At 52.7% G+C, this 121,896-nt stretch overlaps 9 protein-coding genes, 1 long non-coding RNA gene and 1 pseudogene across 18 annotated transcripts in view; all 11 read left to right on the forward strand.

Annotated features, from left to right (window-relative positions):
• Positions 1-4,281, forward strand: part of LOC139000125 (leukocyte-associated immunoglobulin-like receptor 1) — a 13,629-nt gene extending 9,348 nt beyond the window's left edge. For all 3 annotated transcript variants that reach the window (XM_070402408.1, XM_070402410.1, XM_070402409.1), the window contains 5 exons: positions 1,007-1,117; positions 1,213-1,255; positions 1,359-1,396; positions 1,898-1,950; positions 3,091-4,281. In XM_070402408.1, the coding sequence (XP_070258509.1) occupies positions 1,007-1,117; positions 1,213-1,255; positions 1,359-1,396; positions 1,898-1,950; positions 3,091-3,237 (392 nt within the window). In that variant the 3' untranslated portion in view covers positions 3,238-4,281. The remainder of the gene's footprint in view (positions 1-1,006; positions 1,118-1,212; positions 1,256-1,358; positions 1,397-1,897; positions 1,951-3,090) is intronic.
• A 5,989-nt stretch (positions 4,282-10,270) lies between these two features.
• Positions 10,271-24,150, forward strand: LOC139000121 (leukocyte-associated immunoglobulin-like receptor 2). 2 transcript variants are annotated; one of them, XM_070402405.1, is made up of 9 exons: positions 10,271-10,354; positions 10,762-10,797; positions 12,173-12,496; positions 14,084-14,155; positions 19,392-19,481; positions 19,890-19,925; positions 21,300-21,620; positions 23,244-23,315; positions 23,456-24,150. In XM_070402405.1, the coding sequence occupies exons 1-9, from the start codon at positions 10,321-10,323 to the stop codon at positions 23,584-23,586; spliced, it is 1,116 nt and encodes a 371-aa protein (XP_070258506.1). In that variant the 5' UTR covers positions 10,271-10,320; the 3' UTR covers positions 23,587-24,150. The 2 variants fall into 2 exon arrangements, with proteins under 2 accessions (XP_070258506.1, XP_070258507.1); XM_070402406.1 differs by having other exon boundaries at positions 21,300-21,499; positions 23,456-23,469.
• Positions 24,151-26,220: 2,070 nt separating this feature from the next.
• Positions 26,221-56,743, forward strand: LOC139000270 (leukocyte-associated immunoglobulin-like receptor 2). Its single transcript, XM_070402522.1, has 4 exons — positions 26,221-26,263; positions 26,672-26,707; positions 55,064-55,384; positions 56,607-56,743. The coding sequence occupies exons 1-4, from the start codon at positions 26,230-26,232 to the stop codon at positions 56,741-56,743; spliced, it is 528 nt and encodes a 175-aa protein (XP_070258623.1). The 5' UTR covers positions 26,221-26,229.
• Positions 28,280-30,890, forward strand: LOC139000138 (uncharacterized). Its single transcript, XR_011469538.1, has 3 exons — positions 28,280-28,351; positions 29,954-30,025; positions 30,158-30,890. It is a non-coding gene; the product is annotated as an uncharacterized lncRNA (long non-coding RNA).
• Positions 32,721-37,250, forward strand: LOC139000128 (leukocyte-associated immunoglobulin-like receptor 1). Its single transcript, XM_070402413.1, has 4 exons — positions 32,721-32,839; positions 33,270-33,305; positions 34,945-35,268; positions 36,518-37,250. The coding sequence occupies exons 1-4, from the start codon at positions 32,806-32,808 to the stop codon at positions 36,607-36,609; spliced, it is 486 nt and encodes a 161-aa protein (XP_070258514.1). The 5' UTR covers positions 32,721-32,805; the 3' UTR covers positions 36,610-37,250.
• Positions 56,744-64,552: 7,809 nt separating the features above from the next.
• On the forward strand, positions 64,553-70,818 carry LOC139000120 (leukocyte immunoglobulin-like receptor subfamily A member 5). 3 transcript variants are annotated; one of them, XM_070402401.1, is made up of 12 exons: positions 64,553-64,600; positions 64,750-64,960; positions 65,080-65,115; positions 65,300-65,584; positions 65,731-66,033; positions 66,358-66,408; positions 66,539-66,589; positions 67,592-67,708; positions 69,343-69,385; positions 69,465-69,523; positions 69,736-69,788; positions 70,046-70,818. In XM_070402401.1, exons 2-12 carry the CDS (start codon positions 64,927-64,929, stop codon positions 70,190-70,192), a joined length of 1,179 nt encoding a protein of 392 aa, XP_070258502.1. In that variant the 5' UTR covers positions 64,553-64,600; positions 64,750-64,926; the 3' UTR covers positions 70,193-70,818. The 3 variants fall into 3 exon arrangements, with proteins under 3 accessions (XP_070258502.1, XP_070258504.1, XP_070258505.1); XM_070402403.1 differs by lacking the exon at positions 66,539-66,589; XM_070402404.1 differs by lacking the exons at positions 66,358-66,408; positions 66,539-66,589.
• An 8,365-nt stretch (positions 70,819-79,183) lies between these two features.
• On the forward strand, positions 79,184-82,197 carry LOC139000126 (leukocyte immunoglobulin-like receptor subfamily A member 5). The gene is made up of 7 exons (XM_070402411.1): positions 79,184-79,305; positions 79,501-79,667; positions 79,787-79,822; positions 79,988-80,272; positions 80,420-80,722; positions 81,595-81,645; positions 81,790-82,197. The coding sequence occupies exons 2-7, from the start codon at positions 79,634-79,636 to the stop codon at positions 81,924-81,926; spliced, it is 846 nt and encodes a 281-aa protein (XP_070258512.1). The 5' UTR covers positions 79,184-79,305; positions 79,501-79,633; the 3' UTR covers positions 81,927-82,197.
• A 4,808-nt stretch (positions 82,198-87,005) lies between these two features.
• On the forward strand, positions 87,006-93,265 carry LOC139000114 (leukocyte immunoglobulin-like receptor subfamily A member 6). Of its 3 annotated transcripts, XM_070402390.1 has the most exons (8): positions 87,006-87,039; positions 87,204-87,239; positions 87,410-87,694; positions 87,845-88,147; positions 88,365-88,661; positions 88,918-89,220; positions 92,260-92,310; positions 92,457-93,265. In XM_070402390.1, exons 1-8 carry the CDS (start codon positions 87,006-87,008, stop codon positions 92,561-92,563), a joined length of 1,416 nt encoding a protein of 471 aa, XP_070258491.1. In that variant the 3' UTR covers positions 92,564-93,265. The 3 variants fall into 3 exon arrangements, with proteins under 3 accessions (XP_070258491.1, XP_070258492.1, XP_070258493.1); XM_070402391.1 differs by lacking the exon at positions 92,260-92,310; XM_070402392.1 differs by lacking the exons at positions 87,204-87,239; positions 92,260-92,310.
• Positions 93,266-97,732: 4,467 nt separating this feature from the next.
• Positions 97,733-103,480, forward strand: LOC139000149 (leukocyte immunoglobulin-like receptor subfamily A member 6). Of its 2 annotated transcripts, XM_070402445.1 has the most exons (9): positions 97,733-97,824; positions 98,093-98,178; positions 98,298-98,333; positions 98,518-98,805; positions 98,952-99,254; positions 99,469-99,750; positions 100,005-100,307; positions 102,481-102,531; positions 102,674-103,480. In XM_070402445.1, the coding sequence occupies exons 2-9, from the start codon at positions 98,145-98,147 to the stop codon at positions 102,808-102,810; spliced, it is 1,434 nt and encodes a 477-aa protein (XP_070258546.1). In that variant the 5' UTR covers positions 97,733-97,824; positions 98,093-98,144; the 3' UTR covers positions 102,811-103,480. The 2 variants fall into 2 exon arrangements, with proteins under 2 accessions (XP_070258546.1, XP_070258547.1); XM_070402446.1 differs by lacking the exon at positions 100,005-100,307.
• Positions 103,481-107,528: 4,048 nt separating this feature from the next.
• LOC139000271 (leukocyte immunoglobulin-like receptor subfamily A member 6) lies at positions 107,529-111,481 on the forward strand. Its single transcript, XM_070402523.1, has 7 exons — positions 107,529-107,562; positions 107,682-107,717; positions 107,898-108,182; positions 108,328-108,630; positions 108,847-109,143; positions 109,403-109,705; positions 111,345-111,481. Exons 1-7 carry the CDS (start codon positions 107,529-107,531, stop codon positions 111,479-111,481), a joined length of 1,395 nt encoding a protein of 464 aa, XP_070258624.1.
• A 4,390-nt stretch (positions 111,482-115,871) lies between these two features.
• LOC139000366 (leukocyte immunoglobulin-like receptor subfamily A member 6) lies at positions 115,872-120,502 on the forward strand (annotated as a pseudogene).
• Positions 120,503-121,896: the final 1,394 nt, after the last annotated feature.

Below are 121,896 nucleotides of genomic sequence, written 5' to 3' on the forward strand. Positions count from 1 at the left end.
TCCCAGAAGCCGTCCACGCCCAGCAGAGGCTGGAGTGAGAAAGAAAGAAGAATCAGGGATGGGGGCTCCTGCCCTGGGGGTGGGGCCAGAAGGAGGTCGGCACTTCCTGTTCTTAGTGGGTCTGATGTACCTGCATCCCGTGCGCGCACCGTTCGCCAGGTGTGGCCACTGAGGCCTCGGAATGTGGCTAAGGCAGCTGAGGGTCTGGGTTTTTTTTCTAAAAAATGTATTTTTATTGAGTTCAGAGAGGAAGAGGGAGAGAGAGAAGCATCCATGATGAGAGAGCATCATTGATCAGCTGCCTCCTGCACGCCCCCTGCTGGGGACCGAGCCTGCAACCCATGCATGGCCGGCCCTACCAGGGAATAGAACCTGTGACCTCCGGGTTCATAGGTCAACAACCACTGAGCCACGCGGGTCTGGCTGAGAATTTGGCTTTTATTCCAATTAAATGTCAGTGGATACAGTGACGCGTGGTTACCAATTTGGACAGGACAGGCCTGGGCATTTCCATCCTCACAGAAAGGCCCACGGGCAGAGCAGTCCTGGGGGGAGCAGGTGAGGGCTCAGAGCGGGGAGACCGTCCTGGGGGCACCTGGACACTCCAGCCTCCTCTGTCCAGCTTGGGCCTTGGACGCATGTCCGCCTGGTTCCTCGCTCCCAGGAGACACACAGGCCCATGCACAGGACAGTAGCAATCGCAGTGAGCGATGGGGACTGAGGACCTGGTCCCGGAGCCTGCCTCGGGGGAAGGGAAGAGAATGGGCTTGGGCGCTGGTCACCTCAGCTCTGGGAACGTCCTGTGGACAGAGGGTGTCCACGCTCGGGGGGACCCTGGTTCAGTGAAATGGGGATGATGGGTCCCTGCCACAGGGCTACTAGGCATGTGGGAGATTCGATGCATAAGCGTGAACACGACAGACACCCAGCCTATGCGTGGTATGCAGTTGGTGCTCAATACGTGCATCCTGCGGACACTTTGGTTCCATCTTCCCTGCTTGCCCAGGCCTGTCGAGCAAACACGTTTATATCCTTGTTGGGACCTCCGTGGCCGTTCTCCTCTGTCTCCTCCTGCTGGTCCTCCTCTTAGTCCGTCGCCGGCGTCAGAGAAAACACGGTAGGTCTCAGGGCCAGGGTGGGGCGACCTGGGAAGGCTGTTTGGGGTGCTGGGGAGATGGCCTCCCTCCTAATCCACACCCCGATTGTCCTCAGAGTCCCTCCACAGCAAAGGCGGGGAGCAGAGGCCCCAGGAGAGGTGAGGACCCCCAGAATGACCCACGGACCCCCTCCCAGTTCTCTGCCTCCAGCCCCCACGCCCCTCCCCCCCTGCCCCATGCTCACTTGTTCTTTCTCCTCAGGCTTAACCCGGCTGCTGACATCACAGAGGGCACCCCAGGTAAAGGACAGGAGAGGGAACCACTTGGGGAAAGGGGACCGGGCATTGAGTGCCACTGAGGATGTATGGGGAGGGGGCAATAGTGTCGGATGTGCTAGAGCAGTGGTTCTCAACCTTCTGGTCCTTTAAATACAGTTCCTCATGTTGTGGTGAACCTCAACCATAACATTGTTTTCGTTGCTACTTCATCACTGTAATGTTGCTACTGTTACGAGTCATAATGTAAATATCTGATATGCACGATGTATTTTCATTGTTACACAGTGAACATAATGAAAGCATAGTGATTCACCACAAAAACAAGATGTGATTCTATATGTGTTTCCCGGTGGTCTTAGGCGACCCCTGTGAAAGGGTCGTTCGGCCGCCAAAGGGGTCGCGACCCACAGGTTGAGAACCCCCGTTCTAGCTGGAGGTGGAAGCCTAAACCTGCGAGGTTCCAGGCAAATTTGCCTGCAAAGGTTCACCCCAAAGAACTGACCACTGCTCTCTCCCCCCCAGATGAGGCCGCGGTCTGTGCACCTCCTGAGAAAAACGGGGAGACGCCGAGCCCAGTAAGTCCCTGGATTAGTCACCTATTTCTGTGTAGCCACGAACCCCAACTTGTTTTTTTTAATCCTCACCTGCAGATATCTTTATATGATTTTTTTCAGAGAGGGGAAGGGAGGGAGGGAGAGGGAGAAAGAGAGAGAGAGAAACATCGATGTGACAGAGACACATCGACTGGTTATCCACATGTGCTTCGACCAGGGCCAGGGATTGAACCTGTGACCCTTTGGTCTGCAGCCAAAGCTCTAACCACTGAGAAACACCAGCCGGGGCCAAAGTGCCCCCGCTTTAACAGCGTCACACAAGTATCTCAGTGTCTTGGGTCAGAATTTGGAAGCAGATTGAATCTGCTGGGTGGTTCTGGCTCGAGGACCATCACGAGGCTGCTGTCATGATGATGGGCTGCATTCATCTGATGGCTTGACTGGGGCTGCAGGTCCACGTGAAAGATGGCACTGTCCTAGGCGGAGGGCAGGAGGCCTCAGTTCCTCCACACGCGGGCTTCTCCCTGGAGGCCGCCTCCCCCAGAGGGCGGGGCCCCAGGGAGGGAAGGCAGGAGCCCAAGGTGTCTTGAGGCCTCTCCATGGAGGTGGCTTGCCCTCCCTTCTGTCATAGTCTAAAGGGTGTCCCAAAATTCACGCAGGAAGTAATTTTGATAGAAAACACAGGTTTATCATTAAAAATTGTACATTTTTTATTGATTCATAAAGTATACAGTATAGGGTTATGTATGGAATAGCACATCGGGTAAATGGCCTCCACGGCTTTGCTGGCACAAACGCAAAGCCGTGGTCTTCATTGGTCTTCATTGTCCCTGCTCCTGGGCCATCATTGGTACTTGGTAATGCTTATCAAATTGAAGGGATTGAAATCAAAGGGCAACAGATATTAGAATCTGATTCAATAAACCAAGTGAAATTAGGCTTTTATTTTGTTGTTGTTGTTGTTAATGCTCACGCAAAATTCAAATCTTGCGTGAATTTTGGGACGCCCTTTACCTGTTGCACACATGGGAACTCCACAATGGAGATTCGGGAGGTGGGATCACCGGGGCCACGTGGAAGCCGGCCGCCCTAGTCTGTCCTTCCCACAGCCCCCTCTCCTCTGCCCCGGCCACACTAACCTGCCCTGGCTCTCTCCCTCAGAGCCCTGATGCGGGGGACGCCCAGGAGGTGACATACGCCCAGCTGGACCCGCGAGCCCTCACCCTCAGGGCAGCCCAAGCTGTGTCCCCACAGCCCACGGAGCCCCCCGCTGACGGCAGCACATACGCAGAGCTTCCCAGACGCTGACCCGGGACCCCCTGGCCTCTGTACCCACAGACACAGTCACCTTTTTTTAAATTTAAATTCTTTATTGTTTAAAGTATTACATAAGTCTCCTCCCCCTTCCCTGTTGACCTCTCCCCGGCCGTCCCACCCCCAACACAAGTCACTCTTGCAAAGGCCTGAAGCCCCATGAAGAGGACTTCCCTGTGCAATCACCCCGTCTTCACAGCCATCTATTCATTTCTCCTGGAGGCAAGAGCTGGAGTCGGGGTCCCCTACTCAACACCTAGGAGGTTCATTCACCAGGGGGGCCCCCCTACAATCCACCAGCTGCTTGGAGCACCCATATAACACTTGTTTCCAGAGACCCAGCGACTGTTGTCCAGCAGTTTTCAGACACCCAGCTACAATTGTCCAGCAGTTTTCAGACACCCAGCTACAATTGTCCAGCAGTTTTCAGACACCCAGCTACAATTGTCCAGCAGTTTTCAGACACCCAGCTATAATTGTCCAGCAGTTTTCAGACACCCAGCTATAGTTGTCCAGCAGTTTCCAGAAACCCAGCTACAGTTGTTCAGCAGTTTTCAGACACCCAGATACAATTGTCCAGCAGTTTCTAGCAACCCAGCTACAGTTGTCCAGCAGTTTCCAGAGATCCAGCTACTATTGCCCAACAGTTTTCAGAGACTCAGCTACAGTTGGTGTGCTGTTTCCAGAGACCCAGCTACAATCCTACAGTAACCCAGCTTATTCCAGACATGTCCTATGAATCCCCACCTCCCCCTGCCCCCAGAGACTGTTGCATCCATCTTCTTAGCCAACTCTAAAGACTTTCCACGTGTTGGCCTGGAACCTGGGCCATATTTATGCAGCGAATCTCTGCTGCCTCATTGTCTCTGAATCCTGCTTCACCTTGTGCATCAATAAATGTTTTCACACAACCAACTACGGCAGCCCTGCACGAGGAGCTGGGGTACACGGTCCCCGGTCCCCAGTCTCTGCCTCCACAGATGCTCAATACTTAGTGAGGGGAAAAAGATAGAAAAAATAAAGGCATCGATGATTTCTGATCTGAGTGAGGTTCTTAGTCATCTAAGGGGTTGTTTGGCTGGGTGAGGGTGCAGAGCATACACCCCCACCCATCCCCACACCCACAGCACATGCACACACATGCCCGTGAAGGCACAAATGCACATGCACACACTCGTACAAACGCATATACACGCCTACACCCACATCCTGGACACATGTGTGGACTGGGCACAGGTTTGGTGAGGCCATGGTGGCACGGGAGGGTCTCTCAGGCTGTCAGTCCCCTCTGAGGGACATGGGGCATTCCCACTTCCCGAGCCCACCCCAGGCTCATCCCCACTGGACACCATGCATTCTTCAAACTAATTGGCCCTACCCAGCTCTCCAGCGTGTCCTTGATCTGACCTTCCTCCCCTCCCCTAGCTCATGCCCTTCAAGACTGGGATTGGGTGCTGTTTTGCCCAGTAAGTTTGCATTGACTCCTCCCCTAAAGTGAGAGCATTCGTTTCCTGTTGCTGCTGTAACAAATGAACACACACTTCATGGCTTCAAACAAGAGAGTGTATTATCTTATAGGTCAGGACGCCAGAAGCCTGAAGTCAGTTTCATTGGCTAAGATCAAGGTGCTGGCTGGGCTGCACTCCCTCGGGGGGTGGGGGCGGGGAGCAGTAAAGGAGAATCCCTCTCGTTATCTTGGGCAGCTTCGAGGGGTCGCCAGCACTCCTTGGCTTGCGGCCCCTTCCTCCATCGTCAAGGAGTGCGGCAGCTTCTTCAAATCCCGCTTTCTGTCGGGGGTCGTCTCCTTCCCTCAGTCTCTGACCCTCCTGCCTCCCTCTGAGCAGGACCCCTGGGATGACATGGGTCCGCCTGGACCCCTGGATCATCTTCCGATCCCCAGATACCAGATAGTTCCAGGGAATAGGACGCGGGCATCGCTGGGGGCTCTTATTCTGTCCTCAGCACCGAGTCTGTCCGTGGGCTTCCTCTGGGCCCCAGGTGGGCTCTCCCCTTTGCTGTTGGATGCTGATGTCCTGGGTGACCTTGGACACCACACCTTGAAGGTGGCCCTGGCTCCCAGCCTGACTGCGCGGAGCAGAGCCAGCTGTGTCTCCGTGTCCTGGCCACGTGTCAGGGTCTGTAGACCTGACGCTTTCACATCTGCCCCACAGGAGTCCGTCGGGCACACCTTGTCCTCGATGACCCTGTAGATGCCTGCGTCCCCTGGCACTGGCCTCCTGCCTCCCTCACGGCTGCCCCAACCCCTGAGCAAGAGTCCTATTCCTGCCCTGGTTGGTGTGGCTCAGTGGATAGAGCGTCAGCCTGCAAACCAAAGGGTCTCGGGTTCGAGTCCGGTCAAGGGCAGGTACCTCAGTGGCAGGCTCCTCCCCGGCCTGGGCCCTGGTCAGGGCTCTAGTGGGAGGCAACCAACCAATGTGTTTCTCCCACATCGATGTTTCTATCTTTCTTTCTCTCTCACACTCACTCTAAAAATCAATGGGAAAATATCCTCAGGTGAGGATTAAAAATATATATAGGAATCCTCTTCCTGGGGTCACCCTTCAGATACAAACCAGCCATCCTGAGCCCACACCCAGTCACCCCTTTTGTGGGGCTTTCTTACTCTGGGCCTCAACCCACCTGCCCTAATCACCCCCGGACCAGGGGCCAGGCAGCTAGCACCATCCCCTCCACCCCGGGGCCCACTGCAAGAATTAAAGCAGCTATTGCTAAGCTGCTCACCCTGTCTCCCCAATTTCTCCCAGTGGAAACCATATCAAAGGCCCTTGCCTGGGGCCCCTCCCACCCCCACCCCCTCTTCTCTGACCAGCCTGGGGCTTCCTGGGTGCCCCTCCCCCGGGCACTGTGAGTGACAGTCTGTCCCCATTGGCCTGCATCTCCTTGCCTGTGGGCCTTGCTACCCCTCACACTTCCTGTTGGTCACAGGATTTAGGCCACGCCTCCTGGGGAGCTGAGTGACGCTCACCTGTTGACATGGGCGGGGAAATTGCCTTCCATCCAGGTGAGTCCTCACCCCTCGGGGCCTGTTGGCTGTGAAGGTCACACCCCCCTGATCACACACAGTCTGACAGCTGGTCTTTGCCCAGGGCAGGGGCGTGGCCCCGGTGGTGGCTGTTGCCCCAGAGGCACCCCCCCCCACACTTGTGCTGTGCACCCTGTTTTCCTGAACCTGTTCTTCCTCTTCTGTCCCTCCCCACGTGGGGCAGAGCCCCCCAGTTTTCTCAAATGCCACCGGTTGCAGGCACCCCCAAGCCTCCCTGATCCCGGGTCACTGACCACGGGGGCAGATCTCAGGAATCATTTATGTGAACAGATCCATCCTCGTTCCTGGGTTCCCTCATTCTTTCTTTCTTTTTTAAAAATTATTGTTTAAAGTTTTACATACGTCTCCTTTTCTCCCCATAGACCTCTCCCCCCTCATTATTTCTATCCTCACCCCAGGATAATTTTTCCATTGATTTTTAGAAAGAATGGAAGGGAGGGAGGGAGAGAGAGAGAGAAAGAGAGAGAGAGAGAGAGAGAGAGAGAGAGAGAGAGAGAGAGACATGGGCATGAGACACATGGATTGGTTGCCTCACACACACACCCCGACCGGGTTGGGGATCGAACCTGCAACCCAGGTACGTGCCCTTGAATCGAACCCGAGAGCCTTTGGTGCGCGGGGTCCACTCTAACCACTGAGAAACACCGGCCAGGCCCCTCTGTTATTCCAATGTCTGTTCAGGACTGCCCACCCGGCTGCTTAGCAAGGTTGCTGATGGCCGCGGGGCTTGCAAAGGTCGCTGCCCAGCGCTGTCTCCACAAAGAAACATTTGGGGTCTGTCTGAGGCACCCCGAGCCCAGAGCGGGACCCCCTCTCCAGGAGAGCTGGGAGACAGAGCCCCCGTGGGGGGGACGTGTCCAAATTCCTGCCACTTGTGGGGTAAGACCTGCTGCCCCATCAGGTTAAAATGAGATGTTACCCTGAGAACCGCTAGGGGGCGCCCGCGTCCCGTTAGGATTAATTTTGCGGGTTTTTGTTGTTGCTGTTTTAATAGAAAAGGTAAGAAGCTTGCGTGCCTGTTGCAGGCATTAAAAATGTTATTCTCCATTAAAATAATATACATTTTTAAAGTTCAACCAAGACTCAGCCAGCGTTTACAATGGGGAAATTGCTATTTTCGTTCTGTCAAATGTTACACATTGAATCCTGGGCCAAACCCTCTGAGGCAGCGGTTCTCAACCTGTGGGTCGCGCCCCCTTTGGGGGTCAAAAGACCCTTTCACAGAGGTCGCCTAAGACCATCGGAAAACACATATATAATTCCATATTGTTCTTGTGATTCATCACTGTGCTTTAATTATGTTCAATTTGTAACAATGAAAATACATCCTGCATAGCAGATATTTACATGACGATTCATAACAGTAGCAAAATTACAGTGATGAAGTAGCAACGAAGATAATTTAATGGTTGGGGGTCCCCACAACATGAGGAACTGTATTAATGGGTCGCGGATTAGGAAGGTTGAGAACCACTGCTCCAAGGTATGTTCTAGTCCTTTCTCCGTTTTTGTTGGAAAAACTAGGGAGCGAAACATTCCTTAAGCTGCCAAAGGTCGGGGAGCTCTACGTGGCCGGGGACGCAGACCCGCGTGGGGGGCCTGAGTCACTGTTCCGAGTCACAGGCCATGCACCTCAGAGAGGCTGGGTCCCCAGCCTTCCTACTCAATTATATTTTATTTTTTAAAAATATATTTATATTGATATCAGAGAGGAAGGGAGCAGGAGGGAGAGATAGAAACATCAAAGATGAGAGAGAATCATTGACCAGCTGCCTCCTGCACGCCCAAAACCAGGGGTCGAGCCCCCAACCCTGGCATATGCCTTGTCCGGGATTCGAACCCGGGTCCTTGCAGCCAGCAGGCCGATGTCCACTGAGCCAAACCAGCTGGGGCCTAACCCTATACTTTTCAACTTCGTTTTCTTGGGGTTACATCCTGTACTGAATTTCTGAATCTCTCTCCCTCCCTCCCTCCCTCTCCCTCTCTCTCTCTCTCTCTCTCCCCCTCCCTCCCTCCCTCCTTCCCTCTCCCTCTCTCTCAATCTCTTTGTTACGTTCCCCCTATTAGTGCATTAGTCCGGGTCCTCCAGGTAAACAGAACCCATAGGTTCTGAGCTCTCAGCACAGAGGGATAAGGAGGGGGTTTGGCACAGGAATAGCTCACCCGCTATGGAAGCTGGACGTCCCCATCCGCCTTCTGCACGGAGACCCAGGGGAGCCGGTGGCACAGTTCAGCCCAAGTCCAAAGGCCCGGAACCGGAGGGCCGCGGGGGTGAGAGAACCAGGAGCTCCCATGTCGGATGTCCAAGGGCAGGAGAAGCGGGCAGGCGCCCAGCTCCGGGGAGAATGAGCCCTTCCTTCCCCTTCTGGTTCTGAGGTTGGGTGGTGCCGCCCACACCGAGGAGGGCGGGTCACACAGTCCGCTGATTGACAGCTCCTCCCCTTCAGTGACCCCGCCCTCCCCCTGAGCAGGGACAGCAGACCAGGCCCAGGGCTGCCCCTGTGAGTCCAGGCAGGGCAGCCCCATAGGGAGAGACACCCTCTGGGGGAAATGACAAATAAAACAAGCCTCCTGGCGTGGCTCAGTGGTGCAGCATCGACCTAGGAACAGAAGGTCAGGGTTCAATTCTGGTCAAGGACACATACCCGGGCTGCAGGCTGGATCCCCAGTGTGGGGCGTGCAGGAGGCAGAGGATCCATGATTCTCTCTCATCAATGATGTTTCTATCTTTCCCTCCCTGTCCTTCAATAAATGTATATACAAAAAATATAAATATATAAAAATAAATATAAATAAATAAAACAAAAACCTTTCCATCTCAGGGGTTATTGGAAGAGGAGGGGGCTCAGGGCAAGGTCAGAAGAGCAGAAATCAAGGCTAGTCCCTTCTCCTCCTCCTCCTCCTCCTCTTCCTTCATCTTCTACTTCTTCATTTTTTATTTTTTTAATTAATCCTCACCTGAGGATATTTTTCCCATTGATTTTTAGAGGACTGGAAGGGAGGGATGGAGAGAGACAAAAACACAGTATATGATGATGAAAAACACATTTTTAATGTATACATGTACACTGATAGTCCGACAGAAAATTTGACTCCGTTTGATCTTATCAGTGGGACTTTTGCTGCTGCATCACTGATGACAGAGATTTTACATCAGGTTTATATTTCGTGACCTTCAGAGATATGCACGAGCTACTACTTTCATCCGTCAGGCTACTCCTATTACGAGACTTAACAAAATTCATCACTGAGAACAAAGATTCACAAGCGTATGTGGATGAAACCAAGACACTGGTCGGATCTAGGAAGGCAGGAAGAGTTAAGACAGAGGCATAGAAATTGCTCTTCCCCTCTCTCTCTTCCATCCATGTCTATGGTCTTGATTAACGTGTTATGTAAAATTATTTATTTATCTAAGATGCACCTACACTGAATTTATCTGAAAAATAAAAAAGTCGATATTAAGAAAAAAATTGTAAGTGGAAGATTATAAGAGAGGGTCTTGCGTGCCAGAGAAAGTTACTGGTGTGCCATGTTTGGCACCCGTGCTAGGTGTTGCCCACCCCTGATCTAGGACCTATCTATCTATATCTATATCTATATCTATATCTATATCTATATCTATATCTATATCTATATCATCTATATCTATACCTATATCTATATCTATCTATCTATCTATCTATCTATCTGTCGCTGATGAATTAATACCATGTGGATTTCATCTGGTCAGAGGTTGAGGCTGGTTAGGACATATATCTCTAGAAATTGGTACGTGAACAAATTAGAAATTTAATTTTTCATAGAGTTTCACCAAGGCCTCTCTGGACCCAAAAAAGGGGAAACTAGATGTGGCATTAGGAGCACCCGCCTCCCTTCATGAGAAACCACGGAAATGAGGCACATGACTCGGCCCCTGTGAGCCCGTCCTGCATCTTCACTGTCCGCCCTCACCCAGGCAGACTCACCTCCTCCAGGTGGACAAGGACAGAGAAGACGGGGAGAGGCTGGCCATGAGTCCCCGGCCCTCCACCCTCCTGGGCCTCGGTGAGTCCTGGATGGAGGGACCGCATCCCAGGGACGGAGGGGGTAGTTGCTGGGGGAGGTGTCGCCATCCCTGCTCTGTCTGACTCCAGCCCAGGAGACTCATGGTCCCTCCTGGGGGCCTGGCCCCTCAGCTCTGGCCCTGACCTAAGTGTAACCATGGGAGGGACAGTCCTAGAAGCAGGGGCCTGGGCGTGGGGACTGGTTCTGACTGAGGACCTGATTGGAAGAGGGGTGGGGGTTTCTCCGGAAACTGGGAGCAAGAAGAAGGGTTGTGCTCAGAGGGGATGCCAAGGAGGGAGCCTGGGAAATTCTTGGTGCCCAGCCCACTGCCTCCAGGAAGGCCCCCTGATTGCAGCCAAAGAAGGACCGGGTGCTGGGCATTGTTCTCACCAGACCTTCCCTTGCAGTGCTCTGCCTGGTCCAGACAATCCACATGCAGCAGGGTGAGTCTGCCTTTTTAAATGGAGTTTTTCATATCAGTTCCATTTTGAGGTATAATATTGATTTTCCTTAGAGTCCTCTCCAGGTGTGTTTTCAGCTGGAATGAGCCCCCAGCCTCTCTCTTTCCCTGGATCTGTCTGTTCTCACGCCCTCTGGCCAAGTTACCATCGGAAACCCAGTTATTCTTTCACTTTCACACACACCATGTTCTGTCTCTACCATGACCGCCTCCAAGGCTGAGGGCTCCTGTGCTGGGCCCGGCTCATTCCTACCTGACCCTCTGGTCTCAGCTCGGGGCCTCCACCCTCTACCTCTGATGAGAGGTGAGTGCTGCCCGCCTCGGCCTTGGTCTACCACACTCAGCCCTGAGCCTCCCACACTCACCCTCAGCCTCCCACACTCATCCCTGGGCGAGTATCACAGCGCGTGGCTGTGGTCTGCACGCTCCCCCTCACCCTGTGCTCCCTTTACCCTTCCCCCAAGAAGGCAGGGACCCTCCTGTGCTTCTCCTATTTGTGGAGCCAATGGCACAAGGAGGCATCTGTAAAGGGAGAGATCGGAGCTGAGCTGTGGCTGAAGGAAGGAGAGAATGAGTCCTGGGGCCTGGCCAGCTCTGTCTCCATCAGGGATTGAGTAACTGGGATGCCTTCTTCCTATTTCAGGGCTAGAGCCCTCTGTTCCCCTGCCCAGCCCAGTTTAGACACTTGGGGTTTCAGGTGCCTCATTAAAAGGGAAGTGAGAATGAGCTGAGAGGAAGGTGGGAAATGCAGAGGGAACCTGAGTGAGTGCTGCTCAGAGGACGTGCTGGGAGTAGGGGAACCTCACGCACGGGGGTTCTGTGAGCAGGTCTCAGCTGGTTTCCCCTCCCCCCACAGCCACTATCCTTTCCATGGGGCCCTAGAGGCCTCTGTGGACCCCACAACCTCCCCCAGTTGCTTGCAGACCCAGCCAGGTCATTCCCACCCTCTCCCACTCCAGCGTCCCTGTCCCCCCAGGGACCGGCTCATCCTCACCCTCTGCCTCCCTCCCAGCCCTGCCTGCCCCCCTGGAGAGCAGCCGTGGGGAAGGGTATGTGCCTGGGTCCCCAGCTGCTCTGACTCCTCCTGTGTCCCCCTGACAAAAGCCAACGATGTCACCAGAACTTGTGTCACGTGGAGAAGTCATTGGAGTGTTGAGAACTGAGTCCCTGGAGGGGGTAGATGGGTGGTCTCTTGGGGAAGGGATGGTGCACATGGTCTAGAATTGGGCTGTGGTGAGGGTTGCACAGCTCTGTGAGTTTGCTAAGAACCACTGAGCTGTACGCTTAAAACCCGGGAGGTGTGAGGTGTGGAGATGTCCTCATGATGGAGCCTGAGATCCTGCTCTGCTTCCGCCCAGGGGTCCTGCCCATACCCTCCCTCAGGGCGGAGCCAGGCCCTGTGGTCCCCCTGGGAGAGCCTGTGACCTTCCTGTGCCGGGGCCCAGCTTGGGCTGACTTCTTCCACCTGGAGAAGGATGGAAGACTTCTCTACCTTTATCACAAAAGTGAGCCTCAGGATGGTTCGCAGAGGACGGAGGCCAGATTCCACATCCCCGCGGTGAGTAAGGTGACTGCGGGGAGTTACCGCTGCCTCTATGAACATATGTATGAGATCCGGTCTGAGCTCAGTGAGCCTCTGCAGCTGCAGGTGACAGGAGAGGACGTCTCCACTCCAACCTCAGGTGGGTCCCAGGGCCCTGCTCGCTGTCCCAGCCCCGTCTCTGTCCTCGGGCTCCCTGCCCTCCTGCTGACCCCCAGCCCTGGGGCTCCCCTCCCCCTGCACACATGACCCTTGGCCTTCACCCCTGGCTCAGGGCCCTGGAGTCTGGTCTCACCTGGACACCACGCTGGCCTGGACCCTGAGCCCCGCATCAGAGGGGACACAGAGCTGTCCTGCTGGGCTGGGTGGGGCCTGAGCTTCCAGCCACCAGGTGGGGACAGACCCATTCAAGGGGCCGGAGTCCTTCCCCTCAGGATGGTGGTGCCCTGCCCTTTCCCCTGGCCGGGCTCTGTGGGGCCCAGGCAATGTGTGCCCTGGGGTCCCCCCTCCATGGGCAAGTGCTGGGGTCCATGGGGTCCCTGAGCAGGGTGGGACACTGCTTTGGGGCAATTTAGGATGAGGCTGCCCCTGTCCTGGTGTGGTCAGACCCTGAGATGAACTGGAGTCAGGGTCCAGCAAGGACATGGAGAGAGTGGGAAGGAGGGAAGGAGGGAAAATTCTTCCCACAAATCTGAGTGACTTCTCTCTCCTCTCTCTTCATCCTGCTGTGACTCAGACATCCATGGGTGGGAGCGCACGCCCAGGGGTGGCCTCATCCACCAGGCCTGGGGGTGTCCACTAGTTCATCCTGACCCTGTGACCCTCCCTGCCCGGGGGGACTGTGGGTGGCACAGTGGCCGGGTGAGGTGAGCTCAGAGTCCAGGCCCTGTGACCCTGTAGCCGAGTCAGGGGGCTCCCACCCTGTGTGTCCATGAGCCAGGACCAGCTGCCCTGTGCTAATGTAGGGAGGGTGGGACGTTCTGAGGGGTGGCCAACCCCACAGAGAAGTGGAATCAGAGAGAGCGCCACCCCAGTGTCCTCCTCTCCCTGAGCCCTTTCTGGGGGGTGTCGGGGCGTCCTCTCTACTGGGAAGTACAGAGAAAGAGGCCAGGTGAGGGCGCTGTGGGCAGGGAAGGGCCAGGTGAGTGGGGCAGGCAAAGTGGACCTTGGGCTCAGTGCTTGTGCTGCCCCTTTCAGGGGAGCCACTGGGGACCTCAACTCTCACCCTGAACGTGGGCTGGGAGGGGGACCAAAGCCTGGGCGTCCCCTCCTCGGACTCTGCTGGGCAGTGGGCAGTGGGGTGGCCGTGGGCAGGGGCCCTGCCTCTCTCACGGTGGGGCACACGGGGAGGGCAGTGACATTTACATCCTCAACAGTAAGAGACCGGTTCACCCCTGGCCGGTGAGGGGACTGGAAGGGGGGGGGCGGGAGGGAGGCGCAAGGAGGGGCGGTGAGAGCCAGGAGGGGGACATCCTAGCTCCTGCTGGAGTTTGATGAAATGCAGGGTTGCATTTGGCAGCTGGGCCTGCCCTGGGGTCCTCTAGGTGACTGGCTGTGGCACCTGGGGACGTGCGCCTAGGGCTCCTGAGGTGTTGCAGGTGGAGGTATTCCTGGGGCGGGGCCTGGGTGCCCCCCATGGAGGGAGGTTCCCTGTCAGAATCAGGAGGCAGGGCGTCCAGAGAAGGGGAGCAGCTGCCTGAGACGTCCGTCACCCCTTCCTCTTTCCTAGCAACACGCCCCGCCCTCACCCTCCCACCCACAGAAGTGACACCTTCACCCACAGAAATGGCCTCCGGGACAGGTCAGCCATCGGGGAGTGTGCACAGGGATGTAGAGGGAGGGGCTGGTCCCCCCATTGAGAAGGCGCTCCAGCCTCCTAGGGCCTGGCTGGGTCGTGTCCACCTCTCAGTGACCCCTGCCCTCTGCTTCCAGGCCCCTCCTCCCGGGATTACACCGTGGAGAACTGCATCCGCTTGGGCCTGGCGGGCGTGGTGTTGCTGATCCTGGTGGGGATTCTGGTGGAAGCTGGGCTCAGCCAGCGCAGGTCCTTACAGGGACCACAGGAGTAAACACAAGGGAGCCCCTCAGCGAGAGGGGACCCCAGGGCCCCAGGAAGGACCTCCCCGAGGGCCCGAGGCTCACGCTGGAGTCCAGGAGACCCAGAGCCGCCCCCGCTGTTGTTCAAGGACAAGAGAACCCAGGCCCACGTGGGTTAGGATGCTTGACCTCAACCTTCATTTCCCAAGACGATTGAGAGGAGTCATCTTGATTGACAGGCAGACAGACAGGCCAGGGTTCAGGAGAAACAAAGGCAGGTGGCGTGGAGGCAGGGCAGACACGGCCACGTGAGCCAGCCTAACCACGGAAGCCAACCGCGCAGAAGTAACAGGATGATTTAAGACTCAGAGGGGAGACAAGTGCAACTAGGAGGTGCTACAACAATAAGGTGAGATGAGGCGTAGGAACCAGGAAGGTTCAGGTCTGCTTCTGGGCAAGAACAATTGAGAGAATCCATCAGGTGGCCACAGGGGGAGATAGAGAGCAGGTTTGTAGCAAATACATACCCCCAGACCACAGGCTCCAGTGGCAACCATGACTGAGCCTCTCCCCATGTGGGACTCTCAATCTGCTTGCAATAAATTTTCCATGCTTTTGTTTCAATCTTCTGGTCTGAGATTTCATTCTTCGGGTGTGTGAGATACAATCTTGGGAGGAACAAACCTCAGCTCACTGTTCCAGGTATCCCCATGATCCCCAGCCCAGCCACCCAGGGCCTCTAAGACATGGGAGGGAAGCAAACTGCCCTCCATCAGGTGGGTGGGCCTCCTCACATGGGCTGAAGAGAACAGGACTGACCCCAGATGCTGTGGACAGACTTGCTGGGGCTCGAGCTGAAACAGCAGCTCCCCTGGTCTCCAGCCGCCAGCCCTCCCTGCAGATTTTGCACTTGCCAGACTCCTGGATTGTGTGAGCCAATCCTGCCACATACATCTCTCTGTATATACATGCCTGTTGGTTCTGTGTCTCAGACAGACCTTCATGGTACCGGGTTCTTTCCCTGAATCCACAAGGGTTCAGGAATCTGGAGAAGGGCTGTGAGTAAATTAATAATGAGACTAGACATGACATATAAATTTGGAAGGCAGTTTGGGCAACCAGAGGAGACGTAGCTTCAGTAACCAAGTTCTCTGAATCTCTGGACCCCTAGCTTTTTATTAACACAAATTGCTCTAAAGCAAAGCAGATATACATATCAAAGGTAAGGTTTGGTGTGCAGTAGGCATTGTCCGGTTGGGGGAGTTGCCTTCAGCTGTTCAGCTGTTTGGCCAGCAGCAGGTAATAACATGTAGATTTTCGGGTTTGGGGAAATGCTTTCAGCTATTTTAGCAGCAGGTAATATGATTCAGGTCTTCCAATGTCCAGCTCAGATCTCTGTTCTCCTAGGAATATAGAAACCCATCAACATTTTGATGAACTTCTTGCATTTAGGACCTGCTGGAATTAGCCCCCAGCACATGAATACAGTGGGCACACCATTTCTTTTGGGGATGATGGCAACAATTTGGAACAAGGTAGAGGCAATGGTTGCACAAGATGGTGAATGTACGAAATCCCACTGAATAGTATACATGTGCCCCATCTGATGATCTTATGTGTATTGTTGACACTATTAGAGAAGTTCCCCATCCTCCCCTCCCCCACCATTGCCCTCCTGATGGCCCAGCTCTGCCAGGGGCCTGCCTGGGTCTGCAGCCCCTACAGCCATCCCTGGGCTGGGAGCTGAGAAGTCTCAGGCCTTTCCCTCCAGGTCTTGACTCTCCTCTGTCGCCTCCTCCCTGGGAGGTCACAATGATGTGCCTCAGAGTTGGGTGGGAGGGAGGGAGGCTATGCGACCACCTTCCCTAATCAGAGTGTCTGAGTTCTGTGCCCTAAATGGACCCATTGATTCATCTGGGTCTAGAAGGAAATCCAGGCACCAGCCCAGACCCTTCTGGTTCTTTGAAACTCAACCTTCCCAGATGCCCCACACTCCAATGTTTGGACAACGTGACTGTTTCTTTTGTGCATCTGCTCCTGTGGAAGTAGGGCTTTCTGTTTAGAAATAACCAGAGGCAGCTGGGAGGCAGGGGAGTGTGTGGGTGGCAGCCCAGGTTCACAGGACACAGGGAGGCACAGAGACACGGGCATCGAGCCTGAGCCGGGTGCCGCCGCCCGCCCTGCAGAGCATGAGGGGGCAGGGCTGAGTCCTTCCAGTGTCCAGCTCAGCTCTGTGCTCTCCCAGGAATAACATGGAGGTGTCAGAAGAGTTCTATGGTTCCCCCTTTGCCCTGAGAAACTGAAGCATTTGCATAAGGAAATGTGTGGTTTGGGGACAGTCAGCCTGTGAGGACTGTCCTTTAAAACCGAGTGTCACAATCAACTAGGTGGACACACCCAGGCCTGGACGATGGGGGCCACCCCTGGCCCTGCCCTTCCTCCCACCCATGGGATGTCTGAGTCACAGCAGGACAACGAGAGAGGGGAGAGAAGACACTCGGTTTTAAAGGACAGTCCTCACAATCCAAGAAGTTTTCCTGCCTTTATTGTCTGTGTACCTTTCTATGTATCTAAGTACCTATCCTTGTATCTATATCTATCTATCTATCTATCTATCTATCTATCTATCTATCTATGTAGATATTTATCTAATTATCTCTGTATCTATCTATATATGTAACTATGTATCCAAATAGCCATATATTTATATAACTACTAGAGGCCTGGTGCACAAATTTCATGCATGGGTAGGGAGTCCTTCAGTCCACCTGCACCATCTCCAGTCTGGGATCCCTTGTGGGATGTCCGACTGCCGGTTTAGGCCCCATCCCATATGGGGCCTAAACCAGCAGTCAGATATCCGTCTCGCAATCCAAGACTGCTGGCTCCTAAGTGCTCCCATGCCTGCCTGCTTGATCGCTCCTAATTATTCTGCCCTCCTGCCTGATTGCCCCTAACTATCTGTGCTTGCTGGCCTGATCGCCACCTAACTGGTCCCCTGATGGCTAGGTTACCCCTGAAGTGCCATCCTGTTTGCCTGGTCACCCCCTAATTGTCCAGAAGGATGTTGGACTTCCGGAAGATGTCTGGTCGACCTGGTCTAATTAACATATTACCCTTTTATTAATATAGATTTTTGTATCTTTCTATATATATCTACTCAACTCTCTGTATTTATAGAATTATTAGAGGCCCGGTGAACAAAAATTTGTGCACTCGGGAATGTCCCTCAGCCCGGCCTGTGCCCTCTTGCAGTCTGGGACCCCTCGGAGAATGACCACCTGCTGGCTTAGGCCCGCTCCTCAGGGGATTGGGCCTAAGCTGGCAGTCAGACATCCCTCTGGCAGCCCAGAAACCCTGAGGGGATGTCCACTTGCTAGCGGGGAACAGGCCTAGCTGCAGTTGGACATCCTTAGCGCAGCTGAGGAGGCTGGAGAGGCTCCCACCACCACTGCTGTACTGGCAGCTGACAGCCTGGCTTGTGGCTGACCAGAGCTCCCCCTGTGGGAGTGCACTGACCACCAGGGGGAAGCTCCTGCATTGAGTATCTGCCCCCTGGTGGTCAGTGTGTGTCATAGTGACCAGTGATTCCCAGTCCCTCTGCTGTTAGGGTCAATTTGCATATTACCCTTTTTTTTATATAGAATAGAGGCCTGGTGCATGGGTGGGGGGCAGCTGGTTTGCCCTGAAGGATGTCCCGAATCATGGTGGGGGTCCCACTGGGGTGCCTGGCCAGCCTGGGTGAGGGGCTGATGGCTGTTTGAAGGCTGGCCACAGCCCCTTTGGGGGGGGCAAGGGTCAACCCTGGGGTGCCTGACCAACCTGGGTGAGGGGCTAAGGGCCATTTTCTGGCTGGCCACACCTCCTTCTGGAAGGGTGTCCCACTGGGGTGCCTGGCCAGCCTAGGTGAGTGGCTGATGACTGTTTTCAGGCTGGTAACAGCCCCTTCAGGGCGTGGGTAGCCGCTAGGGTGCCTGGCCAGCCTGTGTGAGGGGCTGATGGCTGTTTGCCGACTGGCCAAGCTGTCCAGCGGGGAACCTTACCCCATGAGGGTGTGGCCAGCCTGGGTGAGGGGCTGATGGCTGTTTGCAGGGTGACCAAGCCTCCCAACAGGGACCCTCACCCCATGAGGATGTGGGCAGCCTGGGTGAGGGGCTGATGGCTGTTTGCAGGCTGGCCACAGCCCCCAGCCACCCAAGCTCCCAGTGGAGGCTGGTTAGAAGCAGGTATCTGGGATTTATTTAGCTTCTACAATTGAAATTTCGCTGCCTTTTGCAGAGGGCACAGCCGGCCAGGGGAGGCGGGAAGCTTGGCTTCCTCCATTGTCGGGGCAACCAAGCCTCGTGCTTACTCCAGCTCCTTGGCTGCTGGCCGCCATTTTGGTTGGGTTAATTTGCATATAGTCGACTGATTGGCTGGTGGGTGTGGCTTGGGCCTAGTGAATGTACGGTCAATTAGCATCTTTGTCTTTTATTAGTGTAGATGTATATGACAATGTGTATATCTATCTATGCACCCAGCATGGGTTTATGTAACTAAGTATCTTTGTAACTATCTCTATATCCATGTGTGCATCTATGTATTTATCTATGTAACTATAAATTTGTGTATCTGTATAACAATTTATACATCTAGGTATCTGACTATCCAGTTATCTATGATCTATCTATGATATCTATATCTATATCTATATCTATATCTATATCTATATCTATCTATCTATCACTGGTGAATTAATACAATGTAGATTTCATCTGGTCAGATGTTGAGTCTGGTGAGGACATAAATCGCTAGAAATTGGTGCGTGAAAAAATTAGCAATTTAATTTTTCATAGAGTTTCACCAAGGCCTCTCTGGACCCAAAAAGGGGAAACTAGGTTTGGGGCTAGGAGCACCCCGCCTCCCTTCATGAGAAACCACGGAAATGAGGCACATGACTCGGCCCCTGTGAGCCCCTCCTGCACTTACTGACCTTCGGGACCCTGTCCTCCGTCACCCAGACAGACTCAGCTTCCTCCAGGTGGACAAGGACAGAGAAGACGGGGAGAGGCTGGCCATGAGCCCCTGGCCCTCCACCCTTCTGGGCCTCGGTGAGTCCTGGATGCAGGGACCGCATCCCAGGGACTGAGCGGGTGGGAGCTGAGGGAGGTGTCGCCATCCTGCTCCGTCTGACTGCAGCCCAGGAGACTCATGGTCCCTCCTGGGGGTCTGGCCCTCAGCTCTGGTCCTGACCTAAGTGTAACCATGGGAGGATCAGTCCTAGAAGCAGGTGCCTGGACGTGGGGACAGGTTCTGACTGAGGACATGATTGGAAGAGCGGGGTGGGGGTTTGTCTGGAAACTCAGAGCAGGAAGCAGGATTGTACTCAGAGGGGATGCCGAGGAGGGAGCCTGGGAAATTCTCGGGGGCCAGCCCGCTGCCTCCAGGAAGGCCTCCTGATTGCAACCCAAGGAGGACCCGGGTGCTGGGCATTGTTCTCATCAGACCTTCCCTTGCAGTGCTCTGCCTGGTCCAGACGATCCATATGCAGGAGGGTGAGTCCGCCTTCTTAAATTGAGTTTTTCATGCAAAATATTAATTTTCCTTAGAGTCCTCTCCAGGTGTGTTTTCAGCTGGAATGAGCCCCCAGCCTCTCTCTTTGTCTGGATCTGTCTGTTCTCACGCCCTCTGGCTAAGTTACTTTCAGAAACTCGGTCATTCTTTCACTTTCACAAGCACCATGTTCTGTCTCTACCATGACCACATCCCAGGCTGAGGGCTGGGTTTGGCTCATTCCCGCTTGACCCTCTGGTCTTAGCTCAGGGCATCCTCCCTCTGCCTCTGATGAGAGGTGAGCTCAGCCCCCCTCACCCAGAGCCTCCCAACTCAACCCTAAGCCTCCCACACTCACCCCTGAGCCTCCCACACTCACCCCTAAGCTTCCCACACTCAGCCCTCAGCCTAGCACACTCAGTCCTGGGTAAGTATCACAGCCCATGGCTGTGGTTTGCACGCTCCCCCTCAGGTTGTGCTCCCTCTACCCTTCCCCCAAGAAGGCAGGGACCCTCCTGTGTTTCTCCTATTTGTGGAGCCAGTGGCACAAGGAGGCATCTGTAAAGGGAGAGATGGGAGCTGAGCTGTGGCTGGAGGAAGGAGGGAATGAGTGCTGGGGCTCGGCCAGCTCTGCCTCCATCAGGGATTGAGTAACTTGGATGCCTTCTTCCTGTTTCAGGGCTAGAGCCCTCTCTCCCCCTGCCCAGCCCAGTTTAGACACTTGGGGTGTCAGGAGCCTCAGTCACAAGGAAGTGGAAATGGGCTGAGAGGGTGGTGGGAAATGCAGAGGGAACCTGAGTGAGTGCTGCTCAGAGGACATGCCCAGGAGTCGGGGGTCCTCACCCACTGGGGTCCTGTGAGCAGGCCAAGCCTGGTGTCCACTCCCACCCCCACTAGACCTCCCATAAGGCCCTGAGGGCCAAAAGGTACCCACAATCTCCCCCAGCTGCTTTCAGACCTGTCCAAGGTCTTCCCACCATGTCAGACTCCAGCGTCCCTGTCTCCATGAGGGACCTGCTCATCCTCACCCTCTGCCTCCCTCCCAGCCCTGTTGGCCCTGAAGAGTGGCCATGGGGAGGGGGACGTGCCCTGGGCCCCAGGCTGCTCTGACACCTCCCGTGTCCCCCTGAGAAAAGCCCACAATGTCACCAGAACCTGTGTCACGTGGCGTGATGAGGACTCAGTTTCCTTAAGGGGGAATGGAAGGGGGGTTTGGGGACAGGATGGTGCAAATGCTGTAGATTTGGGCTCCGGTGAGGGTGGCACAGCTCTGCGAGTTTGCTAAAAACAATGAAGTGTTCGCTTAAAACCCGGGAGGAGTGAGGATGGAGATTTCCTCATGATGGAGCCTGAGATCCTGCTCTGCTTCCTCCCAGGGGCCCGGCCCAAACCCTCCCTCAGGGCTGAGCCAGGCCCAGTGGTCCCTCCGGGACGGCCTGTGACCTTCGTGTGCCGGAGCCCAGCTGTAGCTAACATATGCCGCCTGGAGAAGGATGGAAGACGTATACACGGTTATCAGGACAGGATGCTTCAAAATGGCCCACAGGAGACAGAGGCCAGATTCCTTCTCCCCGCGGTGAGTGAAGACACTGCCGGGAGTTACCGCTGCTTCTGTCTTACTTGGTCAGGCTGGTCTGAGAGCAGTGAGCCCCTGCACCTGCAGGTGACAGAGGAGGACGTCACAACTCTGCCCTCAGGTGGGTCCCAGGGCCCTGCACCCTGTCCCAGCCCCGTCTCTGTCCTCGGGCTCCCTGCCCTCCTGCTCACCCCCATCCCTGGGGCTCCCCTCCTGCTGCACACATGACCCTTGGCCTTCACCCCTGGCTCAGGGCCCTGGAGTCTGGTCTCATCTGGACACCACGCTGGCCTGGACCCTGAGCCCCACATCAGAGGGGACACAGAGCTGTCCTGCTGGGCTGGGTGGGGCCTGAGCTCCCAGCCACCAGGTGGGGACAGACCCCTTCAAGGGGCCGGAGTCCTTCCCTTCCCGATGTGGTGCCCTGCCCTTTCCCCTGGCCAGGCTCTGTGGGGCCCAGGCAATGTGTGCCCTGGGGTCCCCCCTCCATGGGCAAGTGCTGGGGTCCATGGGGTCCCTGAGCAGGGTGGGACACTGCTTTGGGGCAATTTAGGATGAGGCTGCCCCTGTCCTGGTGTGGTCAGACCCTGAGATGAACTGGAGTCAGGGTCCAGCAAGGACATGGAGAGAGTGGGAAGGAGGGAAGGAGGGAAAATTCTTCCCACAAATCTGAGTGACTTCTCTCTCCTCTCTCTTCATCCTGCTGTGACTCAGACATCCCATGGGTGGGAGCACATGCCCAGGGGTGGCCTCATCCACCAGGCCTGAGGTGTCCACCCAGTTGATCCTGACCCTGTGACCCTCCCTGCCCTGGGGGACTGTGGGTGGCACAGTGGCCGGGTGAGGTGAGCACAGAGTCCAGGCCCTGTGACCCTGTGGCCAGGTCAGGGGGCTCCCACCCTGTGTGTCCATGGGCCAGGACCAGCTGCCCTGGGCTAATGTAGGGAGGGTGGTGGGACCTTCTGAGGGGTGGCCAGCCCCGCACACAAGTGTATGCAGAGAGGGTGCCACCCCAGTGTCCACCTCTCCCTGAGCCCTTTCAGGGAGGTGTCGGTGGCCACGTCTATACTGGGAGGAGCAGAGAAAGAGGCCAGGTGAGGGCGCTGTGGGCGGGGAAGGGCCAGGTGAGTGGGGCAGGCAAAGTGGAACTTGGGCTCAGTGCTTGCCCTGCCCCTTTCAGGGGAGCCCCTGGAGACCTCAGCTCTCACCCTGAATGTGGGCTGGGAGGGGGACCAAAGCCTGGGCGTCCCCTCCTCGGACTCTGCTGGGCAGTGCGCAGTGGGGTGGCCGTGGGCAGGGGCTCGGCCTCTCTCACAGTGGGGCACACGGGGAGGGCAGTGACATTTACGTCCTCAACAGCAAGAGACAGGTTCAACCCTGGCCGCGGGGGTGGGGGTGGAGGGGTGGGGGAAGGGTGTTTAGGGGGGGCTGGGAGAGCGGGGAGGGTACAGTCGGGAGGGAGCGGTGGGAGTCAGGAGTGAGATGCCGTATCTCCCTGCTGGAGTTTGATGAAATGCAGGTGTGCATTTGGCAGCTGGGCCTGCCCTGGGGTCCTCTAGGTGACTGGCTGTGGCACCTGGGGACGTGCACCTAGGGGTCTTGAGGTGTTGCAGGTGGAGGTATTCCTGGGGCGGGGCCTGGGTGCTCCCCATGGAGGGAGGTTCCCTGCGGGAATCAGGAGGCAGGGCATTCAGAGAAGAGGAGCAACTGCCTGAGATGTCCGTCACCCCTTCCTGTCTCCTAGCAACAGGCCCTGCTGTCACCCTCCCACCCACAGAAGTGACACCTTCACCCACAGAAATGGTCTCCCAGACAGGTCAGCCAACGGGGAGGGAGTGTGCACAGGGGTGTAGAGGGAGGGGCAGGTCCCCCCATTGAGAAGGCGCTCCAGCCTCCTAGGGCCTGGCCTGGCCCAGTCGTGTCCACCTGTCAGTGACCCCTGCCCTCTGCTTCCAGGCCCCGCCTCCCGTGATTACAGGATGGAGAACAGCATCCGCTTGGGCCTGGCGGGCGTGGTCTTGCTGATCCTGGTGGCGATTCTGGTGGAAGCTGGGCACAGCCAGCGCAGGTCCCCACAGGGACCATAGGAGTAAAGACAAGCGAGCCTCCCGAGAGAGGGGACCCCAGAGCCCTAGCAGGGACCTCACCAAGGGCCCGAGGCTCACGCTGGAGCCCAAAGACCCAGATTCGCCCCTGCTGTTGTTCAAGGACAAGAGAATCCAGGCCCACCTGAGTGAGGATGGTTGGCCTCAACCCCTCATCTTCCCAGGACCATCGAGAGGACTCAGCTTGATTGACAGGCAGGCAGACAGGGCAGTGCCCCAGGGGAAACAAAGGCAGGTGGAAGGGAGGCAGGGCAGACACGGCCACGTGACCCAGCCTAACCATGGATGCCAACCGGACAGAAATTACAATGATTGAGGCTCAGAGAGCAGTCATGTGACCTCGGGAGTGATTGCTAACTCAGGTGAGCTGAGGCATAGGAACCAGGAAGGTTCAGGTCTGCTTCTGGGCAAGAACAATTGAGAGAATCCATCAGGTGGCCACAGGGGGAGATAGAGAGCAGGTTTGTAGCAAATATACATATACCCCTAGACCACAGGCTTCAGTGGAAACCAGGACTGAGCCCTCTCCCCATGCAGGGAGTCTGAATCTGCTTGCAATAAATTTTCTACACTTTTGCTTCAATCTTCTGGTCTGAGATTTTATTCTTAGGGTTCCTGCGACTCGACCCTCTGAAATAAACCTGGGCTTCATGTTCCGGGTATCATAACGATTCCTATCCCAGCCAACCCAGGGCCTCTAAGATATGGGAGGGAGGCAAACTGCCCTCCATCAGGTGGGTGGGCCTCCTCACATGGGCTGAAGAGAACAGGACTGACCCCGGATTCTGCTGGGAAAAGTTTCTGGGGCTCGAGCTGAAACAGCAGCTCCCCTGGTCTCCAGCCACCAGCCCTCCCTGCAGATTTTGCACTTGCCAGACTCCTGGATTGTGTGAGCCAATCCTGTCACATACATCTCTCTGTATATACACGACTGTTGGTCCTGTGTCTGTGACAGACCTGCATGGATACAGTGGACACCCCATTTTTTTTGTGGAGTTGGGGGTGATGAAAATAATTTAAAATGAAGTAGAAGGAATGGTTGCGCAGGATGGTGAATAGACACAATGCCACTGGATAGTACACATTTCCCCCTTCTGGTGATCTTGTCTGTATTGTTATCAATATTTGAGATGTTCCCCATCCTCCCCTCCTGATGGCCCAGCTCTGCCTGGGGCCGGCCTGGGGCTGCAGCCTCCACAGCCATCCCTGGGCTGGGACCTGAGGAGTCTCAGGCCTTTCCCTCCAGGTCCTGACTCTCCTCTGTCTCCTCCCCTGGGGGGCCCCTCCCCTGGGAGGTCACAAGGATGCACCTCAGAGTTGTGAGGGGGGAGGGTATGCGACCACCTTCCCTAGGACAGTGTCTGAGTTCTGTGCCCTAAATGCTAAATGGACCCATGAAGGCTCATCAGCTTCCAGACGGGAATCCAGCCACCAGCCTGGACTCATCTGGTTCTTTGCAAACTCAACCTTCCCCGAAGCCCCGACCACCAACATGACTCTTTCTTCAGTGCTTCTGCTTCAGTGGATTTGGGGGTTTCAGTTTAGAAATAGCCAGAGGCAGCTGGGAGGCAGGGGAGTGTGCGGATGGCAGCTCAGGGTCAAAGGCACAGAGGGGCACAAATACGAGGGCATCGAGCCTCATCCAGGTGCCACCTGCCCTGCAGAGCATGAGGGGGCGGGCTGAGTCCTTCCCGTGTCCCCCCAACTCCCTTTGCTGCCCCAGGAAGAGCATGGAGGTGTCAGGAGAGTCTATGGTTTCACGTTTGCAGGTGAGAAACCGATGCATTTGCATAAGAGAATGTGTGGTTTGGGGACAGTCAGCTTGTGAGGGCCAGATGACAAGCCATTAAGTTTCCCTGCCTGTATGGTCTACCTACGTTTCTATGTATCTCCATATATATCGTTGTATCTTTATATCTATCTATGTAACTATGTATCTATCTAATTATCTATGTATCAATCTGTGTAACTATGTATCTAAATATCAATGAATTTATATAATTATCGCTGTATCTATCTAAATATCTATTCAACTCTCTGTATTTATATAATTATGCATCTGACAACCTGTATATCTATCTATGTAGCCCAGTATGTATTTATATAACTGAGTATTTTTGTAACTATCTCTATATCCATGTGTGCATCTATGTATTTATCTATGTAACTATCAATTTGTGTATCTGTGTAACAACTTATACATCTATGTATCTGAGTACCCAGCTATCTAGGATCTATCTATCTATCTACCTCCCTATTTGTCTATCTATCTATCTATCTATCATGTATGTCTGTCTATAGCAGGTGAATTAATACCATGTGGGTTTGATCTGGTCATGGGTTTAGCCTGGTGAGGACGTATATCGCTAGAAAGTGCTGCGTGAAAAATTAGAAATTTACTTCTTCATAGCGTTTCACCAAGGCCTCTCTGGACCAAAAAAGGGGAAACTGGATTTGGGGTTAGGAGCACCTGCCTCCCTTCATGAGAAACCACGGAAATGACGCACATGGCTCAGTCCTTTTAAAGCTGCCCTGCACGTTCCCTGACCTGCAGGACCCTGCCCGCCCTCACGCAGGCACCTCCTCCATGTGGACAAGGACAGAGAAGACTGGGAGAGGCTGGCCATGAGCCCCCGGCCCTCCACCCTCCTGGGCCTCGGTGAGTCCTGGATGGAGGGACCGCATCCCAGGGACCGAGCAGGTGGGAGCTGGGGGAGGTGTCGCCATCCCTGCTCAGTCTGACTCCAGCCCAGGAGACTCATGGTCCCTCCTGGGGGCCTGGCCCTCAGCTCTGACTCTGACTTAAGAGTGACCATGGGAGGGTCAGTCCTAGAAGCAGGTGCCTGGGTGTGGGGACAGGTTCTGACTGAGGACCTGATTGGAAGAGGCGGGTGGGAGTTTGTCTGGAAACTCGGAGCAGGAAGCAGGGTTGTGCTCAGAGGGAATGCCGAGGAGGGAGCCTGGGATATTCTTGGGGCCGAGCCCGCTGCCTCCAGGAAGGCCCCCTGATTGCAGCCCAAGGAGGACCGGGTTCTGGGCGTTGTTCTCACCAGACCTTCTCTTGCAGTGCTCTGCCTGGGCCAGACGATCCACATGCAGGAGGGTGAGTCCGCCTTTTTAAGTGGAGTTTTTCATATCAATTCCATTTTCAGGCATAATATTGCTTTTCCTCAGAGTCCTCTCCAGGTGTATCTTCAGCTGGAATGAGCCCCCAGCCTCTCTCTTTGTCTGGATCTGTCTGTTCTCACGCCCTCTGGCTAAGTTACCTTCAGAAACCAGCCTTTTTTTCGCTTTCACAAACACCATGATCTCTCTCTACCATGACCCCCTTCCAGGCTGAGGGCTCCTGTGCTGGGCTTGGCTCATTCCCACCTGACCCTCTGGTCTCAGCTCAGGGCCTCCCCTCTGCCTCTGATGAGAGGTGAGCTCTGCCCCCCTCACCCTGAGCCTCCCACACTCAGCCCTGGGCGAGTATCACAGTGCGTGGCTGTGGTTTGCACACTCCCCCCTCACCCTGTGCTCCCTCTTCCCTTCCCCCAAGAAGGCAGGGACCCTCCTGTGTTTCTCCTATTTGTGGAGCCAATGGCACAAGGAGGCGTCTGTAAAGGGAGAGATGGGAGCTGAGCTGTGGCTGAAGGAAGGAGGGAATGAGTGCTGGTGCTCGGCCAGCTCCGCCTCTATCGGGATTGGGTAACTTGGATGCCTTCTTCCTGTTTCAGGGCTAGAGCCCTCTCTCCCTGCCCAGCCCAGTTTAGACACTTGGGGTTTCAGGTGCCTCAGTCACAAGGAAGTGGAAATGGGCTGAGAGGGAGGTGGGAAATGCAGAGGGAACCTGAGTGAGTGCTGCTCAGAGGACGTGCCCTGGAGTCAGGGGTCCTCACCACTGGGGTCCTGTGAGCAGGTCCACTCTGGTGTCTACTGCGACCCCCACTAGACCTCCCATGGGGCCCTGAAGGCCAAATGATACCCACAATCTCCCCAGCTGCTTTCAGACCTGTCCAAGGCCTTCCCACCATCTCAGAGTCCACAGTCCCTGTCTCCATGAGTGACCTGCTCATCCTCAGCCTCTGCCTCCCTCCCAGCCCTGTCTGTCTCCCTGGAGAGTGGCCGTGGGGAGGGAGACATGTCTGGGGCCCCAGGCTGCTCTGACACCTCTCGTGTCCCCCTGAGAAAAGCTCAGGATGTCACCAGAACTTGCGTCACGTGGAGAAGTCAATGGAGAGATGAGGACCTAGTTTCTTGGAGGGGGGAGGGGTGGGGTTTGCGGAAGGAATGTTTCAAATGGTGTGGAATTGGGCTGTGGTGAGGGTTGCACAGCTCTGCGAGTTTTCTAAGAACCACTGAGCTGCAGAGTTAAGACATGGGAGGTGTGAGGTAGGAGATTTCCTCATGATGGAGCCTGAGATCCTGCTCTGCTTCCTCCCAGGGTCCCGGCCCAAACCCACCCTCAGGGCCGAGCCAGGCCCTGTGGTCCCCCGGGGACGGCCTGTGACCTTTGTGTGCCGGGGCCCAGCTGGGGCTCAGATGTGCCGCCTGGTGATGGATGGAAGACCTGAACGCCGTTATCAGAACCTGGTGCCTCTAGATGGTTCACAGGGGACAGAGGAGAGATTCCTCTTCCCTGTGGTGGCTGCAGACACTGCAGGGAGTTACCGCTGCTACTGTTTCACCCAGTTCGGCTGGTCTAAGCGCAGTGAGCCCCTGGAGCTGCAGGTGACAGAGGAGGACGCCTCCACTCCGCCCTCAGGTGGGTCCCAGGGCCCTGCACCCTGTCCCAGCCCCGTCTCTGTCCTCGGGCTCCCTGCCCTCCTGCTCACCCCCAGCCCTGGGGCTCCCCTCCCTCTGCACACACAACCCTCAGCCTTCACCCCTGGCTGTGGGCCCTGGAATGTGGTCCCATCTGGACACCACGGTGGCCTGGACCCTGAGCTCGGGATCAGAGGGGACACAGAGCTGTCCTGCTGGGCTGGGTGGGGCCTGAGCTCCCAGCCACCAGGTGGGGACAGACCCCTTCAAGGGACCCGAGTCCTTCCCCTCAGGATGGTGGTGCCCTGCCCTTTCCCCTGGCCAGGCTCTGTGGGGCCCAGGCAATGTGTGCCCTGGGGTCCCCCCTCCATGGGCAAGTGGCATGGTCCGGGAGGCATGACCAGGGCTGGACGGTGCTTTGTGGCATTTTTTGGGTCAGGCTGCCACCGACCTGGTGTGGTCAGACCCTGAGATGAACTGGAATTAGGGTTCAGAAAGGACATGGAGAAGCAGGGAGGGAGGGAAAGATGAAGGGAGGCAAGCAGGGAGGGAAAGAAAATTCTTCCTTTAAATCCATGTGACTTCTCTCTCCTCTCTCTTCATCCTGCTGTGACTCAGACATCCATGGGTGGGAGCGCATGCCCAGGGGTGACCCCCATCCACCAGGCCTGGGGGTGTCCACTAGTTCATCCTGACCCTGTGACCCTCCCTGCCCTGGGGGACTGTGGGTGGCACAGTGGCCGGGTGAGGTGAGCTCAGAGTCCAGGCGCTGTGACCCTGTGACTGGGCCAGGAGGCTCCCACACTGTGTGTCCATGGGCCAGGACCAGCTGCCCTGTGCTAATGTAGGGAGGGTGGCGGGACGTTCTGAGGGGTGACCAGCTCCTCAGACAAGTGGAATCAGAGATGGTGCTACCCCAGGGTCCTTCTCTCCCTGAGCCCTTTCTGGGGGGTGTCGGGGCGTCCTCTCTACTGGGAGGTACAGAGAAAGAGGCCAGGTGAGGGCGCTGTGGGCGGGGAAGGGCCAGGTGAGTGGGGCAGGCAAAGTGGACCTTGGGCTCAGTGCTTGTCCTGCCCCTTTCAGGGGAGCCCCTGGAGACCTCAACTCTCACCTGAACGTGGGCTGGGGAGGGGGAGCAAAGCCTGGGCGTCCTCTCCTCAGACTCTGCTGGGCAGTGGGCAGTGGGGTGGCCGTGGGAAGGGGCTCTGCCTCTCTCACGGTGGGGGACACGGGGAGGGCAGTGACATTTACATCCTCAACAGCAAGAGACCAGTTCACCCCTGGCGGGGCTGGGATGCAACGAGGGAGGGTCTGGGGGGTGCGATGAGAGCCAGGAGGGAGACATCCTAGCTCCCTGCTGGAGTTTGATCAAATGCAGGTTTGCATTTTGCAGCTGGGCCTGCCCTGGGGTCCTCTAGGTGACTGGCTGTGGCACCTGGGTACATGCGCCTAGGGCTCTTGAGGTGCTGCATGTGGAGGTATTCCTGGGGCGGGGCCTGGGTGCTCCCCATGGAGGGAGGTTCCCTGTCAGAATCAGGAGGCAGGGCGTCCAGAGAAGGAGAGCAGCTGCCTGAGACGTCTGTCACCCCTTCCTGTCTCCTAGCAACAGGCCCTGCCGTCACCCTCCCACCCACAGAAGTGACACCTTCACCCACAGAAATGGCTTCCGGGACAGGTCAGCCATCGGGGAGTGTGCACAGGGGTGTAGAGGGAGGGGCAGGTCAACCCCTTTGAGAAGGTGCGCCTGCCTCATAGGACCTGGCCTGACCCTGCCCACCTCTCAGTGACCTTTTCCCTCTGCTTCCAGGCCCCGCCTCCCGGGATTACATGGTAGAGAACTGCATCCGTTTGGGACTGGCGGGCGTGGTCTTGCTGATTATGGTGGGGATTCTGGTCGAAGCTGGGCTCAGCCAGCGCAGGTCCTCACAGGGACCACAGGAATAAACACAAGGGAGCCCCCCAGTGAGAGAGGACCCCAGGGCTCCAGGAGGGACCTCCCCGAGGGCCCGAGGCTCACCCTGGAGCCCAGATGACCAGAGCCGCCCCCGCTGTTGTTCAAGGACAAGAGAACCCAGGCCCACGTGGGTTAGGATGCTTGGCCTCAACCTTCATCTTCCCAGGACCATCGAGAGGAGTCAGCTTGATTGACAGGCAGGCAGACAGGGCAGTGCCCCAGGGGAAACAAAGGCAGGTGGAAGGGAGGCAGGGCAGACAAGGCCATGTGAGCCAGCCTGACCACGGAAGCCAACCCCGCAGAAATAACAGGATGATTTTAGACTCAGAGGGGAGACACGTGAAACTAGGGAGGGGCCTCAACACTAAGGTGAGCTGAGACATAGGAACCAGGAAGGTTCAGGTCAGCTTCTGGGCAAGAACAATTGAGAGAATCCATCAGGTGGCCACAGGGGGAGATAGAGAGCAGGTTTGTAGCAAATAAATACCCCTAGACCACAGGCTTCAGTGGTCACCATGACTGAGTCCACTCCCCATGCAGGGAATCTGAATCTGCTTGCAATAAACTATCCCCACTTTTGCTTCAATCTTCTGGTCCGATATTTATTTATTAGGGTTCCTGAGACTCTATCTTGTGAAATAAATCTAGGCTCGCTATTCTGGGTATCACCATGATCTCCAGCCCAGCACCCCCACCCCCCAGCCTCTAAGACATGGGAGGGAAGCAAACTGCCCTCCATCAGGTGGGTGGCTCCTCACACGGGCTGAAGAGAACAGGACTGACCCCGGATGCTGTGGACAAACTTCCTGGGGTTTGATCTGCAACAGAAGCTCTCCTGGTCTCCAGCCACCAGCCCTCCCTGCAGATTTTGCACTTGCCAGACTCCTGAATTGTGTGAGCCAATCCTGTCACATACATCTCTCTGTATATACACGCCTGTTGGTCCTGTGTCTGAGACAGACCTTCACGGTACCGGGGTCTTTTCCTGAATCTAGAGCGGTTCAGGAATCTGGAGAAGGGCTGCAAATAAATTAATAAAGAGATTAGACATGACATATAAATTTGGAAGGCATTTTGGGGAGCCTGAGTAGACCTAGCTTCAGCAACCAAGTTCTCTGAATCTCTGGACCCTAGCTTTTTATTAACACAAATTGCTCTACAGCAAAGCAGATATACACATCAAAGGTAAGGTTTGGTATGCAGTAGGCATTGTCAGGTTGGGGAAGCTGCCTTCAGCTGTTCAGCTGTTTGGCCAGCAGCAGGGAATAACATGTAGATTTTCAGGTTTGGGGAAATGCTTTCAGGTATTTTAGCAGCAGGTAATATGATTCAGCCCCTTCAGTGTCCAGCCCAGCTCTGTGCTCTCCCAGGAATATAGAAGCCCATCAAGCTTTTGATGAACTTCTTGCATTTATGATATTCTGAATTTTCCCCCAGCACATAGATACAATGTGCACACCCCCTTCAGGGTAGAGGGTCCTGCTGGGGTCCCTGGCCAGTCTGGGTGAGGGTCTGATGGCTGTTTGCAGGGTGGCCACAGCCCCTTCAGGGTAGGGGTTCCCGCTGGGGTGCCTGGCTAGCCTGGGTGAGGGGCTGATGGCTGTTTGCAGGCTGGCCACAGCCCCCAGCCACCCAAGCTCCCAATGGAGGCTGGCTGGAAGCAGGTGACTGGGATTTATTTAGCTTCTATAATTGAAATTTTATTGCCTTTTGAAGAGGACACAGCCGGCCAGGGCAGGCGGGAAGCTTGGCTTCCTCCATCGCCAGGGCAACCAAGCCTCCTGCTTACTCCAGCTCCATGGCTCCCGGCCGCCATCTTGGTTGGGTTAATTTGCATATAGTTGCTCTGATTGGCTGGTGGTCGTGGCTTGGGCGTAGCGAAGGTATGGTCAATTAACATCTTTGTCTTTTATTAGTGTAGATGTATCTGACAATGTGTATATCTATCTATGCACGCAGTATGGGTTTATGTAACTAAGTATCTTTGTAACTATCTCTATATGCATGTGTGCATGTATGTATTTATCTATGTAACTCTCAATTTGTGTATCTGTGTAACAACATATACATCTATGTATCTCACTATCCAGTTATCTAGGACCTATCTATCTATATCTATATCTATATCTATATCTATATCTATATCTATATCTATCTATATTTATCTATCACTGGTGAATTAACACCATGTAGGTTTCATCTGGTCGGAGGTTGAGCCTGGATAGGACATATATCGCTAGAAATTGGTGTGTGAACAAATTAGAAATTTAATTTTTCATAGAGTTTCACCAAGGCCTCTCTGGACCCAAAAAGGGGAAACTAGGTTTGGGGCTAGGAGCACCCGCCTCCCTTCATGAGAAACCACGGAAATGAGGCACATGACTCGGCCCTTGTGATCCAGTCCTGCACTTACTGACCTTCGGGACCCTGTCCTCCGTCACCCAGACAGACTCAGCTTCTTCCATGTGGACAAGGACAGAGAATACTGGGAGAGGCTGGCCATGAGCCCCCGGCCCTCCACCCTCCTGGGCCTTGGTGAGTCCTGGATGGAGGGACCGCATTACAGGGACAGAGCTGGGGCAGGGCGGGGGGGGGGGGGGAGCTGAGGGAGGTGTCGCCATCCCTGCTCTGTCTGACTCTAGCCCCAGGAGATTTATGGTCCCTCCTGGGAGCCTGGCCCCACAGCTCTGGCCCAGACCTAAGTGTAACCACGGGAGGGTCAGTCTTAGAAGCAGGTGCCTGGGTGTGGGACAAGTTCTGACTGAGGGCCTGATTGAAAGAGGGTGGGGGTGCGAGTTTGTCGGGAAACTCAGAGCAGGAAGTAGAATTGTGCTCAGAGGGAATGCTGAGGAAGGAGCCCGGGATATTCTCGGGGCTGAGTCCACTGCCTCCAGGAAGGCCTCCTGATTGCAGCCCAAGGAGGACCGAGATCGGGGCATTGTTCTCACCAGACCTTCCCTTGCAGTGCTCTGCCTGGTCCAGACGATCCACATGCAGGAGGGTGAGTCCGCCTTTTTAAATTGAGTTTTTCATGCAAGTTTCATTTTCAGGCAAATCATTGATTTTCCTTAGAGTCCACTCCAGGTGTATCTTCAGCTGGAATGAGCCCCCAGCCTCCCTCTTTGGCTGGATTTATCTGTTCTCATGCCCTCTGGCTAAGTTACTTTAAAAAACCCACCCTTTCTTTCACTTTCACAAACACCATGTTCTCTCTCTACCACGACTGCCTTCCAGGCTGAGGGCTCCTGTGCTGGGCTTGGCTCACTCCCACCTGACCCTCTGGTCTCAGCTCAGGGCCTCCCCTCTCTGCCTCTGATGAGAGGTGAGCTCTGCACCCCTCGCCCTAAGCCTCCCACATTCACCCATGAGCTTCCCACACTCACCCTGAGCCTCCCACACTCAGCCCTGAGCCTCCCACACTCAGCCCTGAGCCTCCCACACTCAGCCCTGAGCCTCCCACACTCACCCTGAGCCTCCTACACTCAGCCCTGAGCCTCCCACACTCACCCTGAGCCTCCCACACTCAGCCCTGAGCCTCCCACACTCAGCCCTGAGCTTCCAACACTCAGCCCTGAGCCTCCCACACTCACCCTGAGCCTCCACACTCAGCCCTGAGCCTCCCACACTCACCCTGAGCCTCCCACACTCAGCCCTGGGCGAGTATCACAGCGCATGGCTGTGGTCTGCACACTCCCCATCACCCTGTGCTCCCTCTACCCTTCCCCCAAGAAGGCAGGGACCTTCCTGTGTTTCTCCTATTTGTGGAGCCAATGGCACAAGGAGGCGTCTGTAAAGGGAGAGATGGGAGCTGAGCTGTGGCTGAAGGAAGGAGGGGACAACTGACCAAGGGAATGAGTTCTGGGACTCGGCCAGCTCCGCCTCTATGGGGATTGGGTAACTGGGATGCCTTCTTCCTCTTTCAGGGTTAGAGCCCTCTCTTCCCCTGCCCAGCCCAGTTTAGACACTTGGGATTTCCGGAGACTCAATCACAAGGAAAAGGAAATGGGCTGAGAGGGTGGTGGGAAATGCAGAGGGAACCTGAGTGAGTGCTGCTCAGAGGACATGCTAGGAGTCGGGGGACCTCATGCACGGGGGGTTCTGTGAGTAGGTCTCAGCTGGTTTCCCCTCCCCCCACAGCCACTATCCTTTCCGTGGGGCCTTAGAGGCCACTGTGGACCCCACAATGTCCCCCAGCCGCCCGCAGACCCAGCCAGGTCATTCCCACCCTCTCCCACTCCAGCGTCCCTGTCCCCCGAGGGACCTGCTCATCCTCACCCTCTGCCTCCCTCCCAGCCCTGTCTGCCCCCCTGGAGAGCAGCCATGGGGAGGGGGATGTGCCTGGGTCACCAGGCTGCTCTGACTCCTCCCATGTCCCCCTGAGAAAAGCCCATGATGTCTCCAGAACTTGTGTCACGTGGAGAAGTCATTGGAGTGATGAGAACTGAGTCCCTGGAGGGGGTAGATGGGTGGTCTCTTGGGGAAGGGATGGTGCACATGGTCTAGAATTGGGCTGTGGTGAGGATTGCACAGCTCTGTGAGTTTGCTAAGAACCACTGAGCTGCACGCTTAAAACACGGGAGGTGTGAGGTGTGGAGATTTCCTCATCATGGAGCCTGAGATCCTGCTCTGCTTGCTTCCAGAGGCCCTGGCCAAACCCTCCCTCAGGGTCCAGCCAGGCCCTGTGGTCCCCCGGGGACGGCCTGTGACCTTCGTGTGCCAGGGCCCAGCTTGGGCTGAGTTCTACCACCTGGAGAAGGAAGGAAGACGGGTCTTCTATTATCACAAAGGTGTGTCTCAAGATGGTTCGCCTGTGACAGAGGCCAGATTCCACATCCCCGTGGTGAGTGATGTGACTGCAGGGAGTTACCGCTGCCTCTATGAACAGGTGGATGAGAGGCCATCTCAGCCCAGTGAGCCCCTGGAGCTGAAGGTGACAGAGGAAGACTTCTCCACTCTAACCGCAGGTGGGTCCTAGGGCCCTGCACCCTGTCCCAGCCACATCTCTGTCCTCGGGCTCCCAGTCCTCCTGCTCACCCCCAGCCTTGGGGCTCCCCTCCCTCAGCACACCTGACCCTCAGCCTTCACCCTTAGCTCGGGGCCCTGGACTCTGGTCTCATCTGGACACCCTGGTGGCCTGGACCCTGAGCCCTGCATCAGAGGGGACACAGTGAGCTGTCCTGCTGGGCTCGGTGGGGCCTGAGCTTCCAGCCACCAGGTGGGGACAGACCCCTTCAAGGGGCCCGAATCCTTCCCCTCAGGATGGTGGTTGCCCTGCCCTTTCAAACCCTGGCCAGGCTCTGTGGGCCCAGGCAATGTTTCCCATGGGATCCACCCTCCATGGGCAAGGCCCGTGCTCCATAGGGTCCCTGACCAGGGTTGAGCAGTGCTTTGGGCAATTTTTGGATGAGGCTGCCCCTGGTCTGGTGTGGTCAGACACTGAGATGAACTGGTATCAGGGTCCAGCAAGGACATGGAGAGGAAGGGAGGGAGCGAGGGAGGGAGGGAGGGACAATCCTTCCTTGAAAGCTGAGTGTCTTCTCTCCTCTCCTTATCCTGCTGTGACTCAGAAATCCCATGGGTGGGAGCACATGCCCAGGGGTGGCCCCCATCCACCAGGCCTGGGGATGTCCACACAGTTAATTCTGACCCTGTGACCCTCCCTGCCCTGAGGGACTGTGGGTGGCACAGTGGCCGGGTGAGGTGAGCTCAGAGTCCAGGCCCTGTGACCCTGTGGCCAGGTCAGGGGGCTCCCACCCTGTGTGTCCATGGGCCAGGACCAGCTGCCCTGTGTTAATGTAGGGAGGGTGGTGGGATGTTCTGAGGGGTGGCCAGCCCCGCAGACAAGTGGAAGCAGAGAGTGTGCCAACCGGGGTACCCCGTCTCCCTGTGCCCTTACTGGGGGGTGTCGGAGCGTTCTCTCTACTGAGAGGTGCAGAGAAAGAGGCCAGGTGAGGGCGCTGTGGGAGCGGAAGGACCAGGTGAGTGGGGCAGACAGAGAGGAAGTTGGGCTCAGCGCTTACCCCACCCCATTCACAGGAGCCCCTGGAGACCTCTGCTCCCCCTTCCAGAGCCTGGACTGGGGTGGGGGGCGGGGGTACCTCTACCTGGGGTGTCCCCTCCTCGGGCTCACCTGGGCAGTGGGCTTCTGCCTCCTAGGTCAAAATCTGACTGGGTTATGTCCACTCATCAGTGACCCCTGCCCTCTGCTTCCAGGCCACACCTCCCGGGATTACACGGTGGAGAACAGCTTCCGCTTGGGCCTGGCGGGCGTGGTCTTGCTGATCCTGGTGGTGATTCTGGTGTAAGCTGGGCTCAGCCAGCGCAGGGCCCCACAGGGACCACAGGAATATACACAAGGGAACCCCCTTGAGAGAGGGGACCCCAGGACCCCAGCACGGAGCACCCAGCGTTGCCTCCCCGACACCCCCGAGACACCCAGCTGGGAGCTCCCAGAGCAGTGCCCGCTGTTGTTCAAGGACAAGAGAACCCAGGCCCACGTGGGTTCGGATGCTTGGCCTCAACCCCTTATCTTCCCAGGACCTTTGAGAGGAGTCATCTTGATTGACAGGCAGACAGAAAGGGCAGTTCTCCAGGGGAAACAAAGGCAGGTGGAAGGAAGGCAGGGCAGACACGGCCACGTGAGCCAGCCTGACCACGGAAGCCAACCGCACAGAAATAAGAGGATGATTTTAGACTCGGAGGGGAGACACATGAAACTAGGAAGGGGCTGCAACATGAAGGTGAGCTGAGGCATAGGAACCAGGAAGGTTCAGTTGTGCTTCTGGGCAAGAACAATTGAGAGAATCCATCAGGTGGCCACAGGGGGAGATAGAGAGCAGGTTTCTAGCAAATATACACCCCTAGACCACAGGCTTCATTGGCCACCATGACTGAGCCTCTTCCCATGTGGGAGTCTCAATCTGCTTGCAATAAAGTTTCCATGCTTTTGCGTCAATCATGTGGTGCAAGATTTCATTGTTCAGGGTCATTAGATGCAATCTGGGGCGGGGGGTTGGGGGGGCGAGGAATAAATCTCAGCTCGCTGTTCCATGTATCACCATGATCCTCAGCCCAGCCACCCAGGGCCTCTAAGACATGGGAGGGAACCAAACTGCCCTCCAACAGGTGGGTAGGCCTCCTCACATGGGCTGAAGAGAACGGGACTGACCCTGGATGCTGCGGGCAGGCTCCCTGGGGCTTGAGCTTCAATAGCAGCTCCCCTGGTCTCCAGCCACCAGCCCTCCCTGCAGATTTTGCACTTGCCAGACTCCTGGATTGTGTGAGCCAATCCTGCTACATACATCTCTCTGTATATACACGTCCTCTTGGTCCTGTGCCTGTGACAGACCTGCATGCATACAGTGGGTACACCATTTCTTTGGGGGTTTGGGGGTGACGAACATAATTTGGAACAAGGTAGAAGCAATGGTTGCACAAGATGGTGAATGTATGAAATGGCACTGAATAGTTCACATTTCCCCCCTTCTGCTGATCTTGTCTGTATTGTTGACACTATCAGAGAAGTTCCCCATCCTCTGCTCCCCTTCCTTTGCCCTCCTGATGGCCCAGCTCTGCCTGGGGCCGGCCTGGGGCTGCAGCCTCTGCAGCCCTCCCTGGGCTGGGAGCTGAGGGGTCTCAGGCCTTTCCCTCCAGGTCCTGACTCTCCTCTGTCTCCTCCTCCTGGGGGACCCCTCCCCTGGGAGGTCACAAGGATGCACCTCAGTGTTGTGAGGGGGGAGGCTATGCGACCACCTTCCCTAGTCACAGTGTCTGTGTTCTGTGCCCTAAATGGATGCACGAAGGCCTATCAGCATCTGGAAGGGAATCCAATCACCAGCCAAGACCCTTCTGTGCATACTCAACCTTCCCAGAAGCCCCGCCCACCAACTTGACTCTTTCTTTATTGCATTTACTTCTATAGACTCAAGGGCTTTCAGTTTAGAAATAGCCAGAGGCAGCTGGGAGGCGGGGGAGGGTGCAGTTTGCAGTCCTGGTTTACAGGGCCCAGAGGGGCCTAGAGACATGGGTATGGAGCCTGAGCTGGATGCTGCCTGCTGTGCAGAGCATGAGGTGGGGGGCAGGCTGAGTCCTTCCAGTGTCCCCCTCTGCTCTGTGCTCTCCCTGGAATAACATGGAGGTGTCAGACGAGTTTTATGGTTTTCCATTTGTAGGTGAGAAACTGAAGCATTTGCATGAGGAAATGTGTTTTTGGGGAGAGTCAGGCTGTGAGGACCAGATGACCAGCCAAGAAGTTTCCATGTTGTATTGTCTATCCACGTTTCTATGATTCTACCATTGTATCCATCTATCTATGTAACTTGTATTTATCTATGTATCCATCTATATATGTAACTATCTATGTATCTATGAATCCATCTATGTAACTATCAATTCAACTCTATGTGTCTAAGCATCTATATATCCATGCATGTTAGTATCTATCTATGTATCGATGTCTCTAAGTGTCTATGTGACTATCTCGATATCCATCAATGCATCTATGGATCTACCTATGTCAATATCCCTTTGTGTATCTGTGTTGCTATATATCTATGTGCCTGAGTATCTATGCGTCATCCATCCATCCTTCTGTCGTCTGTGTCTGTGAATGATGAATTACTTGTATGTGGCTTTCATCTGGGCATGGCCTCCGCCTGGTTACGAAACATCTCACCAGCTATGCCTCTCAGAAACCACGCCCTCTCAGGTTCTCCAAATTGGGGAACGTGGGTCTGGGAGCCGCCACACTCCCTTCCTGGCAGACCACGGAAATGAGCCCCTGACCTGGCCCCAGCACACTTCCTGACTGGCCCAGCCCGGGCTTGCCTCATCGGGCACAAGGGCAGAGAACGGTTGAGAGGCTGGCGCTCATGAACCCCCATCTCACCACCCTCCTGGGCCTGGGTGAGTCAGAACGCAGGGGGGCGGGACTGTGGGGGGCACCCAGGCCCCACCTCCGCCCAGCCCCTGGGAGCCCACTCAGCCTGCTGGCCCTGCTTCCTTTGTGTCACCTGGGCCCCAGCTCCAGTGGAGGGACCTGGCTGTTCTAGACCCTGGGAAGGGAACAGGTCAGACACAAACACGGCCAGAGGGGGCTCTGGTGGGGACGCCTCCTGGGAACCTGTCTGGAACCTGCTATAGGGGAGGGAACTACCCCATGGGAGCCATGCTGATGAGGGGGGTTGGAGGCGGTGGGAGATGCAGTCCTTGACCCCGTTTAAGGACATCAGCCTGGCGCTGGGCACCTGTCTCACTGGGGCTTCCCTTGCAGGGCTCTGCCTGGGCCAGGTGATCCACACGCAGGAGGGTGAGTCACTCCTGCTCCACCCCTCATCCCCCCACCCCCACCCCACGGGCGTCCTGTGGATTTCTGGGGGGATGCAACCCCAAGTGGCACCAACAAAAGTGCCTCCTAAGACTCCTGACAGCTGCCCACACCCCCTGGACATCAGCACTGATTTCCTGACGCCTGAGATCCAGGAAATGCAAAACTGGACCCTGATTCTCACCCCCTCTCACCTGACTCCCCATCCCCTGCCTCCTGTGTCCTCAGAGACGGGCCTCAGTCCAGGACTGGATGCCACAGTCATCCTGACGCCCTCCCCTCCCCCTTCCCGTGTTACTGCAATCTACACCCTGTGGTGTCACCCATGTCCTCCCATGTCCTCATGTGAACCCATGTCCCAGCCGGGCTCTCACTTCCATGTCAGCTTGTGGGCCTTCCAGGGGCCTCCCCCCACCCCATACCTGCTCCACCCCGTCTCCTCTCTTGTGGGTGAATTTAGAAAAATCCAATCTGATGACTGGACTTCCCACCCAAAACCCTTCACTGGTTGAATTGAGGTCACATCAGATCCCTTCTCACTGCATTTTCTGTGGCCTTGTCTCCTTCAGCCACAGCCCGCCCTGCTCTGTCTGCCTCCCTCATCTCCAGAACCGTTGGTTTTCTTTCCCCTTCACACACACGCTGTGCTCACCCCGCACTCAGGACCGTCTCCCCTACCCACGCCCCGGTCTCCCCTGACCACTCAGCTGACCTGCTTCCTGCGTGTCCCTCACATCTCAGCTCAGAGGGGCCGGGATCTCCTCAGCATGCTCTCTCTTCACACCTGTGGGCGCGCATCACAGGTCTGCCTGGGGTCTAGTCCTTTCTCTTCCCCCCACGTTACCCCCCAACATCGCTGCACACGACAGACAACATTTCAGCCGCTATTTGGTCTCGCTCGCAGAGAGGCTGGCTCTGTGGGGTTGTGCCAGACACAGCATGCGCCCCTCCCCAGAGGGACCTCATGGAGGCAGCTCCCTCATTCTGCTCCACAGCTGGAGGGCTTGGGCACCAGCTCTAACGGGACCTCCTGATGCGAGATGGCTGCCAGGCTCCGGCCATGGCGTGTGCCTGCAGACTGGATGACAAAGACCGGCAGACGCAGACATAGGAAAGGGGCTGTGGGTGTAACTGCCAGCCTTTGAGCTGCCCTTTCCCTTGGCCAGGCTCTGTGGGCCCAGGCAATGTGTCCCCCAGAATCCACCCTCCATGGGCAAGTGCCATGGTCCATGGGGCCATGACCAGGGTGGGACGGTGCTTTGGGGCATTTTTGGATGAGGCTGCCCCTGGCCTGCTGTGGTCAGACTCTGAGATGAACTGGAGTCAGGTCCAGCAAGGACAAGGAGAGGGAGGGAGGGAGGGAAGGAGGGAGGGAGAGAGAAAGGGAAGGAGGGAGGGAGGGAGGGAGGGAGGGAAGGAGGGAGGAAAAATTCTTCTCTCCTCTCTCTTTATCCTGGGGTGACTCAGACATTCCATGGGTGGGAGCACAAGCCCTGAGGGGGCCCCCAACATTGAGGCCTGGGGGTGTCCACCAGTTGATCCTGACCCTGTAACCCTCACTGTCTTAGGAGGCTGTGGAGCCAGTGGCACAAGGAGGAGTCTGTAAAGGGAGACAGGAGCTAAGCTGTGGCTGAAGGAATGAGGGAATGAGCGACCAAGGGAATGAGTGCTGGGTCTCAGCCAGCTCTGCCTCTGTGGGGATTGGGTACCTTGGATGCCTTCTTCCTGTTTCAGGACCAGAGCCCCGTCTCCCCCTGCCCAGCCCAGTTTAGACACTTGGGGTTTCAGGAGCCTCAATAACAAGGAAGAGGAAATGTTCTGAGAGGAAGGTCAGAAATGCAGAGGGAACCTGAGTTAGTGCTGCTCAGGGGCCCTGCCCAGGAGTTAGGGGTTCTTACCTACCCTGGTTGTTTGCACAGGTCTGGGCTGGCACTGCACCCTCAAACCCATTAGACTTCCCATGGAGCCCTGCAGCCCCCATTGGTCCCCACAATCTCCCTCTGCTGCCGTCAGACCCAGCCAGGTCATACCCACCATCTCCCACTCTAGCGTCCCTGTCCCCATGAATTACCTCCTTATCCTCACCCTCTGCCTCCCTCCCAGCCCTGTCTGTCCCCCTAGAGAGTGGCCATGGGGAGGGGGACCTACCCAGGGCCCCAGGCTCCTCTGACTCCTCCCATGTTCCCCTGAGAAAAGCCATGATGTCACCAGGACTTGTGTCACCTGGGGAAGTCACTGGAGGGATGAGTACTCCATCCCCTGGAGGGGGTAGAGGGGTGGTCTCTTAAGGAAGGGATGGTGCGATTGGTCTAGATTTGGGCTGTGGTGGTGGTTGCACAACTCTGCAAGTTTGGTGAGAATCATTGACATACACACTTAAAACATGGGAGGTGTGGGGTGTGGCAATTTCCTCATGATGGAACCTGAGATCCTGCTCTGCTTCCTCCCAGGGCCCCTGCCCAAACCCTCCCTCAGGGCCGAGCCCGGCCCTCTGCTCCCCCGGGGACAGCCTGTGACCTTCGTGTGCAGTTCCCTACTTTGGGCTCAGTCATTCCACCTGGAGAAGGATGGAAGACCTGTACACCCTGATCAGATTAGTGAGCCTCAAGAAGGTTTGCAGAGGACAGAGGCCAGATTCCACATTTCCGCGGTGAGTGAAGACACTGCCGGGAATTATACCTGCCTCTATCAACATGTGTATGGCCGGTCTGAGCGCAGTGAGCCCCTGGAGCTGCAGGTGACAGAGGAGGACTCCACTCCGCCCTCAGGTTGGTCCCAGAGTCCTGCTCCCTGTCCCAGCCCCGTCTCTGTCCTCAGGCTCCCTGCCTTCCTGCTCACCCCCAGCCCTGGGGCTCCCCTCCCTCTGCACTCATGACCCTCGGCCTTAACCCATGGCTCAGGGCCCTGGACTCTGGTCTCATCTGGACACCATGGTGGCCTGGACCCTAAGCCCTACTACAGAGGAAACACAGAGATGTCCTGCTGGGCTGGGTGGGGCCTGAGCTTCCAGCCAGCAGGTGGGGACAGACCCCTTCAAGGGGCTGTGAGTCCTTCCCCTCAGGATGGTGTTGCCCTGCCCTTTCCCCTGGCCAGGCTCTGTGGGCCCAGGCAATATGTACCCTGGGGACTACCCTCCATGGGCAAGTGATGTGGTCCCTAGGGTCCCGAACCAGAGCTGGACAGTGCTTTGGGGCATTTGTGGATGAGGCTGCCCCTGGTCTGGTGTGGTCAGACACTGAGATGAACTGAAGGTCCAGCAAGGACATGAGAGGGGGAGAGGGTGGGAGGGAGGGAAAATCCTTCCTTGAAAACTCAGTGACTTCTCTCTCCTCTTCATCCTTTTGTGAGGCAGACATCCCAGAGCTGTGAGCACATGCCCAGGGGTGGCCCACGCTCACCAGACCTGGGGGTGTCCACGCAGTTGATCCTGACCATGTGACTCTCCCTGCCCCAAGGGACTGTGGGTAGCTCAGTGGCTGGGTGAGGTGAGCTCAGAGTCCAGGCCCTGTGACCCTCTAGCTGGGTCAGGGGGCTCCCACCCTGTGTGTCCATGGGCCAGGACCAGCTGCCCTGTGCTAATGTATGGAGGGTTCTGGGACATTCAGAGGGGTGGCCAGCCCCTCAAACAAGTGGAAGCAGAGAGGGTGCCCCCACCCAGTATCCTCATTTTCCTATGCCCATTCTGGGTCATGTGGGGGATGTCCCCTATGCTGGGAGGTGCACAGAAAGAGGCCAGGTGTAGGCGCTGTGGGTGGTGAAGGGCCAGGTGAGTGGTGCAGAGGAGTGGAACTTGGGCTCAGTGCTGCTCCCACCCCCTACAAAGGAGCCCCTAGAGACCTCTGCTCCCCCACCCAGGTGGCTCCCACACCTCAGCTTGGGATGTCCCCTCCTCAGGCTCACCTGGGCAGTGACTCTTGCCTATCATAGGTCATGATCTGGGGGTGGGGGGGTCATGTCCACCTATCAGTGACCTCTGCCCTCTGCTTCCAGGCCCCGCCTCCCGGGATTACAAGGTGGAGAACAGCATCCGCTTGGGCTTGGCAGGCGTGTTCTTGCTGATCCTGGTGGCGATTCTGGTGGAAGCTGGGCTCAGCCAGCGCAGGTCCCCACAGGGACCACAGGAATAAAGACAAGGAAGCCTCGAGAGATAGGGGGCCCCAGGGCCACAGCAGGGACTTCCCCGAGGGCCCAGAGGCTCACACTGGAGCCCAAGAGAGTCACAGATGCCCCTTCTGTTGTTGAAGTACTAGATAATCCACATGGGTTATGATGCTTGGTGTCGGAGTTGCTCTATGATTCAGCCTCGGGATGCCCTGTGGCCACAAACAAGTCGCAGCCTGGAGGGCAGAGCTCTCCTAGCATAATTAAGCCTGACCCTGTAGCCCTCCTTAATCCTTTCCTGAGTAATTAATGGGCTGTGGAAGGTGCAGCAAGTGTTGCCAAAACAAGAACATTTGTATATATGTTCATCTACCCTTGTTTTAATCAGACTATAAAATAAAGCATCAGCTTGCAGGCTGGGTGTTTTGTGTCCTCATCCAGGCACGGGAGATCCACAGAGCCCCAGCTGTATTCTCTTGTCTGTCTTTTCTTCAATCCTTCACCACCCCTCTTCAGGTTCACCCTTGTCCATACTAGTGTGGCACATGTGGCACCCAACGTGGGGCCTGAGTATCCGGGAACTACAATTGCAAGGTGAAAGGACACTCCAGTGAAGCACGTGCAGAAAGCATAAATTAAGGCAAGGAGTGAATTTTAGTAGCAGCTTGGTGTAAAACATGGGAAGACAAGACCTTCCAAATCTTAGGAGTATAAAGAAAAATCTGACCCTCCAGAAGGAAATCCAAAAGCACCAGCCTCCCATAGACAGCAACTTCATATCGATGGCATCAGCATCTTTAGGTGGAGCCAGAGCATTGTCATTGACAGCAGAAGCCTGAATGGGAGACCAGCCCCCAGAGGCTGGCCAACCTGCATCAGCTGTGGGGCCTCCTCATCAAGGAGATGGAGAAGCTGCACCGGCAGCTGGAGGAGGTACAGGAGACCCAGAGAGGCTCCTTGTCCCTTTGGTGAAAAGACTGGTCGTTGACCCGATAATAGCAATGTGAGAGAAGAAAATGAAGGCTATGCAAGGGACCAAGGTGCTGATGAGCTTTGGTGAGCTGCCAGTTTTCTGTAAATTCTTGCTCCTCCAAATCTGAGGATTCTGAGTAGATAACTTTCATTTTGTAGCTGAAAATGTTAATATGTCTGTAGTTTGGTTTTTCTCTTATTGCTATGTTGCATTGGCATTGTTTTGTTATTGTTTTAATAGCCAGAGTTATGTTCAAGTTTACTTTTATTGTAGTAGCTTAAAAACAAAAAAGGGGGAGATGTAGGGAGCGGCTCTAGGGTCAAGCTTTGGGCTGACCTGTGGCAGGGCTACAAACAAGTCCCAGCCTGGAGGGCAGAGCTCTCCGAGCATAATTAAGCCTGACCGTTTAACCCTCTCTAATTCCTTCCTAAGTTGCTAATGGTCTGTGGGAGGTGCAGCGAGTATTGCCAAAACAAGAACACTTGTATACATGTTAATCTACCCTTGTTTTAATCAGACTATAAAATAAAGCATCAGCTTGCAGGCTGGGTCTTTTGGGTCCTCATCCAGGCATGAGAGATCAACCGAGCCCCCGCTGTATACTCTTGTCTATCTTTTCTTCAATACTTCACCACCCCTGCTCAGGTTCACCCTTGGCCATTCTTGCATGGCACAACAGGGCCCAGAGGGGCCCAGAGACATGGGCATCGAGCCTGAGCTGGGTGCCACCTGCCCTGGAGAGCATGAAGGGGCAGGCTTAGTCCTTTAGTGCCCCCCTCAGCTCTGTGTTCTCCCAGTAATAACATGGAGGTGTCAGAAGAGTTTTATAGTTTCCTGTTTGCAGGTGAGAAACTGAAGCATTTGCATAAAAAGATGTGTGTTTGGGGATAATCAGCCTGTGATGACCAGTTGATAAGCCTTTATTGTCTATCTACATTTCTATGCATCTCACTATCTATATCATTGTATCTATATATCTATCTATGTAACTATGTACCTATCTAATTATCTATTTATCGATCTATCTGTATATCTATGTATCCATCTATCTATGTAACTAAGAATCAGTTCAACTCTATGTGTCTAAGTGTCTATATATCTATGTATGTTAGTATCTGTCTATGTATCTATGTCTCTAAGTGTCTATGTGACTATCTCCATATCCATCTATGCATCTACATATCTACTGTGTTGCTATATATCTGTGTGTCTGAGTATCTACGTGGCATCCATCCATCCATCCTTCTGTCTGTGTCCGTCTCTGATGAATTGCTTCTGTGTGTCTTTCATCTAAACACGGCCTCAGCCTGGTTAGGAAACATCTCACTAGCAATGCCTCCCGGAAACCACGGCCTCTCAGGTTCTCCAAATAGGAGAACGTGGGTCTGGAAGCAGCCACACTCCCTTCCTGACAGACCACGGATATGAGCTCGTGACCTGGCCCCTGCACACTTCCTGACTGGCCGTGCCCTGCCTGCCACACCCGGGACAAGGGCAGAGAAGCCCTTGTGAGGCTGCCGCTCATGTACCCGAATCTCACCACCCTCCTAGGCCTCGGTGAGTCAGAACGTGGGGGAGAGGGCCACAGGGCAGAGGGGCGGGACTGTGGGGGCACCCAGGCCCCACCTCCACCCAGTGCCTGGGAGCCCACTCAACCTGCAGGCCCTGCTTCCTTTGTGTCACCTGGGCCCCAGCTCAGGGGAGGGTCCCAGGCTGTTCTAGACACTGGGAGGGGGGCAGGTCAGACACAAACACGGCCAGGGGGAGTACTCTGGTGGGCAGGCCTCCTGGGAAAGTGTCTGGAACCCGCTGTAGGGGAGGGAGCTACCCCATGGGAGCCATGCTGCCCAGGGTGGTTGGAGGCGGTGGGAAATGCAGTCCTTGACTCCATTTAACGTCACCACTAGAGCAGGAGGGCACCTGTCTCACTGGGGCTTCCCTTGCAGGGCTCTGTCTGGGCCAGGTGATCCACATGCAGGAGGGTGAGTTTGCCTTTTTTAATTTAGTTTTTCACACAAGTTTCATCTTCAGGCAAAACATTGTTTTTTTCCTTAGAGCCCTCTCCTCGTGTATCTTCAGCTGGAATGAGCCCCCAGCCTCTCTGTTTTTCTGGATCTGTCTGTTCTCACACCCTCTGGCTGTTCCCTTCAGAAATCCATCCTGTCTTTCACTTTCACAAACGCTATTTGCCGGATGTACCATGGCATCTTCCCAGGCTAAGGGCTCCTGTGCTTGGCTTGGCTCTTTCCCAGCTGACCCTCTGGTGTCGGCTCAGAGACTCTCCCCTCTGCCTCTGATGAGAGGTTGGGTCTGCCCCCCTCGCCTTGAGCCTCCCACACTAAGCCCTGGGCGAGTATCAGAGCGTGTAGATGTGGTTTGCACACTCCCTCCTCAGCCCTGTGCTCCCTCTACCCTTCCCCAAGAGGGCAGGGATCCTCCTGTGTTTCTTCTATTTGTGGAACCAATGGCACCAGGAGGCGTCTGTAAAGGGAGAGATGGGAGCTAAGCTGTGGCTGAAGGAAGGAGGGAATGAGTGCTGGGGCTCAGCCAGCTCTGTCTCCATCAGGGATTGAGTAACTTGGATCTCTTCTTCCTGTTTCAGGGCTGGAGCCCTCTCTTCCTCTGCCCAGCCCAGTTTAGACACTTGGGGTTTCAGGAGCCTCAAACACAAGGAAGAGGAAATGGGCTGAGAGGGAGGTGGAAAATGCAGAGGGAACCTGAGTGAGTGCTGCTCAGAGGATGTGCCCAGGAGTCTGGGGTCCTCACCCACTGGGGTCCTGGGAGCAGGTCTGGGCTGGTGTCCACCCCAAAACAAATTAGACTTCCCATGGGGCCCTGCAGCACCCATTGTTCCCCACAACCTTCCCCAGCTGCTTTCAGACCCGGCCAGGTCATTTCCACCCTCTCCACACCAGCGTCCCTGTCCCCCGAGTGACCTGCTCATCCTCACCCTCTGCCTCACACCCAGTACTGTCTGCCCCCCTAGAGAGTGACTGTGGGGAGGGAGACATGCCCGGGGCCCCAGGCTGCTCTGACACCTCCTGTGTCTCCTGAGAAAAGCCCACGATGTCACCAGAACTAGTGTCACATGAAGAAGTCATTGGGGTGATGAGAATTCAGTTTCCTGGAGGGGGGAGGGGTGGTCTGTTGGAGAAGGGATGGTGCAAATGGTCTAGAATTGGGCTGTGGTGAGGGTTGCACAGATCTGCAAATTTGCTAAGAACCATTGAGCTGCACGCTCAAGACACGGGAGGTGTAAGGTATGGAGGTTTCCTCATGATGGAGCCTGAGATCCTGTTTTGCTTCCTCCCAGGGGTCCTGCCCAAACCCTCCCTCAGGGCCGAGCCAGGTCCTGTGATCCCCTGGGGAGAGCCTGTGACCTTCGTGTGCCGGGGCCCGGCTGAGGCGGAAGTATGCCACCTGGAGAAGGATGGAAGACGTGTACACCATTATGAGGACAGTGTGCCACTAGATGGCTCACAGGGGACAGAAGCCATATTCCTCATCCCCGCGGTGAGTGAAGACACTGCAGGGAGTTACCGCTGCTTCTGTCTCACCCAGTCCGGCTTGTCTGAGCGCAGTGAGCCCCTGCAGCTGCAGGTGTTAGAGGAGGACGACTCCGCTTCGTCCTCAGGTGGGTCCCAGGTCCCTGCACCCTGTCCCAGCCCCATCTCTGTCCCTGGGCTCCCTGCCCTCCTGCTCACCCCCAGCCTTGGGGCTCCCCTCCCTCAGCACACATGACCCTCGGCCTTCACCCCTGGCTCAGGACCCTGGAGTCAGGTCCCATCTGGACACCAAGGTGGCCTGGACCCTGAGTCCTGCATCAGAGGGGACACAGAGCTGTCCTGCTGGGCTGGGTGGGGCCTGAGCTTCCAGCCACCAGGTGGGGACAGAACCCTTCAAGCGGACTGAGTCCTTCCCCTCAGGATGGTGTTGCCCTGCCCTTTCCCCTGGCCAGGCTCTGTGGGGCCCAGGCAATGTGTCCTCGGTGTCCACCCTCCATGGGAAAGTCCCGTGCTCCATGGGGTCCCTGACCAGGGCTTGTCCATGCTTTGGGGCATTTTTGGATGAGGCTGCACCTGACCTGGTATGGTCAGACCCTGAGATGAACTGAGGGTCCAGCAAGGACTTGGAGAGGGAGAGAGGGAGGGAGGGAAAATTCTTCCTTTAACACCGAGTGTCTCCTCTCTCCTCTTTATCCCACTGTGACTAAGGCATCCCATGAGTGGAAGCACAAGCCCTGAGTTGGCCCCCAATATTGAGGCCCTGGAATGTCCACCAGTTGATCCTGACCCTGTGACGCTCACTGTCTTAGGAGACTGTGGAACCAGTGGCACAAGGAGGCTTCTGTAAAGGGAGGGATGGGAGCTGAGGTGTGGCTGAAGGAACGAGGGCATGAGTGACTGAGGGAATGTGTGCTGGGGCTCGGTCAGCTCCTGCCTCTGTGGGGATTGGATAACTTGGATGCCTTCTTCCTGTTTCAGGAACAGAGCCCTCTCCCCCCAGCCCAGCCCACTTTAGACACTTGGGGTTTCAGGAGCCTCAATCACAAGGAAGTGGACATGGGCTGAGAAGGTGGTGGGAAATGCAGAGGGAACCTCAGTGAGTGCTGCTCAGAGGACGTGCCCTGGAGTTAGGGCACGTCCTCACCTACTCATGTTCTGTGCACAAGTCTGGGATAGTTCTATACCCTCAAACCCATTGGACTCCCCATGGAGCCCTGCAGCCCCCATTGGTCCCCACAATCTCCCTCTGCTGCCGTCAGACCCAGCCAGGTCATACCCACCATCTCCCACTCTAGCGTCCCTGTCCCCATGAATCACCTCCTCATCCTCACCCTCTGCCTTCCTCCCAGCCCTGTCTGTCCCCCTAGAGAGTGGCCATGGGGAGGAGGACCTACCCAGGGCCCCAGGCTGCTCTGACTCCTTCCATCTCCCCCTGAGAAAAGCCATGATGTCACCAGGACTTGTGTCACCTGGGGAAGTCACTGGAGGGATGAGTACTCAGTCACATGGCGGCGACAGAGGGGTGGTCTCTTGACGAAGAGATGGTCTAGATTTGCCTGTGGTGGTGGTTGCACAACTCTGCAAGTTTGTTAAAAATCATTGACATACACACTTAAAACACGGGAGGTGTGAGGTGTGGGGTGTGGCAATTTCCTCCTGATGGAACCTGAGATCCTGCTCTGCTTCCTCCCAGGGCTCCTGCCCAAACCCTCCCTCCGGGCCGAGCCAGGCCCTCTTCTCACCCTGGGATGGCCTGTGACCTTCGTGTGCAGTTCCCTAGTTTGGGCTGAGTCATTCTACCTGGAGAAGGATGGAAGACCTGTACACCCTGATCAGATATGTGAGCCTCAATATGGTTTGCAGAGGACAGAGGCCAGATTCCACATCCCCGCGGTGAGTGAGGACACTGCTGGGCATTATCAGTGCTGCTATGAACTTGTGTATGGCTGGTCTGAGTGCAGTGAGCCCCTGGAGCTGAAGGTGACAGAGGAGGACGTCTTGACACCATTCTCAGGTGGGTCCCAGGGTCCTGCTCTCTGTCCCAGCCCCCTCTCTGACCTTGGGCTCCCTGCCTTCCTGCTCACCCCCAGGCCTGGGGCTCCCCTCCCTCTGCACACGTGGCCCTGGGCCTTCATCCCTAGCTCAGGGCCCTGGAGTCAGGTCCCATGTGGACACCAAGATGGCCTGGACCCTGAGTCCCGCATCAGAGGAAACACAGAGCTGTCCTGCTGGGCTGGGTGGGGCCTGAGCTTCCAGCCACCAGGTGGGGACAGAACTCTTCCAAGGAGCCACAAGTCCTTCCCCTTAGGATGGTGGTGCCCTGCCCTTAACCCTGGCCAGGCTGTGTGGGGCCCAGGCAATGTGTCTCCTGGGTTCCACCCTCCATGGGAATGTCCCACAGTTCTTGGGGTCCCTGACCAGGGTTGAGCCGTGCTTTGGGGCATTTTTGGATGAGGCTGCCCCTGGCATGTGGTCAGACCCTGAGATGAAGTGGAGTCAGGGTCCAGCAAGGACATGGAGAGGAAGGGAAGGAGGGAAGGAGGGGAGAAGGGAAAATCCTTCCTTTAAAACTGAGTGACTTCTCTCTCCTCTCTCTACATCCTGCTGTGACTCAGACATCCATGGGTGGGAGCGCATGCCCTGTGGTGGCCCCCATCCATGAGGCCTGTGGTGTCCACTAGCTGATCCTGACCCTGTGACCCTCCCTGCCTTGGGGGACTGTGGGTGGCACAGTGGCCGGGTGAGGTGAGCTCAGACTCCAGGCCCTGTGACCCTGTAGCCAAGTCAGAGGGCTCCCACCTTGTGTGTCCATGGACCAGGACCAGCTGCCCTGTGCTAATGTAGGGAGGGTGGTGGGACATTCTGAGGGGTGACCAGCCCCTTTGACAAGTGGAAGCAGAGAGGGTGCCACCCCTGTATCCTCGTCTCCCTGTGCCCATTCTGGAGCATGTCCTCTATACTGTGAGGTGCAGAGAAAGAGGCCAGGTGTGGGTGCTGTGGGTGGTGAAGGGCCAGGTGAGTGGCACAGAGGAGTGGAACCTGGGCTCAGTACTGCCCTCACCCCTTTCAATGGAGACCTCCGCTTCCCCACCCGGGTGTCCTCGACACCTCAGTTTGGGACGTCCCCTCCTTGGGCTCACCTGCGCATTTGGCTCCTCCTCATAGCTCATAATCTTGTGGGGTCATGTCCACCTCTCAGTGACTCCTGCCCTCTGCTTCCAGGCCCTGCCTCCTTCCAGGATTACAAGGTGGAAAACAGCATTCGCTTGGGCCTGGCAGGCGTGGTCTTGCTGATCCTGGTGGCCATTCTGGTGGAAGCTGGGCTCAGCCAGCGCAGGTCCCCACAGGGACCACAGGAATAAAGACAAGGGAGCCCACCAGCTATAGGGGGCCCCAGGGCCCCAGCAGGGACCTCCCCGAGGGCTCAGAGGCAGAAATCAAAAATTAAGGAAAGGAGCAAAGTTTAGTAGAAGCTTGGTGTCAAACATGGGAAGTTAAGACCTTCCAAATCTTAGGAATATAAATAACAATCAGACCCTCCAAAAGGAAATCTGACAGCACCAGCCTTGCATTGATAACATCTTTGCATCGATGGCATTTGCATCTTCAAGGGGAGCCAGAGCATCGTCATTGACAGCAGAAGCCTGAATGCCGAGACCATCCCCCAGAGGATAGCTAACCTGCATCAGCTGTGGGGCCTTCTCATCAAGGAGATGGAGAAGCAGCACCAGCAGCTAGAGGAGGTACATCGGACCCAGAGAAGCTCCTTGCCCCTTCAGTCAAAAGACTGAGCATTGCCCCAATGATAGTGATGTGGGAGAAGAAAATGAAGGCTAAGCAAGGGACCAAGGTGCTGACTAGCTTTGGTGAGCTGCCAGTTTTCTGCAAATTCTTGCTCCTCCAAATCTGAGGATTCTGAGTAGATAACTTTCATTTTGTAGCTGAAAATGTTAATATGTCTGTAGTTTGATTTCTCTTATTGCTGTGTTTCACTGGCATTATTTTGTTATTTTTTTAATAGCCAGAGTTATGTTCAAATTTATGTTTATTGTAGTAGCTTAAAAACAAAAAAGGGGGAGATGTAGGGAGCGGCTCTAGGGTCAAGCTTTGGGCTGACCTGTGGCAGGGCCACAATCAAGTCCCAGCCTGGAGGGCAGAGCTCTCTTAGCATAATTAAGCCTGACCTTGTAGCACTCCCTAATTCCTTCTCAAGTAGCTAATGGGCTGTATGAGGTGCAGCAAGTGTTGCCAAAACAAGAACACTTGTATACATGTTAATCTACCCTTGTTTTAATCAGACTATAAAATAAAGCATCAGCTTGCAGGCTGGGTCTTTTGTGTCCTCATCCAGGCATGAGAGATCCACTGAGTCCCAGCTGTATTCTCTTGTCTGCCTTTTCTTCAACCCTTCACCGCCCCTCCTCAGGTTCACCCTTAGCCATGCTGATGTGGCACAACAGGGTCCCTAGGGGCCCAGAGACATGAGCATCGAGACTGAGCTGGGTGCCGCCTGCCCTGCAGAGCACTAGGGGGCAGGCTGACTCCTTTTAGTGTCCCCCTCAGCTCTGTGTTCTCCCAGGAATAACATGGAGGTGTCAGAAGAGTTTTATGGCTTCCCCTTTGCAGGTGAGAAATGGAGCAACGTATAAGGAAATGTGTGTTTGGGGACAGTCAGCCTGTGAGGACCAGATAACAAGCCATTAAGTTTCCCTGCCTGTATTGTCTGTCTACCTTTCTATGTATCTCAGTATCTATCATTGTATCTATATATCTATCTTTGTAATTAGGCATCTAATTATCTATGTATCTATCTATCTGTGTAACTAGGTGTCTAAATATCTATGTCTCTGTGTATCCATCTATGTAACTAAGTATCAATTCAACTCTATGTGTTTAAGCATCTATATATCTATGTATGTTAGTATCTGTCTATGTATCAATGTCTCTAAGTGTCTATGTGACTATCTTGATCCATCTATGCATCTATGGATCTACCTATGTCAATATCCCTTTGTGTATCTGTGTTACTGTATATCTATGTGTCTGAGTATCTATGTGTCATCCATCCATCCTTCTGTCGTCTGTGTCTGTCTCTGATGAAATTCTTCTGTGTGGCTTTCATCTGGGGACGGCCTCTCCCTGATTAGGAAACATCTCACTAGCAATGCCTCCAGAAAACCACGGCCTCTCAGGTTCTAGTGGTTCCCCAAATAGGGGAACAAGGGTCTGGGTACAGTCACACTCCCTTCCTGACAGACCACGGAAATGAGCCCCTGACCTGGCCCCTGCACACTTCCTGACCGACAGGGCCTGGGCTTGCCTCACCGGGCACAAGGGCAGAGAAGCGGTTGAGAGGCTGTTGCTCATGTACCCCCATCCCACCACCCTCCTGGGCCTGGGTGAGTCAGAATGCAGGGAGTAGTGCCACAAGGGAGAGGGGCAGAATTGTCGGGGCACCCAGGCACCACCTCCGCCCAGTCCCTGGGAGCCCACTCAACCTGCTGGCCCTGCTTCCTTTGTGTCACCTGAGCCCCAGCTCCAGGGGAGGGACCCGGGCTGTTCTAGACACTGGGAGGAGTACAAGTCAGACACAGACATGGCCATGGGGTGCTCTGCCTGGGAGGCCACCTGCGAACCTGTCTGGAACCTGCTGTAGGGGAGGGAGCTACCCCATGAGAGCTGTGCTGACCAGGGGGGTTGGAGATGGTGGGAGATGCAGTTCTTGACCCCATTTAAGGTGAACGCGAGAGCAGGAGGGCACCTGTCTCACTGGGGCTTCCCTTGCAGGGCTCTGCCTGGGCCAGGTGATCCACATGCAGGAGGGTGAGTTTGCCTTTTTTTTATTTCGTTTTTCACAGAAGTTACATGTTCAGGCAAAATGTTGATTTTCCTTAGAGTCCTCTCCCAGCCTGGGCGAGTATCACAGCACGTGGCTGTGTTTTGCACACTCCCCCTCACCCTGTGCTCCCTCTACCCTTCCCCCAAGAAGGCAGGGACCCTCCTGTGTTTCTCCTATTTGTGGAGCCAATGGCACAAGGAGGCGTCTGTAAAGGGAGAGATGGGAGCTGAGCTGTGGCTGAAGGAAGGAGGGAATGAGTGCTGGGGCTCGGCCAGCTCTGCCTCCATCAGGGATTGAGTAACTGGGATGCCTTCTTCCTGTTTCAGGGCTAGAGCCCTCTCTTCCCCTGCCCAACCCAGTTTAGACACTTGGGGTTTCAGGAGCCTCAATAACAAGGAGGTGGGAATGGACTGAGAGGAAGGTGGGAAATGCAGAGGGAAGCTGAGTGAGTGCTGCTCAGAGGATGTGCCCAGGGTTCTGGGGTCCTGTGAGCAGGTCTAGGCTGGTGTCCACCCCCACCCCCACTAGACTTCCCTTGGGGCACTGAAGCCTTATTAGACCCCACAGTCTCCCCCAACCACCTGCAGTTCTGTCCAGGCCACCATCTCAGACTCCAGCGTCCCTGTCCCCATGAGTGACATGCTCATCCTCACCCTCTGCCTCCCTCTAAGCCCTGTCTGCCCCCCTAAAGAGTGGCTGTGGGGAGGGAGACGTGCCTGGGGAACCAGATACTCTGACACCTCCCATGTCCTCCTGAGAAAGCCCACTATGTCACCAGAACTTGTGTCACGTGGAGAAGTCATTGGAGAGATGAGATCTCAGTTCCTGGAGGGGGTAGATGGGTGGTTTCTTGGGGAAGGGGTGGTGCACATGGTGTAGAATTGGGCTGTGGTGAGGGTGGCACAGCTCTGTGAGTTTGCTAAGCTCCACTGAGCTGTACTCTCAAAACCCGGGAGGTGTGAGGTTGGAGGTTCCCTCATGATGGAGCCTGAGATCCTGCTCTGCTTCCTCCCAGGGGCCCTGCCCATACCCTCCCTCAGGGTGGAGCCAGGCCCTGTGGTCCCCCGGGGACGGCCTGTGACCTTTGTGTGCCGGGGCCCAGCTTGGGCTAAGTACTTCATCCTGGAGAAGGATGGAAGAGATGCATATCATGATCAGAAAAGTGTGTCTCAAGATGTTTCGCAGGCAACAGAGGCCAGATTCCACATCTTCGCGGTGACTGAAGACACTGCCGGGAATTACCGCTGCCTCTATGAACAAGTGTATTTCTGGTCTGAGTACAGTGAGCCCCTAGAGCTGAAGGTGACAGAAGAGGACGTCTCCACTCCGCCCTCAGGTTGGTCCCAGACAGTGTCTGACCTGGGGCTCCCTGCCCTCCTGCTCACCCCCAGCCCTGGGGCTCTCCTCCCTCTGCACACATGGCCCTCTGCCTTCACCCCTGGCTCAGGGCCCTGGAGTCTGGTCCCATCTGGACACCACGGTGCCCTGGACCCCGAGCCCTGAATCAAGGGGACACAGAGCTGTCCTGCTGGGCTGGGTGGGGCCTGAGCTTCCAGCCACCAGGTGGGGACAGACCCCTTCAAAGGGCCCGAAGTCCTTCCCCTCAGGATGGCAGTGCCCTGCCCTTTCCCCTGGCCAGGCTCTGTGGGCCCAGGCAATGTGTCAGCTGGGGTCCACCCTCCATGCGCTAGTCCCATGCTCCATGGGGTCCCTGACCAGGGTTGAGCGGTGCTTTGGGCATTTTTAGGGTGAGGCTGCCCCTGGCCGGCTGTGGTCAGACCCTAAGATGAACTGGAGTCAGGGTCCAGCAAGGACATGGAGAGAAAGGGAGGGAGCGAGGGAGGAAATGAGGGAGGGAGGGAAAATCATTCCTTGAAAACCGAGTGTCTTCTCTCTCTTCATCCTGCTGTGACTCAGACATCCATGGGTGGGAGCACAAGCCCTGTGGTGACCCCATCCACCAGGCCTGGAGGTGTCCACCCAGTTGATCCTGACCCTGTGACCCTCCCTGCCCTGGGGGACTGTGGGTGGCACAGTGGCTGGGTGAGGTGAGCTCAGAGTCCAGGCCCTGTGACCCTGTGGCCAGGTCAGGGGGCTCCCACCCTGTGTGTCCATGGGCCAGGACCAGCTGCCCTGTGCTAATGTATGGAGGGTGGTGGGACGTTCTGAGGGGTGGCCGGCCCTGCAGACAATTGTAAGCAGAGAGGGTATCACCCGGTGTCCTCTGCCTCCCTGTGCCCTTTCTAGGGCGTGTTCGTGGGTCCTCTCTACTGTGAGGAGCAGAGAAAGAGGCCAGGTGAGGGCGCTGTGGGAGCGGAAGGACCAGATGAGTGGGTCAGACAGAGAGGAAGTTGGGCTCTGTGCTTACGTACCCCACCACCTTCACAGGAGCCCCTGGAGCCCTCCGCTCCCCCATCCAGATTCTGGGCTAGGGAGGGGGGACCTCAGCCTGGGGCGTCCCCTCCTCGGGCTCACGTGAGCAGGGGGCTCCTGCCTCAGAGGTCACGATCTGGCCGGGTTGTGTCCACCTGTCAGTGATCTCTGCCCTCTGCTTCCAGGCCCCGCCTCCCGGGATTACAAGGTGGAAAACAGCTTTCGCATGGGCCTGGCGGGCGTGGTCTTGCTGATCCTGGTGGCAATTCTGGTGGAAGCTGGGCTCAGCCAGCGCAGGTCCCCACAGGGACCACAGGCATAAACACAAGGGATCTCCCCAGGGAGAGGGGTCCCCAGGGCCCCAGCACGGACCTCCCTGAGGGCCCGAGACTCACGCTGGAGCCCAGGACACCAGTGCCTGCCCTTTTCCCCCCCATCCCCCCAGGAGACTGCCCTTCAGGACTGTACTCCCTCTTCCCCCTTGATAGTGCGGGATTCTCAATGGTGACCAGGTCTCTCCTCTGTGAACTGTCTCAGGTCTCCAGGGTTGGGCTGGCTCCAGGTCTGACCCTCACCTGGCTCACGCCAGCCTCCTCCTTCCTGAGTCTCCCTTCTCGGCAGGTGCTGCACAGGCCCCAGGTCCCTGCAGCTCATTGCGCCCCCTGCCCCCCCCCCCCCCCCCCCCCCGCCCTTTTCAGAGGTTGCAGGTGCTGGGCTCAGGCCATTTTATCAGCGTTCACTCCCCTCTCTCTGGTGATCTCAGCGTCTGGGTTCTCTCCCAGGTCTGAGCTCCCCCCCCCCCACCCCCCCCACACACGGTGGGATCTCCTGCCTCCCCCCCCCACCCCCATTTCGCCTCCTGGAGCTCCCCTTCCCAGCTGCTTTCTGGGAACCGGGAAGGAAAAGGAACGTGTGCTGCTCCAGGCCCTTGGTCTCAGCCACACCTGTCACCTGTAGGCCTGCACCCGCTCTGGGCCCCGCGCACCCCACTCCCCTGCCTCCTGGGTCTGCCTCCTAGGTCTACCTCCAGCTGCACCGCAAAGTCCAGGGAAGGACACGCAACCCCAAAACCTCTGGCGGTGCCACCACACACTCATCATAGTGGTCGCTGTTTAAAAAAATAGGTTTTTGCATCGAAATGGTAGGAAACTAGTGGGGGAATCACTCCGTAAGGCATATGCATGTCTAATCCCTGTGCTGCGCACTTGACATAATATATTGTATGGCAGTTGTCATGGAAAACATAAATTTTAAAATAATCTTTAAAATAAAAGGAAAGGAAGACCCGCCGGCGTGTCTCAGTGGTTGAGCGTCGACCTATGAACCAGGAGGTCAGGGTTTGATTCCTGGTCAAGGGCACAGGCCAGGACTGGGGACTCGATCCCCAGTAGGGGGTGTGCAGGAGGCAGCCGGTCAATGTTTATCTGTCATCATTGATGTTTCTATCTCTCTCCTTGCTCCCTTCTCTCTGAAATAAATTTTAAAAATATTTTAAAGGATTAGGAGGATGAGGAGTGTTGGGGAGCCCTTGGGCCCCTCGGCGGGGATGCCAAATGGTGCAGCCGCTGTTCCTCAAAGTTCAACACAGGATGAGGCCCCGCGGTCCCACCACCCACTCACCTACTCGGGTGCGCATTCGGGGGGAGGGAAATGAAGGCGGGGCTTCTCTCCCTGTGCCTCCAGTCCACCTGCACGACCCCCAACGCCCAGGTCAGCGCCAGCCCCTCCGACGTGGAGGGGGGAGGACGCCCCCCAGTGGCGCCCGGAGACGCAGGAAGGGACAGACGCAGAACGGGTTCTGCCCCGGAGGCTAGGAAGGGACGCAGCCTGATGTCAGCGCTGCGAGGCCAGGTACGGAGTTCTTCCTCTTCTTCTTTTTAAAAATACTTTTTTAGCTCTGGCCGGTTTGGCTCACTGGATAGAGCATCGGCCTGGGGACTGAAGAGTCCCGGGTTCGATTCTGGTCAAGGGCATGTACCTTGGTTGCAGGCACATCCCCAGTAGGGAGTGTGCAGGAGGCAGCTGATCGATGTTTCTAACTCTCTATCCCTCTCCCTTCCTCTCTGTAAAAAAATCAATAAAATATATTTTTAAAAAATATTTTTTTTTATTGATTTCAGGAGGAAGGGAAAGGGAGAGAGAGATAGAAACATTGATGATGAGGGAGAATCAGGGATCGGCTGCCTCCTGCACGCCTCCCACTGGGGATCGAGCCCACAACCCGGGCATGTGCCCTGGCCAGGAATCGAACCCCGGACCCTTCAGTCCGCAGGCCGACGCTCTATCCTCTGAGCCACACCGGCCAGGGCCAGTTGGGACTTCGGAGCCCAGCACCGTGTTGCTGTGAGCCACACGCTGGTGCCATCCGGGCACCGCGGAGCCGGGAGTCTCCTGCGCCTGGCAGCGGACACACGGAGGTCCCAGGACGCCCCCAAGCTTCTGCAAACCGGGGCGGTGCGTTCCTTATGGCCTCTGACCTCCACCCCCTCCCCCTGACAGTTCCCCCAAACCCCAACCGACAGACTGACCGCCAGAGCCGGAGCCAGTCGGGCTGGGCGTGGGTCTCAGGGTCTGCAGGACGCAGCCTCGTGGCTGGGCGGTACCAGTCCTCGCTCACCTCACCTCCCGCAGGACAGGGGAGGCGGGCGACTCCCTGTCCCCACCCCGTGGCCTCTCTCCCCTATTCTCTCCCCATCCCCTCCTCTGTGCCCTCCCCTAGCCCCTCCCCCTTACCTCTCCCATTGCTCCTCCCCTAGGCCTTCCCCTGCCCCCTCCCCTGTTCCCTCCCCAGTGCCCAGCCCCTAGCCCTTCCCCATCCCCTCTCCTGTCCCCTCCCCTGTGCCCTCCCCAGTGCCCTCCCCTAGCCCTTCCCCATCCCCTCTCCTGTCCCCTGCCCTGCCCCCTCCCCTGTCCCCTCCCCTGTGCCCTCCCCGGTCATCCGCACAGACGGGAGACCGAGGGGAAGGCTCCCTTCGCTCTTACTCAGGGCTGCCTCCTCTCTGCGCCGGACTCCAAGTTAGTCCCCAGGAGGGGGGCGCTTCCAGCACCCGGCTCCCTGTGCGGTCCCCGCACCCTGCCAGGAGCCCGGGGCCCGGGGCGCCCTCCCAGTGAGCTCTGGTGCGCAGCTTCCCCAGCTTGGCCACGGGGGAAGGTCCTTCCAGCTTCCCGCTGCGCTCGCTGACACGTCCCCACTGGCTGGCTGCGCCCCATCACGTGCTTCTAGTCAGTGGTTCTCAACCTTCCTAATGCCGCGACCCTTTAATCCAGTTCCTCCTGTTGTGGTGACCCCCCAATTTCATTGTTACAAATTGAACATAATGAAAGCATAGTGATTCATCACAAAAACGATATGTAATTATATATGTGTTTTTCGATGGTCTTAGGCGACCCCTGTGAAAGGGTTGTTGGACCCCCAAAGGGGTCGCGACTCACAGGTTGAGAACCGCTGCAGGGAGCCCGGGGGTCCTGGCCGGTGTGCGCAGTGGTCAGAGCGCCGGCCTGCGCGCACCGAATTGTTGTTACAGGGAACCCCCGGTGGGCTCTGGCTGCCTACCGCTGAGTCCAATCAGGAAGGCAGGGTTGCATCATATAGACTTTCATGGAGGAGGCCCGCCCGCCAAGAAGACAGGGCGCTTACAAGCACCAAGTCCTGCCTCCCAGCAGGCGCAGGGGCAGGATTATAAAGGGGAAGGGGCTGGGGTGGGGCTGGGACCGGCAGGCAGCTACGTGCAGGCCTGGGGGTCCGCAGACGTCAGCTATTGTCCTTAGTCCTCAGGCGATGCGATGCTGTAGATGAGATGATGTTGATGCCATGATGTTGCTGAGATGATGTTTTGACTCCTGGTGGGCCGGCCTGACCCTGCTTATCGGGTCTGCTGACTGGATTCACTGCTGAGTCACCTCCCCCATCGCTTCGCACAGGCCTTGGAAAGGAAACTTAAGAAAAACTGAACCCCCTCTTCACCTAAGTATAAGTTTTCTAAGATTTAAAATACTGTGATTATTTTCCAGATTAATCCAGGCGCTCTATCAGTTATAGGTCCCCCTATCAGGGCCCCTCCGCTCGTACCTTCATACCCTCAGTCCATCAAGGGCACGTTCCTGGTTTGCAGGTTCCATCCTCGATTTGGGGCGCATGTGGGAGGCAACCAATCGATGTTTCTCTCTCCACCTCCTCTCCTCGCTTATCTGTGTCCCTCCTGCCCTGGACCACCTTGTCTCCTAGTTCTTGGGGTCCTTTTAGTGGGATTAACACTTAGGAAGCAAGGCCTGGGGGTAGGCGAACCCAGGGCTACCGGGGTTTTGTTCCATGGGGACCACTTAGTATCGGGGAGCATGCACAGTGTCGGTCCACACAGGTAGCTCCCATCTAGTGCAACATCACAGGGTCATTTATGATGTGCTTGTATTTCTCATATGAAAAGCCAATTCCTAACTAATTCCTATAGATGCCTCTTCTTTTCTTTCTTTCTTTCTTTCTTTCTTTCTTTCTTTCTTTCTTTCTTTCCTTCCTTCCTTCCTCCCTTCCTTCCTTCCTTCCTTCCTTCCTTCCTTCCTTTCTTCCTTCCTTCCTTCCTTCCTTCCTTCTTTCTTTCTTCTTTCTTTCTTTCTTTCTTTCTTTCTTTCTTTCTTTCTTTCTTTCTTTCTTTCTTTCTTTCTTTTCTTTTCTTTCTTTCTTTCTTTCTTTCTTTCTTTCTTTCTTTCTTCTTTCTTCTTTCTTTCTTCTTTCTTTCTTTCTTCCTTTCTTTCTTTCTTTCTTTCTTTCTTTCTTTCTTTCTTTCCTTCCTTCCTTCCTTCCTTCCTTCCTTCCTTCCTTCCTTCCTTTCTTCCTTCCTTCCTTCCTTCCTTCTTTCTTTCTTCTTTCTTTCTTTCTTTCTTTCTTTCTTTCTTTCTTTCTTTCTTTTCTTTCCTTCCTTCCTTCCTTCCTTCCTTCCTTCCTTCCTTCCTTCCTTCCTTCCTTCCTTCCTCCCTCCCTCCCTCCCTCCCTCCTTTCTTTCTTTCTTTCTTTCTTTCTTTCTTTCTTTCTTTCTTTCTCTCTCTCTCTCTCTCTCTCTCTCTCTTCTTCTTTCTTTCTTTCTTTCTTTCTTTCTTTCTTTTCTTTCTTTCTTTCTTTCTTTCTTCTTTCTCCTTTCCCCTGCAGCTGTGGTGATTGAATATAAGCTTGTCTGCATTTTCATTTGTTCACATTCATGTCAGGCTTTGCTTTTCCCATGATCTCTGACGGAACTGGGTCTTGGGCTCTGTAGACTATCTTTATGTTTCAGAAGCTAAACAGCCTAGGATGGCACTTTCCGATTGGACAATCCATTCTGTCCCCTTCACCCTGTGCGCCCATGAACCGGAGGTGACTGTTTTGGTCGGTTTCTGGTTTTCACAGTGAAAGAGGAACATGTGGAAATAAGTAAACACACACGTAATGTTATTTTATCTTTCCTTTAAAAAATATTTTATATGTTTATATTGACTTCAGAGAGAGAAAGGGAGACAGAGAGAGATAGACACATCAATGATGCCCCAGCTGGTCTGGCTCAGTGGATAGAACGTCGGTCTGTGGACTGAAGGGCCTCGGGTTCGATTCCTGATCCAGGGCATGTACCTGGGTTGTTCGTTTGATCCCCGGCCCCCGGTCGGTCAGGGCTCATGCAGGAGGCAACCGTGTGCGGGAGGCAACCAATCGATGTGTCTTTCTCACATCGACGTTTCTCTCTCACGCATGCTCTCCCCCCCTCCTCCCTCCCTCCCATCTCTCTCTCCCCCTCCTCCCTCCCTTCCACTCCAGAAATCAATGGAAAAAAATATCCTCAGGTGAGGATTAAATTTTTTTTAATTTCCCTTTATTATTGAAAGTATTGTAGATCCCCCCCTTTCCTCCCCATTGACCCCCCCTCCACCCCACACCTGCCCCCCTATCCCAGGCCTTCATTGCACTGTTGTCTGTGTCCATGGGTTACATATGTGCATGTAAGTTCTTGGGTTAATCTCTTCCCCCTAGCCCACCCCTTCCCTCCGAGATCTGTCAGTCTGTCCCCTGCTGCCATGTCTCTGGACCTATTTTGTCTGTCTGTCTATTTTGCCCATGAGATCCCACATGGAACTGAGATCACGTGATCACTCTGACTGGCTTACCACACTGGGCATCCAGGGGTAATGAAGCACCCCATCAAGGGCCCTCTGAAAGCAGAGGGCAAAGGTCACTGAGAGGTGGACAGGGTCCACCAGTCACACTTGTTGGCAGGCTGTTCCCTCGCACACCGGACCTTCCGTAGGCTTCTCCTGGACTCACCTGGGAGTCAGGCTGACAGCATGCATGGGGTTGGGGATCCTTGCGGCCTCCCCCGCTCCTTGGTACCCACCCTTTCAGACCTAGCACCTGCTCGGGGCTGGGCAAGGCGGGGATGGCGAGCGCTGGTCTCTGCTCACCTGTGGGACCCACACTCGTGTCACACAAAAGCGGTAATCAGTCTGTTTCTCACACACACACGGGGGAGGTGACTCAGGGCTGACCATGGAGAGGGTGTCAGTGAGCAGAGCTAGCCCAGCGCCCACCCACAAACACAAGTGGGGGGCACCACAGCTTCCAACCTTCCCCGAGGCCCCGAACCCCCGCCTCCCTGTGAGAACCTGGGGCCCCGCTCTGTGTCCCTGTGAGCGGGAACCTCCGTCAACAACCCGCTGCTGGTCCCGGGCACCGGCTGCTGCTCGGCTTCGCTGTCCATTCTTTCTTGTGGTTTCCTGTCTGTTTGGGGAACTTTCATTTCTCTTTTCCTGAAAATGACTACTTCTATGAAGAGGGTGTCCCCCAGAAATGTATACACACACTTAGAATCATGATGAAGGCAGTGTTTATTAAAATGCATTTCTTTCTAAAAATATATTTTTATTGATTTCAGAGAGGAAGGGAGAGAGAGAGAGAAAGATAGAAACATCAATGATGAGAGAGAATCATGGATCGGCTGCCTCCTGCACGCCCCCAACTGGGGAGCGAGCCCGAAACCCAGGCATGAGCCCTTGACTAGACTCAAACCCGGGGCCCTTCCGTCTGCAGGCCAACACTCTATCCACTGAGCCAAACTGGCTAGGGCTAAAATACATTTCATTTTCAAAAGGGAGCTATCAGCTGGTACAGTGTGTATGCATTTTGGGGGGACACCCTGTATTTCAGAAATATTATCAGTGGCCCTGCCAGTGTGGCTCAGTGGTTGAGCATTGACCTATGAACTAGGAGGCTATGGTTCGATTCCGGTGAAGGGCACATGCCTGGGTTGTGGGCTCGATCTCCAGTGTGGGGCGTGCAGGAGGCAGCCAATCCATGATTCTCTCTCATCATGGATGTTTCTCTCTCTCTCTCCCTCTCCCTTCCTCTCTGAAATCAATAAAAACGTATTTAAAACAAGAAACATTATCAGTGGCATTTATTGGTCTGTGAAGCAGACAAGAGCGCTGGCGTGGCTGCGACGAGCATTTGTCTTCACCGCAGGGCCTGACACCACGGCCCCCTCACGTCGTCACCTGGCCTGAACGTGAACAGGGACTGGTTTCCTCCCACGAGCCAGGAACCAGGCCACCAGCAACCCCTCTGACCCCAACAAGGACACAAACACAGGGTCTGCCCCCAAGAGCACCCACACTGTAACAGCGGATGGCTCAATCCTGAAAACGAGAGGACGTGTTTTAATCAACGCCACCTTCATAATTATCCAAAGTGTGTGTATACATTTGGGGGACACACCCTATAGATAAGATGCCATTGTCCAGGGCACACAGGCAGGGGATGGGAGGTGAATATTTACATAAAGGACATCTTTTTCTTAAAAAATAAACCTCTGACCTCCCAAAAAAGTCCCCTAAATGTTACATGCAGGACCCCAGAATGAGGAAGAGAATGCTGTCTGAGGCAGGAGGAGTAGCAATGAGTCAGGCTTGTTCCCCAGAAAGACATGGTAGATGCTGTTTGCAAAAAAAAAGGCTAGTCCAATGCCCACCCACAAAAAAAGAGAAATGCACCCAGGAGAAGAATCACATTTCCTTTTCTTATTCCCCTCTGAGCTCATTGTCAGGTGACATTGCCCTGAGCTGTACAGGAAGAGGGTGAGGGTGTCCCTGCTGATCTGAGCTCTGCAGGCCCCAGGCACCCACGTCTTCCTGAAGCGTCTCCAGGGCCAGGGTGACACTGTCCATGGTGAGGACCCCAGGGAGGAGCTGATGGACGGGCTGAGGAGGAAGGAGACCCCGTGGGGGAGGCTCTGACAGGGAAGGACGTGCCCTGGGTCACCTCAGCTGCAAGGGGTGTCTCAGGAGGCTCTGGGTCTGTTTCCTGATTCATCATAGAAGCCACAGGCAGGCTGCCGGGAAGACGTTGTTCCCCTTCCTTGGGGCTGCTGACGTGGCCGCCGTGACAACCATGAGACCGGCAGGGCCAGCCTCTCAGTGGCCACACCCTGTGCGTCTGTACTTACAGCGCCATGGGCTCCATCTACACACACGGGACCAGATCGAGAAGACGCCATGACCCCCACCCTCAGGGTCCTGCTCTGTCTTGGTGAGATGGGAGGGAGAGGGGAGCCCTGGTCTGTCAGGACCCCAGGACTCAGGAGGCTCATGGGGAGGAGGGTGCTGCTTAGGGTTCAGGGCAAATCTCTCACAGGGACTCTCTTCCAGGACTGAGTGTGGGCCTCAGGACCCCGGTGCAGGCAGGTGAGTCTGTCCCCAGGTTCCCAGGTCCCACTCCTCATAGAGGGCTTGGGGCCACCCCAGGAGAAGTTGGGGGTGGAGAACAGCAATTCCAGGCTGATGGATGAAGGATAGCTGAAATGCTCAGGGCTGAGAGCTGGGACCAGGGGTGGGAATATCCTGTGACCCAGCCTCTGCTTCCTTCCAGGGCCCCTCCCCAAGCCCACCCTCTGGGCTGAGCCAGGCCTTGTGATTCCCTGGGGGAGCCCAGTGACCATCTGGTGTCAGGGGACCCCAGGGGCTGATGAGTACCGTCTGGATAAAGAGGGAAGCCCAGCACCATGGAAAAGAGAGAAGCCACTGGATCCCAGAGACAAGGCCAAGTTCTCCATCACACAATTGACAGAACATGATGCTGAGAGGTATCGCTGTTACTATCACATCCCTGGTGGCTGGTCAGAGCGCAGTGACCCCCTGGAGCTGGTGGTGACAGGTGAGAGGACACTCAGGGGTCCCAGCCTCAGGCTTTGCCCTCAGGAAGGGGGTCTGCTCTCAGGGTGTCTCCCTCTCACAGCCCAGCCCTGGGGGACATGAGGGAGGTGTGAGCCCCATTTAACAAGCTGCCTCCTCCTCTCCTAGGATCCTACAGCAGACCCAGCCTCTCAGCCCTGCCCAGCCCTGTCGTGACCTCAGGAGAGAACGTGACCCTCCAGTGTGGCTCAGGGCAGGGATTTGGCAGGTTCCTTCTGACTAAGGAAGGAGATCACAGGCCCTTCTGGACCCAGGACTCAGAGCCACAGCCCAGTGGGCAGTCCCAGGCCCTCTTCCCTATGGGCCCTGTGACCCTCAGCCATAGGGGGACATTCAGATGCCATGGCTGTTACAAGAACAGGCCCCGGCTGTGCTCACACCCCAGTGATGCCCTGGAGCTCCGGATCTCAGGTAAGGAGCCCGAGTCCTGTCCCCTCCATGTCCCTATGTTTGGTTAAAGATCCTTCCCAGGACGTCCCCTATCTAGGACAGGAGTGAGGGCTTCAGGGGAGGGGAATCCACCCCTCAAAGGGATGGATGGAGAACAATGGGCCCTTCTGCCCCTGCCCCTTCCTCATGCCCATCTCCAGATTCTCTAGGGGACCCCAGGGGCTGGGAGGGAGCACCTTGCCAGGGCCACAGGGAAGATCAGGAGACAAGTCTGAACAAAGACAGCATCTCTGGCCGGGGGTAGGGGGCGCTCTACCCCTCACCCTTTTCTTGTCTTTGTCCCAGGATCCTCTGTGGACCCCAACACCCTACCCCCAGAGCTCACCTCCGCGGCTGGTGAGTCACTGGGGCCTCTTTGCTCTGGGGGAGCACAGACCAACCCAGGGCAGCTCTGAGAGCCTCTCAGAGGATCTAGCACCCCCTCACACATGCTCTACCCCTCAACCTTCTCTGGTCTTTTTCCCAGGCCCCTCTGTGGACCCCAGCACCCTACCCCCAAAGCTCGCCTCCATGTATGGTGAGTCGCTGGGGCCTCTTTGCTCTGGGGGAGCACAGACCAACCCAGGGCAGCTCAGAGAGCCTCTCAGAGGATCTAGCAGCTCCTCACATACTCAGGGATGAGCTGGTGTTCTGGGGACTGAGGCTGTTGGGGCAGTCAAAGCCAAGGGAAATGTGGGGCCCAGCTTAGAGGAGCAGCGGCCGGGTTTCAATGGGGGAGAAGGCAGGGCCAGCTCTCACCTCCCCATCCTTGGCTTATGATGCTCAAACAGGTGGGGTCCACTGTCGGGGGCGGGGGTCTCAGTGCTCCCTGGGATGATGATTTTATTTATTTTTTGGTATTATTATTATTACTGTTATTTTATGTATATATATATTTTATTGATTTTTTTACAGAGAGGAAGGGAGAGAGATAGAGAGTTGGAAACATCGATGAGAGAGAAACACCGATCAGCCGCCTCCTGCACATCTCCTACTGGGGATGTGCCCGCAACCCAGGTACATGCCCTTGACCAGAATCGAACCTGGGACCCTTCAGTCCGCAGGCCGACGCTGTATCCACTGAGCCAAACCGGTTTCGGCTATTACTATTATTTTTAATGTACGATTCAGTGGTTTTTATTGCATTCAGAGTTGTACAATCTAATAATCACCGCTATCTAATTTTAGGACCTTTTCTTTTCCTTTCTTTTTAAAAAGACATGCTCACCCCTATCTGGTTTGACTCAGTGGATAGAGTCTTGGCCTGCGTGCTGAAGGGCCTTGAGTTCAATTCTACCTCAGTTGCAGGCTCCTACCTGGCCGGGCACATGCAGTAGGAAATCAATCCGATTTATCTCTCTGAGCCTTGGTTTCCTCGTTTGTGAAATGAATGGATGGGGATTGGCATTCACATGTTGCTTGATTGTTATGAGGGTGAGAGGCGATTCATTCACAGACCCCCCCCAAAACGTGCCTAACGCACAGTAGGTGCTCAATTAAGTGGCATCCTTGGCTCATTCATGACATCGTTGTGTCCAAGGTCTTCAAAACTACCATGAAATTCTGATCGGAGTCTCTGTGGCCTTCATCCTGCTGCTCTTCCTCCTCCTCCTCCTCTTCTTCCTCCTCAAGCATCGGAACAAACGCAGGAGGTCAGGTGAGTAGAGGATGGGGAGACCTTGTCTACCTGAGAGGATTTCCATGTCAGTACAGTCGTGACAGGAGGGCTCCTGCGTGGAGGTAGCAGGGGTGCACCCGGAACCTGGGGGACCATGCTGGGGAGGGAGCCATGAGAAGGTGACCTTGTCAGCCTGCAGTGGGGAGTGGGCATGGTGGTAAGGAATGGGGGTGGCATTGAAGTGGTTGGGAGCTTCATCGCTTTGAGAAAATTAGTAAAGGTATGGGGTGAAATGCCTGTGAAGAATTTAAAAATGTGCAAAGACAGTTGGCTAGGAAAAACTGAGGCGTTCCATTGGAATAGAAGTTGTCAGTATTGTTACTGAATACAAGTTTGGCTTCCTGCTGTGACAGAAGCTGAGGCAGGTGAGACAGGTGCTGGTGGAAAGGATAGACATTTTATTCATGTGCAGACGATCTGAGAAGTTGGCGGACTCCTGTCCTAAAAAACCAACCATCTTAACATCTCTGGTCAAGTCGGTGACTTTTTAAAGAAGAGGGAAGGGAAGTGGGGACATGTAGGCAGTGTTCTTGCTGGTTCCAACAAAGATCTTGGTAGCAGCACGCTGACTCTTTCAGTATCAGCCGCTCTGCTCCTTTCTGAACAGGAACTGGAACTGATGCAATGTACTAAAATAGAAGCTAAAATAGAGGTTGTTAGGGAAAAAAGGTTGTTCCTGTTTTTGTTTCAACAGACTTGTTTGTTTATTGGTTAGCACAGTTAATTCTGGTTAGTACAATATTGCGTAACGATTATATGCTTTTCATTCTGTTACAGTGTGACCTAATTACAAATTATATATATACTGAGTGGCCAGATTTTTATGACCGCCACTAATTTGCCTACAAAATTTGTGCACTGGTTGAGGTGGGGGGTGTCTCTCAGCCCAGCCTGCACCCTCTCCAATCTGGGACCCCTCGGGGGATGTCTGACTGCCGGTTTAGGCCTGAGGATCGGACTTAAACTGGCAGTCGGACATCCCTCTCACAATCCAGAACTGCTGGCTCCCAACTGCTCACCTTCCTGCCTGCCTGATCACCCCCTAAGCACTCCCCTGCAGCCCAATCAATGCCTAACTGCTCCTCTTCCGGCCCGATTGCCCCCAACTGCCCTCCCCTGCCAGCCTGGTCATCCCCAACTGCCCTCCCCTGCAGGCCTGGTCGCCCCTAACTGCTCTCCTCTGCCTACAGATGTCAGGTGATCATAATAATCTGGCCACTCTATATATATATATATATATATATATATATATATATATATATATTAGTTGACATAGAAATAGTTAGAGGTATAAGTGTTTGCACTGTGTGTACTAGCTCAGACCTAGACATAGTGACAGCCCATTAGAAATAAGCACACTGATCATCCAGATCTTGGTTTCTAAATACCATCCTCTATGAGAGAGCAGAGATGTAATAAGAACAGACTTAGACTGTAAACATGTTTTTTCGGGTTCACACAATTTTATTTAAAACAACCATGCAAGTTTGAGGCACTACCTTTTAACTTGGTTTATGTTGAATTCCAAATGAACCAAGGTGGGGATCACAGCCTCTGAGCCCCGGGGGCCGGGTTCTGGGCTAGTTTGGAAGCTAATTTCCAACTTTGTACAGGTGCTTTGAACCTTGAAGTGAAGACCAGAGCACTGCAGAAAAGGTAATTTCTTCCCCAACCCCTCCCACCTCTACCTGTAGCTCCTTCCACACTGTCTAACGCTCCTGCCCTCCTTGCTCAGCTCCAGCTCCATGGTTGATGTCCAGGAGAAGAATCAGTGTACCGGTAACTCTGGAGGAGGTGAGGTCTTTGTGGGGCATCGGGGCAGGAGGAGTGCTTGGGAAGGCTTCTGGGCTTAGGGGTGAGGAAGCATGTAAGTCCCAAATATGTGTGGTCCCAGGCACATCCCCACCCCTCAAGGAACCTCAGTCTTCCCACCTAAATTTCAAGGAGAGTGTGGGAGTGGGGGATTTCGGGAATCTTGCATGAGATAGGATCTTCTCATTCTTTAGATGCTTCCATAAGAGAATCCCAACCTGAGGAGGAAAGGAAGATGAACAGCCAGGTAAGATCCCTGCCCTGTCCAGGACACCCAGCAAAGGCTTGTTAATACCCCCAGGGGAATCACTCCAGGCCCAGGCAGGGGGTGGCCACCCTGCCTTCCGTCTTGTCAGAGGAATTTCTAGATATAGAGGACAGATAACTGGGAGAGGACAGGTAGATGGACAGTCACGTGGGTCCTTTCTGCTCCCAGTGCCCTGGCTTCTCCCCACCCCAATCACCCACCTGCCTCTTGCTCTAACCCCCCCTCCCCCCGCCCAGGACACTCCATCTGAGGATGCCCAGGATGTGACCTATGCCCAGCTGAATCACTTGACCCTCAAACGAGAGACAACTGCACCCCCTCCTCCCCCATCAGACCAGCCCCAAGTTGAGCCCAGCGTGTATGCTTCTCTGGCCATCCACTAGCCCAGGAGGGACTCAGACCTCCCACTCCAGAGAGGGGAAATGCAGGGACCCCAGAAGGCGTAGGAGCTGCCCCCATGGACACTCAGCTACTGACCTGAGCCTGAGGACGTGATGTAAGCAAACAGGATGTCATGAGACCCTAGACGTCACCTAATTCTGCAGAAGAAGATAAAGATGAGCTCTGTATCTTTAGAAACAGAACAATACACTTCTACATAATTAGTGATCGAGAGAAGAAAAATCACAAATGAAGATAAAATGTTTTTTTTTACTTAAAAGATAATGTGACTCATATTCTTACTTGAATGGTAATGCAGCTGTTACACATCAACTGGGAAAATTAAGTACCTAAATGGAGTTACTAGAAAGAGAAGAAAGCCTGACACCCAGCCACCCAGGTGAGCATTTAAAGAAGTCAAAGAATAACAAATGCATCCCACCGCAGCGGATGGAAGGATATAAAAATTATAAGGACATATATTTATATGGAAAAGAATAAAAAAAAGAGAAAAATCCATTGTGTTTGTCTTCCCGGGCTGCCATAACAAAGGACCACAGTCTGGGCAGAGCAGAAAACAATGGAAATCCATTCTCCCGCTGTTCTGGAGGTTGCAAGTCTGAGATAACGGTCCCAGGAGGGTTGGTGTACTCTATGGCCTCTCTCCTTGGGAATGAATGGCGCCTTCTTGCTTCTGCTTACATGGTCTTTCCTTGGCGTGTGTGTGAAGGGGAGAGGGAGAGAGAGCGAGCCCTGGTGTGCTTCTACTTTTAAGGACACTAACATATCTGATCAGGGTCCCACCCTTATGATCTCATTGAACCCTAATTACTTCCTCAGAGGCCTTATCTCCACACACAACCACAAGGGGCTTTAAGGGCTTTACCATGCATTTTGACAGGGAAGGACATCAACATTCATTCAGTCCACAACATTCTGAGCGCCCCCGGTCCCCAATTTTGTGTCCTTCTTCCACGCAAAATACATTCATTCCAGCTCTATAGTGATCCAAATCTCCACTCTTTCCAGCATCACCTATCAAGTTGAAAATTCAAAGTCTCATCTACCTATTGTCTACGTCAGGCATGAGTGAGACTCGGGATAGGACTCCTTTTAAGGAAGAATCCCTCTGCAGTCATGAACCCGTGACTGAGACAAGTTCCAAAATGCACCACTGCGGCAGATGTAGGAGAGATATTCCTGTTCTGAAAGGGAAACATCGGAAAGACGAGAGTGATGGGTTCCAAGCACGTTCAACATCCAGCAAGGCAACCCTTCGTTAGATCATTTTTGTCTCTTTTGGGTTCAATTTTTTTAAATTCTCTTTTTCAGTTACAGTTTACATTCAGTATTATTTTGTATGAGTTTCAGAATAGTGATTAGATTAGATGTTCTGCCCTCCAGAACGTGGGGTGGCAGCGTCACCTCCATGGCTCAGCTGGGTGACACGGTACCTTCATCTCCCTGTAGGGACCCTCTGCCCTGTTGAAACCAAGGAAGTGATTCCAACTTTGAAGTCAATGGGGCAGCCCTGATCACCTCTGAATTGTCTTTGGGGTCATTCTTTCACTTTCTTGAAGAACAATAGAGTCACAGGACGGAGTTGGGCCCAGAGCCAGGCTACCATGGGTCAACTGGTAGTGTGTGGGTTCTTGACTCTGTGTAGGAAAAATATCACAACACAAATCTCGATGCTTTTGAGAGTAAGTTCATTAAAGCTGGGGACAGTGAAATAAAGACAGGACTTAAGGTAGAAGAAGCAACAGGAGAGAGGAAGTTAGAGAATAAGGGGTCTTGGAGACAGGTTCAGAGGGTGAGCCCAGGATGAGCTGCCACTGCCCACTGCTCCCCAGGTTTCACATTTCCTGGGGTCCCTTAGAATTTCGGAGAAAAACAGTGGAGATAAGAAGGTGTGGGTGTGCTCTAACAAGAGAGCATGAGCTGGATCCTTTGTCTTGAGGCTTTTTATCTCTCTTTGGAAGGTTGGACTCCTAGGGGAGGTCTCAGGGGAAGGTCTTAACAGAACATTCATTAGCTTTTCAGGTGTGTCCTTCAATATGTTGATTCAGCAAAGTGTGCATAGAGGGGTGGGGTCAGGGGTTATTTTCTGGTTCATTTCATTTCTAAAGAACATTGTTGTTAGGGTTACTGAAGGAGGAATACACAAGGTCAAAGAGGTAAAGAATTAGAAATTTACTAGAGGTCCAGTGCACGAAATTCATGCAAGGGGCTTGGCCCTAGCAGCCACGGTGGCTTGCCTCGTCCCTCGCAGCCCCGGCTTCATCTGGAAGGTCGTCCAGAAGGAGTCTGTAAGGTCGTTCAAATTTCTGATTTAATTAACATATTACGCTTTTATTATTATAGATTAGGTAATCTGTAAACCAGATGGGCTGAACCCCGAAATGGCGCCAATACCCAGAGACGGGGAGTCAGAGATTTTAAAGGACTCTAGGTGGGCTTTTTCAGCAGGAAATTCTCTGGGCAGGTCCAGATTCCGGGAAAGTCTGAAGGAGAAAGATACTGATCTTAGCAAATGGAGTGTGGTCTTAAAGGTCAGTTCCCAGGGGAGGAGGTATTGATTCAATGACTTAATCAGACCTAACATTCTAGGCTTTTTGGTTTATGGAATAGGGATGGAGGTCATATCTTTCATAGTTACTTCCTGCTGAGGGGACATCAAGATCGTAGGGGGATGGACTTTGATTATAGTTGGCTAGAACACTGTGTAGACTCCTCATGGTTGGAGTGGGGGTGTTGAAGCAGCATGATTTTCCTGAGAAACTGGTTGGTGAAGACCGGAAAACGGTCCTGATGAGTGACTTGGGAGGTACCAGTAAAAGGTGATCCTGGGGCAGCCACAGTGGTCACTTGTCTGGTTTTGCTGCTTTTCTGGGCCTGGAGCTGAAATACAACTGAGGCCTAGATGTTATCTTCAGGGAAGAAGAGATAACATCAAGGGATGTTACTCAGGGAGTCTAAACTGCCTGACTAGTGATATGAAAGGGGAGGTAGGTTACCCCTGGGGGTAAGTTTCTTGTTTTCCTAGTTTTTCCCCTTGCTAGGCATCCAGAGCTTTCTTCCCTGATGAGTATCTGTGCCTAGCCCATCATCCTTGCTCTAGTGTCAGGGAGTGGGGGAAGGTCTAACATTCGGGTGGGGGTATGCCTAACACTTCCCTCCTCAAAGATTTTTGGCTGAATGCTTTCAGGGGGGAAGAGGGGAGGCACAGGGTCTCTTCCATAACTGCTTCCTGCTGAAAGGGGGTGACGTTTTCCTTCAGAGTCAAAAATCCTTGCTCTCTGTCAGAGGGACAATGAGGCCTGGGCACAAAATGAAGTTGTGATGGTGTCTAGGAGTGGTATTTCCCGAGGACAAGTAGGGCTTGTAACCTGGTGGAGACAATCTGTTTTATAAATGTTAGTATTGTTGGGGCAAAAGCTAGAACAAAAATAATTATGACAAATGGTCTGGTGGAAGGAAAGAGACATTAGACTGGGGGGCTGTAGCCAAATATTTAAGAAAACTAGATACATGTAGGGTTTAGTTTGGTCTTAGATTCCATTTAGAATTTTTAAAAATAAAGAGCAAACAATATGCAAGATTTTAAAAACATTGCACATGGCTCACTGAGGTGTGTATTGAGCACTGGAAGTAATCCATAAACACCCCAATGTGTGGATCACAAACATTTGGAGAACTACTGCCAGATGCCTTCCATAGGGAACTATTACTCTAGGCTTGCCCAGTGTCATTGACAGGATACCTGTTATTCCTGAGACTTTCCTGTTTGAACTCGGCTCTGAATCTTTGCAAGTTCCTTCCTAGAACAGATTGAAATTTCTAGAACATTATTTTTAAAACTAGTGACCCGGTGCAAAAATTCATGCACATTGAAAGAAAATTAATTAGAAGGTGGCCAGTGGGGCAGGACTGGGTGAGACAGGCCAGACATGCCCTGGAGCCAACCTCCTGCGGTCCCTCCCTGACCACACCTGGTGTGGGGGGGTGCTGCTGCTTGAAGGGCATCTGCGGAGTGAGTGGGGTCCCTCCAGCAGCATAGGATTCAGAGGTAAAACCAAGGCAAGCTACCGCTGCCTACTGCTCTCTGAGTAGTAAACTTGGGATGATCTGTGGAACCCTCCTGGGTTTCAACATCAAATGTTAGGGTCGCCAAAAGAGGAACATAGGAGTCCAAAACGGGTAAAGAATTATGAGTTTACTAGGTCATCTGTAAACCAGATGGGCTGAGCCTCAAAATGGCACCAGTAACCAGGGACAGAGTCAGATATTTTAAAGGACTCTAGGTGGGCTTTTTCAGCAGGAACTTCTCTGGGCAGGTCCAGATCCTGGCCAAGTCCAGAGGGAAAAGATACTGGAATGTGGTCTTAGCAAATGGAATGTCAGTTGTGAAGTGGTCTAAAGGTCATTTCCCAGGGGTGGAGGTATCAATTCTATTATTTGATCAGACCTAACAGTCATCAAGAACATCATTTAAGGGGGACAGGGACTGAGGCCACTCTGCCCCAGGATTGTTTAGAATCTGTAAAGCATTTGCTCCTAAGCGTGCTTGGTTAGAGAAGATAAAACCTTGCGATTCGTTAGCTGACTGTAAATTGCTCAAATCCTTGGGCCTTGTTTAATATTTTGTGTCAGTTTCCCTCATTCTACTTGTCAAGGAATTTCCCTTGCTTCTTACTATCCTGCCACCATAGCACACGCTTTCAGACAGATAACTGTATCATCGCAGCCTGTAGTATCTGAACAGTGCTTCTGCTCCTACAATCTCATCATCTCTTTACCGATCGACAGTCCATCCCTGCCTGTGTGGTTCTCCCCCAAACCCACTCTCATCTGTAGCAACAGGAACAGCCAAGAATTTTCCAAATCACTAAGTTGTGGGTCCATTTGCTTCACAGTTCATTCTTCAACTTGTCTCTCTCCTCTCAAATGTGACCATGAGCATTCAGAAGGACCCAGGCCACACACCACCATTTTGCTTAGGAATGTCTTCAGCTAAATATACAGTTTTATGGGTTCCACATTCTACCTTCTAGAAGCATTAGAAAACAATTCATCCAAGTTATTTGCCCCTTTATAACAATGATAAACTCTTCCCCATTGTCTAAGACTATCTTTACCATTTCCGTCTGAGGACTCACCAAAATGGATATTACCATCCGTAGTTGTGCCAACATTCTATTCACCATTCATCATGCATTCTCTGAGAAGGTGGGCTTTCTCTCCACGTCTCTGAGCCATCACCAGAATGGCCATGAAGGTCCATGTATCTGTTAGGTCTGATCAAATAATTGAATCCATACCCCTTCCCCTAGGAACTGGCCTTGAGACCACTTCACTGCCGGGGTTCTTGTCCCAGCATCAAGAAGGGTTCAGGAATCTGGAAAAGGCTGTGGGTAGATGACATAGGAATCCAGGGACTAATAAAGAGTCCATAGATGAGATATAATTTTGAAAGGCATTGGGGGGGTCAGAGGACCTTCAGCTAAAGGAACTGAAGAGTACCTCCTTGCCTAGGACACTTGCTTTTATTAACACAATTTTTTTTATTGTTTTATTACTTAAAGTATTACAAAAAGTATTACATATGTCTCCTTTCCCCCCCCCCCCCCCCCCCCCGTCCCTTGACAATCCCCTGGCCTCCCCTACCCCCAGTGTCTTATGTCCATTGGTATGCTTATATGCATGCATACAAGTCCTTCAGTTGATCTCTTACCCCCCCTCCCTCCTGCCCCCCAACCCTCCCCGGCCTTCCCACTGCAGTTTGACAATCTGTTTGAGGCAGCTCTGCCTCTGTATCTATTATTGTTCATACGTTTATAATGGTCTTTATTATCCATAAATGAGTGAGATCATGTGGTATTTTTCCTTCATTGACTGGCTTATTTCACTTAGCATAATGCTCTCCAGTTCCATCCATGCCGTTGCAAATGGTAAGAGTTCCTTCTTTTTTACAGCAGCATAGTATTCCATCTTTAACACAATTTTTTATAAGGCAAGGTGGAGACAATACACTTTAAAGGGTAAGGTTTCAAAGGGTACAGAAGCATTGCCAGTTTGGGGGAATTAGCCTATGACTGTACAGGTGTTTGGCCAGTAGGAGGCAATAACATGTAGATTAAGATGCCCTTTAACTGTCTGGCAGCCACAATCAGTTTCCTATTCAGGTTTGGGGAAATGCCTTTAGCCATTCCCAACAGGTGACTACATGTGTGACTCAACCCTGTTGAGTCCCCAAGTCTCATCAACCTTTTGATGAAACTCTTGAAATTATGACATGCTGGAATTGGTCCACGGCACTTCACAACCGACATTCCCTTTTGCTTAAACCACATTTCACTGGCTAAGACCACATTCCACTTGCTTAGACCATTCTCTTTCCCCTCCGGACCCACCCAGAGAATCCTTCGCCCAGAAAAAGGCTGCCTAAAGTCCTTTAACATCTGTGACTCCTTCTCCCTGGGTGTGGGCGCTATTTTGGTGCTCAGCCCATCTGATTTTCCAGAGGACCTAATAGATTCATAATTCCTTACCCCTTTTGACCTCGTGCATTCCTCCTTTGGTGACTCTAACAGTATCCACCAGCAGTCCGTTCACAGTACCTAGACTTTTTCTCACATGCACCTCAAGACCCCTTCAGCTTCTTCTCATTACCAGCTCCAAAGCTGCTTCCAGGTCTTGGTAACAAATTTTATATTATTCTGCTCAGGGTCCTCTAACAAAATATCATAGACTGAGAGGTTTAAGCAACAGAAATGTATTTGTTTACCATTCTGGAGAGTGGAAATCCCAGATCAAGGAGCCGGAAGGGTCAGTGTCCCATAGGGTCTGTGCCTGGGCTTCCAGGCGGCCCCTTCTTCCTGTGTGTTCTCATGGCCTTTCCTTGGTGTGAGAATGTGGAGAGAAATGGAATGAGCTCTCTGGTTTATCTGCTTTCGAGGCAAATGATCTTAATAAATCAGGACCTCACCCTTATTACCTTATTTAACCTACTTTCTTAGAGACCCCACTTTCCCAAATGCAGTCATGCTGTGGGGGTTAGGGCTTCAGCATATGAATTTGTGGGGACACAAGCATTCAGTCCATAGTATTGATAATGCCCAAAACATTTATTATTGAATATTCTTAAAATGTCTAAAATCCAATAGCACTGAATAAGAAACAGAGATATGGCACCGAGAACCTATATAAGCAATGAAATGAGACATCACTACAGATCCCACAGACTTCTCTAGTGTCAACTTAAATACAAGCTCCAATGACCAAAACATTGAGGTGATTTTGGAACACCAGAGGAATTGCAATTCGGGACATGAAAACTGTATAAACTACAGGTGAGTTCTCTAAGGATTTGAGGCAGGCTGCATTTATGGGCAAGAAATTCAAGGAGGTGGTGGGAAACTACAGTCCAAGGGGAAATTTCATTGTTGAGGATGGGGAGAAGCTCTTGAGGTTCATTGGCCAAAAATGTTTCCGTTTCCTGTAGATCAGACATTTATGGGGAATTACTCTTTCATTCCGTAAATTTAGTTTACCTCAACCCATATGTGAGACTCTCCATTTCATACTCTCCAGTTCTATTTCAGAATGAAATCTTTTCACAATACGGTCAAACCTCAGTTCTCCAAGATCTCCCATCTCAAACAACTCAATTCTCCACCAAGTTGTTCAGGGGGAAAATGTCTCAGTTGTGGAACCAAGTTTCTGTTTTCCACCTGACAACCCTTTCATGCTGACAAAAGGTGTATCTCAGACAACAAGCAGAGGAGAGAATGCGTTTGTTCCTGGAAAAAAACAAAACAAAACAGCCATTAGCACAATTTTAAAACTTGAAGAGGCCATCAAGAGTGCTGATGTTGCTAGGGGGTGAAAGAGACAATGATCACAGGCAATGGAAGAGGTCAAAAAACTGGTGTTGATTTGGATAAAGGAAAAGCAGTTAGTAAGTGACAGCCTTTTGGAGTTAGTGATATGTGAGCACCTAAAAGACAACCCTAGGACGTGTGCTGAAAGTTATTTATTTAAGGCTAGTAGAGGGTGGTTCGATGACTTTAAGAAGACAAGTGTTTGTTTATAGATTAAACAGTACATTAGATATGTTCTGTTTTTAAGAAAGGTTAAAACGGAATAACTTGGGGGGTCTGAAACAGATTAATTCAATTTACATTACTTATAATGGGGTGGGGGGGAGAACTATTTTTGAACAAATCACTTCCCAAACAGCCTTTCACAACAAATTAAGAACCGAGGTTTGCCTGGCTGGTGTGGCTCACTGGTTGAATGTCGACCTATGAACCAGGAAGTCACAGCTTGATTCCCAATCGAGCCACATGACTGGGTTGCAGGCTTGATCCCTAGAGGCGGGTGTGCAGGAGGCACAATGATTCTCTCTCATCACTAATGTTTCTATCTCTCTCTCCCTCTCTCTTCATCTCTGAAATCAATAAAAATCCTATATAACAAAAGGCTAATATGCAAATTAACCGAACTGGGGAACTCCCAGCTGCTATGACATGCACTGACCACCAGGGGGCAGACACTCTCTATCTCTATCTCTATCTCTATCTCTATCTCTATCTCTATCTCTATCTCTATCTCTATTTCTCCCACTATCCCTCCTTCCTTTCCACTCTATCTAAAAGCAATGCAAAAAAATATCTTCAGGTGAGGATTAACAAGAACACAAAAGATGAATTTTCTTCAACAAGTCAAAGCTTTAGCCCAAATTATGGTCCTTTGATGTCTAGGACAAGCCATGGTCCCAGGAGGACAGCTCTGCAGGAGGAATGAGGGTCCCTGAGAGGAAAATGGGGCTTATTTCCAGGAAGGAGGGCCTAGAGGCTGTCTCTGTGAAAAAAAAAAGGGAACTCAATGAAGAAACATGTTCTAAAAAGAGGACCTACAATCTAGTGTCATAGAAGGGACTTTGTCCTTCCCTTATTTCCCGGCATTTCCCCTCAGTGCTCATTGTCACAGGGACATCGCCCTGAGCTGCACAGTGAGAGGGTGAGTGTGTCCCTGCTGATCTGAGCTCTGCAGGCCCCAGGCACCCACGTCTTCCTGAAGCGTCTCCAGGGCCCGGGTGGCACTGTCCATGGTGAGTACCCCAGGGAGGTGCTGATGGACGGGCTGAGGAGGAAGAAGACCCCGTGGGGGAGGCTCTGACAGGGAAGGACGTGCCCTGGGTCACCTCAGCCGGACGGGGCATCTCAGGAGGCTCCGGGTCTACTACCCGTTTCACCATGAAAATGAGAGCCAGGCTGCTAGAGAGAGATTGTGCTCTCCCCTATAGGCTGCTGATGTGACAACCCTGTGACAGGAAGGACCGGCCTCCAAGTGACCACCACCCGTGTGTCTGTCTGTGCATTCCGCTGGCCCCGTGGCCTCCTCCATCTGCTCAGCTGAGGCCTCTGGGAGAAGACGCCATGACCCCCACCCTCAGGGCCCTGCTCTGCCTCGGTGAGATGGGAGGGGGGAGGGGACCCTGGTCTGTCAGGACCCCAGGACTCAGGAGGCTCATGGGGAGGAGGGTGCTGCTCAGGGTTCAGGGCAAATCTCTCACAGGGACTCTCTTCCAGGGCTGAGTGTGGGCCTCAGGACCCCGATGCAGGCAGGTGAGTCTGTCCCCACGTGTTCCAGGTCCCACAGCTCCCTGGGGACAAGGGCCACCCTCCAGGCAGCAGGAGCAGGATCTGCCTAACAGACAGGGGGCGTCTGGGACCAAGAACTGGGGACCAAGTGTGGGAATGTCTTGTAACCCAGCCTTTGATTTATTCAAGTGCCCCTCCCCAAGCCCACCCTCTGGGCTGAGCCAGGCCGTGTGATCCCCCGGGGGAGCCCCGTGACCATCTGGTGTCAGGGGACCCCAGGGGCTGAGGAGTACCGTCTGGAGAAAGAAGGAAGCCCAGCACCATGGAAAAGACAGAAGCCATGGGAGCCCGGGGACAAGGCCAATTTCTCCGTCACACACATGACAGAGTATGATGCAAGGACATATCGCTGTTACTATCACAGCCCTACTAACTTGTCAGAGCGCAGTGACCCCCTGGAGCTGGTGGTGACAGGTGAGAGGACACTCAGGGGTCTCAGCCTCAGGCCCTACCCTCAGGAAAGGGGTTTGATTTCAGCGTGTCTCCCCTCTCACAGCCCAGCCCTGAGGGACATGAGGGAGGTGTGAACCCCATTTAACACGCTGCCCCCTCCTCTCCTAGGGTTTTACAGCAAACCCAGCCTCTCAGCCCTGCCCAGCCCTGTCGTGACCTCAGGAGGGAACGTGACCCTCCAGTGTGGCTCAAGGCAGGGATTTCACAGGTTCATTCTGACTAAGGAAGGAGATCACAGGCTCTCCTGGACCCTGGGTTCACAGCAACAGCCCAGTGGTCAGTACCAGGCCCTGTTCCCTGTGGATCCTGTGACCCCCATTCACAGGGGGACGTTCAGATGCTATGGCTGTTCCAGGTACAGCCCCCAGGTGTGGTCACATCCCAGTGACCCCCTGGAGCTCCTGGTCTCAGGTGAGCAGCCCTGTCCTGTCGTCTCTGGGCTCCAAGGTCATCTCTGTCTCTGTTCCCAGCAAAATCTGAGATGTGATGGAAGTAGGTGGAGCACTGCGTGGTTCCACAGAGGAGGGTCATCTGTGAAAGGGTGGACACAGGCAGCACCTCCCTCCCCTGGTAAAGCCGGGCCCTGCAGTCTGAGACAGGGCTGAGGGAGGAGGGAAGTGGCACTACTGGAGTGAAACCAAGAGGAAGTGAGATTTGACTGAAGTGACCAGACAGAGGCCCTGCCCCTGACTTCTGGTGTCTCCACCTCAGACCAAAGCATCGCTGCTCCCAGGGGGACATCCCACAGGCATGACCCCGCCAGCAGGGGGGGAAGTGAGGGGCAATCAGGCAGCTGGGGGGGCAGTTAGGGGAAACGAGGCAGGCAGGCAGGTGAGCGACTAGGAGCCAGAGGTCCAGGATTGTGAGAGAGATGTCCGACTGCTGGTTTAGGCCCAATCCCAGCCTGAATCAGCAGTCGGATATCCCCTGAGGGGTCCTGGATTGGCGAGGGTGCAGGATGGGCTGAGGGGACCCTCACCCTGTGCACAAATTTTGTGCACTGGGCCTCTAGTTGTCTATAATGAGAAAACATATTTCTCTCTCATCCTGAATTCTCTGGGCAAAGTCAAGGTGCTCCAAAGTGACTCAGAAGCAAAGTCTAAACTCAAAATTTCCAGGAAGCCTGAAAGAATCCATGAAAGCAGACAGGACCCTTCTCCAGCAGAGAAAGGGTTCATGGAGGAACTGATAGCAGTTGGGTCATGAGAATGGGGAGGGTTATGTGAACGCTGGGCTTGAGTGGCATCAACTCCTCACACAGTCCACTTCTTTCTGTTTCTCAGGAGCAGCCAACACCATCAGCCCCTCACAGAACAACTCAGACCCCAAGAGTGGTGAGTAGGAGACACTCTATGTTATAAGGTTCAGCACAGACGGCTATGTCCTGTCAAGGGAGGGGGGTGCCTGGATGGACATTCAGGTCCTGGGTGACTCTGTCCTGGCCTGACCTCTGTGACCTGTTTGCCCACAATTTCCAGCCTCCCACTCCCAAGACTACACCGTGGAGAATTCCATCCGGATGGGCATGGCTGGATTGGTCCTGGTGGTGCTTGGGGTGCTGCTCTTTTGGTCTCGAAACAGCCAGATAAAGACCCAGGAAGCAGCCTGGACGTGAACATGGAGGGAACAATGCACGGTTCAGAGAGGGGGATCTTGGGAAGGTTCTGGAAGATAACATGGGACATATGCTGAGGGACCTGTCTGGGACTCCTTGCAGGTGGAGGAGTCATCACTCATGTGCAGGGACAAGGTCTAGAGCCAGGGGTGGGCAAACTTTTTGACTCGAGGGCCACAATGGGTTCTTAAACTGGACCGGAGGGCCGGAACAAAAGCATGGATGGAGTGTTTGTGTGAACTAATATAAATTCAAAGTAAACATCATTACATAAAAGTGTACGGTCTTTTTTTTTTTTTTTTTAGTTTTATTCATTTCAAACAGGCCAGATCCAACCCGCGGGCCATAGTTTGCCCACGGCTGGTCTAGACCTTCTGCCCTTGGACTGTGGTCCTTTCCCTCCCGACCACAGTGAGGCCTGTGACTGGTTCCTGACTTTCCCCATTTTGGTGAAGTTAGCATTTATCCCATATGGGAGGTACAGGTCCACACCTCCCTACACTTTCGTGGAATATGTTTTGTTTTTTAATTTTTATTTACATGGACCTTGGTGTAGCACAAAGTCCCCATCTCCTGATTCCAGAGCATGCTGTCTATTGTAATCAGTCTACAAGGTGCACAATCTATCCTGCTAGGGATGAACCCACAGGAGGTCCTAACGCCCTCTCTGAACTCCATATGCCCCTCACCTGCCCTCAGAGGCCAACTGTGTGCTTTCTGCAGAAACCTCACCCCAGGGGATGGAGACATGGTTGTTTGAAGGGGCCACCTGGTCTGAGCTGCCTCTGAAAACCCCATTGTCCAAAATATAGTGCAAGACACAGATGTGGGGGTACAGATGTGCACACTTGAAACCGATGTGCTGCTATTCACCGATGGCACTCCCATAAATTTAATATAAAAAATCACTGATTCCTGGCATTTGCCACTTTCTCTGGTATATGTGCCCCCTTCATGGCCAACGTCAAGTGCCCATGTAAGGTCCTCACTCAGACTTGGGAGATGATGCACAAACTGACTTTCACAAAACAGTACAATTCAATGTGGGACACCATTAACACCACACTGATAGCCCACAGTGCTCCTAAGTCCCCTTCTAGTTGATGTGGTTTCTACTTCAAGCTTGGGGCACGGTTTCCATGAAAACACAAGACCACACTACCAGCCCATCCAGATGAGATTCACAAAGGAATGTTTTCACATCGCTTATGGGAGAGATTAATAATTTGTACATATTAGACCAGGCATTTGTGTCATTTGCTCTTATAAAAAGTTTTTTTCACCCATTTCATTGATCTTATAAATGTTCAGTTGAGTCTCCAATTATGTCCAGACCTTATGTATTTCAAGGAGATGTGATGAGTGTCTGTTTAATATAGTATTTTAAAAATCAAAATGAATTTTAGTAGACACTATTGCATCATATTGTTGAATATTTATATAGCAATCAGCCAATTTTATTAAATAATGACGACACATTCTTTATTCATACAACATACTCCTTAATGATTTTGTTTGGGATAAGTGTGTATGGCTGCATACATTTGGTTTTATTGGCAGGTGTCCTTTGATCTAACCCTTGAGCCAGCCATTAATCTTTTGATGTTTGGTCATAAGTTAAAACATTTTCATTGTTACCAGCATTTATTTAAGTATAGTTTTTGGATAAGTAGCTTTTGACATTTAATTTAAGTTTTTTAATCATTTTTTATTTTTCAACCACAGTTGACACACAATTCAATATTAGTTTCAGGTGTACACCATGGTGATTAGACATTATAGAATTTTCAAAGTGATCATCCTGATAAATCTTATACCCATCTTGACACCATATATAGATATTAGAATATTATTGGCTATATTTCCTATATGTAAATCCCTTGACTATTCTGTAACAATCAATTTGTACTTCTTAATCCCCTCACCTTTTTCACCAGCCCCCATACCCCTCTCATCTGGTGAGAATAAATTTATTCTCTGAATCTATGAGTTTTTATCTTTAGATTCAATTGTTGATGGATATGTATTTACTGCCATTTTATCACTCATATTTATTACCGGTTCTCCTTCTTCTCCTTCTTCTTCTTCTTCTTCTTCTTCTTCTTCTTCTTCTTCTTCTTCTTCTTCCTGAAGATCATTTAACATTTTATAAAATACTGTTTTCCTGGTAGCCCACCCTACCCCTTTTGCAGCCCCACCTAAGGTGTCTGCAGCAGCTTTTCCATATGAATGGCCTTTCCTGGATCAGGACTCAGACTTTCCTAAAGTCTCTGAAACAAGCAGCAGCTGGTATCACTGTGCCCCATAACACTCAATAAGAAACCCAAGGCCTGCCACTAGCAGCAGCCTACCTGGCTTGATGGCTTGGCCTCTCCTGGGCACTTCCAAGCCCAACACAAGTAGCAGCCATCTACAGATCATGCTGTAGCTCCTGTCAGGTGGCCCAGGCAGTGCCTGACTTTACACCTCTCTGGAGGCCCCAGAACCACTGCTCCCAGTAAACAGCTTCAGACAATACCAGATTACAACTCTGCACATCCACCAGAGAAACACTTAAGGGGCAGACCCAGTGAGCACCAAAGCCCCACTGGAGCTCCTGCACAGCAGCTCCTCCATTATAGTCACAACTGGTCCTCCCAAGCAATTGGCCTGGAGGTCAATTCCTCCCAGTGACACCAATAGCAATCAAGGCTCAACTACAACAAAGTGAAGACAGTGCAAACAGCCCACAAATGGGCACACCTAGAGTGTTCTGCTCAGGTAACTGGGAAGGCTGAGACACTGGGCCCTACAAAACACCTAGTATGCAAAGCCACCCTACCAATTCCATGGAACATAGCAGCTCTACATAATACATAGAAACAAGCACAGGAAAGCAGCCAAAATGCAGACAAAGAAACATGTCCCCAATGAAAGAAAGGAAGAAATCTCCAGAAAAAGAACTAAAGGAAATGGAAGCAAAATAACTACTAGATACAGAGGAGGAAGAGGAAGAAGAAGAAGAAGAAGAAGAAGAAGAAGAAGAAGAAGAAGAAGAAGAAGGAGAAGAAGAAGGAGAATGCTTATAAGGTTGCTCAAGGATCTTAATGAGAGCTTCAAGGGGCTTAAGGAGAATGTCAAGAATCTTAGTGAGAACATCAAAAACACGAAAAGGACCAGTCAGAAATTACACATACACTAACTGAAATAAAAATCATTTGCAGGGATTCTACAGTAGAGTGCAGAATGCCTAGAATTAAATCAGCAATTTGGAATATGAAGAAGCATAAAACACCCAATCAGAAAAGCAAACAGAATATAAAAATATGAGGATAGTGTAAGGAGCCTCTGGGACAACTTTAAACATACCAACATTCACATTGTGGAAGTGCCAGAAGGAGAAGAGACAGAGCAAGATATTGAAAACCTTTTGGAAAAAACCGTCACAGAAATCTTCCCCTACCTGGTGAAAGAAATAGACTTACAAGTCCAGGAATCACCGAGTACCAAGCAAGTGGAACCCCAGGAGGCCCACACCAAGACACATCACAATTAAAATACCAAGGGTTAAAGACAAAGATATAATCTTAAAAGCAGTAAGAAAAGCAGTTACCTACAAGATACCCACCCATATGACTGTCAGCTGATTTCTCAACACAAACTTTGCAGACCAGAAAGAAGTGGCACGAAATATTCAAAGTGATACAAAGCAAGGACCTACAACCAAGATGACACTACACAGCAAAGCTATCAGTTGGAGTTAAGGGTCAGATAAAGAGCTTCACAGAGAAGAAAAGGTTAAAGGATTTCATCACCAACAAACCAATATGAAATGTCAAGAGGAAGAAGAAGAAGAGGAGGAAGAAGAAGAAGAAGAAGAAGAAGAAGAAGAAGAAGAAGAAGAAGAAGAAGAAGAAGAAGAAGAAGGGGAGGAGGAGGAGGAGGAGGAAGAAGAAGGAGAAGAAGAAGAAGAAAGAAAGAAAGAAAATGGCATATCTAACAAGAATAAATACATATCTAGCAACAACTGATCAAAAGTCAAAATAAACGATCAAAGAATCTAATGAACCAAATAAACTGATGAGAATAAAAGAGAACCAGAAGCATGGACTGATGAATCTCAGAGGGAAGGAGGAGGTGGTCAGGAAGAGATTAACCGAAGAACTTATAGGGATATATGCATTACCAACGGACACAGTTAATAGGGTGATGAAGGGCTGGGAGAGGGCAGGAACCAGGTGGAGGGGAGCAAGAGGGAGAAAAGAGTTGACATCTGCAATACTTTCAACAATAAGCATTAAAAAAAAAGTGGGTCTCTTATAAGCAACAGAAATAATAAATAAATAAATACATACATAAATAAATAAATGTTTAAGTCAACATCACATCTCCCACCCAAACCAGTGTCCCTTAGAGCTTGAAGGCTGGACCACAGGATGAGGAGGAGACTTTAACACAGGAAACAAGGTGTACTTAGGAGGAAAAATAACTCAGAAGCATGTCCCCCAAAAGCAGGGCTAGATGCTGTTGCTACAAATATAAGGTAAGGTCCAAGAGGGCCGCTATGATAGAAAGGAAGCCATACCTGGGGCCAAGAGAAGTGACGTGTGTCCTTCTCTTATTTCCCTGCATTTCCCTCTGTGCTCATTGTCACAGGGACATCGCCCTGAGCGGCACAGTTGGAGGGTGAGTGTGTCCCTGCTGATCTGAGCTCTGCAGGCCACAGGGACCCACGTTTCCTGAGGCGTCTCCAGGCCCGGGTGACACTGACCATGGTGAGGACCACAGGGAGGTGCTAATGGACGGGCTGAGGAGGAAGGAGACCCTGTGTGGGACGCTCTGATAGGGAAGGATGTGCCCGGGGTCACCTCACCTGCAAGGGGCCTCTCAGGAGGCTCTGGGTCTATTTCCTGCTTAGCCATGGAAACCAGATGCAGGCCTCTGGGAAGGGAATGTTCCCCTTTCTGTGGGGCTGCTGACATGAGAGCCCCGTGACAGCGACGGCCAGCTTCCCAGGGGCCACACCCTGTGTGTCTGTCTGTTCAGACGACACTGTGGCCTCCTGCATCTGCACAGCGAGGTGCAAAGAGAGGAGACACCATGACCCCCACGCTCAGGGCCCTGCTCTGCCTCGGTGAGATGGGAAGAAGGGGAGGACAGAGGGGATCCCTGGTCTGGAAATGACCTTGCCCAACAGCCAAGCCCTGGTCTGTCAGGATCCCAGGACTCAGGAGGCTCATTTGGAGGAGGATTCTGCTCAGGGTTCAGGGCAAATCTCTCACGGGGACTCTCTTCCAGGACTGAGTGTGGGCCTCAGGACCCCAGTGCGGGCAGGTGAGTCTCCCCAGGTGTCCCAGGTCCCTCTCCTGACTGTGGATGAGGGGCCACACCACATGTAGCTGGGGGAGGGGTGCAGATATGCCTGAGAGATGGGGGGCAGCTGGGACCGAGGCGTGGGACCTGGGATGGAAATGTCCTGTGACCCAGTCTCTGATTCCTTCTAGGACCCCTCCCCAAGCCTACCCTCTGGGCTGAGCCAGCCCCTGTGATCCCCCGGGGGAACCCTGTGACCATCTGGTGTGAGGGGACCCCAGGGGCTAAGGAGTTCCTTCTGGAGAAAGAGGGAAGCCCAGCACCATGGAATATACAGAAGCCACAGGATCCCAGGGACAAGGCCAATTTTTCCATCACACACATGACAGAGTATGATGCAAGGACATATCGCTGTTCCTATCACAGCCCCACTGGCTGGTCAGAGCCCAGTGACCCCCTGGAGCTGGTGGTGACAGGTGAGAGGACACTCATGGGTCCCAGCCTCAGTCCCTGCCCTCAGGAAGGGAGTCTGCTCTCAAGGTGTCTCCCTCTCACAGCCCAGCCCTGGGGGACATGAGGGAGGTGTAAGCCCATTTAACATACTGTCTCCTCCTCCCCCTCCCTAGGATTCTACAGCAAACCCAGCCTCTCAGCCCTGCCCAGCCCTGTCGTGACCTCAGAAAGGAATGTGACCCTCCAGTGTGGCTCAGGGCAGGGATTTGGCAGGTTCCTTCTGACTAAGGAAGGAGATCACAGGCTCTCCTGGACCCTGGACTTACACATTTACCCCAGTGGGCAGTCCCAGGCCCTGTTCCCCGTGGGCCCCGTGAACCACAGCCACAGGTGGATATTCAGATGCTATGGCTGTTCCAGGAACAGCCCCCATGTGTGTTCACACCCCAGTGATGCCCTGGAGCTCCTGGTCCCAGGTGAGTGCCATTATTGTCTCATCCATAGATTGAGGCGCCAGACACATTATTGGCTTTTTTTCATTGCGGGAAATCCTATGGGAGAGGATGGGGTGAGGAAAGCACAGGGGTTTATGGGCCAGAGACACAGAGAGAGACAGTGAGATCTGGGGGCCAGGCCAGGAGAAGGGGGTTTATGGGAGGAGCAGCCCCTGTAATTCATGTCTGGTCTCCCCAGGTGAGTCTGGGAAGCCCTCCCTCCTGAGCCAGCAGGGCCCCATTGTGGCCTCTGGACAGAGCCTGACCCTCCAGTGTCGCTCTGATGTCGGCCATGACAGATTCGCTCTGTCCAAGGAGGGGGGACGGGACCTCCCCCAGAGCCTTGTCCTGCAGCCCCAGGCTAGGCTCGCTCAGGCCCACTTCCCCCTGGACATTACCAATGGCTCCCACGGGGGCCGGTACAGATGCTACGGTGGATACAAGCTCTCCTCTGAGTGGTCGGCCCCCAGTGACCCCCTGGACATCCTGGTGGCAGGTGAGGAGCCAGTGGGTTCAGTCAGGGACCAGACTCTGTACAGGCACTGCTGGGGGTCTCAGGTGGTGAGGCCAGAATGACAGTGCAGGGCCCCAGGGAGGGAGAGAGACAGAGAGAGACAGTGGGTGGGAGGGGAGAGGGGGAGACTCAGAGAAACAGAGACAGACAGAGAGGAGGGTCCTCAGAGAGAGGCCTGGTGACTCTCAGGTCAGAACAAGATGGGCAGGCAGCCCTCACCCTCCCTCCCTCTCTCTAGGACACCTGCTTGACAGACCCTCCCTCTCGGTGCAGCCAGGCCTCAGGGTGGCCTCAGGAGAGAACGTGACCCTGCTGTGTCAGTCACGGAGCCCGAGGGACATGTTCCTTCTGTCCAAGGAGGGAACAGCCAGTCCTCCCATGCGTCTTACATCAAAGTACCGAGCTCAGCAGTCCCAGGCAGAGTTCTCCATGAGTCCTGTGACCTCAGCCCACGGGGGCACCTACAGGTGCTACAGCTCACTCAGCACCTCCCCCTTCCTGCTGTCACTCCCCAGTGAGCCCCTGGAGCTCCTGGTCTCAGGTAAGGGCCCCTGACCCTGTCTGCTGAGCTGTCAGCTCAGGGTCCTGTCCCCAGAAGAACTATGAACTGAAAGGGAGGGAGGGGCTCTGGGGATCGTCACCCAGAGGAGATCTGCCCCTCAGAGATCCTCCTCCCCCTGCTCAGTCCTATCCCTCACCTTGGTCCAGAAGGTGCCAGGTGGGCACTGGGAGGGCCTTAGCAGTCACAGGGCAGGTGTAGGTGGGGTCTGAGTGAGGTGGGGAGGGCAGGCCTTGCGGCCCAGCAGGGCTGGCAGTCTCGGAAATATTTCTGTGAAAAACCAGGCTCCAGCATCTCTGAGGATTCACCCCTCCTCCTCCCATTGAGTCTGGCCTTAGAGGGGAAGCGAGGCAGGTGACAGGTGGGGTGGTCATGGCAGAGGTAGAGATTGGGGCACAGGCTAGGGGAGTGTCATGAGAAGGCAGCCCTACCCCTCACCCCTTTGACCTTGGCTCATTGTGAAGGGGGGAATCCCCTGACAGAGGGGTCTCAGTGCTCCCTGAGGTCATGCATTTGGTCCTGTGTCTGGCCCCTGAGCTCCTGGTCTCAGGGGAGCAGCCCTGTCCTGTCCTCTCTGGGCTCCAAGGTCATCTCTGTCTCTGTCCCCAGCAAAGTCCGAGATGTGATGGAAGTAGGTGGAGCACTGGGTGGTTCCACAGAGGAGGGTCATCTGTGAAAGGGTGGACACAGGAAGGGACCTCCCTACCCTGGGGCAGCCCATCCTTGCAGTCTGACAGGCTGAGGCAGGAAGGGAGGCGGCACTACTGGCGCGAAGCCAAGAGGAAGTGAGATTTGACTGAAGTGACCACACAGAGGCCCCGCTCCCTGACTTCTGGTGGCTCCACCTCAGACCAGAGCATCCCTGCTCCCAGGGGGACATCCCACAGGCAGGACCCCAGGAAATGGGGCTGAGTGTGTGTGGACTCAGCTCTCCTGGGAAGTGAACTCTGAGAACCTTTTCCATCTGAACAAGGGGGCTGCCTGCCATGACCTGCAGGGGCGCTTTCATTTCTGACCTCCTGGGGCACCTGACACCTGGCTTGTCCTAGACCTGCTCTGGGTGCAGCCTCTCTGGGCCTGTCCTGCTGCTCCCAGTCACTGTGACCTTGTAGGGATTGAAAAGCTGAGGGAGTCAGGGGGCAGGTCCACTGATACCCACCAGACCTGGGGGCTCAGCTCAGCAAGAGGAGCCACCATGTTATGGAGACACCAAAGATTGGGAAACTCCCACTGAGCATCTCAGCCTCCTCCTGGTCCCACACAAAATCTGTGGGGTTTTCCACTAAAAGCCAGCAGCCCTGCATAGTTCGCCTGGGGCCCAGTCCCTAACCAGGGTGGAGAGTGTGTGGAGTGGGAGATGCAGAGCAGGCCAGGTTGGCAGCCGTTGGTGTCCAGGCCTGGCTTGCAGCACAGGGAAGATGGCTGGGCTGATGGGGAGGAGAGGCCGGGAGAGTTGGAGAGAGGACAGGAAGACACGCCCTCAGCTGCTCATTTCCAGAGCCCCTTAGATGGAAGCCCTCACCCACACAGGTGGGAGCCCTGAGCTTCTCAGAGCAGGACAGGTGGCTGCTCTGGTCAAGGTGGGACCTGCTGTGGGGGATGGTGGCGTCCCCATTGGACATCCTGCTCTCTTAAGAAGTGTCTCCACCTGTGGGCACCACTCTGCAAGGCCCCTGAGTCCCCTGGAGGCCTCCAGTCCCTCAGTGCTCACCTGAGACTCAAGGGGACCTTGGGGGTGCTCATGAGGAACTGGGGTGTTCCTGCTCAGACTCTATGAGAAATTCATGTTTGCTCTCTGCATTTTCTATGCATAACTCTCTATTATTGCTCTTTTGCTGAGAACTTGTAGGTAACAGTTGCATATATAATTTTAACCTGCAAACATTTATGACTTTAAAAACATGGGTTCATTCTTATTTTAATTGGGGTTACATTAAATCTATGTATTTATTATGAGGAATAGCTTTTTGTTAACAGGAAGTTTCTTATAAAAGATGCTTCAAAAAGTTAATTTTCTAAAATATGTTTTTATTGAGTTCAGAGAGGAAGGGAGTGGGAGAGAGAAATGAGAGAGAATGATTGATCCGCTGCCTCCTGCATGCCCCACACAGGGGATCGAGCCCACAACCTAGGCATGTGCCGTGACCAGGAATCTAACCAAGTTCATAGTTGGATGCTCAACCACTGAGCTATGCCGGCTGGGCTCAAAATGTTAATTTTTGAGTTCAGATGCATTTTGTAATTTTATTTATAAAAGTGTCCACACTCATAGCTCAAGAATTGCTCAAGGTCTACATATATACACGTATGTATATTTGAAACCATCCTCAACTGTTGCATAAATATAAGCTCTTATACCCAGATAAGTAAGCTTCCATGGTACAGAATTTCACAATAAGCAGAGAGATCAGAATAACTAATTATGGCCCTGCCCTGGCCGTGGTTGTCTAGTGGTTAGAGCATCGGCCCATGCACCACAGGCCTGTGGGCTTCATTCCCAGTTAAGGGTCACAGGCTTGATTCTCAGTCCCTGTCAAGGCTTATGCAGGGGGCAACCAATCGATGTGTCTCTCTCACATCTCTTTCTCTTTCTGTCTCTCTCTCTCCCCCTCGCCCTCCCTACTACCTCACCACTCTAATTTCTCTGAACATCAATGAAAAAAATATCCTCCACTGAGGATTTAAATAAATATATAAATATGTAAATAAGTAAATAAATAAATAGATAGATAAATAAATAAATAGTAGCTATTGTCTATAATGAGAAAGCATGTTTCTCTCCCATCCTGGATCCTCTGGACAAAGCCAAGGTACTCCAAAGTGACTCAGAAGCAAAGTCAAGACTCAAAAATCCCAGGGAGCTTGAAAGAATCCATGAAAGCAGGCAGGACCCTTCTCCAGCAGAGAAAGGTTTGTGGAGGGACTGGTAGCAGTTGGGTCATGAGAAAGGGGAGAGCTATGGGAACACTGGGCTTGAGTGGCATCAACTCCTCACACATCCCAATTCTATCTGGTTCTCAGGAGCAGCCGACACCATCAGCCCATCACAGAACAACTCAGACCCCAAGAGTGGTGAGTAGGAGACACTCTCCGTTATGGGCTCAGCACAGATGGTCGTGTCCAGTCAAGGGGAGGTTGGAGACCTGGGTGGACATTCAGGGTGCTGGGTTACTTTGTCCTGCCCTGACCTCTGTGATCTCTTTGCCTACAATTCCCAGCCTCCCACTCCCAAGACTACACCATGGAAAATTCCATCCGGATGGGCGTGGCTGGATTGGTCCTGGTGGCGCTCGGGGTGCTGCTATTGTGGTCTCGAAAGAACTAGAAACAGACCCAGGATGCAGCTGGGATGTGAACATGGAGGGAACAATGCATGGTTCAGAGAGGGTGATCTTGGGAAGGTTCTGGAAGATAACGTGGGACATATGCTGAGGGACCTGTCTGCGGCTCCTTGCAGGTGGAGGAGTCATCGCTCATGTGCAGGGACAAGGTCTGGACCTTCTGCCCTTGGACTGTGGTCCTTTCCCTCCCGACCACTGTGAGTCCTGTGACTGGTTCTGACTTTGCCCATTTTGGTGAAATTAGTATTTATCCCAGGTGGCAGGTACAGGTCCACACCTCCCTATACTTGCATGGAATATGTTTTCCTTTATTTCTAACCACACGGAACTTCATGTCTGTATGGACTCCACATCTTCTGAGTCCAGAGAATGCCATCTATTGAAATCAATCTACAAGGTGCACAATCCATCCTGTAAGAGGTAAACCCACAGGAGGTCCTAACGCCCTCTCTGGACTCCACACGCCCCTCACTTCGCCTCGGAGGCCACCTGTGTGCTTTCTGCAGAAACTTCATCCCTTGGGATGCAGACCTGGTTGTTTGAAGGGGTCGCCTAGTCTGCGCTGCCTCTGAAAACCCCCTTGTCCAAAACACAGTGCAAGACACAGAGGACATGTTACAGACGTGCATCCTTGAAACCTATGTCCTCCTTTTCCCGATGGCACCTCAATAAATTTAATATAAGAAAATCACTGATTCCTGTCATTTGCCACTTTCTCTGGTATATATGTCCCCTTCATGGCCAACGTCAAGTGCCCATGTAAGGTCCTCACACAGACTTGGGAGATTATGCACAAATGACTTTCACAAAACAGTACAAGCCCATGTGGGACACCATTAACACCACACTGACAGCCCACAGTGCTCCTAACTCCCCTTCTAGTTGATGTGTAACGATGGTTTCTACTTCAAGGTTGGGGCACAGTTTTCATGAAAACACTAGACCACACTACCAGCCCATCCAGATGAGATGCACAGAGAAATGTTTTCACATCACTTGTGGGAGAGATTAATAATTTGTACATATTAGACCAGGCATTTGTGTCATTTGCTCTTATAAAAGTTTTTTACACCCATTTCATTGATCTTATAAATGTGCAGTTGAGTCTCCAATTTTGTACAGACTTTATGTATTTCAAGGACGTGTGATGAGTGTCTGTTTAATATAGTATTTTAAAAACTAAAATGAATTTTATGACACACTATTGCATCATATTGTTGAATATTTATATAGCAATCAGCCAATTTTATTAAATAATAATAACACATTATTCATACAACATACCCTTTAATGATTTTGTTTGGGATAAGAGTGTATGGCTGCATACATCTGGTTTTGCTGGCAGGTGTCCTTTGATCTAACCCTTGAGCCAGTCCATTAATCTTTTAATGTTTGGTCATAAGTTAAAACATTTTAATAGTTACCACCTCTTATTTAACTAGGAGTTTTCTGTTAAGTAGCTTTTGACCTTTAATTAAAGATTTCTAATCATTTTTTCTTTTTCAGCTACAGTTGACATACAATTCAATATTAGTTTCAGGCGTACACCCTGGTGATTAGACATTATATAATTCTCTAAGTGATCATCCTGATAAATCTTATACCCATCGGACACCATACATAGATATTAGAATATTACTGACTATACCCCCTATGCTGTACTTACATCCTCATGTCTATTCTGTAACAACCTATTTGTACTTCTTAATCCCCTCATCTTTTTCACCCAGCCCCCAGTCTCCTATCATCTGAGGACCACCAATTAGTTCTCTGAATCTATGATTTTGCCTCTGTTCTGCTTGTTCATTTATTTGTTGTTGTTTTTTTTAGATTCAATTGTTGATAGATATGCATTTAGGACTATTTTATTGTTCATATTTTTAAAAATCAAATTTTAAAAAATTATTGTTGAGAGTATTGCAGATTTCCCCTTATTTTTTTCCCCGTTGCCCACCTCAACCCAGTTCTCGCCCCATCCCAGGCCTTCACCGCCCTATTGTCTATGTCCATAGGTAATGCATATATGATCTTTGGTTAATCTCTACCCAACCCCCTTCCTTCTGAGATTCATCAGTCTCTTCCATGTTTTCATGCCTCTGGTTCTTTTTCATTTTTTAAACATATTTTTATTGATTTCAGAAAGAGAGAGAGAGAGAGAGAGAGAGACATCAATGATGAGAGAGAATCATTGATCTGCTGCCTCCTGCACACCCCACACTGGGGATCGAGCCCTCAACCCGGGCATGTGCCCCAACCGGTTACTGTGACCTCCTGGTTCATAAGTCGATGCTCAACCACTGAGCCATGCCTGCTGGCCTCTGGTTCTATTTTATTCTTCAGTTTCTTTTGTTCACTAGATTCCTTGTTCATTTATTTTTATTTTTAGATTCAGTTGTTGCTGGATATGTATTTATTGCCATTTTATCATTCATATTTTTTACCTTTTTTCCCTTCTTCTTAAAGAAGACCCTTTAACATTTTATAAAATACTGTTTTGGGGGTAACCCCACCCCACCCATTTTGCAGCCTCACACAAGTTGTTTGCAGTTGCTTTTCCACACTAATGGCCTGTCCTGGCTCAGGATTCAGACTTTCCTAAAATCTCTCAACAAGCAGCAGCTAGTATCCCTGTGCCCCATTCCTCCCAATAAGAGGCCCAAGGCTTCACACTCTCAGAAGCTGCCTGGCTTTACAGCTTGACATGTTCTGGGCACCTCCAAGCCCAACACAAGTAGCAGCCATCTGCAGATCACTCTGTAGCTCCTGTCAGGTGGCCCCAGCAGTGGCTGACTTTGCACCTTCCTGGAGGCTCCAGAGCAAGTGCACCCAGTGGATAGTTTCAGACCACATCAGATTACAACAGCAAATTGAAGGGGCCAACTTAGGGAGCACCAAAGCCCCACTAAAGCAAGTCCTGCTCCATAGGGGTGTCTCCTGCACAGCAGCTCTTCCACTGTAGTCGCAGCTGGCACACACAGCCAATGGGCCTGAAGGTTAGTTCCTCCCAGTGAGCCAACAGCAATCAAGGCTCAACTGCAATAAGACTGTGCACACAGCCCACACAGGGCTGCACCTAGAGTGCCCAGCTCAGGTGACTGGGGGCAGGGCAGTGAGGGAGAGGCTGAGCCACTGGGCTTGGCAGGACACCTAATAAACAAGGCCACTCTCCCCATGCTAGGAGACATAGCAACTCTACCTAATACATAGAAACAACTGCAGGGAAGCAGCCAAAATGTGGTCACCAATGACAGAATCATGTCACCAATGAAAGAACAGAAGGAATCTCCAGAAAAAAAATCTAAATGAAATGGAAGCAAACAACCTACTACATTCAGAGTTCAAAACAATGGTTATAAAGTTGCTCAAGGATCTTAATGAGAGCTTCAAGGGGCTTAAAGAGAATTTCAAGAATCTTAGTGAAAACGTCAAAGACATGAAAAAGGACCAGTCAGAAATTACACATATACTAACTGAAATAAAGAATCATTTACGGGAATTCAACAGTAGAATAAAGGGTGCCAAGAACCAAATCAGCTGTATGGAATATGAGGGAGCATAAAATGCCCAATCAGAAGAGCAAACAGAATCCAAAAATATGAAGACAGTTTAAGGAGCTTCTGGGAGAACTTCAAGCATACCAACATTCACATTGTGGAGGTGCCATAAGGAGAAGAGACAGAGCAAGATATTGAAAACCTGTTGGAAGAAACAGTGACAGGAATCTTTACCTACCTCATGAAAGAAATAGACTTACAAGTCCAGGAAGCCCAGAGAGTCCCAAGCAAGAGGAACCCCAAGAGGCCCACACCAAGACACATCATAATTAAAACACCAAGGATTAAAGACAAAGATATAATCTTAAAAGCAGTAAGAGAAAAGCAGTTACTTACAAGATACCGCCCATATGACTGTCAGCTGATTTCTCAACCCAAACTTTGCAGACCAGAAGGAAGTGGCAAAAAATAGTCAAAGTGATGAGTAGCAAGGACCTACAACCAAGATTACACTACCCAGCAAACTATCTTTTAGAATGAAGGGTCAGATAAAGAGCTTCACAGACAAGAAAAACCTAAATCAGTTTATTACCAACAAACCAATATTATATGAAATGTCTTGAAGAAGAAGATGAAGGAGGAAGAGGAAGAGGAGGAGGAGGAGAGGAAGAAGGAGGAGAAGGAGGAGGAGAAAGGGAGAAGAAAAAATATGAATGACAAAATGGCAATAAATATGTACCCATCAACAATTGAATCTAGAAATCAAAATAAACCCTAGTTTATTTTGGCTCAGTGGATAGAGCGGTGGCCTGCGAACTGAAAGGTCCCAGGTTTGATTCTGGTCAAGGGCACATGCCGGGGTTGTGGGCTCGATCCCCAGTGGGGGACTTGCAGAAGGCAACTGATCCATCATTCTCTCTCATCATGGATATTTCTGTCTCTCTCTCCCTCTTCCTTCATCTCTGAAATCAATTAAAACATATTTTAAAAATCAAAATAAATAAACAAGGACTCTAATGAATAAAATAAACAGATGAGAATAAGAGAGAACCACAGGCATGGACTGATGAATCTCAGAGGGAAGGAGGAGGGGGTCAGGAAGAGATAAATCAAAAAACTTATAGGCATATATGCATTACCAATGGACACAGGTGATAGGGTGATGAAGGCCTGGGGCAGGGTGGGACGAGGAGGATGGGGGCAATAGGGAGAAAAAGGTGATATCTGTAATATTCTCAACAATAATGATTTAAAATAAGTAAATAAAGGGGGACTCTTGTAGGCAGAAAATAATAATAATAATAATAATAATAATAATAATAATATTAACAAATAAATATCTGTTTTCAGTCAAAATCAGAACTCTAATCTAAATCAGTGTCTCCTAAAGCATGAAGGTAGGACCACAGGATGAGGAAGAGACTTTTAACACAGGAAACAAGGGGCCCTGAGGAAGAAAAAATGACTCAGAAGCTTGCCCCCAGGACCGTGTGGTACATGCTGTGCTAAGAAAAAAAAGAGAAGTCCATGAGGGCAGCTATGATAGAAAGAAAGCCACACTCAGGGCCAGGAGAATGACGTGTTTCCTTCCCATATTTTCCTGCATTTCTCCTCTGTGCTCATTGTCACAGGGACATCGCCTTGAGCTGCACAGTTGGAGGGTGAGCCTGTCCCTGCTGATCTGAGCTCTGCAGGCCACAGGGACCCACGTCTTCCTGAGGCGTCTGCAGGCCCGGGTGACACTGTCCATGGTGAGGACCACAGGGAGGTGCTGATGGACGGGCTGAGGAGGAAGGAGACCCCGTGGGGGAGGCTCTGTCAGGGAAGGACGTGCCCTGGGTCACCTCACCTGCAAGGGGCGTCCCAGGAGGCTCCGGGTCTATTTCCTGCTTCACCAGGAAAACCAGATGCAGGCCTCTGGGTAGTGAATGTTCCCCTTTCTGTGGGGCTGCTGAGGTGAGAACCCTGTCACTGGGAGGGCCAGCCTCACATGGGCCACACTTGTCTGTCTGTTCTTAGGACACTGTAGCCTCCTGCATCTGCACAGCGAGGTGTAAAGAGAGGAGACGCCATGACCCCCACCCTCATGGCCCTGCTCTGCCTCGGTGAGATGGGAGGGGGAGGGGAGCCCTGGTCTGTCAGGACTCCAGGACACAGGAGGCTCATGGGGAGGAGGTTGCTGCTCAGGGTTCAGGGCAAATCTCTCACAGGGACTCTCTTCCAGGGCTGAGTGTGGGCCTCAGGACCCCAGTGCAGGCAGGTAAGTCACCCAGGTGTCCCAGGTCCCACTCCTCCCTGGGGATGAGGGGCCACACCACAGGCAGCTGGGGATGGAGAACAGCAGTTCTGGGCTGACGGATGGGGAACATCTGGGAAGGTCCTGGCCTGACAGCTGGGACTGAGGGTGGGAATGTCTTAGAACCCAGCTACTGGTTTCCTTCCAGGGCCTCTCCCCAAACCCACCATCAGGGTTGAACCAGGCCCTGTGATTCCCTTGGGGAGTCCCGTGACCATCTGGTGTCAGGGGACCCCAGGGGCTGAGGAGTACCGTCTGGATAAAGAGGGAAGCCCAGCACCGTGGAAAAGAGAGAAGCCACTGAAGCCCGGGGACAAGGTTACGTTCTCCATCCCACACATGACAGAGCGTGATGCTGGGATATTTCGCTGTTACTATCGCAGCCCTGATGTCTGGTCAGAGCGCAGTGACCCCCTGGAGCTGGTGGTGATGACAGGTGAGAGGACACTCAGGGGTCCCAGCCTCAGGCTCTGCCCTCAGGAAGGGGGTCTGCTCTCAGGGTGTCTCCCTCTCACAGCCCAGCTCTTGGGGGACATGAGGGAGGTGTGAGCCCATTTAACACACTGCTTCCTCCTCTCCTAGGATCCTACAGCAAACCCAGCCTCTCAGCCCTGCCCAGCCCTGTCGTGACCTCAGGAGGGAAAGTGACCCTCCAGTGTGGCTCAGGGCAGGGATTTAACAGGTTCATTCTAATTAAGGAAGGAGATCACAGGCTCTCCTGGGCCCAGGACTCACAGCCACACCCCAGCAGGAAGTACCAGGCCCTGTTCCCTGTGGGCCCTGTGACCCCCAGTCACAGGTGGACCTTCACATGCTATGGCTGTTACAGGGACAGCCCCCAGGTGTGCTCACACCCCAGTGATGCCCTGGAGCTCCTGTTCTCAGGTGAGTCCCATTATTGTTCCATTAATTGATTGACTCAACATACACATATGGGCATCCTTACTGTGAGGGGAGACCCACATGAGAGGGGGAGGGGAAGGGAGCACAGTGGCTCCTGGACCAGAGACACAGAGAGAGACAGTGAGAACTGGGGTCCAGCCCAGGAGACAAGGTTATGGGAGGAGCAGCCCCTGTAATTCATGTCTGGTCTCCCCAGGTGAGTCTGGGAAGCCCTCTCTCCTGACCCAGCAGGGCCCCATCATGGCCTTTGGACAGAGCCTGACCCTCCAGTGTCACTCTGATGTGGACTATGACAGATTCGCTCTGCACAAGGAGGGGAGACGGGACCTCCCCCAGAGCCTTGTCCTGCAGCCCCAAGCTCACTTCTCCGTGGACACTGTGAGCAGCTCCCACGGGGGCCGGTACAGATGCTACGGTGGATACAACCTCTCCTCTGAGTGGTCGGCCCCCAGTGACCCCCTGGACATTCTGGTGGCAGGTGAGGAGCCAGTGGGTTCCGTCAGGGACCCAGACTCTGCACAGGCCCTGCTGGGGGTCTCAGGTGGTGAGGCCAGAATGAAAGTATAGGGTCCCAGGGAGGGAGACAGACAGAGAGACAGGGGGTGGGAGGGGAGCGGGGAGACTCAGAGAAACAGAGACAGACAGAGAGGAGGGTCCTCAGAGAGAGGCCTGGTGACTCTCAGGTCAGAACAAGGTGGGCAGGCAGCCCTCACCCTCCCTCCCTCTCTCTAGGATGGCTCTCTGACACACCCTCCCTCTCGGTGCAGCCAGGCCCCAGGGTGGCCTCAGGAGAGAACGTGATCCTGCTGTGTCAGTCACGGAGCCTGAGGGACATGTTCCTTCTGTCCAAGGAGGGGGCAGCCGGTCCCCCCCTGCGTCTGAGATCAAAGCATCCAGCTCAGCAGTTCCAGGCAGAGTTCTCCATGAGCCCTGTGACCTCAGCCCACGGGGGCACCTACAGGTGCTACAGCTCACGCAGCTCCATCCCTTACCTGCTGTCACTCCCCAGTGAGCCCCTGGAGCTCCTTGTCTCAGGTGAGGGTCCCTGACCATGTCTGCTGAGCTGTCAGCTCAGGGTCCTGTCTCCAGAAGGATCATGGGCTGGAAGGAAATGGGGTGCACTAGGGATGGTCACCCAGAAGACATTTGCTCTTCAGAGCCCCACCCCAACTTCCCCTGAATCCTGAAGGTGCCAGGTGGGCAGTGGGAGGGCTGAGGGGCCACAGGGCAGATCAGGGGGATCTGAGTGAGGTGAGGAGTCCAGGGTCAGTCTGAGATCCTCACCCGCTTCTGTCCTCCTTCCCAGGAACCTCTGGGACCCAGCCCCCCACCCACAGGGTCCATGTCCACAGCTCATGAACCATTGGGTCCCCTAAGCTCAGAGGCAGCTAGGCCACCCCAGGGCAGTTCTTGGTCTCTCAGAGGACCTAATGTCACCCTGACACTTAAGGACAGGCTTCTGTCCAGGTGGGGGGGGGGTGGGTGGTCAGGGATTCTAGGAGAGATTTAAGTGGGACCACAGTCCTCCAGAGTCTCTGAGGATTCACTTCTCCCCCACTACAGAGTCAGGCCTAAGAGGGAGAAGTGAGGCAGGTGACAGGTGGGGTGGTCATGGCAGAGGGAGATGTGGGGGCCCAGGATGAGGGAGGAGGAGAGGCCAGAGAGTTGGAGAGAGGACAGGGGGACACTCCCTCAGCTGCTCATTTCCAGAGCCCCTTGGATGGAAGCCCTCACCCTCACAGATGTGTCCCTGAGCCTTTTCAGAACAGGAGAGGTAGTTACTCTGGCCAAGGTGGGGCCTGCTGTGAGTGACAGTGCCATCCCACTGGACACTCTACTGTCGTGAGAAGTGTCCCCACCTGTGGGCACTACTCTGCAAGGCCCTGTGCCCCCTGGAGGCCTCCAGGCCCTCAGTGCTCACCTGGGAGAGTCTCAGTGGGACCACGGAGGCCTCATGAGGAACCAGAGGTCCTACTCAGACCCTGTGTGAAATTCAAGTTTGCTCTCTTCATTTTCTGCGCATACTTCTCTATTATTGCTCTTTTGCTGGGAACTTGTAGACAATACTTGCATAAGTAATTTTAACCTGCAAACATTTATGACTTCAAAAACATGGATTTATTCTTATTTTTATTGGGATTATAGTAAATTTATGTATTAATTATGAGGAGTAACTTCTTATTAACATGAAGTTTCTTATAAAAGATGCTACAAAAAGTTAATTTTTAAAAATATTTTTTTATTGATTTCAGAGAGGAAGGGGGTGGGAGACAGATACAGAAACATCAATGATGAGAGAGAATCTTCGATCAGCTGCCTCAAGCAAGCCACACACAGGGGATGGAGCCCACAACCTGGGCATGTACCCTGAATAGTAATCGAACTGTGATCTCCTGATCATAGCTCGACACTAACCCACTGGGCTATGCCAGCAGGGCTAAAATGGTTTATATTTGACTTCAGGTGCATTCTGTAGTTTTATTCATAAAATTGTCATTACTCATAGCTCAATAATTGCTCAGGTTTTACATATATGAATGTCATATTAGAGACCAAATGCATGGCTCCTGGGTCCTCGTTGTTGCAAAAATATAAGCTCTCATATGCAGATGAGATAGCTTCCCTGGTACAGAATCCACAATGAACAGACAGATTAGGATAACTAATTATGGCCTTGGATGCTGTGGCTCAGTGCTTAGAGCATCAGCACATGTCCCACAAGGCCGTGGGTTTGATTCCCAGTCGAGGGTCACAGGTGTGATCCCTGGCCCCTGTCAGGCCTTGTGCAGGAGGCACCGATCCATGTGTCTCTCTCACTCAATGTTTTTCTCTTCCTCTCTCTCCCTTCCCATCCCCTTGTCCCTTTTACTCTCTTTGAATATCAATGGAAAAAATATCCTCCGGTGAGAATTTTAAATAAATAAAGACTCACCATTTTTCAAATCATGAGCCCATATTTCTGCTCAATCCTGAATTCTCCAGGCAAAGCCCAACTGTGATCCAAAGTGACTCAGAAGTAAAATCTAAACTCAAAATTCCCAGGGAGCGTGAAAGAATCCATGAAAGCAGGCAGGACCCTTCTCCAGCAGAGAAAGGATTCATGGGGGGACTGGTAGCAGTTAGGTCATGAGAATGGGGAGAGCTATGGGGGCACTGGGCTTGAGTGGCATCAACTCCTCACACAGCCCCACTCGTATCTGCTTCTCAGGAGCAGCCGACACCATCAGCCCATCACAGAACAACTCAGACCCCAAGAGTGGTGAGTAGGAGACACTGTCTATTATGGGCTCAGCACAGATGGTGGTGTCGTGTCAAGGGGAGAGGGTGCCTGGGTGGACATCCAGGTCTGGATGACATTGTCCTACCCTGACCTCTGTGACCTGTTTTCCCACAATTTCCAGCCTCCCACCCACAAGACTACACCATGGAGAATTCCATCCGGTTAGGCGTGGCAGGATTGGTCCTGTTGGTGCTCGGGGTGCTGCTCCTCTGGTCTCGAAACAGCCAGAAACAGACCCAGGAAGCAGCCAGGACATGAACATGGAGAGAACAATGCACGGTTCAGAGAGGGGGACCTTGGGAAGGTTCTGGAAGATAATGTGGAACATATGCTGAGAGACCTGTCTGGGACTACTTGCAGTTGGAGGAGTCATCGCTCATGTGCAGGGACTAGTTCTGGACCTTCCCTTGAACTGTGGTCCTTTCCCTCCCAACCACTGTGAGTCCTGTGACTGGTTCCTGACTTTCCCCATTTTGGTGAAATTAGCATTTATCCCACATGGCAGGTACAGGCCCACACCTCCCTACACTTTCATGGAATATGTTTTCCTTTATTTCTAAACACACGGATCTTCATGTCTGTATGGGGTCCCCATTTCTGAGTCCTGAAATGCCATCTATTGGAATCAATCTACAAGGTGCACAATCCATCCTGCAAGAGGTAAACCCACAGGAGGTCCTAACGCCCTCTCTGGACTCCACACGCCCCTCACCTGGCCTCGGAGGCCACCGCAGTGCTTTCTGCAGAAACTTCACCCCTTGGGATGCAGACCCAGTTGTTTGAAGGGGTCTCCTGGTCTGCGCTGCCTCTGAAAACCCCACTGTCCAAATCACAGTGCAAGACACAGAGGACATGTTACAGACGTGCATCCTTGAAACCTATGTCCTGTTATTCACCGATGGCACCTTATTAAATTTAATATAAAAAATTACTGATTGCTGCCATTTGCCACTTTCTCTGGTATATATGTCCCCTTCATGGCCATCATCAAGAGCCCAAGTAAGGTCCTCACGCAGGCTTGGGAAGCGATACACAAACTGACTTTCACAAAACAGTACAAGCCCATGTGGGACACCATTAACACCACACTGATAGCCCCACAGTGCTCCTCAGTCCCTTCTAGTTGGTGTGTAACGATGGTTTCTACTTCAAGGTTGGGGCACAGTTTTCATGAAAACACAAGACCATGCTCCCAACCCATCCAGATGAGATGCACAAAGGAATGTTTTACTCTCAGTTGTGGGAGAGAATCGTGAGTCCATAGAATCCTACGGCATTACTAGTAGGAGTGCCAATTATATTCATCAATTCAGAGACTACAGTTGACACACAATTCAATATTTATATTTTTCAACTACAGTTGACACACACCATGGTGATTAGATAATTATATAACTTTTTATGTGATCATACTGATAAATCTTATACCCATCCAACACCATACATAGATATTGGAATATTATTAACTATATTCCCTATGATGTACTTACCACCCATTGACTATTCTGTAACAATCAATTTGTACTTCTTAATCCCCTCACCTTTTCACCCAGCCCCACTCCCCACTCATCTGGTGAGAACCAATTTGTTCTCTGAATCTATGAGTTTATGTCCTTTTGGATTGTTAATTTATTTTGATCTTTATATTCAATTGTTAATGGATACATATTTTTTTTAATATATTTTTATTGATTTTTTACAGAGAGGAAGGGAGAGAAATAGAGAGTTAGAAACATCGATGAGAGAGAAACATCGATCAGCTGCCTCCTGCACAGCTCCCACTGGGGATGTGCCCGCAACCCAAGTACATGCCCTTGGCCGGAATCGAACCCGGGACCCTTCAGTCCGCAGGCCGACGCTCTATCCACTGAGCCAAACCGGTTTCGGCAATGGATACATATTTATTGCCATTTTATCACTCATATTTATTTCTCCTTCTCTTCCTCCTCCTCCTCCTCCTTCTTTTCCTCCTCCTCCTTCTCCTCCTCGTCCTCTTTCTTTTTCTTCTTCTTCTTCTTCTTCTTCTTCTTCTTCTTCTTCTTCTTCTTCTTCTTCTTCTTCTTCTTCTTTTTCTTCTTCTCCTTCTTCTTCTTCTTCTTCTTCTTTTTCTTCTTCTCCTTCTTCTTCTTCTTCTTCTTCTTCTTCTTCTTCTTCTGCTTCTTCTTCTCCTTTTTCCAGAAGACCCTCCAACATTTCATAAAATGCTGTTTTGGTGGTAACCCTGCCCCACCCCTTTCATAGCTCCACCCCAGATGTTTGCAGCACCTTTTTCCATAAGAATGGCCTATCCTGGCTCAGGACTCAGACTTTCCTAAAATCTCTCAAACAAGCAGCAGCTGGTGTCCCTGTGCCCCATAACACTCAATAAGAGACTGACACCCTGCCACTAGCAGCAGACTGCATGGCTTGATGGCTTGGCCTCTCTCTCCTGGGCATTTCCAAGTCCAACACAAGTAGCAGCCATCTGCAGATCATGCTGTAGCTCCTCCCAGGTGCCCCAGGAAGTACTTGACTTTATACCACCCTGGAGGCCCCAGAATGACTATACCCAGTGAACAGCTTCAGACAATACCAGATTACATCTCTACACATCCACCAGAGACACACTAAAGGGGCAGACTCAGTGAACACCAAAGCCCCAATGAAGCAAGTCCTGCCCCATAGGAGTTCCTCCTGCACAGCAGCTCCTCCATTATAGTCACAGCTGGTCCTCTCACCCAATTGGTCTGGAGGTCAATTCCTCCCAGTGACACCAATAGCAATCAAGGCTCAACTACAACAAGACAGTGCACACAGCCCACACATGGGCACACCTAGAGTGCCCAGCTCAGGTAACTGGGAAGGCTGAGCCACTGGGCCCTACAGGACACCTACTATGCAAGGCCACCCTACCAATTCCAGAAGCTCTACATAATACATATAAACAAGCACAGGGAAGCAGCCAAAATGCAGAGACAAAGAAACATGTCCCCTATGAAAGAAAGAAAAAATTCTCTAGAAAAAAGAACTAAATGAAATGGAAGCAAACAAACTACTACACACTGAGTTCAAAACAATGCTTATAAGGATGCTCAAGAATCTTAATGAGAGCTTCATGGGGGATTAATGAGAATTTCAAGAATCTTATTGAGAACATCAAAGACATGAAAAAGGACCAGTCAGAAATTACACATACAGTAACGGAAGTAAAGAATCATTTACAGGGATTCAACAGTAGAATACAGGATGCCAAGAATTAAATCAGCAATTTGGAATATGAGGAAGCATAAAACACCCAATCAGAAAAGCAAACAGAATCTAAAAATATGAAGATAGTGTAAGGAGCCTCTGGGACAAATTCAAGGGTACCAACATTCACATTATGGTGGAGCCAGAAGGAGAAGAGACAGAGCAAGATATTGAAAAGCTTTTGGAAAATAGAGTGACACAAATCTTCCCCTACCTGGGGAAAGAAATATACTTAAAAATCCAGTAATTACAGAGTCCCAAGCAAGAGGAACCCCAGGAGGCCCACACCAAGAGACATCATAATGAAAACACCACGGATTAAAGACAAAGATATAATCTTAAAAGCAGTAAGAAAAGCAGTTACCTACAAGATACCGCACATATCACTGTCAGCTGATTTCTCAACACAAACTTTGCAGACCAGAAGGAAGTGGCATGAAATATTCAAAGTGATGCAAAGCAAGGACCCACAACCAAGATGACATTACACAGCAAAGCTATCATTTAGAGTTGAGGGTCAGATAAAGAGCTTCACAGAGAAGAAAAGGCTAAAGGATTTCATCACCACCAAACCAATATGAAATGTCAAGAAGAAGAAGAAGAAGAAGAAGAAGAAGAAGAAGAAGAAGAAGAAGAAGAAACAAGAAAATGGCAACAAATACATATCCAGCAACAATTGATCTAAAAATCAAAATAAACAATCAAAGAATCTAATGAACAAAATAAACTGATGAGAATAAAGTAGAACTAGAAGCATGGGCTGATGAATCTCAGAGTGAAGAAGGAGATGGTCAGGAAGAGATTAAACAAAGAAACTTATAGGCCCATAGGCATGACCAATGGACACAGTTGATAGGGTGATGAAGGCCTGGAAGGGCAGGAACCAGGTGGAGGGGCACAATAGGGAGGAGAGAGGTGACATCTGTAATCCTTTCAACAATAAGCATTTCAAAAAAATAAAATGGGTCTCTTGTAAGCAACAAAAATAATAAATAAATAAATAAATAAATAAATAAATGTCTGTTTTAAGTCAAAATCAGAACTCCAACCCAAACCAGTGTCCCCTAAAGCTTGAAGGCTGGACCACAGGATGAGGAGGAGACTTGAACACAGGACACAAGGGCCACTGAGGAGGAAAATTTCCTCAGAAGCTTGTCCCCAGGAAGGTGCAGTAGATGCTGTGCTAAGAAAAAAAAAGAGAAGAAGGTGGCTGATATAAACAAAGCCAAACTCTGGGGCCAAGAAAAGGGACCTGTTTCCTTCCCTTATTTCCCTGCATTTCCCTCTGTGCTCATTGTCACAGTGACATCGCCCTGGGCTGCACAGTTGGAGGGTGAGCGTGTCCCTGCTGATCTGAGCTCTGCAGGCCCCAGGAACCCACGTCTTCCTGAAGCGTCTCCAGAGCCCGGGTGGCACTGTCCATGGTGAGGACCCCAGGGAGGTGCTGATGGACGGGCTGAGGAGGAAGGAGTCCCCGTGGGGGAGGCTCTGTCAGGGAAGGACCTGCCCTGGGTCACCTCACCTGCAAGGGGCGTCTCAGGAGGCTCTGGGTCTATTTCCTGCTTCACCATGGAAACCAGATGCGGGCCACTGGGTAGTGAATGTTTCCCTTTCTGTGGGGCTGCTGAGGTGAGAGCACCGTCACAGGAAGGGCCAGCCTCCAGGGGCCACATCCTGTGTGTCTGTCTGTTCTGAGGACACTGTGGCCTCCTGTATCTGCACAGCGAGGTGTAAAGAGAGGAGACACCATGACTCCCATCCTCACGGCCCTGTTCTGCCTCGGTGAGATGGGACGGGGAGGGGAGCCCTGGTCTGTCAGGATCCCAGGATTCAGGAGGCTCATGGGGAGAAGGGAGGTGCTCAGGGTTCAGGGCAAATCTCTCACAGGGACTCTCTTCCAGGGCTGAGTGTGGGCCTCAGGACTCCAGTGTGGGCAGGTGAGTCTTTCCAGATGTCCCAGGTCCCGCTCCGCACTGGGGACAAGGGCCACCCCCAGGCAGCTGGGGAAGGACAGTGTTCTAAGCTAACAGACGAGTAATATCTGGGAAGGTCCTGGGCTGAGAGCTGGGTCTGAGGGTGCGAAATATCTTAGAACACAGCTACTGGTTTCCTTCCAGGACCCATCCCCAAACCCACCATCTGGGCTGAGCCAGGCCCTGTGATCCCTTCTGGGAGCCCAGTGACCATCTCCTGTCAGGGGACCCCAGGGGCTGAGGAGTACCGTCTGGAGAAAGAGGGAAGCGCAGCACCATGGAAAATAGAGAAGCCACTGGAGCCTGGTGACAAGGTGATGTTCTCCATCACACCCATCACAGAGAGTGGTGCTGGAATATATTGCTGTTACTATAGCAGCCCTGCTGGCTGGTCAGAGTGCAGTGACCCCCTGGAGCTGGTGGTGACAGGTGAGAGGACATTCAGGTGTCCCAGCCTCAGGCTCTGCACTCAGGAAGGGGGTCTGCTCTCAGGGTGTCTCCCTCTCACAGACCAGCCCTGAAGGACATGAGGGAGGTGTGGGCCCATTTAACACGCTGCCTCCTCCTCTCCTAGGATCCTACAGCAAACCCATCCTCTCAGCCCTGCCCAGCCCTGTCTTGACCTCAGGAGGGAAAGTGACCCTGCAGTGTGGCTCAGGGCAGGGATTTGGCAGGTTCCTTCTGACTAAGGAAGGAGATCACAGGCTCTCCTGGACCCTGTACTCAGAGCCACAGTCCAGTGGTCAGTACCAGGCCCTGTTCCCTGTGGGCCCTGTGACCCGCAGCCACAGGTGGACGTTCAGATGCTATGGCTGTTACAGGAACAGGTCCCATGTGTGCTCACACCCCAGTGATGCCCTGGAGCTCCTGGTCCCAGGTGAGTCCCAATATTGTCCCATCTATCAATTGAGGCACCAGATACATTGTTGCCATTTTTGCTGGGAGTGGAGCCCCATGTGAGAAGGTAGGGGTGAGGGGAGCACAAGGGCTACTGGATCAGAGATACAAAGAGAGAGTGTGAGACCTGGGGGCCAATCAGGAGAAGGGGGTTATGAGAGGAACAGCCCCTGTAATTCATGTCTGGTCTCCCCAGGTGAGTCTGGGAAGCCCTCCCTCCTGAGCCAGCAGGGCCCCATCATGGACTCTGGACAGAGCCTGACCCTCCAGTGTCACTCTGATGTCGGATATGAAAGATTCGCTCTGTCCAAGGAGGGGGGACGGGACCTCCTCCAGAGCCTTGTCCTGCAGCCCCAGGCTGGGCTCTCTCAGGCCCACTTCTTCTTGGACACTGTGAGCAGCTCCCACAGGGGCCAGTACAGATGCTACGGTGGATACAAGCTCTCCTCTGAGTGGTCGGCCCCCAGTGACCCCCTGGACCTCCTGCTGGCAGGTGAGGAGCCATGGGGTTCAGATGGGGGCCCAGACTCCGCACAGGCCCTGCTGGGATCTCAGGGGGTGAACCAAGATGACAGTGCAGGCTCCAGGGAGGGGGAGAGACAGAGACAGAGACAGACAGGGGGTGGATGGGGAGAAGGGGAGACTCAGAGAAACAGAGAGAGAAAAAGAGGAGGGTCCACAGAGAGAGGCCTGGTGACTCTCAGGGCAGAACAAGGTGGGCAGGCAGTCCTAACCTTCCTCCCTCTCTCTAGGATGGCTGCGTGACAGACCCTCCCTCTCGGTGCAGCCAGGCCCCAGGGTGGCCTCAGGAGAGAACGTGACCCTGCTGTGTCAGTCACAGAGCCAGAGGGACACGTTCCTTCTGTCCAAGGAGGGGGCAGCCGATGCCCCCCTGCGTCTGAGATCAGAGCACCGAGCTCAGCAGTTCCAGGCAGAGTTCTCCATGAGTCCTGTGACCTCAGCCCACGGGGGCACCTACAGGTGCTACAGCTCACACAGCTCCTCCCCCTTCCTGCTGTCACTCCCCAGTGAGCCCCTGGAGCTCCAGGTCTCAGGTGAGGGCCCCCTGCTCTTTCTGCTGAGCTGTCAGCTCAGGGTCCCGTCCCCAGAACAATCATGGGCTGAAAGGGAGTGAGAGGCTGTAGGTATGGTCACCCAAGGAGATCAGCCCCTCAGAGACCCTCCTCCCCATGCACAGCCCTCCCCCTCACCTTGTACAGAAGGTACCATGTAGGCAGTGTGAGGTTGTGAGGGGCCATAGGGCAGATGCAGGAGGGGTCTGAGTGAGGTGGGGAGTCTTGGGTTGGCCCCAGGGTCTCACTCTTTGTCCTCCTTCCCTGCACTCTTCGGTACCCCAGCCCCCCACCAACAGGGACCATGTCCACAGCTGATGAATCCTGGGGGTCCGCTTTGCTCAGAGGGAGCACTGTCAACCCTAGGAAATTTCTGAGTCCCTTAGAGGATCTAGTGCCCCACCACCACCCCCCACTAGAAGACAGGCTTGTGTCTCAGGGCGGCCAGGAGTCCGGGAGAAATTTCAGGGAACTACAGGGCTCCAAGGCCTCTGAGGATTCTCCCCCCGCCCCACGGAGTCAGGCCTAAGAGGGAGAAGTGAGGCAGGTGACAGGTGGGGTGGTCATGGCAGAGGGAGATGTTGGGCCCAGGCTGAGGGAGGAGGAGAGGCCGGGAGAGTTGGAGAGTGGACAGGGGGACACTCCCTCGGCTGCTCATTTCCAGAGCCCCTTGGATGGAAGCCCTCACCACACAGGTGGGGGCCCTGAGCTTCTCAGAGCAGGACAGGTGGCTGCTCTGCCCAAGGTGGGACCTGCTGTAGGTGACGGTGCCGTACCCACTGCTATAGTGAGAAGTGTCCCCACCTGTGGGCACCACTCTGCAAGGCCCTGTTCCCCCTGGAGGCCTCCAGGCCCTCAGTGCCCACCTGAGACTCAGGGGGACCATGGAGGGCTCATGAGGAGCTGGGGGGTCCTGCCCAGACACTGTGTGAAATTCAAGTTTGCTCTCTGCATTTTCTTTGCATACTTCTCTATTATTGCTCTTTTGCTGGGAACTTGTAGGCAATACTTGCATATATAATTTTAACCTGCAAACATTTATGACTTAAAAACATGGATTTATTCTAATTTTAACTGGGGTTATATTAAATCTATGTATTTATTATGAAGAATACCTTCTTATTTACATGAAGTTTCTTATAAAAGATGCTTCAAAAAGTTAATTTTTAAAAATATGTTTTTATTGACTTCAGAAAGGGAGGGAGTGGGAGTGAGGTATAAAAACATCAGTGATGAGAGAGAATCATTGATCTGCTGCCTCCTGCGTGCCCCACATAGTGGATGGAGCCCACAACCTAGGCATGTGCCCTGACCACGAATCTAACCATGACCTACAAGTTTATTGGTGGGTGCTCAACCACTGAGGGACACCAGCTGGGTTCAAAATGTTAAATTTCGATGTCAGGTGCATTTTTTTAGTTTTATTCAGAAAATTGTCCTCACTGATAGCTGAAGAATTGCTCAAGGTCTACATATATACATGTATGCATATTTGAGACCAACCCAGCACAGATGGTCGTGTCCTGTCAAGGGGTAGTGGGTCCCCTGGGTGGACATCCAGGGTCCTGGGGTTACTTTGTCCTGCCCTGACCTCTGTGACCTGTTTTCCCACAATTTCCAGCCTCCCACTTCGAAGACTACACCGTGGAGAATTCCATCCGGTTAGGAGTGGCTGGATTGGTCCTGGTGGCTCTCGGGGTGCTGCTATTTTGGTCTCAAAACAGCCAGAAACAGACCCAGGAAGCAGCCTGGACATGAACACGGAGGGAACAATGCACGGTTCAGAGAGGAGGACCTTGGGAAGGTTCTGAAAGATAATGTGGAACATATGCTGAGAGATCTGTCTGGGACTACTTGAAGTTGGAGGAGTCATCGCTCATGTGCAGGGACTAGTTCTGGACCTTCTGCCCTTGAACTGTGGTCCTTTCCCTCCCGACCACTGTGAGTCCTGTGACTGGTTCCTGACTTTCCCCATTTTGGTATAATTAGCATTTATCCCACATGGCCGGTACAGGCCCACGCCTCCCTACACTTTCATGGAATATGTTTTCCTTTATTTCTAAACACACGGATCTTCATGTCTGTGTGGAGTCCCCATCTTCTGAGTCCAGAGCTTGCCATCTATTGGAATCAATCTACAAGGTGCACAATCCATCCTGCAAGAGGTAAACCCACAGGAGCTCCTAACGCCCTCTCTGGACTCCACATGCTCCTCACCAGGCCTCGGAGGCCACCTCAGTGCTTTCCACATAAACTTCACCCCTTGGGATCCAGACATGGTTGTTTGAAGGGGTCTCCTGGTCTGCGCTGCCTCTGAAAACCCCAATGTCCAAATCACAGTGCAAGACACAGAGGACATGTTACAGACGTGCATCCTTGAAACCTATATCCTGTCATTCACCGATGGCACCTTATTAAATTTAATATAAAAAATTACTGATTCCTGCCATTTGCCACTTTCTCTGGTATATATGTCCCCTTCATGGCCATCATCAAGAGCCCAAGTAAGGTCCTCACGCAGGCTTGGGAAGCGATACACAAACTGACTTTCACAAAACAGTACAAGCCCATGTGGGACACCATTAACACCACACTGATAGCCCCACAGTGCTCCTAAGTCCCTTCTAGTTGGTGTGTAACGATGGTTTCTACTTCAAGGTTGGGGCACAGTTTTCATGAAAACACAAGACCATGCTCCCAACCCATCCAGATGAGATGCACAAAGGAATGCTTTACTATCAGTTGTGGGAGAGAATTGTGAGTCCATAGAATCCTACGGCATTACTAGTAGGAGTGCCAATTATATTCATCAATTCAGAGACTACAGTTGACACACAATTCAATATTTATATTTTTCAACTACAGTTGACACATACCATGGTGATTAGACATTATATAACTTTTTATGTGATCATACTGATAAATCTTATACCCATCCAACACTATACATAGATATGGGAATATTATTGACTATATTCCCTATGATGTACTTACCACCCATTGACTATTCTGTAACAATCAATTTGTACTTCTTAATCCCCTCACCTTTTCACCCAGCCCCACTCCCCACTCATCTGGTGAGAACCAATTTGTTCTCTGAATCTATGAGTTTATATCCTTTTGGATTGTTAATTTATTTTGATCTTTATATTCAATTGTTAATGGATACATATTTATTGCCATTTTATCACTCATATTTATTTCTCCTTCTCTTCCTCCTCCTCCTCCTCCTTCTCCTCCTCGTCCTCCTTCTCCTCTTCCTCCTCTTTCTTCTTCTTCTTCTCTTCTTCTTTTTCTTCTTCTTCTTCTTCTTCTTCTTCTTCTTCTTCTTCTTCTTCTTCTTCTTTTTCCAGAAGACCCTCCAACATTTCATAAAATGCTGTTTTGGTGGTAACCCTGCCCCACCCCTTTCATAGCTCCACCCCAGATGTTTGCAGCACCTTTTCCCGTGCCCCATAACACTCAATAAGAGACTGACACCCTGCCACTAGCAGCAGACTGCATGGCTTGATGGCTTGGCCTCTCTCTCCTGGGCATTTCCAAGTCCAACACAAGTAGCAGCCATCTGCAGATCATGCTGTAGCTCCTCCCAGGTGCCCCAGGAAGTACTTGACTTTATACCTCCCTGGAGGCCCCAGAATGACTATACCCAGTGAACAGCTTCAGACAATACCAGATTACATCTCTACACATCCACCAGAGACACACTAAAGGGGCAGACTCAGTGAACACCAAAGCCCCAATGAAGCAAGTCCTGCTCTATAGGAGTCCCTCCTGCACAGCAGCTACTCCATTATAGTCACAGCTGGTACTCTCAACCAATTGGTCTGGAGGTCAATTCCTCCCAGTGACACCAATAGCAATCAAGGCTCAATACAACACGGTGAAGACAGTGCAAACAGCCCACAAATGGGCACATCTAGAGTGTCCTGCTCAGGTAACTGGGAAGGCTGAGCCACTGGGCCCTACAGGACACCTACTATGCAAGGCCACCCTACCAATTCCAGAAGCTCTACATAATACATAGAAACAAGCACAGGGAAGCAGCCAAAATGCAGAGACAAAGAAACATGTCCCCTATGAAAGAAAGAAAAAATTCTCTAGAAAAAAGAACTAAATGAAATGGAAGCAAACAAACTACTACATACTGAGTTCAAAACAATGCTTATAAGGATGCTCAAGAATCTTAATGAGAGCTTCATGGGGGATTAATGAGAATTTCAAGAATCTTATTGAGAACATCAAAGACATGAAAAAGGACCAGTCAGAAATTACACATACATTAACGGAAGTAAAAAATCATTTACAGGGATTCAACAGTAGAATACAGGATGCCAAGAATTAAATCAGCAATTTGGAATATGAGGAAGCATAAAACGCCCAATCAGAAAAGCAAACAGAATCTAAAAATATGAAGATAGTGTAAGGAGCCTCTGGGACAAATTCAAGGGTACCAACATTCACATTATGGTGGAGCCAGAAGGACAAGAGACAGAGCAAGATATTGAAAAGCTTTTGGAAAATAGAGTGACACAAATCTTCCCCTACCTGGGGAAAGAAATATACTTACAAATCCAGTCATTACAGAGTCCCAAGCAAGAGGAACCCCAGGAGGCCCACACCAAGAGACATCATAATGAAAACACCACGGATTAAAGACAAAGATATAATCTTAAAAGCAGTAAGAAAAGCAGTTACCTACAAGATACCGCACATATCACTGTCAGCTGATTTCTCAACACAAACTTTGCAGACCAGAAGGAAGTGGCATGAAATATTCAAAGTGATGCAAAGCAAGGACCCACAACCAAGATGACATTACACAGCAAAGCTATCATTTAGAGTTGAGGGTCAGATAAAGAGCTTCACAGAGAAGAAAAGGCTAAAGGATTTCATCACCACCAAACCAATATGAAATGTTAAGAAGAAGAAGAAGAAGAAGAAGAAGAAGAAGAAGAAGAAGAAGAAGAAGAAGAAACAAGAAAATGGCAACAAATACATATCTAGCAACAATTGATCTAAAAATCAAAATAAACAATCAAAGAATCTAATGAACAAAATAAACTGAGGAGAATAAAGTAGAACCAGAAGTACGGACTGATGAATCTCAGAGTAAAGAAGGAGATGGTCAGGAAGAGATTAAACAAAGAAACTTGTAGGCACATAGGCATGACCAATGGACACAGTTGATAGGGTGATGAAGGCCTGGAAGGGCAGGAACCAGGTGGAGGGGCACAATAGGGAGAAGAGAGGTGACATCTGTAATCCTTTCAACAATAAGCATTTCAAAAAAATAAAATGGGTCTCTTGTAAGCAACAAAAATAATAAATAAATAAATAAATAAATAAATAAATAAATAAATAAATGTCTGTTTTAAGTCAAAATCAGAACTCCAACCCAAATCAGTGTCCCCTAAAGCTTGAAGGCTGGACCACAGGATGAGGAGGAGACTTGAACACAGGACACAAGGGCCACTGAGGAGGAAAATTGCCTCAGAAGCTTGTCCCCTGGAAGGTGCAGTAGATGCTGTGGCTAAGAAAAAAAAAAGAAGAAGGTGGGTGATATAAACAAAGCCAAAGTCTGGGGCCAAGAAAAGGGACCTGTTTCCTTCCCTTATTTCCCTGGGTTTCTCCTCTGTGCTCATTGTCACAGTGACATCGCCCTGAGCTCCACAGTTGGATGGTGAGTGAGTGTGTTGGATGGTGAGCTCTGCAGGCCACAGGGACCCACCTCTTCCTGAAGCGTCTCCAGGGCCCGGGTGACACTGTCCATGGTGAGGACCCCAGGGACGTGGGGATGGACAGGCTGAAGGGGAAGCAGATCCCGTGGGGGACCCCATTATTGTCCCATCTATGGATTGAGGCACCTTCGCTGGGAGGGGAAGGCTCTGTCAGGGAAGGACTTGCCCGGGGTCACCTCACCTGCAAAGGGCGTCTCAGAAGGGTCTGGGTCTATTTCCTGCTTCACCATGGAAACCAGATGCAGGCCTCTGGGAAGGGAATGTTCCCCTTTCTGTGGGGCTGCTGACGTGAGAGCCCTGTGACAGGGACGGCCAGCCTCCCAGGGGCCTCACCCTGTCTGTCTGTCTGTTCAGAGGACACTGTGCCTCCGGCATCTGTACAGCAGGGTGCAAAGAGAGGAGACGCCATGACCCCCACGCTCAGGGCCCTGCTCTGCCTCGGTGAGATGCGAGGGGGTAGGCGGAGTGGACCCTGGTCTGTCAGGACCCAGGACTCAGGAGGCTCATGGGGAGGAGGGTGCTGCTCAGGGATCAGGGCAAATCTCTCACAGGGACTCTCTTCCAGGGCTGAGTGTGGGCCTCAGGACCCCAGTGCAGGCAGGTGAGTCTCCCCAGGAGTCCCTGGTCCCACTCCTGACTGGGGATGAGGGGCCACACCACAGGCAGCTGGGGATGGAGAACAGCAGTTCTGGGCTGACAGATGGGTAACACCTGGGAAGGTCCTGGCCTGACAGCTGGGACTGAGGGTGGGAATGTCTTAAACCCAGCTACTGGTTTCCTTCCAGAGCCTCTCCCCAAACCCACCATCAGGGCTGAGCCAGGCCCTGTGATTCCCTTGGGGAGCCCCGTGACCATCTGGTGTCAGGGGACCCCAGGGGCTGAGGAGTACCGTCTGGATAAAGAGGGAAGCCCAGCACCATGGAAAAGAGAGAAGCCACTGAAGCCCGGGGACAAGGTGATGTTCTCCATCCCACACATGACAGAGGGTGATGCTGGGATATATCGCTGTTACTATTACAGCCCTGATGGCTGGTCAGAGCGCAGTGACCCCCTGGAGCTGATGGTGACAGGTGAGAGGACACTCAGGGGTCCCAGCCTCAGGCTCTGCCCTCAAGAAGTGGGTCTGCTCTCAGGGTGTCCCCCTCTCACAGCCCAGCCCTGGGGGACATGAGAGAGGAGTGAGCCCCATTTAACACGCTGCCTCCTCCTCTCCTAGGATCCTACAGCAAACCCAGCCTCTCAGCCCTGCCCAGCCCTGTCGTGCCCTCAGGAGGGAACGTGACCCTCCAGTGTGGCTCAGGGCAGGGATTTGGCAGGTTCATTCTGACTAAGGAAGGGGATCACAGGCTCTCCTGGACCCTGGTCTCACAGCCACAGCCCAATGGGCAGTCCCAGGCCCTGTTCCCTGTGAGCCCCGTGACCCCCACACAGAGGTGGAGGTTCAGATGCTATGGCTGTTTCAGGAACAGGCCCCAGGTGTGCTCACACCCCAGTGATGCCCTGGAGCTCCTGGTCCCAGGTGAGTCCCATTATTGTTGCATCTATGAATTGGGGCACCTTCGTTGGGTGGGGAGCCCCATGTGTGTGAGGGGAGCACAAGAGCTCCTGGGACAGAGACACAGAGAAAGACAGTGAGACCTGGGGCCAGGCCAGGAGAATGGGGTTATGGGAGGATCAGGCCCTGTAGTTCATGTCTGGTCTCCCCAGGTGCCTCTGGGAAGCCCTCCCTCCTGAGCCAGCAGGGCCCCATTGTGGCCTCTGGACAGAACATGACTCTCCAGTGTCGCTCTGATGTCGGCTATGACAGATTCACTCTGTCTGAGGAGCGGGGACAGGACCACCCACAGAGCCTTGTCCTGCAGCTTCAGGCTGGGCTCTCTCAGGCCCACTTCCCCCCTGGGCATTGTGAGAAGCTCCCACAGGGGTCGGTACCGATGCTACGGTGGATACAACTTCTCCTCTGAGTGGTCGGCCCCCAGTGAACCCCTGGACATCTTGGTGGCAAGTGAGGGGCCAGTGGGTTCACTCAGGGACCCAGACTGTGCACAGGTCCTGCTGGGGTCTCAGGTGGTGAGGCCTGAGTCAAAGTACAGGGCCCCCAGGGAGGGAGAGTGAAAGAGACTGACAGGGGGTGGGAGGAGAAAGGGAGGGACTCAGAGAAACAGAGACAGACAGAGAGGAGGGTCCTCAGAGAGAGGCCTGGTGACTCTCAGGTCAGAACAAAATGGGCAGGCAGTTCTCACCCTCTCTCCCTCTCTCTAGGACGACTGCCGGACAGACCTTCCCTTTCCGTGCAGCCAGGCCCCAGGGTGGCCTCAGGAGAGAACGTGTCCCTGTTGTGTCAGTCACCCAGCCCGAGGGACACGTTCCTTCTGTCCAAGGAGGGGACAGCTGGTCCCCCCCTGCGTCTGAGATCAGAGCACCGAGCTGGGCAGTACCAGGCAGAGTTCCCCATGAGTCCTGTGACCTCAGCCCACGGGGGCACCTACAGGTGCTACAGTTCACACAGCTCCTCCCCCTACCTGCTGTCACTCCCCAGTGAGTCCCTGGAGCTCCAGGTCTCAGGTGAGGAACCCCCGGCTCTGTCTGCTGAGCTGTCAGCTCAGGGTCCTGGCCCCAGAATGATTATGGGCTTGAAAGGGAGGGAGGAGCTTTGGGGCTAGTCACCCAGAAGAGATCTGACACTCAGCGACACTCGGCCCCGTGCTCAGCCCTCCCCCTTACCTGGTCCAGAAGGTACCAGGTGGGCACTGTGAGGGTCTGAGGGGCCGCAGGACAGACGCAGGAGGAGTCTGAGTGAGGTGGGGAGCCCAGGGTTGGCCCCAGAGTCTCACACTTTGTCCTCCTTCCCAAGACCCTCTGGTACCCCAATTCCCCAACCACAGGGACCATGTCCACAGTTGGTCAATCCTGGGTCGCCTTTGCTCAGAGGGAGCACTGTCCACCCCAGAGAAGTTCTGAGTCTCTTAGAGGATCTAGCGCCCCACCACCACCCCTCACTCAAAGAAAGGCTTGTGTCGCAGGGGTGCCAGGAGTCCGGGAGAAATTTCAGGGAACTACTGGGCTCCAAGGCCTCTGAGGATTCACCCCCTGCCCCATGTAGTCCGGCCTAAGTGGGAGAAGTGAGGCAGGTGACAGGTGGGGTGGTCATGGCAGAGGGAGATGTGGGGGCCCAGGATGAGGGAGGAGGAGAGGCCGGAGAGGTGGAGAGAGGACAGGGGGACACTCCCTCAGCTGCTCATTTCCAGAGCCCCTTGGATGGAAGCCCTCACCCACACAGGTGGGGTCCCTGAGCTTCTCAGAGCAGGACAGGTGGCTGCTCTGCCCAAGGTGGGACCTGCTGTGGGTGACGGTGCCGTACCCACTGCTATAGTGAGAAGTGTCCCCACCTGTGGGCACCACTCTGCAAGGCCCTGTTCCCCCTGGAGGCCTCCAGACCCTCAGTGCCCACCTGAGACTCAGGGGGACCATGGAGGGCTCATGAGGAGCTAGGGGGTCCTGCCCAGACTCTGTGTGAAATTCAAGTTTGCTCTCCGCATTTTTTGTGCATATCTCTCATTATTGTTCTTTTGCTGGGAATTGTAGGCAATACTTGCATATATAATTTTAACCTGCAAACATTTATGACTTAAAAACATGGGTTTATTCTTATTTTTATTGGGAGTATAGTAAATCTATGTATTTATTATGAGGCGTAACTTCTTATTAACATGAAGTTTCTTATAAAAGATGCTACAGAAAATTAATTTTTAAAAATATATTTGTATTGCCAAAACCGGTTTGGCTCAGTGGACAGAGCGTCGGCCTGCGGACTGAAAGGTCCCGGGTTCGATTCCGGTCAAGGGCATGTACCTGGGTTGCGGGCACATCCCCCGTGGGAGATGTGCAGGAGGCAGCTGGTCGATGTTTCTCTCCCATCGATGTTTCTAACTATCTATCTCTCTCCCTTCCTCTCTGTAAAAAATCAATAAAATATATTTAAATATATATATATATATATATATTTGTATTGATTTCAGAGAGGAAGGTAGTGGGAGAGATATACAGAAACATCATTGATGAGAGAGAATCATTGATCAGCTGCCTCCTGCATGCCCCACACAGGGGATGGAGCCCACAACTTGGCCATGTACCCTGAATGGTAATCGAACTGTGACCTCCTGTTCATAGGTTCACGCTAAACCATTGGGCTATGCCAGCAGGGCTAAAATGGTTAATATTTGAGTTCAAGTGAATTTTGTAGTTTCATTCATAAAAATGTCCACACTCAGAACTCAAAAACTGCTCAGGTTTTACATATATGAATGTCTACATATTAGAGAGCAAATGTGTGGATCCTGGGTCCTCGCTGTTGCAAAAATATAAGCTCTCATATGCAGATGAGATAGTTTCCCTGGTACAGAATCCACAATGAGCAGACAGGTTAGAATAACTAATTATGGCCCTGGCCGCTGTGGCTCAGTGCTTAGAGCATCAGCCCATGCCCCACAGGGCCGTGGGTTTGATTCCCAGTCGAGGGTCACAGGTGTGATCCCTGGCCCCTGCCAGGCCTTGTGCAGGAGGCACCGATCCATGTGTCTCTCTCACATCAACGTTTCTCTCTTCCTCTCCCTCTCTCCCCATCCTGTGGTCCCTTTTACTCTCTTTGAATATCAATGGAAAAAATATCCTCCAGTGAGGATTTTAAATAAATAAAGACTCAACATTTTCCAAATCGTGAGACCACATTTATCCTCAATCCTGAATTCTCCAGGCAAAGCCCAACTGTGATCCAAAGTGACTCAGAAGTAAAGTCTAAACTCAAAATTCCCAAGGAGCCTGAAAGAATCCATGAAAGTAGCCAAGACCCTTCTCCAGCAGAGAAAGGGTTCGTGGAGGGACTGGTAGCAGTTAGGTCATGAGAAAGAGGAGAGCTATGGGGATGCTGGGTTTGAGTGGCATCAACTCCTCACACAGCCTAACTCCTATCTGGTTCTCAGGAGCAGCCGACACCATCAGCCCATCACAGAACAACTCAGACCCCAAGAGTGGTGAGTAGGAGACACGCTCTGTTATGGGGCTCAGCATAGACGGTCCTGTCCTTTCACAGGGAGGGAGTGCCCTGGTTGGGCATCCAGGGTCCTGGGTGACTTTGTCCTGCCCTGACCTCTGTGACCTCTTTTCCCACAATCCCCAGCTTCCCATCCACAGGACTACACCGTGGAGAATTCCATCCGGTTGGCCGTGGCTGGATTGGTACTCGTGGCACTAGGGGTGCTGCTATTTTGGTCTCAAAATAGCCAGAAACAGACCCAGGATGCAGCCAGGACATGAACAGGGAGGGAACAATGCACGGTTCAGAGAGGAGGATCTTGGGAAGGTTCTGGAACATAATGTGGGACATATGCTGAGGAACCTGTCTGCGGCTCCTTGCAGGTGGAGGAGTCATCGCTCCTGTGCAGGGACAAGGTCTGGACTTTCTGCTGTTGAACTGTGGTCCTTTCCCTCCCGACCCCTGTGAGTCTTGTGACTGGTTCTGACTTTCCCCATTTTGGTGAAATTAGAATTTATCCCACATGGCAGGTACAGGTCCACACCTCCCTACACTTTCATGGAATATGTTATCCTTTATTTCTAACCACATGAACTTTCATGTCTGTATGGAGTCCCCATCTTTTGAGTCCAGAGCACGCCATCTATTGTAGTCAATCTACAAGGTGCACAATCCATCCTGCAAGAGGTAAACCCACAAGAGGTCCTAACGCCCTCTCTGGACTCCACACGCCCCTCACCTGGCCTCGGAGGCCACCGCTGTGCTTTCTGCAGAAACCTTACCCCTTGGGATGAAGGCCTGGTTGTTTGAAGGGGTTTCCTGGTCTGCGCTGCTTCTGAAAACCCCACTGTCCAAAACACAGTGCAACACACAGAAAACATGTTACAGATGTGCATCCTTGAAACCTATGTCATGTCATTCATCAATGGCACCCCAATAAATTTAATATAAAAACATTGATTCTTGGCATAGTTTACTTTCTCTGATGTATATGCCCCCTTCATGGCCAAGGTCAAGTTCCCATGTAAGGTCCTCACGCAGACTTGGGAAGCGATACACAGACTGATTTTCACAAAACAGTACAAGCCAATGTGGGACACCATTAACACCACACAGATAGCCCACAGTGCTCCTAAGTCCCTTCTAGCTGATGTGTAACGATGGTTTCTACTTTAATGTTGGGGCACAGTTTCTGTGAAAACACGAGACTGCAGTCCCAACGTATGCAGATGAGATGCACAAAGGAATGTTTTACTATCAGTTGTGGCAGAGAATCATGAGTCCATAGAATCCTACTGCATTACTTGTACGAGTGCCAATTATATTCATCAATTCAGAGACTACATGACACTCATCCAGTTAGAGACACGCAGCTACGACTTAAAGTACATGCCTTAGAG

This window comes from Myotis yumanensis, unplaced genomic scaffold (assembly GCF_028538775.1).
Source record: "Myotis yumanensis isolate MYYU_CA2020_CCGP unplaced genomic scaffold, mMyoYum1.0.hap1 SCAF_23, whole genome shotgun sequence".
NCBI classification, from domain to species: domain Eukaryota; kingdom Metazoa; phylum Chordata; class Mammalia; order Chiroptera; family Vespertilionidae; genus Myotis; species Myotis yumanensis.

Bases quoted from the DNA above. Each gene is read 5' to 3' on its own strand.
- LOC139000121 (XM_070402405.1), top strand. From the start codon at position 10,321: ATGAGTCCCCGGCCCTCCACCCTCCTGGGCCTCG. The intron at 12,497-14,083 runs GTGGGTCCCAGG...CCTCTTTCCTAG, and splicing joins CGTCTCCACTCCAACCTCAG to CAACACGCCCCGCCCTCACC. The intron at 23,316-23,455 runs GTCAGCCAACGG...CTCTGCTTCCAG, and splicing joins AGAAATGGTCTCCCAGACAG to GCCCCGCCTCCCGTGATTAC.
- LOC139000270 (XM_070402522.1), top strand. From the start codon at position 26,230: ATGAGCCCCCGGCCCTCCACCCTCCTGGGCCTCG. The intron at 26,264-26,671 runs GTGAGTCCTGGA...CTTCTCTTGCAG, and splicing joins CTCCACCCTCCTGGGCCTCG to TGCTCTGCCTGGGCCAGACG. The intron at 55,385-56,606 runs GTTGGTCCCAGA...CTCTGCTTCCAG, and splicing joins CGTCTCCACTCCGCCCTCAG to GCCCCGCCTCCCGGGATTAC.
- LOC139000128 (XM_070402413.1), top strand. From the start codon at position 32,806: ATGAGCCCCCGGCCCTCCACCCTCCTGGGCCTTG. The intron at 32,840-33,269 runs GTGAGTCCTGGA...CTTCCCTTGCAG, and splicing joins CTCCACCCTCCTGGGCCTTG to TGCTCTGCCTGGTCCAGACG. The intron at 35,269-36,517 runs GTGGGTCCTAGG...CTCTGCTTCCAG, and splicing joins CTTCTCCACTCTAACCGCAG to GCCACACCTCCCGGGATTAC.
- LOC139000120 (XM_070402401.1), top strand. From the start codon at position 64,927: ATGACCCCCACCCTCAGGGTCCTGCTCTGTCTTG. The intron at 65,585-65,730 runs GTGAGAGGACAC...CTCCTCTCCTAG, and splicing joins CCTGGAGCTGGTGGTGACAG to GATCCTACAGCAGACCCAGC. The intron at 67,709-69,342 runs GTGAGTAGAGGA...AACTTTGTACAG, and splicing joins GAACAAACGCAGGAGGTCAG to GTGCTTTGAACCTTGAAGTG.
- LOC139000126 (XM_070402411.1), top strand. From the start codon at position 79,634: ATGACCCCCACCCTCAGGGCCCTGCTCTGCCTCG. The intron at 80,273-80,419 runs GTGAGAGGACAC...CTCCTCTCCTAG, and splicing joins CCTGGAGCTGGTGGTGACAG to GGTTTTACAGCAAACCCAGC. The intron at 80,723-81,594 runs GTGAGCAGCCCT...TCTGTTTCTCAG, and splicing joins CCTGGAGCTCCTGGTCTCAG to GAGCAGCCAACACCATCAGC.
- LOC139000114 (XM_070402390.1), top strand. From the start codon at position 87,006: ATGACCCCCACGCTCAGGGCCCTGCTCTGCCTCG. The intron at 88,148-88,364 runs GTGAGTGCCATT...TGGTCTCCCCAG, and splicing joins CCTGGAGCTCCTGGTCCCAG to GTGAGTCTGGGAAGCCCTCC. The intron at 89,221-92,259 runs GTAAGGGCCCCT...TCTGGTTCTCAG, and splicing joins CCTGGAGCTCCTGGTCTCAG to GAGCAGCCGACACCATCAGC.
- LOC139000149 (XM_070402445.1), top strand. From the start codon at position 98,145: ATGACCCCCACCCTCATGGCCCTGCTCTGCCTCG. The intron at 98,179-98,297 runs GTGAGATGGGAG...ACTCTCTTCCAG, and splicing joins CATGGCCCTGCTCTGCCTCG to GGCTGAGTGTGGGCCTCAGG. The intron at 102,532-102,673 runs GTGAGTAGGAGA...CACAATTTCCAG, and splicing joins CAACTCAGACCCCAAGAGTG to CCTCCCACCCACAAGACTAC.
- LOC139000271 (XM_070402523.1), top strand. From the start codon at position 107,529: ATGACTCCCATCCTCACGGCCCTGTTCTGCCTCG. The intron at 108,631-108,846 runs GTGAGTCCCAAT...TGGTCTCCCCAG, and splicing joins CCTGGAGCTCCTGGTCCCAG to GTGAGTCTGGGAAGCCCTCC. The intron at 109,706-111,344 runs GTGAGGGCCCCC...CACAATTTCCAG, and splicing joins CCTGGAGCTCCAGGTCTCAG to CCTCCCACTTCGAAGACTAC.